Genomic DNA, 144,179 nt, shown 5'->3' on the forward strand with positions numbered 1-144,179 from the left:
AAATCCACTTTAACAAATGTAAGTCTTAAAAGCAGACGAATGTCATCTCCCAATTCTCTTGTGTCACAGAAAGACCTTGAGAACAGCACAAGGTGCTGCCCCTATTCTAATGAATGTGTCCCATAGTTTTTTTACATTCTCACCCAAATTTTCCAAGCTATGATTTAAAATTGCACTAAATTGAAACCGTGAAATGGGGGAACCATCTTTATGACACAACCAATATAATCCTAATTTATTACGTATGGACAAGAATGTGAAAACACAATGAACTGGCAAATAAGCAAATTCTTAACTCTTCTTAAATGCAACCAGGTTCCTACACCTGCTTGATCAGTCTTTCAACAATGAAAACAAATATGCACATACTACCTTTCTAATACCAATCCTGATATAACAAACCATGCTGGCCCATCAGCAAACTTAGAAGAAGCCACCAACCCACTAATTCGTAATGCACCAAAGAATGCTAAAGAGTAGGCAGCTTTAAACAACGCCACTTCATAAGAAGAATTATAAACCAATGAAAGTGTAGTAACAACTTTACTAGCAATTCAGGAGAAATAGATTGTCCAGGCAACCTATAGGTGTATTATTACCACTTTTAAACAAAACCTTGAATCATTTTATGACTGGAGGGTAGCCAATGTTACTCCGATTTTTAAGAAGGGTGCCAGAGGAGATCCGGGAAATTATAGACCGGTGAGTCTGACGTCGGTGCCGGGCAAGATGGTGGAGGCTATTATTAAGAATAAAATTGCAGAGCATATACAAAAACATGGACTGATGAGACAAAGTCAGCACGGATTTAGTGAAGGGAAGTCTTGCCTCACCAATCTAATGCATTTTTTTGAGGGGGGTAAGCAAACATGTGGACAATGGGGAGCCGGTTGATATTGTATATCTGGATTTTCAGAAGGCGTTTGACAAAGTGCCGCATGAAAGACTCCTGAAGAGAATTGCAGAGTCATGGAATAGGAGGTAGGGTATTATTATGGATTAAGAACTGGTTGAAAGATAGGAAGCAGAGAGTAGGATTGCGTGGCCAGTATTCTCAGTGGAGGAGGGTAGTTAGTGGGGTCCCGCAGGGGTCTGTGCTGGGTCCGTTGCTTTTTAATGTATTTATAAATGACCTAGAGATGGGAATAACTAGTGAGGTAATTAAATTCGCCGATGACACAAAATTATTCAGGGTCGTCAAGTCGCAGGAGGAATGTGAACGATTACAGGAGGACCTTGCGAGACTGGGAGATTGGGCGTGCAAGTGGCAGATGAAGTTCAATGTTGACAAGTGCAAAGTGATGCAATGTGGGTAAGAGGAACCCGAATTATAGCTACGTCTTGCAAGGTTCCGCGTTAGGAGTTACGGATCAAGAAAGGGATCTGGGTGTCGTCGTCGATGATACGCTGAAACCTTCTGCTCAGTGTGCTGCTGCGGCTAGGAAAGCGAATAGAATGTTGGGTGTTATTAGGAAGGGTATGGAGTCCAGGTGTGCGGATGTTATAATGCCGTTGTATCGCTCCATGGTGCGACCGCACCTGGAGTATTGTGTTCAGTACTGGTCTCCGTATCTCAAAAAAGATATAGTAGAATTGGAAAAGGTACAGCGAAGGGCGACGAAAATGATAGTGGGGATGGGACGACTTTCCTATGAAGAGAGGCTGAGAAGGCTAGGGCTTTTTAGCTTGGAGAAGAGACGGCTGAGGGGAGATATGATAGAAGTGTATAAAATAATGAGTGGAATGGATCGGGTGGATGTGAAGCGACTGTTCACGCTATCCAAAAATACTAGGACTAGAGGGCATGAGTTGAAGCTACAGTGTGGTAAATTTAAAACGAATCGGAGAAAATTTTCTTCACCCAACGTGTAATTAGACTCTGGAATTCGTTGCCGGAGAACGTGGTATGGGCGGTTAGCTTGACGGAGTTTAAAAAGGGGTTAGATAGATTCCTAAAGGACAAGTCCATAGAACCGCTATTAAATGGACTTGGAAAATTCCGCATTTTTAGGTATAACTTGTCTGGAATGTTTTTACGTTGGGGGAGCGTGCCAGGTGCCCTTGACCTGGATTGGCCACTGTCGGTGACAGGATGCTGGGCTAGATGGACCTTTGGTCTTTCCCAGTATGGCACTACTTATGTACTTATGTACTTATGTACTTGATGGATCAGGAAACCAAATAATTTCGACACAAAACTGATACTGGCTACTGAAGCCTTCAAAACCCTTTTCGAAAGTTTTAATTCCATACCCTGGCTATAAATTTCAGCACTAAATCCAAATTCAATGGCCTCCATTAAACCATTTTTTGTGCACCTAAAACATTCACTTAAATACATAAGTATTAACATACTCGGAAAGACCAAAGATCCATCAAGCCCAGCATCCTGTTTCCAACAGTGGCCAATCCAGGTCAGATATACCTCGCAAGATCCCAAAAAAGTACAAAACATTCTATACTGCTTATCCCAGCAATAGCAGATTTTCCCCAAGTCCATTTAATAATGGTCCTATGAACTTTTCCTTTAGAAAGCCGTCCAAACCTTTTAAAACTCCGCTAAGCTAACCGCCTTTACCACATTCTCTGGCAACAAATTCCAGAGTTTAATTACACGGTGAGTGAAGAAACATTTTCTCTGATTCATTTTAAATTTACTACATCGTAGCTTCATCGCATGCCCCCTAGTCCTAGTATTTTTGGAAAGCGTACACAGATGCTTCACATCTACCTATTCAACTCCACTCATTATTTTATAGACCTCTATCATATCTCCTCTCAGCCACCTTTTCTCCAAGCTGAAGAGCCCTAGCCGCTTTAGCCTTTCCTCATAGTGAAGTCGTCCCATCCCCTTTATCATTTTCGTCACCCTTCTCTGCACCTTTTCTAATTCCACTATATCTTTTTTGAGATGCGGCGACCAGAATTGAACACAATATTCGAGGTGCGGTCGCACCATGGAGTGATACAAAGGCATTATAACATCCTCACTCATTTTTGTTTTCCATTCCTTTCCTAATAATACATAAGATTTTATTTGCTTCTTATCCGCCGCAGCACACTGAGCAGAAGGTTTCAACGTATCACAAAATGTTTTCTATCCTGATTCATAATAACTCCAAGTATTCTTTGACAAGGAGTTTCTTAATAATCTGTAAATTGAAGTGGAATCACTTCCCAAATGTCTGGTAGAATTACTGTCAGGTACTCTTCTGCACCTGGAGCTAAAGCAAAAAAATGCGCCCTCTGAAACCGAGATAAAGAATCTGCTATACTATTAGAAACTCCAGGCACATGCTTAGCAGTTAATGATACATTTAATTTCAGACACTGTAACACTGCTCTAGGCTCCTTAAAGTATATTCCAAAATCCACCCTGCTGATACATCAGTAAGCAAATCTAAATCAATCTTAGATATTACTGGAAATTGCCAAATACAGGTACCATTGAATTCTCTCAAAAATAATTTCCATATCTCTAAATCTTCTTTTACCACACGATTCAATGAATAAAATGATGTTTTTCTCTTGATACCTTTAGTCAGTAATCCCAGTCTTCTAGTAAATACCCTCCCCATGGGTATAACCCTGCAAGCAAAATTCAAATGATCTACTAAACTCTGCAATTCATTTAATGTAATCTTCTTTGCACGTGCCACTAATGGGCTCATTTTCAAAAGAGAAGGACGTCTATCTTTCGACGTCTCCAGAGACGTCCAAATCGGAATAATCAAAACCCGATTTTGGACGTCTTCAACTGCAGTCCGTTGCAAGGATGTCCAAATTTCAAGGGGGCGTGTCGGAGGTGGGACTTGGGAGTGCCTAACACTTGGACGTCTTTGATCCACAATCAAAAAAAGCAAGGACGTCCCTGACAAACACTTGGACATTCTTTCACCCGGACGTGTTTTTTTTTTACAAATAAGGGACAAAAAGGTGCTCAAAATGACCAGATGACCACTGGAGGGAAACAGGGATGACCTCCCGTTACTCCCCCAGTGGCCACTAACCCCCTTCCACCCTCAAAAAATCATCTTTAAAAATATTTTGTGCCAGCCTCTATGCCAGCCTCAGATGTCATACTCAGGTCCATAGACAGTAACAAAAGAGAGGGTAACAACATACAAATATAAACAGAAACACAAAAGCAAACAGTGGGCCTTCAGGATTGAGAAAAATGTTGTCCTTTATTCTGACAATGACCTGACATGGGCCGTGTTTCGGCGTGCAAACGCCTGCATCAGGGGTCAGAAAAGTTCTATAGGTCTGCTCAAGGACTAATAAAATAGAATAAACACTCAGGATATGTGTCCTGGTGTATGTGAATAATCTGTATAGCCTGCGAAAATGCCATCAGTAGTAAACCGCAGGTTATTCACATACACCAGGACACATATCCTGAGTGTTTATTCTATTTATTAGTCCTTGAGCAGACCTATAGGACTTTTCTGACCCCTGATGCAGGCATTTGCACGCCAAAACACGGCCCGTGTCGGGTCATTGTCAGAATAAAGGACAACATTTTTCTCAATCTGAAGGCCCAGTGCTTGCTTTTTGTGATACTCAGGGCCCATGACAGCGCATGCAGGTCCCTGGAGCAGTTTTAGTGGGTACTGCAGTGCAGTCGGACCCAGGCCCATACCCCCCTACCTGTTACATTTGTGGAGGAAGCAGTGAGCTCTCCAAAACCCACCACAAACCCACTGTACCCATATATAGGTGCCCCCTTCACCCTTAAGTGCTATGGTAGTGGTGTTCAGTTTGTGGTAGTGGGGTTTGGGGGGGGGGGGGTTCAGGGCTCAGCATGCAAGGTAAGGGAGCTATGTTCCTGGGAGCAATTTATGAAGTCCACTGCAGTGCCCCCTAGGGTGCTTGGTTGGTGTCCTGGCATGTCAGGGGGACCAGTGTACTACAAATTCTGGCTCCTCCCATGTCCAAATGGCTTGCATTTGGTCATTTTTGACATGAACGTTGCCGAAAGTCAGAAACGTCCAAATCCAAAGACGTCCAAATCTAGGGATTTGGTCATCTCTGACGGTATTTTCGAAACAAAAGATGGACGTCCATCTTTTTCGAAAATACAGTTTTCCCCGCCCCTGGATTTCGACATTTTGCAAAGACGTCCAAATCGCAACTTGGACGTTTCTTTTGAAAATGCCCCTCCACATCTCTCAGTTTAGTTAACTTTTCTTCCGGTAACCGAGACTCCATCTTCAAAGAATCAATTTCAATACAAAAGAAATGTCAATCTGGTACAAGGTCCCTCAGATCTTTCTGTTGCTAAAGAAATGCCAAAACTTTTTGCCAGATGTTTAAATGTACCCATCATATCTTGACACAAAGAAGAATTCCTTGGACCGACGAACAAAAAGTCATCTAAAGAATGAATAATCGAATCTATTTGCAGCGCTTCCACCACTACCCAATGAAAAAATGACACAAAAGCTTCAAAATATGCACATGCCACCGGACATCCCATGGGCAAACATTTATCCAGAAATCACTAACAAAATCAGTACTGGCTTGAACACCATGGACTCATGGGCTAATGCATTTCAATTAAAACTCAATAAAGAAATAATCCACTGTCTTATCATTTCATCTCAATACACCACGGACACTCCCGCAACCATCAGCACCCCAGATCACACCCTCCCTATCTCAAACAGCCTGAAAATCCTGGGCGTCACACTGGACTGCCACATTACACTAGAAAGTCAAGTAAAATCCACAACAAAGATGTTCTACTCAATGTGGAAACTCAAACATGTGAAACATACTTCCCAAGGGAAATATTTTGCAGCCTGGTACAATCGATGGTACTGAGCCAGGTTGACTACTGCAACGGAATCTATGCAGGATGCAAAGAACAAATCCTAAAGAAACATCAGACCGCACAAAACATGGCTGCAAGATTCATCTACGGAAAATTACGATTTGAAAGCGCAAAACCCCTTCGCAAAAAACTACACTGGCTCCCTATCAAGAGCACATTGCCTTTAAAATCTGCACTATGGTTCACAAAATTATACACGGTGAAGCACCTGACTACATGACAACCTTATCGACCTACCATCCAGGAACTCATTTGTATCAACAAGACATACCTAAATCTACACTATCCAAGCTGCAAAGGACTCAAATACAAATCAACTTACGCATCTAGTTTTTCCTACATCAGCACTCAACTGTGGAATGCACTACCAAAAGACATGAAAACCATACATGACCACCTACACTTCAGAAAATCACTCAAGACCCACCTGTTTAAAAAGGCATACCCTACAGACCCAATGTAAATGATATCAGCAACACAACTACACTTCAGTTCGTAATAGCCTTCACCGACCTCTCTAGCTGAACACTTCCTCTATGTGGTCCTACCACATGAACATTACCCTATCACAACTTCACCTTGTATTTGTTTTCACCAGAGTCTCCGGCACTATGCAAGCCACATTGAACCTAAAAAGAGGTGGGAAATGTGGGGTACAAATGTAACAAATAAATAAATAATACTTCCCCATAAATTGAAAACCCAGCAAATGGAAAAATTCAGGGTGATTAGGCAATAATCTAAAAGCAGATTCGATATCAGCTATTGCCATTAAACAATCCGCATCACAAGATCTTAATAGAGCTATAGCTGAATCAAACAATGCATACTGAACCGAACATGATGCTGGGTTTATAAAACTATTCACACTCATTCCTTCAGGGTATGATAAGTATATAAGTACATACGTAAGTACATAAGTATTGCCACACTGGGTCAGACCAAAGGTCCATCAAGCCCAGTATCCTGTTTCCAACAGTGGCCAATCCAGGTCACAAATACCTGGCAAGATCCCAGAAAAGCTCAATACATTTTATGATGCTTATCCCAGAGATAAGCAGAGGATTTTCCCAAGTCAAAATGATAAATTGTGTATTAATCTAAATTTTACTTTCTCTTTATTTGGGATGACACCTAATGGAGAAATAACCAAATTTTTACGTGGAACTTCATCATATGGACTCACAATTCTACCAAGATCAATTTCTTTCTGTATTTAATGAAACTGCAAAAGCATTCCTTGCTCTATGCTCTAATGGAGGCCACTCGTAAAGTATCTAAATCCAAATAAAAAAACTCTCAACCAAGACATTTGCAATCTTTTTATTCAGATAACCTGGGCTGGCCAGGAAGGAGTCAGAACAAGACAGGAGTAGAATAAACCAGGAGACTAGACCAAGAAAGGCAGAGGTAACAAGATACAATAGACAAGACAAGGACCGGATCCAGATGAGGCATGGAAAGCAAGGCAAAGGGGCAGAACTGAAGACAGACAGGACATGGCAAGACTCGGAACTGAATTAAAACTGGGACCCAAGCAATACAAGACAAAGCAGAACAAGGCAAGAAACAGAACTAGATTAAAATTGGGTCCAGAAAAGGTCAAGACAAGGACACGGCAAGGACTAGATCTGGACAGGACAGGACAGGACAGGACTAGACAAGGCTAGACACAACAGAAGCTGAATCCAGACAAGAAAAGAAAACAAGGCAGAGGGCTAGAACTAAACCCACACAGGAACATGGCAAGACACAATCCACGAACTAACCAACTTCCGCAAACTACTGAAGACTCATCTCTTCGATAAAATTTACTGTAAGGAGCAATACACATGAAGTCCACACTCACTATTCCAGAAATACACCAATACATTCTTTTCTGAACTCTCATCTCCCGTAATCTCATCACACTTAAACCTCACTCACAGAAAATGTTATACCGAATGTTCTTTTGTTAAGGTTCTATCACCCTACCAATTTCCCGTTGTCTCTTTCCATTGTTCCATTGTTCTTTTCCTTGTCCTATTCCCTAACGACACCTTGACTTTGTCTCGCTTAACTTCTCACAATGTAATCCATAACTGATTGTAACAAATTGCATTTCCATTATTTACAATGTATTGTAAGCCACACTGAGCCCGCAAATAGGTGGGAAATGTGGGATACAAATGCAATAAAATAAATAAATAACAAAGCAAGGCAGGTTAAGAATTGGATCCAGACTCACACTCATCAGACAAAACAGGGCAGGAGCTACATAAGTACATAACTATTGCCATATTAGGAAAGACCAAAGGTCCATCAAGCCCAGCATCCTGTTTCCAACAGTGGCCAATCCAGGTCACAAATACCCGGCAAGATCCCAAAAAAGTACAAAACATTTTATACGGCTTATCCCAGAAATAGTGGATTTTCCCCACGTCCATTAATAATGGTCTATGGACATTTCCTTTAGGAAGCTGTCCAAACCTTTTTTAACTCTACTAAGCTAACCACCTTTACCACATTCTTTGGCAACGAATTCCAGAGCCCAATTACACGTTGAGTGAAGAAAAGATTTCTCCAATTTGTTTTAAATTTACTACATTGTAGCTTTATCACATGCCCCCTAGTCCTAGTATTTTTGGAAAGCGTAAACAGACGCTTCACATCTACCCGTTCCACTCCACTCATTATTTTATAGACCTCTATCATATCTCCCCTCAGCCGTCTTTTCTCCAAGATGAAGAGCCCTAGCCGCTTTAGCCTGTCCTCAGGGAAGTCGTCCCATCCCCTTTATCATTTTCATCGCCCTTCTCTTTACCTTTTCTAATTCCACTATATCTTTTTTGAGATGCGGCGACCAGAGTTGAACACAATATTCGAGGTGTGGTCGCACCATGGAGCAATACAAAGGCATTATAACATCCTCAATTTTGTTTTACATTCCTTTCCTAATAATATCTAACATTCTATTTGCTTTCTTAGCCGCAGCAGCACACTGCAGCAGCACAGCTGGGCAACATGAACAAACAGAAGCTATACTATAGACAAAGCAGTAGCAAGACTTGGCTTGCCAGGAACAGGAACCAGGAACAGACTAGGCTTGGCAGGATCAGGAATCAGGAACAGACTTAGCTGGGCAGGATCAGGAATCAAGAACAGGTTTAGCTTGACAGGAACAGGAATCAGGAACAGACTTGGCTTGGCATCAGGAACAGACTTAGCTTGGCAGAAACAGGAATCAGGAGGCAGGAACAGAGCTTTGGCTGTAGCAGGAGCCAGGAACAGAGCTTTGGCTATAGCAGGAGCCAGGAATGGAGCTTTGGCTTTAGCAGAAAGCAGAAACAGAGTTTGGCAGTAGCAGAAAGCAAGAACAGGATTTAACTGTAGCAAGAGTCAAGAGCAGGGCTAGACTAAAACAGGAGCCAGAAGTGGAGATGAAAACGGTAACGGAATTCAAACATGCGTGGGATAAACATAAAGGAATCCTGTTCAGAAGGAATGGATCCTCAGGATCTTAACCGAGATTGGATAGCAGAGCCGGTAGTGGGAGGCGGGGCTGGAGGTTGGGAGGCGGGGATAGTGCTGGGCAGACATATACGGTCTGCCTGAGCCGGTGGTGGGAGGCAGGGATAGTGCTGGGCAGACTTATACAGTCTGTGCCAGAGCCGGTGGTGAGAGGCAGGACTGGAGGTTGGGAGGCAGGGATAGTGCTGGGCAGACTTATACGGTCTATGCCAGAGCCGGTGGTGGGAGGCGGGGCTGGTGGTTGGGAGGCGGGGATAGTGCTGGGCAGACTTATACGGTCTGTGCCCTGAAAAGCACAGGTACAAATCAAAGTAGGGTATACACAAAAAGTAGCACACATGACTTGTCTTGTTGGGCAGACTGGATGGACCGTGCAGGTCTTTTTTCTGCCGTCATCTACTATGTAAGTAGAGTCAAACTGTAACAGAAACCAAGAGCAGGGTTTGGCTGTAACAAGAGCCAGGCTTTCAGGAACAAGATTCAGAAGCAAGACATACAGGAACAAGAATTCAGGGACAAGACTCACAGGAACAAAGCCAGGCAGGAATCAAGGCATACAAGAATAAGGCATTTATAAACAAGGTTTGCAAAAGCAAGGCTTTCAGGAACATGGTTCAGGATCAAGGCTTTCAGATACAAGACTCATAGAAACACAAGTATGCAGAGACAAGATTTACACAGAAGTAAAGCTTCAGAAACAGGTGCACAGAAGCAAGACTTTCAGGTACAAGACTCAGGTAAGCAGGAACAAGAATACACAGGACTAAAGCTTCAGGATCAAGACTCACAGGAACAAAGCTAGGCAGGAATCAAGGAATGCAGGAATAAAGTCAAGCAGGAATTGTATCTAAACAGGGAACACAAAGAAAAGGTTTAGAGACCTCTTGCAAAGGCAAAGCGTCAGGGTTGCCAGGTTTAAAAAAATTTTCCCCGCCCAAAACCAGCCCCAAACCAGTCCCAAACCGCACAAAATCAAACCCCGCCCCGGACGTCATTAACCCCGCCTCCAATGACGTCATTAACCCCGCCTCCAACGACGTCATTAACACTCTCTGACGTCGCCTCCGCTCCGAGTCCGACCATGGGTGGCCCTGCTTGCGTCGATTTAAACCCTGCGGGTAAGATCGCATGGAGAACAACAGAAACACGCCGGGTGCTGGGGCACAAAGCGGTGGCAGGGGAAGGTGGGATGAGGCAGGCTGCCGGGATGGAAACAGGTTCTAGTGCTGGCAATTGTGAGGGCAAAGGAGCCAGTCCAAGTGCTGCCTGCGCGCAGTCTCCCACCCCCGTATTGTCAATGCAATCCACAGCACTTACTTCTGTCCAGTCCTGCTGCCTTCCACTCCATGTCCTCCACCACCCCGTAGTTTTTGGTCGCTTTTTCCGTTTCCATGCTGGCCGAGAGAGGGATTTCTTTAGCTCTTGGCTCCTGACCAGACTGGGGGAGCCATTCACTCCATCGGCCATGGCGCGCACCTTTCTCGGCTCAGCCTCAAGCGGCCAGGTCTTAGCTGCTCAGCGCGCCGCCTGGCCCGCCAAGAAAGAAGGAGCAGCAGGAGAGAGGAGAGTGAAAGGGGGGAGGGGGAAATGTTGCTGCAGGCTTTTAAATGAAGCCTGCAGCCCGCCTCTCGCCCCTCCCGCTAGGCTTCTAATTGGTCCATGATTAGTTTTCATCCAAATTGGACCAATTATACTGCGGGAATCCGCAGCCGCGGGAAAACAGCCCAATCCCGCAGTGCGGCCACGGGAAAACCGCCCAATTCCCGCAACCCGCAGACAAAGGTGAAAACCCGCCCAATTGGGCGGGAAAACCGCCCACCTGGCAACTTTGCAAAGCGTAAAAGTTCCAAGGTGCATTATAAAGGACTTTGCTGATGATGTCACAACTTGGAATGAGGCTTGAATAGACTGCAGTGAGGCTTGGATAACAGGGAAACCAGAGCGAGGCTTGGATGCAGGAACACCAGGCAGCAGATGCATCAGTGCAGGGACAAGGCAGTTCAGAGAAGCCACAGAGCCACATCACTGGAAAAAGGGTGAGTCTGGACGCAGGGGCACGGCCACAACCATGACATGGTTCACAGTCATTTCTTTTCAACAAAACAGACAGCCTTTTACCTCTATAACAAAGGAGGCCTCAATGCACATCAAAAAGATGCGCTGATGCTAGTTTAGGCCCCTTTTTACCACAGCTAACTAAAGGGGTCCCTTAAAAATGAAATTAACTTTAAAAAAAGCTGCACTAATGCTTTGTGAATCTGCTCCCTTTAATCCAGACCCTCTGCACCACTTTAACCATCCTTAGATCCTACGAAAACCACCAGTGCCTGACTCTCTGTTCCCTTGTATCACCATGCCATGCAGCATGACTGCTAGTGTTATTGTTGCAGGAATTACCACTATTGTTAGCAGGATCTGTGGTACTTCAGGAGTCAAACACCACACACCAGAATGAGAGAGAAATCTTCTTTATTTGCCAGCAAACAAAGTAGGACATCAGCTCTAGCTCTCTTCTTCTCTTTCTCAGCTCTCTGTGTCTTGTGGCTTCTGTCTCCGCTCCTTCTCTTCTTCTGACGTAAGCTGCTTCTGCTCTCAGTTATATAGGGTCTTACACCTCTCTAGCCCCCCTTTCTCACCAGATGGTAAAGAATAGGTTGATTACCCTGTCTTGAACTAATTATCTCTATACATTTATTAAAAATATCAGTTACATAGGTTTGATATTTCCTAAACTGACCTATGACCTGGGGCCTCTCACACTAGACAATGTGGCACCTATCTCTTGCATTTTATTATTATTATTAAATTCTTAGGTTTCCAGCTAACTTCATACTAACTGCTAACTGGACTCTGGTATTCATTAAGGGGTCAAGGGCCAGTCTTGTTTAATGGCACACAGACATTTATTACTTTCAGGACCAGTCCTATACTTAGCTATAATTAATCAAGGAGAAAAGAGTTGACTTTCCCTGACCTCTTTCACCTATTAGCTTCCTACACAGAACTCGCTAGGACTGTGGATAATTCAAACCAGATGATGACCTCTTTAAACTGCAGACAAAGCTCACTTGAAAAGTCAGCCACTAGATTTAAAAGATATTCTACATACAAATAGAACTTATTAATTACACAGAATAAAACATATTCTAAAATAAGCAGAAATCAGAATTCCTTATAAGACAAAATCTAACTCACCTAGAATTATTTAAACTATCTCCTTCTAACCAGCATTAGCCTAATCCTTTAAAATGCCTGCAATATGCCTTGCTTATAATGGTATCCAGATGTGGTAAATAATTACTTCTCTCTGACCTTTCTAACCTCTAGTCTAGCAAAAGCTAAACTTCTGAGCAAATTAAACCCAGATGGCATTCCTTCACTTTACAGGACTGAAAAGTTAAAATTAATATGATTTCTTTGCCCAAGCTGCCTCATTATTGCCATAGCAGCATTGCAGGCCTAGCTGGCAGAAGAGTAGAATAAGTGGAGGAGTGGCCTAGTGGTTAGAGTGGTGGACTTTGGCCCTGGGGAACTGGGTTCAATTCCCACTGCAGGCACAGACAGTTCCTTGTGACTCTGGGCAAGTCACTTAACTCTCCATTGCCCCAGGTACAAATAAGTACCTGTATATAATATGTAAGCCACATTGAACCTGCTATGAGTGGGAAAGTGTGGGGTACAAATGTAATAAAAAAAATGGCTGATTATATTTTGCAATTGCTGGAAGAGAGGGTTATCACATGGGGTTAGCAGTTAAATAGCTAATCTTACAAAGTTCTACAGGAGAGAGAGAGACAGGATCACAAAGATCTGGCATTCCCCTATGTTTCCTTTACGGATGGGAGGGAACAGGGATAATTGTAGTGCTGGGATGTCAGCCCATGCATCTCTACACTCACCAGAATTTATCAATCAGTCCCGATGGAGGGTACTCTGTGTAGATTTAGGCTTTCTATTACAACATCTAAGCCTGATTGATTAAGAATCTTGCACTGACAATATGACCATTTTAACCGGTGGTGTGCTGGTAAATGTTTAACAACAGGCTCTCTCCCTGGTCCCCCTCTGCGCCCCCCCCCCCCAAATTGCAGAGCTGGCTATGGCCGGGGAGAGAGCCTGGGGGGTGTGGCAATGCATTCCTCCAGGAAAAAAAATTAAATGATCCCAGGTTCCAATCTAATTCATGTTTAATGTGCGATAAAATGCCATAAATAAATAAATATAAACTTTTAATGTTGACCACCTGATTCTCAAAGTGAACATATTCCAAACACTATAATGAAAATAAAATGATTTTTTTTATACCTTTGTTGTCTAGTGACTGTTTTTCTGATCATGCTGGCCCAGTATCCGATTCTGCTGCTATCTGTCCTCTTAACTCCGTTTCCAGGGCTTCCTTTCCATTTATTTCTTTCCTTTTCTCCTTTCTTCTTCATTTCTGGTCCTCAGCTTCTGCCTATTTTCTTCATCCATGTACAGTTTTTCTCCTCTCTTCCTTTTCCCTCATCTCATCTCCTTCCTCACTCTTCTCTCCCCTCCATCCATGTCCAGCATTTCTTCTCTCTCCCCTCCTCTCCCCTGCCCTGCATGCACCCAGATGTCCAGCAGTGACCCTCCTCTCCCCTGCCCTGCATGCACCCATACCCAGCGACCCTCCTCTGCCCTGCCCTGCACCCATGTCCAGCAGTGACCCTCCTCTCCCCTGCCCTGCACGCATACTCAGCGACCCCCTCCATCCACCCATGCCCAGCAGCGACTCCCTTTTCCCCCCTGCCATCCCCTCCCGAGTTGTTTGGCGAACTTTTCTCCTCCCTCCCTCCCGATCTGGTCCCTCACCGCCCGCTTGTTCTTTGAATTCTTCGGGGCAGGCAGTCTTGCCTGCCCGCTTCCAGCGCTGACTGTCCCCCGCTGCCGATTTGCGCTTCAAAATGGCCGCCGAGACTTCAGCAGAAGTCTCGCGAGGCCACCTCTGAAAGTCTTGGCGGCCATTTTTAAAGCGTGAACCGGCAGCGGGGGACAGTCAGCGCTGGAAGCGGGCAGGCAAGATTGCCTGCCTCGAAGAATTCAAAAAACAAGCGGGCGGTGAGGCGGATCCGGAGGGAGGGAGGAGGGAAGAAGGAGAGCCAGAGCCAGCTCGCAATTTTCAACAACTGGCTCGCAAGCCGGAAGAAAATTTAACAACCGGCTCTTGCGAGCCGGTGTGAGCCGGCTCCAGCACACCACTGATTTTAACTCAATTATACCCCCTGGACTGACTGGAATTTGAACAGCTAATGTTTGGCGCATATTGAAGATTAACTAGCAATTTTCAAACGCTTTGGTCTTTCTAGCTAAGTCTTTACTTAGAGGGGCATAATCGAACGAAAACGTCTATCTCCATGGGCGTTTATCTCCGAGAATTGGTCTGTGAAGGGGTAGGCCGAACCGTATTTAAAAAAAAAAATAAACGTCCATGTTTTATTTGACAATTTGTGAGCTGGGCGTTTTTGCTTTTCAGCGATAATGGAAAATGAAAGCGCCCGGCTCAAAAACGAATAAATCCAAGGCATTTGTTCGTGGGAGGGGCCAGGATTCGTAGTGCACTGGTCCCCCTCACATGTCAGGACACCAACCGGGCACCCTAGGGGGCACTTTTACAAAAACAATAAAAAAGGTAAAAGAGCTCCCAAATCCCCCTCAAAACCCACTGCCCACAAGTCTACACCATTACTATAGCCCTAAGGGGTGAAGGGGGGCACCTACATGTGGGTACAGTGGGTTTTGGGGGGGTTGGACGACTAAGCATTAAGCAGCACAATTATAACAGGTAGGGGGGGAAGGGCCTGGGTCCACCTGCCTGAAGTCCACTGCACCCCCTAACAACTGCTCCAGGGACCTGCATACTGCTGCCAGGGAGGTGGGTATGACATTTGAGGGTGAAAATAAAAAGTTGTGAAACATCATTTTTTGTGGTGGGAGGGGGTTAGTGACCAATGGGGGAGTCAGGGGAGGTCATCCCCGATTCCCTCTGGTGGTAATCTGGTCATTTAGGGCAGTTTTTGGGGCCTTATTCGTGAAAAAACAGGGTCCAGGAAAAGTGCCCTAAATTCTAGCTACAAACGCATACTTTTTTCCCATTATCGGCGAAAGGCGCCCATCTCTGTTCGGGTGATAACCATGCCCCAGTCCCGCCTTCACCACGCATCCGACACGCCCCCGTCAACTTTGCACGCTTCCGCGATGGAGTGCAGTTGAAAACGTCCAAGTTCGGCTTTCGATTATACCGCGTTATTCGTTTTTGTGAGATAAACGTCCATCTCCCGATTTAGGTCGGAACTTGGGCGTTTTTCTCGTTCGATTATAAGCAGGTTAGTCAACTAAATCAGTTTGAAAACTGGCCTTCTCCTGTCTAATCTAGTCTCTTTTTGACCCTAATATCCTCTTTCAGAATTGTTGTTATTCTCAATTTTCTCTGAACATAAATATTCATACCTTTATCAATTCAAAACCTATTTGCAAGGTCTACAGCTTTATTATTTCTGCTTCTTTTAAAATTGAGATAATCCAGTTGCACAGCTGCAGTTAACAACATGCATGATGCAACATGATCCAGTGCCTTTCCTCATTTTTCTAATCTTTCTTAAATCTGACCTGGGTGAATGAACTCTCCCATACAATTGCCTTCTCATTGATGATGAAATCTTGTCCTTGGGAAGCATAAGGATTATAACTTCCAACAATTTCATGATGCACTGCTCCATTGGGAAGATACAACAGGTTTATAATATTGTAGCCAGTGTTCAGGTCTCTATTCTCATCAAAAAAGATCTCTTCATCCAGATTGTTCTTAAAGATGACGTTCTTCAGATAATGATGAAGCTAAAAATGATAATTTCAATAGTGAACTTATCTGTCAAGTTAACTGCCAAGTTCAAACATACTTCTGCTCATATATATGGAGGGGCATAATCGAAAGGGATGTCCAAGTTTTCATGAGGACGTCCTTGCAGAACATACCCAACCAGGGGCGGGGAAACCCATATTTTTGAAACAAGATGGATGTCCATCTTTTGTTTCGATAATACGGTCAGGGATGTCCAAATCCTGAAATTTGGTCGTCCCCAGACTTGGTTGTTTTTGATTTTTGGCAATAATCGAAACCAAGGACATCCATCTCGGAAACGACCAAATGCAAGCCATTTGGTCATGGGAGGAGCCAGAATTCGTAGTACACTGGTTCCCCTGACATTCCAGAACACCAACCAGGCACCCTAGGGGGCACTGCAGTGAACTTCATAAATTGCTTCCCAGGTACATAGCTTCCTTACCTTGTGTGCTGAGCCCCCCAAATGTACACCAGTACCATAGCCCTTATGGGTGAAGGGGGGCACCTAGATGTGGGTACAGTGGGTTTGTGGTGGGTTTTGGAAGACTCGCTGTTTCCTCCACAAACATAACAGGTAGGGGGGGATGGGGATGGCTCCGCCTGCCTGAAGTGCACTGCACCCACTAAAACTGATCCAGGGACCTGCATACTGCTGTGATGGACCTGAGTATGACATCTGAGGCTGGCATAGAGGCTGACAATCAATATTTTTAAAGATGTTTTTTGAGGGTGGGAGGGGGTTAGTGACCACTGGGGGAGTAACGGGAGGTCTTCCCTGATTTTCTTCGGTGGTCATCTTGTCAATTTGAGCACCTTTTTGTGGCTTAGTCGTAAGAAAAACACAACCAGGTAAAGTCATCCAAGTGTTCGTCGGGGGCATCCTTGTTTTGTCCATTATGGGTTGAGGATGTCCAAGTGTTAGGCACACCCAAGTCCCGCCTTCGCTACGCCTCCGACATGCCCCTGTGAACTTTGGCCGTCCCTACAACGGAAAGCAGTTGGGGATGTCCAAAATCGGCTTTCGATTATACCGATTTGGACGACCCTGTGAGAAGGACGCCCATCTTCCGATTTGTGTCGAAAGATGGGCGTCCTCTTTCGAAAATGAGCCTGATAGTCTACCAGATTTTAGAGACTGGATGTAGTTCTCTAGGTATTGGACCCTTTCCAAGAGCCATAAGACACCTAGAGGTATTGTCGTAGGATATGGTTTGTGCCAAGTAGTGCTGTTTTTTTGAAGTCGACATCTGGAAATTTTATTGGGGAAGGCAATCACAGTCCTCGAGATCCACAATCCAGTCAGGTTTTCAAGTTTTCCACAATGAATATGCAAGGGATTGATTTACATGTACTGCTTCCACTATATGCATATTCATTGTGGAAATCCTGAAAACTCGACTGGGTTGTGGACCTTGAGGACTGTGGTTTCCCACCCCTGGCCTACTGTGTTTAGATAGTAGTACAGGTTACTGGGGATTGCACCAAAGGTGTTGATTACTACTGGCATTACTGCTTTTTTTTCTTTACAGACATTTCTCTTTAACTCTACTTTCACCTGCAGTTTAATAGTTAATGATTCACACCTGCTTATTCTTATCTTAAAACAACTATTAAATTATGTTTAATGTGTGTCAGATGTTTGTCCATTTGTATCCTAAAACCCCTTATCACATATTATACCAGACTGAATAGTAATTGAAAAAAAGACAAAACATAAAAAGAAGTGCCAAGAACCTTCAGAAATGGGACAAGTCCTTTTATTCCACACTTTATGTCAAAAACTCAATCTTGTACATCAATGACCCAACACAGGCCCTGTTTTGGTGTACAGCGCCTGCTTCAGGGGTCCTTAGAAGTCACAAATCCCTTGTGAACATATCCAAGTTCAAGGCAAGAAGTAGGACCTTGTCCAAGCACTATTCTGACAATTCCAGAAAGTCGGGTCATTGATGTACAAGATTGAGTTTTTGACATACAAGGTCAATCTATGTGTGGAATAAAAGGACTTGATCCACTTTTTAATACTTTGTTTTCTGTTTTGGATTATGGTTTGTGCTTTGGACCCTCTCTGTTCTGTTTCTTGAAAAAAAAAAGGACAAGAAGGTGTGAATCACTGGCCTATCAATACCAGGTGACAGTATGATTATCATTATGAAAATATAGAAAAATATATAGAGAGAGCTATACTAGAATCAGATATTTAAAATCTGATTTCTGATACATGCTTATTTATATTTCATAGTCTGAAAAACTGGAGATAACTAAAGAAATAGAAGAACAGAGAAATGGGAAAGAAAGAGAGGGACAAAAGCTAGTGATACCTAGGGTGATTGTCAAAGCAATTTGCCAGGATAAATAGAGGGGCATTTTCAATACGACATCTAAATCTGACTTTGGACATTTTGCTGAAAACATCCAAAAATCAAGTAATAAAAATTACCATTTACAAACCAAAAAAACCTTCTTTTTTCTTTGAAAATGACCATTTTCTAGATGATGTTGTTCATATTACATCTATCTTTTTTGGACCATTAAAAAAAAAATCAAATTAAAACTGCACAAAATCAAGCCATTGGGACATAGGAGAAGTCAGCTTTCCTAGAAGACTGGCCACACAGTCTTCCCAGCAGAGCAGTGGGGCACACAAGGGGGCACTGCATAGACTTCACATAAAAGGTCCTAGGTACACATCTCATCATTACCCCCCTTTTATTGTATGATGAGCCCTTCAAAACCCACAAAAAAACTTACTGTACCCAACTATAAACCACTACAATAGCTTTTATGACCGCAGTAGGTTTTGAGGGGTTTTGGGGATGCTGACACTTTCCACTACATGTAATAGTTAGAGTGGATTATGGGAGTCATCTTCTCTATAGTTCACTGTCCTCACCAGTAGGCTATTCCAGGAACCTGCTTGCTGCTCTAATAGGACTGGCCATAACATCTGAAGCTGTCATAGGGGCTGTTATGTACTGTTGACATGGCCTGGTTTCGTGAGACTTCTTGAGAGAAGAGGCTTGCTTCTCCATATTCATATCCCATTTTTTTGAGATGCGATAGTGAATATAGAGAAGCAAGCCTCTTCCCTGAAGAAGTCTAACGAAACCTGGCCATGTCAAATTCTTGAGAAATCTGAAGATCCCCGGATAATAAAAATAATGTTTATATGTCTATCAACAGGAATTGTGATGAAAATTTGATATATTTATATGAATACTTTGTGATTATATTTAGGCACGGGGCTCCCTCATTCTATAGGTACCTTCATAACTAAACGTCACGCAGGTATCTGCCCATGATCCTCCCATTTCCACACCCCCTTTTCTGACTCATGTGTAAAATTTGGATGCAGATCCCATGCTTAAATGTACGTGTGTACATGTTAATTGAAACTTATTTGAACACACATTTTTTTAGCACTTAATATAGAATTAGGGGGTATATGTGGCAAAAAGGTGAAAAGAATAACATTAGCCATGCTTTGTAGGCTTTCCCCAATTCTTTCCCCACATCTATAGCTATTCTTCTTGAACAGGATCTTATCATGAAAAATACTCTGTGATCATGTGGATTAAGTGTCTCTCTGGGATCATAGAGTCTCCATTGCACTCGGCCTCCTTTTCCTCAAAGGCTTTCACATTTTGCTTTGTCTCACTTTCTCTTTCTTCTGAACAACACAACATAACAAATGATGTTACCTTCCATGGCAAATAATCAGATAATTTCCACATTTCTCTGCTCCTTGTGGTGTTGTTTCTAGAGCCAGACATGAGCATGTCATTCAGTGCGTGTGCCAGGGCATACACAGCGTTATACACACTATTGCTGTTCCCAAAGTAGTCGATGTTACAGGGTAGAATTTGTGACAAGTTTACATCAGAACTGCAGGATCTTTTGATGTATTTCGGACACTGGCTGTCACACAGGCCCGTCCACCACATCTTAGTGTGATCATCACTTGGAAGCAGGGTAAAGTTCACCTCCTGGATAAATTTTGCAAAGCTTGGGATCTTCTTCTTTACAATTGAAAATGACAAGGTGTTGTTCATTATATAAGTTGCATCTTCAGCTTTAAAGGGCAAATTCAGTTCAGTTTTGGTGATCCAGACCATCCGAAAGATCAACATAGAAATGAGTAGATAGAATTTATTTTCTGCGTTAGCATATAGAATGATCACATTAACTGATGACTTGTAGATTTTGGATTCTATTTGAAATATTTCCTCTGTTATCATGGAATTGTTCACATTGAAGGTTTCTATGAATGCAATGCAGCCACCATTCTGCTCAATCCCTTCTTTCAGGATCTGAATTGCCCTGAGGCTGCTATAATCATTGGATGAAATGATACCAACCCAGGTCCAGCCAAAATGCTTCAGTAACCTGATAATCCCAGCACAGAGATGCAGTTCATTGGGGACAGTCCGGTATAAAAAAGGAAACTTAACTGTGTCACTCATTAGAAGACTCTGTGACATGAAACTGATCTGTTCAAAAATAGTAACAGCAATTAGTACATCATCATCTTTACTACAGTGAGATCACATCTTAAATAACTACTACAAACATTTAAGCTCCTACATTTTGGTGATTTTTCAGCAGAAAACTTAGGATTCTATTGGGCTCATTTTCGAAAGAGGACGTCCATCTTTCGACATAAAACGGAAGATGGACGTCCTTCTCCCAGTGTCGTCCATATCGGTACAATTGAAACCCGATTTGGAACGTCACCAACTGCAGTCCGTTGCAAGGATGTCCAAAGTTCAAGGGGGAGTGTCAGAGGCATAGTGAGGGCAGGACTTGGGCTTACCTAACACTTGGACATCTTTGACCCATAATCGAAAAAAACAAGGACATCCCTGACGAACACTTGGACATTTTCACCCGGTCGTGTTTTTCTTATGAATAAGGCACAAAAAGGTGCCCAAAATGACCATATGACCACCTGAGAGAATAGGGGATGACCTCCCATTACTCCCTCAGTGGTCATTAACCCCCTCCCACCCTTAAAAAACATCTTTAAAAATATGTCATGCCAGCTTCTATGCCAGCCTCAGATGTCATACTCAGGTCTATGACAGCGCATGCAGGTCCCTGGAGCAGTTTTAGTGGGTACTGCAGTGCACTTCAGACAGGCAGACCCAGGCCCATCCCCCCTAACTGTTACATTTGTGGAGGAAACAGCGAGCCCTCCAAAATCCACCACAAACCCACTGTACCCACATCTAGGTGCCCCTCTTCACTGGTAAGGACTATGGTAGTAGTGTACAGTTGGGGGTAGTGGGTTTGGGGGGGGAGGGTTGGGGGGGGCTCAATACACAAGGTAAGGGAGTTATGTACCTGGGAGCAATTTATGAAGTCCACTGCAGTGTCCCCTAGGGTGCCTGGTTGGTGTCCTGGCATGTCAGGGCACCAGTGCACTACAAATGCTGGCTCCTCCCACAACCAAATGGCTTGCATTTTGACATGTGACGTCTTTGGTTTCGAAAATCGCTGAAAATCAGAAGCGTCCATTTCTAGGGATGTCCAAATCTAGGGACATCCAAATTTAAGGATTTGGACGTCCCTGACGGTATTTTTGAAATGAAAGATGGACGTCCATCTTGTTTCAAAAATATGGGTTTCTCAGCCCCTGGATTGGGACTTTTGCAAGGACATCCAAATCGCAACTTGGACGTCCCTTTGGAAAATGCCCCTCTATGTTTCACTAAAAATAGGTTAAAATGTTAGGAACCTTAAATAAGGGAGAACCTGTGAGACCAATTTATCCACTGCCTTCTGACATCAGGCATTGAGGTGATTGCCTGTTCCAGCTTGTCCGGTGTGGGGTCCTACATCCTGATTAAATGATAACATCCTTGCTGTGGCCCGTAGCCCGTGGTTCATAACGGTTGGCATGCACCAAAGGGGCGTGACCAAAGTGGCAGGTCTCACACCTTTGCAGCCCCTTCAGAGCCTGGGAGGAACAAGAAGCATGTCACTCTGCTCCCCTCCAAGGGAAAATGGAAAGGGGGCAAAGACAGGACTCTACAATCTGTTGCTAAAAAGGGACCTATGGAGCAGCACATTAAAGTTGCAATGCCGGCTTTACCTTCAAAGTCTATGAGTTTGCCTTTTTCTCCCAATGTCTCCCTTTCTTCTAGGGTCCGAACTCCACCATCAAAACCTGCTGTTTTGTAAAAGTCGGCTAATGTTCTTAGAGGACAGGATGCTGCAGACCTTACGGGTTTGACCCCCACAAGGAGTCCCTTCTCTCAATTCCTCAATTTCTGGTAAGGGGATTGGACAGACTGCCCAAATTAAGATACCTCCATCAGTTTCTTTTTTAGTGTCTACTCCTATTTCCTCTGTTGAGACAAATCAACAGGACGTTTCATTAAAAGATTTGCTGGAAGCAATTAATAAAATGCATAAATCACTGCAGGAAAATGTATCTTCCTTTGTGAAGTTTACAGAGGAAACTGTTGTGAAATTTAATGTCCATGAGTCTACACTTATATTTGAACAACGGTTAGACAAGATGGAATCTCAGATGACTTCTGCTCAATCAGCTGTTTTTGCTATTACCAATCATTGTCTAGCCATTCATTTACAAATGGAGTCCTTGGAGAACATGTCTAGGGCCCTAAATTTACAGTTTTTAAATTTCAGTGTTACACATTTTTTGGCTCCCTTAGAACTTCATAAAATGTATTTAATTCAAAAATGCCTAGATAGTTTAGATTTGTCTAGGTATCTTGAGTCTTCTCAGGAACCTATTACTTAAAAGAGCTGCTTTGTTGGTATCTTTCCAGAAAGAACATAAATTTGTAATTATGAAAGTTTATTTTTCAAAACAGAATGCTCCATTCTTTTGGCAGTGTTATGATTGTGGTCAGAACCCCTCACAAACTTACCTTTTTCCTGGGGGTCAGCTTCTTAGCTGGCTTCTGTTTCTTTTGTCTGTCTTTTCTGAGCTAGCTCTCTCTCTCTATGCTGGCAGCTTCCAGCAGCATGACTCTAATTGTTTCACTTTACTACAGCTGTGTGTGTGGACTGAGTTAGCTCTACCTCTCTTTGGGTGTACTGGCTTCAAGTGCTTCACGGTGCTGCATTGGTGTGGGTTGGGCCTCTCTGGGTTTCTGTGTGCTGTATGCCTGGGTCTAGGGAGTGTGACATCATCTGGGAGGGCCTTGATAAGGAAGTGGTGTTCTTTCCTTCAGGGCCTTTGCAACGTTTGCTTTAGGTAGGGTGGTGCAGTGTGCACTTCTGACTTTGTGTCTAGTTTCCCTGCTTGCTTTTGCTAAAGGTCCAGGTTAGTGTTAGTGCAGTGTGCACTGGTGACTGTGTGTTTAGCTTTCCTGCTTTTCCCTTGTGGTTCCCCTGCTTTTCCCTCTTGGTTTTGGAAGCATTGCTGTGTGTAGGGCTTTGGAAGCTCTGTTGCTGATAGAAGTACTTCAGGGTTTGGTGTTAGGAACACTGCAGATTTTGCTGTTAGAAGTACTTCTGTTGTTGGTGCTATTAGGACCATTGCAGTCTTTGCTGTTTGTGTTTGGTGCTTTGGAAGCACGTTTGGCTTCATGTTTAGCTTCCCTGTTTTTTCCCTGGTGGCTCCCCTGTCTTCCCTTTTAGTGCTAGGAGCTCTTCTGGTTGTTTGGTGTGTGGGAGCACCCTAGTTAGTTTAGAGTTGTAGAGCTTCTGTAGCTTGGTGCTCAGAGCACCTGTGTTAGGTCAGTACCTAGGGGCACTCCTGTTAGTATAGGGCTGAGGAAGTCCTTTTGTTATTTTGCTGTTAGGAACACTTCTGCTGGTTTAGGGCTTGGGAGCTCTTAGGTCAGTTTAGGATTTAGGAGTACTTCTGTTTCCAGTCCTGGTCCCTGTGTCATCCGGTATCCGGTAAGTCCTGCCGGCCATTTGAACCCAAGGGCTCAACCCTTGGGGGGGGGGGGGCAGTGGCTAAGTGCAGGTGAAGCTGTACGGACCAGTCCGGTGTGTGTTCCAGTCCGGTGTGCTCCAGTCCAGTGTGTTCCGGTCCGGTGTGTGTTCCAGTCCGGTGTGTGTCAGTCCAGTGTTCCAGTCCAGTGTTCCAGTCCTGTGTCCTCCTGTCCGGGGGATTCCAGTCTGTGTGTTCTGGCTCGCTGGGCGGTACCTGCAGTCCTGCCGGTGCCAGTGTGCTTGCCCAGTGTTGGTTGGTGGGTTTTGCCTGCTGCTGTCGCTCCTTGTCAGCAGCCCAAGGGCTCACGTTTGCTCCAGAGCCCGGCCCCGCGGGCTCTGAACCTGAGAACCTGACATTGCAAAGGCCATGAGCCTGGCAAGAACCCCCGCCCAGCTGACCCAGCTGGGGTCCAGCTCCATCGTTGTTCTTGATCTTTCTATGACTCTTCATCAGTATCGTGGGAAACTTTTGTCTCATCCTGTTTTGAAGAAGACCCCTGAAGCGGCAGCTGAGAGAAAACGTGTCCGGCTGCTTGGGATCGTTGAAAACCCAGTTTCGGACATTGACCCTTTTATCACGCTCTCTGAATATCGCTGCAGCCTTGTCTTGAATCCAGTTTTGTGGGACACTCCTGAAGCTGTCGCTGAGAGGAGACCTCTTGGGAATTCCATGCTCTGGGCCCAGCAGGGGTCCAGTCCAGTCCCAGCAGCGCACCCAGCCAAGCCTCTGAATCCAGTCCGAGCAGCGCGTCCAGCCAAGCTTCAGAGTCCAGTCCGAGGGACGCTTCTGACCCAGCCTCCAATGCCAGTTCAAGTGGCTCTTCCACTCAAGCTTCGGAGTCCAGTCCATGGGACGCTGCTGACCGAGCCTCCGATTCCAGTCCGGGTGGGGCTTCTCACTGAGCCTCCGGTGCCAGTCCATGTGGCGCCTCCACGCAAGCCTCGGAGTCCAGTCCGAGGGACACTGACCACGCCTCCAATTCCAGTCCGAGTGGGGCTGTTAATTGAGTCTCCAAGTCCAGTCCATGCTGTGCTTCGAGGCAAGTTTTTGAGTCCAGTTCGAGTGGCGCTTCAAACTGAGCCTCCTAGTTCCAGTTCGGATCTCAGTTCCAACACAATTTTTGATCTGGATCTGCTTATGACACTCCAGGATTACCGGGTTGCACTTCTGTCTGATCCAGCCTTGAAGGATACCCCTGAAGCCGCCGCAGAGAGAAAGCGTGTCTCCTGGCTTGGGTTCGAGGAAAACCCAGTTTCTGCTATGGATCCCTCTACCAAGCTGTTTTTTTACTGCTTCCAACTCCTATTGGATCCAGCCCTGCGGGATACTCCTGAGGCCCAAGCTGAAAGAAGGTGGCTTAGTAGACCAAGTGCCAGTCCCAGTCGAGATGCTGAGTCCACTCTGTGGGCTGAGTCTACACCGAGTGCTGAGGCCAGCCGTGATGCTGTGTCCACTCCGAGTTGCAGCAGTGGCAGCCAAGAGGCTGAGTCCGGATCGAGTTGCAGCAGTGGCAGCCAAGATGCTGAGTCTGGATTGAGTTGCAGTTCCAGTCAAGATGCTGAGTCTGGATCGAGTTGTAGTTCCAGTCAAACTGCTGAGTCTGGATCGAGTTGCAGTTCGTCAAGATGCTGAGGCTGGATCGAGTTGCAGTTCCAGTCAAGATGCTGAGTCTGGATCGAGTTGTAGTTCCAGTCAAGATGCTGAGTCTGGAGTGAGTTGTAGTTCCAGTCAAGATGCTGAGTCTGGATCAAGTTGCAGTCCCAGCCGGGATGCTGAGTCTACACCGAGTGATGAGTCCATGATGAGTGCTGAGTCTACACTGAGTGCAGAACCCAGCTGAGATGATGAGTCCACGATGAGTGCTGAGTCTACACTGAGTGCAGAGCCCAGCTGAGATAATGAGTCCGCAATGAGTGCTGAGTCTGCACCGAGTGCAGAGTCCAGCCGAGATGCTGAATCAGAATTGAGTGGCAGCTCCGGTCAAGATGTTGAGTCCGGTGAGAGTTACAGTCCTGGCCAAGATGCTGAGTCCGGTGAGAGTTGCCGTCCCGGTCAAGATGCTGAGTCCAGGTCAAGTTGCAGTCCCGGCCAAGATACTGAGTCCGGGTCAAGTTGGAGTTCCAGTCCCAGGCAAGATGCTATGTCTGGATCACGTTGCAGTCCCGGTCAAGATGCTGAGTCCGGAGTGAGTTCCAGTGCCAGCCGAGATGCCTAGTCTACGCTGAGTACCGAGTCCAGTCGAGATGCTGAGTCTACACTGAGTACCGAGTCCAGCCAAGATGCTGAGTCCGGTGTGGGTTGCAGTTCTGGCCAAGATGCTGAGTCCGGTGTGAGTTGCAGTTCCGGCCAAGATGCTGAGTCCGGAGCGAGTTCCAGTGCTGGCCGAGATGCTGACTCTACGCTGAGTACCGAGTCCAGCCAAGAGGCTGAGTACGAATTGAGTGGCAGTTCCGGCCGAGATGCTGAGGCCGGATCAGGTTGCAGTCTCAGGCAAGATGCTGAGTTTACTCCGAGTGTCCATTTCAGCCAAGATGTTGAACTCCTTCTGAGTTCCAGCTCCAGACAAGAGGCAAGGTCCAGTATGAAGTCCAGTTTGAGTTCATGTCTGGCTTCAGATTCCAGGATGGGTGTTGGCTCTAGCCCAGTTCTGGCTGCTACAGTGGAGTGCCAGGAGGTCAAGAAGTTGTGGACTCCTTCAGGAGAGGGTTCCTGTTGAATTGGACGCCACTTGTTGCATCCAAGACTCTGATCCTGCCTAGCAGTCGTCCTAAAGAGCCTCGTGGCTGCCAAAACCACTCTGGTTTCCAAGTTCCAGATGTACTTGTTACTTCCTGCCCAGCCGTACAAATTTATGTTGTGAAACCCATTGGGAGATTTCATCACAGTTACCCATGGAGACCTAAATTTTCTTTGGAGACCTGGAGCTCCCATGGGGACACGGGAGCCTTGAGGGGGAGGTGCTATTATGATTGTGGTCAGAACCCCTCACAAACTTACCTTTTTCCTGGGGGTCAGCTTCTTAGCTGGCTTCTGTTTCTTTTGTCTGTCCTTTCTGAGGTAGCTCTCTCTCTCTCTCTATGCTGGCAGCTTCCAGCAGCATGACTCTAATTGTTTCACTTTACTACAGCTGTGTGTGTGTGGACTGAGTTAGCGCTACCTCTCTTTGGGTGTACTGGCTTCAAGTGCTTCACGGTGCTGCATTGGTGTGGGTTGGGCCTCTCTGGGTTTCTGTGTGCTGTATGCCTGGATCTAGGGAGTGTGACATCATCTGGGAGGGCCTTGATAAGGAAGTGGTGTTCTTTCCTTCAGGGCCTTTGCAACGTTTGCTTTATGTAGGGTGGTACAGTGTGCACTTCTGACTTTGTGTCTAGTTTCCCTGCTTGCTTTTGCTAAAGGTCCAGGTTAGTGTTAGTGCAGTGTGCACTGGTGACTGTGTGTTTAGCTTTCCTGCTTTTCCCTTGTGGTTCCCCTGCTTTTCCCTCTTGGTTTTGGAAGCATTGCTGTGTGTAGGGCTTTGGAAGTTCTGTTGCTGATAGAAGTACTTCAGGGTTTGGTGTTGTTAGGAACACTGCAGATTTTGCTGTTAGAAGTACTTCTGGTGTTGGTGCTATTAGGAGCATTGCAGTCTTTGCTGTTTGTGTTTGGTGCTTTGGAAGCACTTTTGGCTTCGTGTTTAGCTTCCCTTTTTTTTCCCTGGTGGCTCCCCTGTCTTCCCTTTTAGTGCTAGGAGCTCTTCTGGTTATTTGGTGCGTGGGAGCACCCTAGTTAGTTTAGAGTTGTAGAGCTTCTGTAGCTTGGTGCTCAGAGCACCTGTGTTAGGTCAGTGCCTAGGGGCACTCCTGTTAGTATAGGGCTTAGGAAGTCCTTTTGTTAGTTTGCTGTTAGGAACACTTCTGCTGGTTTAGGGCTTGGGAGCTCTTAGGTCAGTTTAGGATTTAGGAGTACTTCTGTTTCCAGTCCTGGTCCCTGTATCATCCGGTATCCGGTAAGTCCTGCCGGCCACTCGAACCCAAGGGCTCAACCCTTGGGGGAGGCAGTGGCTAAGTGCAGCTGAAGCTGTACGGACCAGTCCAGTGTGTTCCAGTCCGGTGTGCTCCAGTCCAGTGTGTTCCGGTCCGGTGTGTGCTCCAGTCCAGTGTGTTCCGGTCCGGTGTGTATTCAAGTCCGGTGTGTGCCAGTCCAGTGTTCCAGTCCTGTGTCCTCCTGTCTGGGGGATTCCAGTCTGTGTGTTCCAGCTCACTGGGCGGTACCTGCAGTCCTGCCGGTGCCGGTGTGCTTGCCCAGCATTGGTTGATGGGTTTTGCCTGCTGCTGTCGCTCCTCGTCAGCAGCCCAAGGGCTCACGTTTGCTCCAGAGCCCGGCCCCACGGGCTCTGAACCTGAGAACCTGACAGGCAGACTAGGGTTTTAGCAGTAGGGGCATCTTTCTTCATAACATTTCCCTGCAAGTGCCTGTGAACATTTGAGAGAATAATTCTTTTGACCCGATGTACATGTAAACTTTTTGTAAGAAAAAGATAAAAGTTTAATTTCTTATTCATTTGGTTGATTTATATGAGCAAGTTATAATTATTGTTTTTGGGGATTGTTTTTCATATTGGTTTTTCTTCTTTTTAAAGTTTGGTATAATTGCTGTCTCCCAGTTATCTGTATGTCATGGATTTGTATGCACTTGTTTTTCTTTTGTAATTTTCATTTCAGAATTGTTTATTTTTTTAAAGTATGTTTCTGAATATGTTTATTTGTAACATAAGTAATCCCTTAGTATAATGGGGATTACTAAACATCAGGGGAGAACTCTCCAGAGTTTCTGATGGATGAGATTGAGTAGAAAGGATGGTAAGAGATCCTGCCCAAGGGGTGTTTTTATGAGGTAGTTGAAAAGGAAAATGTTTGAGAGGTTAGATAGAGACTAGGAGGGGCATTTTCGATTTGATGTTTAAGTCAGATTTTGTGCTAAACATACCATATCCGAATAGAAAACTATAGCCATTTTTGAAAAAGTAAAATCTTCTTTTTTTTTTTCAAAATACATGTAACATAATTTTGTGCTCTGTGTGTTATCTTTTTGGTCCATTTTCGAAAAAAAGTCCAGGAGAGCAATGGGGAACCCTAAGGGGCACTGTAGTGGACTTCATATAAAAGCTCCCAGGTACACATCTCACCTTTCCTCCCTTTTCTATTGAGCCCTCCAAAACCCACCCGAAAGACAATGCCTTCAATGTCCTACACTTGAAAGACCAGTGAACAGACTCCCCCCTCCTTTCCTCATATGATTGCCTAATTTTCCTGTACTCAAATTCTATTCTTTTATTTGTTGACTGTTTTGTCGAAATATGCTGTGACCAAAGGCCTTTGCAATGGTGGTATAGCAAATACAAAATAAAGTATAAATTGCACACTACTACTATAGCCCTTATATGTGAGGGAGTCTCCTATATGTGGGTACTGAAGGGTCTTGGTGAGCTTTGGAGAGATCACACTTTCCACCACAAGTGTAAGGTAGATAGAGATATGGGCCTGGGTCCTCCGCTCTACAATGCACTGCACAGGCCATTAGACTACTCCAAGGACCTGCTTTCTACGCCAATGCACCTGGCTATAACATCTGAGACTGTCACAGAGGCATGGTAAGTACTTTTTTTATTCACATCTTTGGGGATGGGAGGTGGTCAGGGACCACCGGGGCAGTAGGAGGGGGTCATCTCTGATTTCATCCAGTGGTCATTCAGGGCACCTTTTTGTCCCTTAATCATTCTACAAACAGGCCTAGAGCAAAACTTTGAGGTTTTCAACCTAGACGTTATTGTTTTGCTCCATTATCGTAATAAAACGTCCAAGTGTTAGGCATGCCTAAATGTTATGCTCTGCTACACTCCTCCAGAGGTGCAGCCTGCTCACGCAGGGTATGGGCATTCGAGGATGCGGTGGCCATCTTGGATGTGGTATCTCCAGGATAGGACGGCCATCTTGGAGTTGGCATCTCAGCTTGTAGCAGCCATCGTGGAGTTGAGCAGCTTCAGGAAGGAAGCCCATATTTGGGCGTAGAGCATCTCCTCTGATGGGGGTGGCCATCTTGGAACAACTGCACATGGTTGAGCCTAATCCCTGCACTATTTAAAGCCCTGTTTCCAGTCATTCCATGCTTCGGCTTCTATTCGCGTGGAGGTTGTGGTCTTCATCTGTTCCAGTGTTTTCCTGTGTTCCTGACCTCGGATTGTTTACTGACCACGCGCTGTGTTGCTGCCTGCCCAGACCTTCGGACTGATTCTTGACTACACGCTGTGTTGCTGCCAGCCCAGACTTCGGACTGTTTTCTGTTTTTGATGCTTCGCTGACTCCTTGCTCCGGGACTGTGTCTGCGCTCCCGCTTGTCTGGTCAGTGGTCACGCAAGCCCGCTGGTTCCGGAAGTCCTGCCGGCCGCTTGAACCCAGGGGCTCAACTCCTGGGGGGCAGTGGCTAAGTGCAGGTGAAGCTTGGGGTTGTCTGGCTGCCTGACTGAGCGCGGTGGCACTCCATCTTCCCCGTGCTCAGTCAGGGCACAAGGGCTCACATTCCCAATCATAACACTAAACTCGCCCTAATCCCACCTCCACAATGCCCCAACATGCCCCCTTCTGATTTTGATGCACTGCAGATGAATTGTATAGAAAACATCTGCTAGATAGGTTTCAAAAATACCAATTTAGACGTTTTGAGAAAAATATTCATCCAATGCTGCTTTATAACACTTTTTGGATGTTTTTCTCTTTCAAAAATGAGCCTCTAGGTGTCACAGTTGGGATGCAGTTTGAAAGTAATAAAAGTTAGTGTTCTAGTGAGCACATAGTCTTTGGTTGCCTTCACCCCTGCCAAATAAACTAAGGCTGGAATAAAGAGCAGTCACTGACAACCAAAAGCAGTAATTACATGAGAGGAGTGCTCTGGGTAGTGAGAAAAGGATCTACTCCATCCCTTGAGCAGTGAAGGAAGGAGCCTCTTTGGTGCCAGAGTTCACAGCTCATGGAAGTGCATCACTGGAGAAGAGGACAGACAAGGGAGGTCTGGTCCTGAATGGTTTCACAAGCTGGGTAAAGACCAATGGGGGACAGCTCGAGACAACAACCGCTGCAGACATAGGCTTGGCTTATTCCATCAACAAGGATGGGAATTGGACTGGTGGAGTTGTATATATGTGAATACTCATAAGATTAATAAGAGACCATTAACTTGAATAGATAAGAGAAATCTCCTTAGAGGCTCACTGATTTTTAAACTGCTTTCAGCAAGCACACTGTTGGATGTAAGACACAGTTTGATATCAAGTGAACTACCTGTTGTGAAATCAAGTTGAACTTTGGATTGCTTCCTGTTGCAGAGTTTTAGTAACGTTTGTTTGCGTAAAATACAAACCTTGAAGTGAAAAGTGTTTCTTTGGAGTGAGAGTGAAATTCTTTGCGCCTAGACTGATAAAGGAAACTAAACTGAAATAATATATTGGCTTAATACCCTATGACCTACCATAGTAAGTTCTGCCAGTGACAATACTCCCCATCTGTTCTGTTTGCTTTTTGGCCTGAGTCTTGGGGTACCTGACCCGAAGAGGTAGTCGGTGTCCCAGCATGCTGGGAGCAAGACCCAGGTTCCAAATATTGAAGAGTCCTTTTAATATTTATTTATTTATTCCATTATTTAGCCTGTCCTCCCTACAGTGCCCAGAACGGGTTACAGAATGTAAGATTATCCATACTGGGTCAGAGCCTTGGTCATCTAGCCTAGTATCCTGCTAACCAATGGAGGTTAATCCAGGTCAAAAGCAGGGGAGTATCTGAAAGTCGGCGGTAGCGGGGGCCGAAGCCAGAGTGAGAGGGAACATTATAGCCCCCCCCCCAGCCGCCACCGCCGCCATTTCCGACCGCCCCCCCCTGCCGCCGTGGGTACCTTTGCTGGCGGGGGACCCCAACCCCCACCAGCCGAGGTCCGCTTCCTCCTGCCGCTGCGAGGTTTTTTAAGTTACTATTACTATTTAACATTTCTAGAGCGCTACAAAGTGTACGCAGCGCTGTACAAACACAGAAGAAAGACAGTCCCTGCTCAAAGAGCTTACAATCTAATAGACAAAAAGTAAAGCATTTAAATTCGTCCTCCGTCACTCTGTGCTGCTGTTCAAAGAAGCTGCTAGCTGAATGCAGTTTCGGACTGAGTCTGACGTCGCTGCTGCACGTTGTACATGAGTCTGACGTCCTGCACGTACAACGTGCAGCAGCGACGTCAGACTCAGTCCGAAACTGCATTCAGCTAGCAGCTTCTTTGAACAGCAGCACAGAGTGACGGAGGACGAATCCCGATGAACTTAAAAAACCTCGCAGCGGCAGGAGGAAGCGGACCTCGGCTGGTGGGGGTTGGGGTCCCCCGCCAGCAAAGGTACCCACGGCGGCAGTAGGGGGGTCCAGGGCAAAATCTGTGGGGCCCAGGCCCCTGTGGCCAAACGCAGATACGCCCCTGGTCAAAAGTACCTAGCATTAACCCAATTAGTAACAACATTTCATGCTACCAATCCCGGGGCAAGTAGTGGTTTTCCCCCATGTCAATCTGAATAACAGTCTATGGACTTTTCCTCCTGGAACTTGTCCAAACCTTTTTTAAACCCAGATACTCTAACCGCTGTTACCTCATCCTCCATCTACGAGTTCTAGAGCTTATCTATTCTTTGAGTGAAAAAATAATTCCTCCTATTTGTTTTAAACGTATTTCCATGCAATTCCAATGAGTGCCCCCTGGTCTTTGTACTTTTTGAATGAGTGAAAAATTGATTCACTAATTCGTTCTACACCACTCAGGATTTTATAAACCTCAAACATATCCCCCCCTCAGCCTTCTCGTTTCCAAGCTGAAGAGCCCTAACCTCTTTAGCCTTTCCTCATACAGGAGGAGTTTCATCCTCTCTGTCATTTTCGTTGCTCTTCTTTGAACCTTTTCTAATTCTGCTATATCTTTTTTGAAATACAGAGACCAGAATTGAAAGCAATACTCAAGATGAGGTCGAACCATGGAGTGATACAGAGACATTATAATATTTTGCATCTGTTTCCTAATAATTCCTAGCATCTTGTTTGCTATTTTGGCTGCCACCACACACTGGGCACAAGATTTCAGCATAGATCTTTTTCTTGAGTGCTGACTCCTAAGTTGGACCCTAGCATCAGGCAACTATGATTCGGATTAATTTTCCCAATGTGCGTCACTTTGCATTCATAATATAATAAAACAGTACAACATATAGCAAAATTTAATTAAACAATGGTTCCAGTCTGACAAATTCCATTTCAACTTATCAAATTGCTAGATTAAAACAATTAAGATTTAACAGCCTTACAAAATCTTAAAATATCATTAATAGATTTTATATAGGGAGGAACCTTGTTCCACAACCAGGTCATAAAATAAGAGTAATCTCGAGAGTGAGCATACTGTACTGAAAGGATCTGGCAGGAGGCAAAAGAAAATAGGGCATGAGCTTCTACCAACACCTATTTAGCAAGCGAAAGGGCTCAGGCACTAACCATGCGTTAACTGGTTGGCATGTGGAGAGTGGATGTTCCTTTGCTAATCAGTTAACGCAGCTTCATTACTGTACACTAACCCCCAGAATTTATATGTCACACCCAAATATCCACACTCATCTTTGTGTATACATTGACTAATGAGCTCAGAAACATCAGTAATTGGGTTCTGACAACCAATTATTGATATTAATTGGCAGTATTAAAAATGTATGTGTGCATCTCGCTACATGCTATTCTATAAAGCATGGACTCAAAAGCCATCTACTTCGAGTAAGTGCTGTAACAAACAGTTATTTCACCAGTATAATGTAATAATATTTTTTGTGTATAGAGTACCCTCAGATAAAACCACCGTAACTGCAGTCAATAATGCTGCTAAAACGTGGTATAGCACTTCTTTCATTAGGTAACTCTAACTATGTTTTTGGGGAGAGCAACCTCTGCTCACATTTTTTTATGCATCCCAAACACCACAGTGCTATAAAATCACTTATTCTTTTTTCAAAAATACATATACTAAGTGAAAAAACTGTGCACTTATCGCGTAAGTTCTTGCCTTCCTGGCAGAACTGTATTGCCTTGCTGAAACATTTAGCAATTGCCTTCCCCTGGAACCACCCGACTCCGCGGGGTTTCAATCACTTTCCTCAGGGACAAAGTGTTAAGGCTGCATAAATCGCTTCTTCCTCTTTTTTTGTCTCAAGCAATCCACAAAACAAGGCCTTGTTTTGTGGATTGCTTGAGACAAAAAAAGAGGAAGAAGCGATTTATGCAGCCTTAACCCTTTGTCCCTGAGGAAAGTGATTGAAACCCCGCGGAGTCGGGTGGTTCCAGGGGAAGGCAATTGCTAAATGTTTCAGCAAGGCAATACAGTTCTGCCAGGAAGGCAAGAACTTACGAGATAAGTACACAGTTTTTTCACTTAGTATATGTATTTTTGAAAAAAGAATAAGTGATTTTATAGCACTGTGGTGTTTGGGATGCATAAAAAAATGTGAGCAGAGGTTGCTCTCCCCAAAAACATAGTTAGAGTTACCTAATGAAAGAAGTGCTATACCACGTTTTAGCAGCATTATTGACTGCAGTTACGGTGGTTTTATCTGAGGGTACTCTATACACAAAAAATATTATTACATTATACTGGTGAAATAACTGTTTGTTACAGCACTTACTCGAAGTAGATTTATTTATTTATTTAGTTATTTATTTATTGTTTGCATTTGTATCCCACATTTTCCCACCTCTTTGCGGGCTCAGTGTGGCTTACAATAAGAAATGAATAAAGAGAATACAGTTGATACAAATTGGTTATGGATTACATTGTACAAGTTATGCGAGATAATCAAATTATCATTAGGAATATCACAATGGGACATCAACAGGGAGACTTTGGGAAGAGATAATAGGAAGTTTTTAAGGGCAGTGTTAAGACATATAGGCACATGGTTTACCTATTCCTGTAAGTATATGTATGAGTAATGTGGAATTGGGGGGAAAGAGAGATCTTGAGTGGATGTGTGATGCATTGATGTAGGTGAGTGTAGACTCTATGTGTTTTGGTTTTTTCCGTAGATTGTCTCAAACAAGTGGGTCTTCAGTAATCTGCGGAAGGATGCTTGTTCGTGGATCGCTCTTAAGTTGCATGGCAGTGAGTTCCAAAGCTGCGTGCTCGTGTGAGAAAAGGTTGACGCGTGTAGCGTCTTGTATTTCACGCCCTTGAAAGTAGGGAAATGGAGGTTGAGGTATGTTCGGGAAGATCTCCTAGCATTTCTGGGTGGTAGGTCAATCAACTCAGACATGTAGGCTGGGGCTTCGCCGTAGATGATCTTGTGGACTAGTGTGCATACCTTGAAGGTGATGCGTTCCTTCAGTGGAAGCCAGTGTAGTTTCTCTCGTAGTGGTGTTGCCCTTTCATATTTTGGTTTTCCGAAGATGAGTCTGGCTGCTGTGTTCTGGGCTGTTTGAAGTTTCCTCAGTGTTTGCTCTTTGCTGCCTGCGTATAATGAGTTGCAGTAATCCAGATGGCTGAGGACGAGGGATTGCACTAGGTTACGAAAGACGAATCTTGGGAAGAGTGGTCTTATCCTTTTCAGTTTCCACATGCAGTAGAACATCTTCTTAGTTGTGTTGTTTGCGTGGGTTTCCAGTGTTATGTGGCGGTCGATAGTGACTCCAAGGATCTTTAGCGTTTCTGATATTGGAAGGTTTAGGTTTGGTGTGTTTATCACGTTGAATTCGTTGGTGTTGTGTTGGGAGGTGAGTACCAGGCATTGAGTTTTTTCTGCATTTAATTTCAGACGGAATGTGTCTGCCCATGTGTTCATGATGTGTAGGCTTTGATTGATTTCGTTGGAGATTTCTTTGATGTCATGTTTGAAGGGGATATATATTGTCACATCATCAGCGTATATATGTGGATTGAGGTTATGGTTTGATAGGAGTTTTGCTAGGGGGATCATCATTAGGTTGAAAATAGTTGGTGAGAGGGGTGATCCTTGTGGAACTCCACATTCAGGTATCCATGCCTTGGACGTGGTTGAGTGTGATGTAACTTGATACGAGCGCAGGGTTAGGAACCCCTTGAACCAGCTTAGGACATTTCCTCCAATGCCGAAGTATTCAAGTATGTGTAGTAGGATTTCGTGGTCGACCATGTCAAAGGCGCTTGACATGTCAAATTGTAGGAGGAGTATATTGTTCCCGGTTGCTATTATTTGCTTGAATTTGGTCATAAGGGTGACTAGTACTGTTTCAGTGCTATGGTTCGACCGGAATCCGGATTGGGCATCATGCAGTATTGAGTGTTTGTTTAGATAGTTTGTGAGTTGTTTGGTTACCATCCCTTCGGTTAACTTGGTTATTAGTGGTATGGATGCTACTGGTCTGTAGTTGGTAATTTCGCTCAAGTTTTTCTTTGTGTCTTTTGGAATTGGGGTGAGTAAGATTTTTCCTTTTTCTTTTGGGAAGAGTCCATTTTGTAGCATGAAATTTACATGATTCGTTAGGTCAGTTGTGAATTGTTGAGGGGCTGATTTCATGAGGCTGTTTGGGCATGCGTCTAGTTTGCAGTTGGATTTGGCATATTTTTTGAGAGTTTTAGAGATGAGGTCTTCTGGTAGTGGTTCGAACTCGGTCCAGGTTCTGTCTGCTGGGTGTGCTCCTTCTTCTGGGTCCAGACAGTCTAGAAGAGTGGCGTATTCTATGGGACTGGCGGGTATTTTGTGTCGTAATAGTATGATTTTCTCCTTGAAGTACTTCGCAAGGTTGTCGACGTCTGGTATATTTTCACCGTTATTTGTAACTGGTGTGGTATCTAGCAGTTTGTTCACAAGGCTGAAGAGTTTATGTGTGTCTTTGTAATTTGGTCCTATTATTGTTTTGTAGTGTTGTCTTTTTGTTTGTTTTATGGTGTATTTGTATTTTCTCCGAAGTAGTTTCCAGTCGTTTAGTGTTTGTTCGTCTTTCTTTTTGTTCCAAGCTCGTTCTAGTTTCCTGACTTGTGTTTTAAGTTTTTTCAGCTCTTCGGTGAACCATGGGTTTGTTTTTTTCCTGTGTGATGTTCTGGTTTGGGTTGGGGCGATTTTGTCTAATGTTGTTGTACATAGCTCATCCCATTCTTGGAGGAATTGGATGGTGTCAGCGTTTGTTTTCCATTCGTACTGGTAGATCTGTTGCCAGAATGTCGCGGAGTCTATTTTTCCTCTCGTTGTGTATGTTGTTCGCTCGGGTTTATTGGTCGTGTTTAAGTGTGTTTTTCGCCAGCAGAGAGTGACATTTGCTTTATGGTGGTCTGACCATAGTGTAGGTGTCCAACTTGTGTCCGTGATCATGATGGTTGAATCCGATTCGAATTTGTTCGTTATGATATCTAGTGTGTGTCCTTTTTCGTGAGTCGGTTGCATGTAAGGTGCTTGTAGATCCCAGAGTTTTAGGAATTCTTTGAACTCTCGTGTGCTTAATGAGGTGTCATCTTCTAGGTGTAAGTTGATGTCTCCTAGTATGAGGATGTTTGAGGAAGATACGCAGGAATTCGAGATGAAGTCCATGAGTTGTGTTTGGGAGTCTTGCCATTTCCCTGGGGGTCTGTAGAATAGGATTGTGTTGAGGTGACCTGTTAGATTTGGATGGTTTATTCTTGTCGATGCAATTTCGAGTTGTGGGGAGGTAGATTCACCCGTGATTGTGATGGTGAATTCGGGTTTGTAAATTATTCCTTGTCCAGTGGGTGATTTTGTATTCTGGTGGGCATATTTCTAATATGGCTGGATGTGTAGGACTATGGAGCCAGGTTTCTGTGATAAATAGGAGGTCTAGTTTATCTGCGATGATCCAGTCTAGTATGTGTACTGAGTTCCTTACTGCTGATCTTGCATTGATGTATCCTAGATGAATTGAGCGATATGGTTCCAAGGGAGGGTTAGACGTGTTTATTTTTATTAGTTGTCTGTTCCTTCGGTGGTTGAATTTGTTGTTGTTATTGTTTTCCTCATTTTGTCGATTGTGCTCGTTTCCGGAGGCTATTCCTCTTGATTGGTTGTTGTGTCTTTGGTTTGGTGGGTTGTCAAAAGGTTGTGCATATGGTTGGTGGGTTGGTGGTGAGTTATTATGGGTGCTGTTTGGGGCGTACATTGTGTCTGTGTGAGTGTTGTATGATTTGTAAGTAATGGGGTTGTTGTTGTCTGTGTTGTTTTGGTTTGTTAGGTTGTTCATAGGCTGTGCATGGAGTTGGTGTGTTGTGGTTGGCTTGTTATCGATGCTCTTCAGGGTGGGCATTGTGTGTGTGTGAGTGCTGTGCAATTTGTGGGTTATGGTGTTATTGTTGTCTGGGTCGTAGGTAATGTTTGAGTGAGAAAGTAGGGTGATGCAGAAAATGGTTAGGAGTGTTTTACTGGTATTCATATCAGTGTTTAAGGCGCTGTAGGAAGCAATTTGCAAGTTTACATTCAAAGCGAGCAGGCCTGTAATTGCATTAAGCTTGGCAACATTTCATGCTAATCATGCTTGGTTAATCAGAGCAAGCACGCCTGTATTTGCAGTTAAAGCATAGCAGTGAGCGTTATATATGTTGATCCAATTATCTCATTGTGCAAGGTGGCTCATTTGTCTGGAGGTCTTAAGCAAGCAGAGCTTTTGAGTCCTGGTTTGTGTTTATAAGTAGTTGAATGTTACCAGAGACATTGATATTGTTAATTCGTATTCTATAAAGCATGGCACCTAACTTCAATCAATCTTAAAAGAGGGTATAATCAGGAGCAAGACAGAGGCATTACTAAAATTTGCATGCAGATTTGCAAACTTCGCATGAAGCTTGCCTCAGCTGGGTACCAGCATTTACTCATGCTTTTAGCAGGCTTAAGTACAGTGCCCTAAAAGTTAGGTGCGGGATCCACACCAAATACTATTCTTTAAGGGGTACGTTCCCTGTATAGAATAGTGCTCAGTGCTTAATTTTATCAGCACCAAATTTTCAATGCTTTATATTTCCTCCTTATTGATTAGCGTGGGAATCACCTGTGAGCTCTTACTGCCTAATTTTTTTTAATGTCTGCACACTAATGGCAACAATAACGCATGGTCTTTAATGGAAAAATTAGAAAAAGTCCATTTTTACTGAGAAACCCCAGGCAAGGGCAGGTTAACGCCACTTTGTAACGCAGCATAGTAAAGGGGCCCCTTGGTAAGCAAACATAGGCACTGAAAAGAAGACCTAAATGCAATTAGCCACTCTGTCCCCTCCCAGTGGTCTTTTTAATTTAAACTGGTTCATCACAGCGTTCCCCATCCTTCACTCTTTCTTAATGGATTATACAGTAAAAGAAAACAGAACAGTCTCTTTACCTGTGGATAGTGGTACATCCTGAATGTATTGGACAACTGACTTGATTTCTCTGATGTAAGGCCTTCAATGATAGCAGCCAGCTTGCCAGATGTTTTGCATCGATAATTAGGAACCCAGGTGTCCATACCAGTAAATATACTCATGGCAGTCCCAAATACAAAGAATGGACTGAAGTAAGATTCATAAAGATGAAACCCTAGTGTGATGTTGGGTAAGAGCTCTGAGCTATTGTTAATCTCCTCCAATGCAGAAACAAAGGCCAGGTAGTCAAAATAGTTGTCCGTAAGGTTACTGTGAAGATCAGACAATTAATCACTCACTAAAAGATGGAAAGAAAGCAGTGAAACTATTTTCAAAGCCAATGGTCTGTGTGTGTTTTTAAAAACCAGCTGCAGAGTTTGAAAAAATAAATATATTAAGCACTGCTATATAGATAGGCAGTGACACTGAATATACAGATTAATCTCAGGCTGTCTGTCATTATGTTTATAGTTTTAGGCCTAAATGTAAATGCAAAGGCTATCTGTATTCAGGCTGAATATCACCAAGATGGGAGCAATTCTATAAAATGGAACCTACCCTCCTTTACAGAAAATTAGCATAAGATGTGAGCACATACATCAGCCACAGAACTGGGGTAAATACTCATACCTGGAGATGTGAACAGTATATTTTGTTATCCCCCTTATTCTATAACATGGCTGAACAATAAAATAACCTGACTTAATGGTAGCCCATATTGATAACTTCCACGTAAATTCCACAAAGTGTTGAATGTCTAGTGGTATCAAGATGCATCAATGAAGGCAGAGGTATGAAAAGCCACAAGGAATATGATGAACATAAAAAATGTGGAGATGAGTATGGGATGATAAATTCAGCCAAATAGGGAAGGATACTGGTATAGGCAGCTCTATGGGCCAGAGTCAAGAGTTTGAACTGAATTTGAAACATGACTGGAAATCAGTGATAGCAACAGAGGAGTGGTGTAATGTGATCAGACCTATGAGCATGACAAAGTCAGATTATGGTATTTTGTACTGATTGAAGATATTGAAGAAGTAGCTGTTGGAAGCTGACATACTCAGTGTTACAGTAATCCAGTTGAGATATGATGTGAGCATGCAGGAACATAATCTGAGATTCTTGGTCAACATAAGTCCACATTTATCTAAACTGCTGCAATGGTCATGAGCAAATATGAATAACATGTGAGATGTAAGGTTCAAGATAGAGGTGCTGGTTGATGTAAATGCCAAGGTATTTAAATTAGTCAACAAAGAGAAAATGAGAGACAGTCCTTTGCACCTGTCATTCAACAGGTGACCATTTTAGAAGCAATCAAGGTCAAGTGATTAGATTGAAACCAAAAAGATATTGAATTGAGGCAATGTTGAATCTAGGTAAGATAATTTTGCAGAACAAACTCAAGAATGTCAATAACATAGAAGTAATACAAGAAACCTTCATTCTGAACAACAGTGACAAGAGGACTAAGAAACATGTTGAAAGAGAAGGGGTGACCCCAAGGAACACCACAGATGAAATGGAGGAGTGGATATAAAATGGGCACAGACTGAGAAGCAAGATCAGTAAGAAAGGAGTTGAACCACTTTAATACCAGAGAGCTCAGAATTCACAAAACAGCAAAGAAGAAACTTGTGATTCATTAGATAAAAAGCCAATGATAAAACCAAAGAGATGCGTAGGAGTTGGGAGAAAACTGTTCTCTCAATAACTTTACAAAAGGAAGAACAGGCCTATAGTTTGGTGGAATTAAAAGATCAAGTGAAGGTTTCTTCAAAAGGGGGTTAACCAGGACACTGATGAAAAAAAATGATCTTTCATGATTCAAAAGCAAATGAAAGAGGAAACCAAACTGAAAATTTTCTGGGTACAGATCCCTAAAAGCTCCCTACGAAACAAGGTCATAGAAATAACTAAAAGTCTTTTAACCAGTCCTATTCATGAGGTCTACATATGCATGTAACTGCTGAATATCTGCCTTATCTACATAAGTGCTGACTCTGCTCTCTAACCACACACAAAATAGCTGGTTTTGTTTTTAGTGGTTAGTGTGATATTCTGCGGCACTGACTGGTTGGATGCCACTTTGAATACCGACCTCTTAGATTTTTATGGTGATGAAAAAGTTTGCTTATATGACATTGTTAAGGCCACTAGTTTTGCACATTTTATACCTTGACCTAAGTAAGAATTCAGCTGAGAGGTTTCTCATCAGTTTACCTGGACTGTGTAAGGTCAATATTCAGCAGGGTGATCTCTGCATAAAGATAAGCAAATGACTTATTCAACTGCTTTGATGCTTTGTTTCAATCACACTATCCATTTAAATAGGACCGCTTAATATATAGTCCTAAACTTAAGTGGAATAAATTTGACCAAAATGGGAATGAATATCTCTACTCTCCTGTTGAATTTAAGCTAAACCCGGGGAAGAATTCTGTCATCATCTCCTTTTAACACATTTAACACAGACAAGATATTTTGATATCTAACCTAAGGTTTTCAGTTTGCTAGCTCCAAATAAGAAAAAAAAGACAAATGTGGTTAAACCTGAAGTTAACTGCTTAAATGATTTTGAATATCTACCTCTGTGTGTTTGGTAATGGCAATTAATTTATTGACAGACCCTGATTTATAACTGTAAACCCTCAGATCATGATTAAATTCCTAGCATCCCATTGAATGGTGTTAGGCAAATGTAACATCCCAAGAAGGTCTCTCTTATCTAAAGATCCTTCATTAAGCTGCAAATCAAATTGGCAGTTCAAGTCAGAGATTGTCCTAAACATATGAATCATAAGTCCTAAACATATGAATCATAAGTGTGACTCCAATAGGAACTAAGCCACTGCGCTACTTACACATAAGTATAATCCCATGTGGGAAAAGTTGTATAGGACAGTGGACCTGGGATTGATAACTCTGTCATTGTAACAATACCCCCAATCATGATGTCTCCATCCTTGTGGTATCCTGGTTTTACACTTCCATATTTCATTGATGGATACTGGCTCTCGGTGGTCTTCCATTGAATGTAGAAAAGTATCAAAACCAGGACCAGAATTGCTGCCATCTTTCAGGTTGTGAATCAGTTTTTCCTATGAAACAAACACCTGCTTGTCCTGTTCTGTAATTGTGGTATGAGGAGGAAGTTTAAGAGGTCTTGGATATTAAAATAATTTGCAGAAAAAAAGTCATATTATGACCAAAAATTTTCAAAGTTCAGACCACTAAATCTGTGCAAAGACACACAGGAGGTTGAGGAAAGACAGCACAAGTATCATACTGATGTTGCACAGATCTCTGTATTATTAGCTGTGATTCAGCAGCTGGTGAGGGCACTGTTAAATCTTTATAGAGTCCTGCTCCTGAAAGATTCAGACTCAAGGGATGTCTTCTCCAGATATGTGTGTTTGACATTAAATATACTTTTGATTTTTTTTTGTGCTTTCTTAATATATCTTATAGAAATTGCATGTTCATTAACTAACAAATATTAATTATATAGAAAATTTCAGTGACAAGAAAATGATTATAATCAGTGACATTACATTCCCTTCATATTTTATAAAGTATTGTGGTTGTCATCTTTTAATTTTAAACAATACTATCTTCATGATGGATTAAAGAATACACTTGACAACTGCAAAGAGAGTTTCAAACACAGGTAGAAATAACAACTTTCCTGCAAAACAAAATAAAAACACAGCTAAATTTAGAGAGGGTGGTGTGGGAGGAGTTTTGTTTATGGCTTTTGCCTCTCTGGCCTGGGGCAAGACTAAGAAGACTGTCAGCATGGATTTGCTATTGACAGAGCCGGCGTTAGGTGAGGGTGGGGGAACAAACAGAGGCGTAACCAGACTTGGTATTTTGGATGGGCCCTTCCACGCGCACGTGCCCCCCCCCCCCACCCACCACCACCACACTACACAACAAATATCTTCCCATACATATTTTTGAAGATCAAAATGTTTTCCACATATTCCACATCTCCTCCATCTCCTCTGTAGCATCCCAGCATCTGTGTTCCTTTCTTTGAACACTGTCCCTCCCCAGTGTATCATACAGGTGTTCTTGGCGCCTGCAGTGATTCATTATCGCTGCTTGCGCTGGCCTGGCAGGCTTCCATCTGCCATGTTCTGCTCTCACTGACATCACTGCCTGGCAGAACATGGCAGATGTAAGCCTGCGGGGCCGGCGCAAGCAGCGAGAATGAATCGCTGTAGGCTCTGAGGACGCCTGTACTGACACCGGGAAGGAATGAGGTTTAGACACAGGACCACAGATGCTGGGACACCGCAGAGTAGAGGGGAGAAGAGAGCAATGTGATGCTGCCACTGGGTGGGTCTCAGCCAAGAATGGGTGGGCCTGTGTCCACCTAGGCCCACTCACAGCTACACCATAGGGGCAGTTACAAGTATAGGACCCTTTTTATCAAGCCGTGCTAGCGTCTGGTGGTGGGTTAATGCTGACAAAGCTCATTCAAAGTAAATGGGCGTTGTTAGCATTATCACATGACAGCCGCTAGTGTGGCTTTGTTAAAGGGGGGAGGATAGTAAGGGGTAAGGTGGGTTCCCTTGACACTTGTTGAAATGTGTTCCATCACTAGTGAGGGGTGGATACTTGCAATCACTTTGGGGAATGAATAAAGTTACCAGAGCTAATGATTTGTCCACCTTTTTTTAGAAATTATTAACCATAGCTTAAATTCTGGTCAGGTACCATCCATATGGAAGATGGCTGTTATTCAGCCCATATTAAAAAAAGAAATTGTTGGATCCAGCTATCCTGGCACATTATAGGCCAGTATCGAATCTTTACTTTCTGTCAAAAATCATAGAAAAAATTGTTTTTCATCAACTCTCATCTTCCATTAATACAACTCTGGCTTTGTACCCCAGGCAGTCCAGTTTTCAGCAAAATTATAGTACTGAAACAGTTTTAGAAGCTCTTCTTGTGGGTCACGTGATGACGTGGGACTGAGTGGACACCTCGAAAACCGGCTCCGACTCAGATGCCCAAAAATCTGCTAATTTACCTATAAAAAGACCTCGTAGCGATCCCCTTGAAGGAAAGGGAAGCTGAAGGAAGAGAGCGGCGCAGAGTGTGATCGCGGGCCCCTACTACCGTGTGGAAAGCCGGTTATACCTGCTAAGACCCCGCGAGGGAAGAAGAGTGCCAGTGCAGCGATACCAAAGATGGCTGCGGTTCCCGAGGCGGTGGCGACGGGAGCGATCCCGTCAGAACTGGTGAGAGGCCTGACGCAGCAGATTTCAGCAATACTGGAGGACAAGTTGTCTAAATTACAAGCGTCGGTGGACCAGATCCGCGAGACAACAGAACGTCAGGGAGCACGCCTGCAGCAAGCGGAGGACCGCATATCGCATTGTGAGGACCTGGCTGAGGGCATGAGCGGGAGAGTTGCAGCGCTGGAATGGAGGTGTGAGCAACTGGCGCAGAAGACAGATGACTTCGAAAATCGAAGTAGGCGCAACAACCTACGGATAGTGGGAGTCCCGGACTCGGTCAAAGCAGCAAACTTACAGAAGTTTGTGGAGCAATGGCTTCCCACACAGTTGGGCCTAGAACTGGATGGTCGGCTGCTGTAAGTTGAAAGTGCATCGAGTGGGGGTAGTGCGGGCCAATGAAAATTGGCCCTGACAAGTGCTGGCCAAAATATTTAACTATAAGGACAAGGAAGCGCTTTTGCAGGCGTACAGGGGCCAGTCGCGACTTGAATATGAGGAGCAAAAATCCTACTTTTTCAAGACTACTCGACTATAGTTTCAGAGCAACAGAAGCTAATGGGGCGCCACTGCAAACGCTTATATGAAAAGGGTGTGAAGTTTGCCTTATTATACCCTGCCAAGGTACGTGTTTTACATGAAAACAAATCTTTATTCTTCAGTGAACCTGCAGTGCTGGAAGCGTTTGTAGAGAGACTGCACTGAGGACTCGAGATTGCAGCAGCCTGGTAGCGCGGGGGCTGATTGCGTGGTCGGAGGAGGCCAGGCAAGTGGATTGTGAGCTCAATTGTGGCGGCGGGTGAGAAGGACAGTAGCGGATGAGGTGCAAACCTCAGCCTGCATGGGTCATAGGCGTAGACTGGGGGGGGCGAGGGGGGGCAATGCCCCCCCAAACGACGCTAGGCGCCGCCGCGCCATTAGTTAAAAAAAAAAACCACATGCAGGCAGGCACGCGCTCCTCTCGGTCCGCTTGGCTTCCCTGCCCTCTCTATCTGCGTCCCACCTTCCTCTGACGTCATTTCCTTTCGGGCGGGACGCAGTCGCAGACAGAGAGGGCAGGGAAGCCATTAGCGGACCGAGAGGAGCGTGTCCGTCTACCCCTCTCTCTTCCTCCCTCCCTCCGGCGCAGGCAGCAGTCTTCCAGCGTTCCTGGCAGCGGTAGCGTTGTACACGCTGCCTTCGGCTCTGCCCCAAAGCCTTCTCTTCAAGTTCCTGTTCCCGCATAGGTGGGAACAGGAACTTGAAGAGAAGGCTTCCGGGGCAGACCGAAGGCAGCGTGTACAACGCTACCGCTGCCAGGAACGCTGAAAAAGCTGAAGACTGTTGCCTGCGCCGGAGGGAGGGAGGGAGGAAGAGAGGGGGTAAACGGAGTCACCATCTTGGACCTCGCGGGGGGGGGGGCAGTAGAAGATGGATGGGACTGGGAGGGGTGGGAAGCAGAGGGAAGGAGCAGGAAATGAATGGGACTGGGAGGGGTGGGAAGCAGAGGGTAGGAGCAAGAGATGGATGGGACTGGGAGGGGTGGGAAGCAGAGGGAAGGAGCAGGAGATGAATGGGATTGGGAGGGGTGGGAAGCAGAGGGAAGGAGCAAGAAATGAATGGGACTGGGAGGGGTGGGAAGCAGAGGGAAGGAGCAGGAGATGAATGGGACTGGGAGAGGTGGGAAGCAGAGGGAAGGAGCAAGAGATGGATGGGACTGGGAGGGATGGGACTGGGAGGGGTGGGAAGCAGAGGGAAGGAGCAGGAGATGAATGGGACTGGGAGGGGTGGGAAGCAGAGGGAAGGAGCAAGAGATGGATGGGACTGGGAGGGGTGGGAAGCAGAGGGAAGGAGCAGGAAATGAATGGGACTGGGAGGGGTGGGAAGCAGAGGGTAGGAGCAAGAGATGGATGGGACTGGGAGGGGTGGGAAGCAGAGGGAAGGAGCAAGAGATGGATGGGACTGGGAGGGGTGGGAAGCAGAGGGAAGGAGCAGGAGATGAATGGGACTGGGAGGGGTGGGAAGCAGAGGGAAGGAGCAAGAGATGGATGGGACTGGGAGGGGTGGGAAGCAGAGGGAAGGAGCAGGAGATGGATGGGACTGGGAGGGTGGGGAGCAGAGGGAAGCCTACTGGAAAGAAGACACTGCATAAAACAGAAGACACTGGGATCAAAGCGAATAGAAAAACTAAATGATCAGACAACAAAGGTAAATAAAAGTATTTTATTCATAATTTATTAATTGAAATGTGTCAGCTTTTTGAAATATGCATCTGTGATATTTTGCCTGTAAATTTCATTTCCTTCCTCCATATTAGCATATTCATTTGCATATTTATATATGCAAATGATATGCTAATATGCTCCGCCCATTCTTTGCCCCCCCAAATGAAACAGTCAAACTACGCCTATGGGATCTTTAACCACCTCGAAGCTGCAAGTTCCAGTATGCAGTTGGACACCTTGACTATTTATGTTTCTAAGTTGGCAGCATGGTTAATTGTTTGATGTTGGGATCTGAACTCTTGGGTAGTCTTGAGAGCCTAGGTTAACCAATTCTGTTTAGAGGGCAGTAATTGTCACATATATATTGTTACTCTTTTTTTCTAAGGGGGGAATAATGCGAGGTATGGATGGGTGGGCATGGGAGAAGGGAACCAGGAGAGTTAGTGGTGAGAAGAGGGAGAGTGTGTGTTGTGACCTGTTGAGTTTGAGGGGATATGTATGGGGTAGGGGGGCAGGATTGGTTGGGAGGGTATAGGTTGGGAAGGGAGGGGGAAGGTAGAGATAAGGGAGGGGGTGTTGGGGCAGGGAGGGAGAGAGAGGGAGGAGGGGGAGGAGGCAATTGCAGTCCTGGATGCGAACAATGATGAGGAAATTTGGAGAGCAAGCAAGTGGGAATGAGGGAAGCGTGACCCAATTGATTGAGCAGAGACTAGACGACAACGCTGCTGCACTGGGAGTTTAGCTGGGAGGCTCCCGGTGCATTTCAAGGAGTTATGTAGTGAAGGCAGCTGAGTACAGAGTGGCATGGCTAGTCTAAAAATAGTATCGTTGAATGTTGATGGAGTGCACTCCCCGGTAAAGCGTGCAAAAATCTTACAAACACTGAGGAGGCAGAAAACTGATATAGCTTTAATACAGGAAACACATCTCAGTAGAAATGAACATCTCAAATTAAAAAGGGATTGGATAGGTGATATCTACTTTGCAGCATACAACGGGCGACAGCGAGGGGTAGCCATAATGATTTGGAAATCAGTGGTGTTCAATATGCATGCAATGTACCAAGATCCAGAGGGGAGATTCATTGTAGTGACGGGCTTATTGCAAGGCGTTAAAATGGGGCTTTGCAGTGTCTATGCGCCCAATGTATACACGCATAAATTTTTTACTACACTGGTGACAAAATTGATGCCATTAGATGACTATCAACTTATTATAGGGGGAGACTTCAATATTACGAGTGATCAATCCATAGACTGCAAGACCCCAAGGAGAGCAGGGAAAGCCCAAGAGGAGAGATGAGTAATATGGTAATGAGGGATTTGGAGTTGGTGGACATCTGGCACATTAAACATTTAGAAGAACATGATTACACTTTTTTCTCACACCCACATGGAGTACATTCACGCTTGGACTACCTGCTTGTGTCCCACTCGGTGAGTTTAAGAACGACTCATACGGGAATTGGAGAGCCAGATATCTCTGACCATGCCCCAGTGTGGGTGGAATTGAAATGGGGAGGAGGGGGAAAGACGGCCAGATGGCGGATGAATCCGGTGATGTATCAGAGTAGGGACTTTCGCACGTTCTTGCGGCAGAGTTGGCTGGATTATGTCAGGGATAATGACACACAATCAGTGAATGCAAGGGTATACTGGGAGGCTGCAAAGGCGGTGATTTGGGGAAAAATTATTGCATATGCCGCCTCTCAGAGGAAAAAACGGGAAGTGCAAATCGGGGCTCTTACTCTGAAATTGCAAGAGGCCCGGCGGAACCTTATTGGGTCCTCCTCTGAGGATAACAGGAAAGTGTATACCCAATGTAGGAAAGAGATGCAGGAGGTTCTGAATGCGGGGCACTCTACAATATCCAGTTGTATAAGTATAGGCTACATCAATGGGGCAATAAAACTGGTAAGTTATTGGCTGCTTTGGTGAAACAAAATTGGGGGGGGGGGGGGAAAGTTTATCAGCAAAATAAGGGACAGAGGGGAGAAGTTAATAACAGAGCATAAAGAGATTCAAAAGGAGTTTGTGAATTTTTATACGTCTCTTTATAAGGAGGAGTCCTTCTCTGAAGACAAGTGTAGGGAATTTTTCAAAAAGTTGGGCCTCCCCTCGTTGACGGGAAGACCAGCAAAGAATGTTGAATGCGCCTTTGCAGGGTAGAGAGGTCCAACGGGTAATCAAGCGATTGAAGTTGGCCAAAGCCCCTGGTCCAGATGGTTTGGGGGTGGAATATTATAAAATCTTACAAGACCTGATACCTCTACCTTTTATAGCAATGTGTGAAGAAGTGAAGGAGGGGGGCGGTATGGGACAGGTAATGAATCATGCTTATATTACTGTGCTCCCAAAGCCGGGGAAGAATGAGGAGTTGGTAGGCTCTTATAGATCAATTTCATTACTCAATCAAGATGTAAAAATATTGGCGGCGGTGCTAGCGGACCGACTGGGACAACTAGTCCCCAGCCTGATTCATTCAGACCAGGTGGGCTTTATTAAAGGAAGATTTGCGTCGGCCAACATTTTAACAGTGGGTCGAGCCTTGCTAGAGGGGAGGGGAAGATCTGGAGATGCACTTCTGGCTAGCCTGGATGCCGAAAAAGCCTTTGACAAGGTGGTGTGGGAGTATCTGTTTTGGGTCATGGGATGATTCGGCATCCAGGGTGATTTTTCGAGTTGGGTCCGGGCCCTGTATAGTACACCAACAGCACAAATCATTATTAACGACTCTCTCACGGACGTGTTTCCCTTAAAGGGTGGGACCCGGCAGGGCTGCCCACTGTCACCATTACTGTTCATTCTGTCCTTGGAACTGCTGGCAGCAAGAATAAGGGGGGAGGAAGAGCTCAAAGGGCTTAAAGTGGGGGGAGAGGAACACAGAATCAAATTATTTGCAGATGACATGTTGCTGATGATGGAGGAAGCATCGCACACTTTGCCGAGAGTTATGTCCATCATCCGGAGTTTTGGAGAATTCTCGGGTCTTAGCATCAATTTCGAGAAATCTGAAGCATTACCCATTAGTGTGCCGTGTAATAGCAAGGAGCTGCAGAGTTTCCCTCTGAAATGGGCAGTGGGAGGTATCCGTTACTTGGGGGTCTAACCAGTGCTAACCAGACATGGGTATACAAGAGGAATGTGCTAGATAGATTAGAAGAGGTGAAACAACTGTGCCGCAAGTGGAAAGACCTGCCGCTGAATTTTCTGGGACGAATAGCCTTGATGAAAATGGTGGTCTTACCTAAACTTTTATACCCATTACAAATGCTTCCATTGTGGGTGTGGACAGCGGAAGTCAGTCTGTACCGGAGTATGATAGGTACTTTTATATGGCATGCAAAGAAGCCGCAGATAGCTTATAGTAAGCTAACTTATGACCGGAGACAGGGAGGACTTAGGTTAACAAGACTTACGCACTTACAATGTGGTGGCACTGATGCGGTGGATCCATGAACTGATGTCAGGGAAGGGTTTCTACGCATGCGGAGGCTTCTGGGAGAGTTGGTGTAGACCGAACGACCCGTTCACTGTTCTAGAGTCCTGGGTGGTGGCAGGAGCTAGGAAGTTAGTGGAGAATCCCTATGTGGCAGCCCTGCAGCGGGCATGGAGGTGGTGGAGAGGGCAGGGGGGAGTGGTTAAAGGGGCCAGCCCATTTCTCCCGTTGGTGGGGAATTTGGCTTTCCCGGCAGGAATTGGAGCGTCGGTATTCCAAGGGTGACGAGAGAAAGGGTGCCGCTTTATAGGCCAATTTAGGAGAATGGGAGAGGATGTGTTTCCAACGTTTTCAGAAGTACAAAAAAAACTGCAGATCCCTGGCTCCCAATTCTTTGCATATCTCCAGGTGAGAGACTATGTATTGAGTGTGGAACGCAGGAGCCGAGCGGTGGCCCGCTTTACACAACTGGATCACTTGTTTTTGCAGATGCCACCCCACTTTAACAAGCTGGCGCAATGGTGCCGAGTGCTCAAAGATAACCAAAAAGGGCAACACATCACAATTAGCGGATCTTTGGAGAAAGGATGTGGTAGAGGCCATTTCAGCGGACTGTCTCGAGGGGATTTTGGGGAATTTGAGCAAGTTGACCCCAAATGCCTCTCTACAAGATATACAGTATAGAATTCTTTACAGGGTGCACATCACTAAAGAAAGGGGAAAGACCCTAGGGATGTGGGAGGATGCAGTTTGCAATAAGTGTGGGAGTGGAGTGGGTACGTTTTTACACTCCTTCATGGAGTGCCCAACATTACATGCTTTATGGGCCGGTGCGCTGAGTGCTATTGAGAATATCTTACAGAGATCAGTGGAACGGAAATATTCAGTCACTATGCTGGGATGTGGGGACTCACTGAGAGAACAGGGACTGGGGGCTATGCAGTGCAAATTCATATTGCTGGCAATGGTACTAATTAAGAAATGTATCTTGTGAGTTTGGATTGATGCAGAGCCTCCAGCACTGGATGCGTGGAAGAACTGTATGATTGAGATGGCTAACTGGGTAAACACAGCGCACAAATTTTCTGCCTCTTTGGGAAAGCGTCAATATCGAGATTTGTGGGGGAGGGCGCTCTCCTTGTTCTCACGACACAGCCTTGACTTAGAGAATCCAGGATAAGCATGGTATAGACAACAGGAAGCATGGGGAAGGTGGGAGGGCAAAAGGGAGGGAACAGGGGGGTAACTCTAAGGGGGCATATATAGTAGTTCTTTTCTTATTTTTTTTTTTTATTTTTTTTTTTAATATTGTACACCACTCAGCTCTACTTGTTAGTATGGGTGGTATAGAAAGTTTAAATAAACCATAAGCCATACAGTGTCTACCAAAGATATGCATGTGGGCACAATTGTAATAAGGCCTGAGATCTCTATGTCATTGCCATTCTCTGTCTTTTCCCTCATTATCCACATAGCCACCTACCTCCTCTTCCAACCTTCTCAAGTGTGTAGGCTTCACATGCTGCACACAGCTAATGGAAGGTCGGCTATGGGATCCCTGAAGGTGTACAGGTGCATTCTGTAGAGAAGGCATGGCACCTCTCGGGGTTTATATCGACACCATAGTCATAAGGACTATGGTGATGGTTTGGACTATCCAAGATTGCCATTTCACTGATGTTGTTGTGTGTAGCCAATCTGGGAGGTATGCAATGTCCTTTGGTCTGCTAACTGTTGTAAGGTGTGCTAGATTGCTATTTGCTATGATGTTGGGTCACTAATGAAGACCCAAAAAAGTGTTTGGGAGCGGGAGGATTCACATGACAAAGTCTAAGATAACAGGGTCTGCTATGTTATGGAATACCATGCAAGCAAATGGGCTATCACAGTTCAATTTTATTTAATATACCTCAAATAAAATCAAATATCTAAGTGGTTTACATATTAGAAATATTACAGTTGAAATAAGAGGATAGAAAAAAAAAAAGTAACTCGGGCTACATGGAAAACGTCATAAAATCCAAGAGAGGAGTAGAATTTAGTTAAAATTAACCTAGGGAGAAACACAAGATGGGGAGAGGGGAGTAAGAGAGAGAAAATTGAGCATCATCTCACTAAGGAGCTCATTTTCAAGAGAGAAAAACTGGCATAAATCTGCATGTGGTTGGTTTTTTTTTTCAGAAAAATTTCCAAATTAGTATTTTTTAAAACCAATTTTTAGACATTTTTCTATGAAGTCCATCAGAAGTGTGTTCAAATCACAAGGGGACATGTCAGAGGTACGTTAAGGGTGGGATCTGGGCATTCCTAGCACTTGGATGTTTTTCAGCCATAATGGAACAAAACAAAATAGTCCATGACTAAAACTAATATGTTTTGAGCTAAACCTGTTTTTATAACAAATAAGGCACAAAAAGGTGCCCTAAATGACCAGATGACCACTGAATAGAATCAGGGATGACATCTCCTTACTCCCCCAGTGGTCACAAACTCCCTTCCACCCTTCCAAAAACGTTATTTAATACATTACTTGCCAGCCTCCGATGCAGTGGCGTAGCCACAGGTGGGCCGGGGCCCATCCACTTAGGGCTCAGGCCCACCCAACAGCAGCACATATTTAGTGCTAGCTAGTGGGGATCCCAAGCTCCGCCAGCTGAAGACCTCCCCCTGATGGTGCTGAAAACACTGCTCTCCACTTCAGCAGTCTAACCAGCTTATAATCAAAATAGAAAATCGCCTATATTGTGACCCATCTCACAAAAACGAATAAAGCGGTATAATCGAAAGCCGAATTTGGACGTTTTCAACTGCACTCCGTCGCGGATGCGGACAAAGTTGATGGGGGCATGTCGAAGGCGTGGTGAAGGCGGAACTGGGGCGTGGTTATTGGGCGATCAGAGATGGTCGCCTTTCGCCGATAATGGAAAAAAAATATGCGTTTTTAGCGAGAATTTAGGGCACTTTTCCTGGACCCTGTTTTTCCATGAATAAGGCCCCAAAAAGTGCCCTAAATGACCAGATAACCACTGGAGGGAATCGGGGATGACCTCCCCTGACTCCCCCAGTGGTCACTAACCCCCTCCCACCACAAAATATGCCATTTCACAACTTTTTATTTTCACCCTCAAATGTCATACCCACCTCCCTGGCAGCAGTATGCAGGTCCCTGGAGCAGTTGTTAGGGGATGCAGTGGACTTCAGGCAGGTGGACCCAGGCCCACCCCCCTTACCTGTTACAATTGTGCTGCTTAATGCTTAGTCGTCCAACCCCCCCAAACCCACTGTAGGTGCCCCCCTTCACCCCTTAGGGCTATAGTAATGGTGTAGACTTGTGGGCAGTGGGTTTTGAGGGGGATTTGGGGGGCTCAACACACAAGGGAAGGGTGCTATGCACCTGGGAGCTCTTTTACCTTTTTTTTTGTTTTTGTAAAAGTGCCCCCTAGGGTGCCCGGTTGGTGTCCTGGCATGTGAGGGGGACCAGTGCACTTCGACTCCTGGCCCCTCCCACGAACAAATGCCTTGGATTTATTCGTTTTTGAGCTGGGCGCTTTCATTTTCCATTATCACTGAAAAACAAAAACGCCCAGCTCACAAATTGTCGAATAAAACATGGACGTCTATTTTTTTCGAAACTACGGTTCAGTCTGCCCCTTCACGGACCCGTTCTCGGAGATAAATGCCCATGGAGATAGACGTTTTCGTTCGATTATGCCCCTCTAAGCTTCCTAAGCTGCTGATACTGGTCTCATTGCATGGGGGGGGGGGGGGGGGGGGGGGGAGGGAAAGGAGAACACTTGGTGCCCACCCACTTCTTGACTAGGCCCACCCAAAATCTGCTGTCTGGCTATGCCCCTGCTCCGATGTTATACTCAGGTCCATTAGAACAGCCTGCAGGTCCTTGGAGTAGTCTAGTGGTGGGTGCAGTGCACTGCAGGCAGGTGGACCCAGGTCCATACTTCCCCTACCTGCTACACTCGTGGAGGAAACCTTGAACCTTCCAAAACTCGCCAGCAACCCACTGTTCCCACATATAGGTGCCCCCTTCACCCGTAAGGGATACGGTAGTGGTATACGGTTGGGGGTTGTGGGGTTTGGGTGGGGTTTGGGGGGGCTCAGCAGACAAGATAAGGGAGCAATGGTGAGATGTGTACCTGGGAGCATTTTATAAAGTCCACTGCAGTGGACATTTTTTTTTTTTTTTTCGAATATGGACCAACAAACAAAATGTCCAAATCACAAAACCTTGTTCAAAACAGTATTTTCGAAAAAAATATGTTTTTCTTTTTTGAAAATAACTTTCTTTCCTATTCAGATTTTGGTTGTTTTATTCTGTTTGTTGCTTGGCAAAGAGGACTTTTGGTGTGAAAAATAGATTTTGTCCTCTGGCATGTGAGTAACAGTTGTCTCATATATGACTGTGCACCCTGCTGAATGACAGGGATAAGTGATACATTGGCTGAATGCTGTGCAGGCAGTAACAGGGAAGATTGACAGATCCCCTTGGCCTCTCAACTTATATGTCCCCATAGGTCACCAGGTGATGACATTCAAGATCCAGCAAACTAAATAAATATCTAAATTGGTTGATTTGACCAAGGCTATAGATGGTATTCCAGAAGATATTTGCATTAAGACATGAAACTGATGTGTAATAATGAACATTTGTGTCATAGACGTTGGTGGCAGGAGACATGATGACACTAAGTGGGACCCTGTGGAAGAAAGCGCACACTAGATAAACAAAGTGATTTAACCAGGCGGGAGAGTCTCCTCAAGATTTCCAAATATCTCAGCAGAACATATGGGATATTTAAATATTTCATAAGAGTTAAACAGCTCACTATAAACTTCGCTAGTAAAAGTGGGAAGAGAAAGAGGCCAGTTAAGATGGGAAGCAGAGACTACTTTAGAAAGAAAAATGGAACTGTATGAGTCAAAACCCCTGCTTCCGTAAAACATAGGAAAGGATGACCTACAAGAGAATGCCTGGAGTTCAGAAACTCTCCTGGTGAATGCAATCACTACCAAGAAGACTGTTTTTAAGGTAAGTTCCTGTAATGGGCCTGTAAATATTGGGCTCAGTGTGGAGTTTTCACTTTAGCTGACCTCTTGTGCATGATTTTCAGAAAAGGGCTAAGCTGCCTGCAAGAAGAGGAAGTGCTAGTTATTTTTATTTTATTTTTGTTACATTTGTACCCCGCACTTTCCCACTCATGGCAGGCTCAATGCGGCTTACATGGGGCAATGGAGGGTTAAGTGACTTAGTTGCTTGCTCGACTGATGGTTAGGCAGTTTGAGACTGTTTGTGTGATAAGAGACAGACAAGGGAGATATCAATGCTGGCTATGAGTTACTTTGTTATCAGCTGAAGCTCTCACTGAGGAGCATGAAGCAGAGATCCCAAACTACTCTCAGGCATAGCTGAAGAAAGCTGTAGAGGCATCGAGCTCTCAGGTGTGGCTAGAAAGAGGATTTCTCCTGTCACAGAAGCTCTGAGATGACGTTGAGTTTGGTGATATATCCATGATTCCTCTTGTAAATAAATGCCTGTTTTGCTTTTGTCTGTCTGTGTAAGTGTGGTTTCTTGCTTTTATTTGGCTCCAAAGGACCTGCATAGTTTCTTAAGTGTAGCTCTTGTGTTCATACAGTATACTCTGCAAGGATTTGAGTGCCAGATTAAGATTCCATTTCATACAAACAATCCACAATTGTAATGAAAACATCCAAAATTAGAGTTAGACATTATATCAAAAATGCCCCTTCTATGTAACTTTGCAAGTCTATGTGCTCTGGATATATGACTCTACATTTGTGTATATCATCAGGACCTCATAGTATTGACTTCAGAGTTCTGAAAGGATTCAACTATATTAGTAGTAACGTATTATTTAAAACAGCCAGAATACCTAATGGCTGGAAGTTAGCCAATATTACTCCAAAATTGTATAAAAGGACTGCAAGGGTGAGTTAGAGATCAGTTCAGGGCAAACTGATAAAATCTGTTCTAAAAAAATATTAAATTACTGACTATGGTTTAGCTCATGTGGTAATGCATTGTTATTATATATTTCTCTTTGACATCCAAAAATAATGATATTGAGGGATTTTAATATATCATGGGGCATAACTACTGACATAACTTTTAGGCTCCTAAATTTAATTGTATTTTCAGCAGAAAACTTACACTGCTAAGGGTCTTTTTTTGGGAGGGGGCATTGAATTTCCGCTTTTATCGCCAGTGGCTGTCAAAAACAAAAAGCTGTCTGCCACCGGCTGAATAATGTCAAGAGAGAGCTTTAGAGACAGGGTGAAATCACAACTGTACAAAGAACGCTTTTGGTCTGAAAAGTACAGCTTGTTCCTTGGCAGGTGAGCAACAATGGTGCTCTACATGAGTGTGCACTCTGCCTGCTGAATGTCACTGGATAAGTGATATATTGGCTGAATGTTGTGCAGGCTGTTATAGGGAGGGTTGATGGATCCTCTTGGCATAGCAACTTACATGTCCCCACAGTTCACCAGGTGATGACATTCCAGATTTGCAAGTAGGCACAACTGCAATAAGGCTTCAGACTTCCCTGAAGGTTATTATAGTGTATTCTTTTAGTGATGCCTCTCAGGGTTTGTATGAGGAACCTGTGTTGCAGCAGAACCAGTGAGGCTGATACAATATTGATTGTACTGACATCATTTCACTGCCAGTCTGAGAGGTATGCAGTGTGCTTTGTATTCTGTTTGTGGCAACATACATAGTAATATAGTAAATGATGGCAGATAAAGACCTGAATGGTCCATCCAGTCTGCCCAACAAGATGCACTTGATAGCTATTAGCTGTGATGCTTGGTCACTAATGCCAACTCAGACACATTTGAGAGTGGAAGGATTAAAAAACAAGGTCCAAGACAGCAGGAGCTGCCAAATTCTAGAACATCATGAAAGCAAGTGGACCATCCTGAGACACCTTGTTGCTGGGCAAAGAGAGTTTTGTGTAGGTGAGCAAAAGTGGTGCCTTATAGGAATCTGAACCCTGCTCTATGTCATTAGCTAAGTGATATATTGGCTGGATATTGTTCATTTATAGTTATGCAATTTATAAATCTGGTTGAAAATATGATCACCCCTCCGTTACAAAGATCATTATTTAAGTGAAATTATGTATTCTGGTCTATTTTTGTGACATGTTTTTGTCTACCATACTGAAGATTTTTAAGTGTAATTAAAATAATGAAATAACAAAAAATGAGCAATAGACAGAAATTGAGGCGGTGATTAGATCTGTACCACATAACTTATTGTATGGGGATGTTTAAGTGGTGAATTGCTCCAAAGCAAATATTAATGAATGTGTGATAGACCTTGAATGATTTTCATAAGATTGTGTGTGAGAAGCTAGCTAAGCTGAGGATGGACAAGGCAATGGGGCTTGATAAGATATATCTGAGGGTACTAAGGAAACTTAGGAACGTGTTGCTGACTCTGCTGTCTGACCATTTTTCAGTGCTTCTCTAGAGACAAGAGTGGTTCGCTTGTGGAGGAGAACAGTGCATATGGACCCACCCCACAAAAGCAAAAGTAATAAAGAGCTTGGGAATTATGAACCAGCCAGCCTGATCTGGTGGTGAGAAGCTTCTAAAACAAAATAGTGATGTTTCTGGAATCAAATGAATTCAGGACCTGGGACAGCTTGGCTTTATTAGGTCTTGTCCGATAAATCCGATTAATTTGTTTGACTGGATATTTGGTTTAAAGGAGAGCATTTCATGTGGTTTACTTAGATTTTAGCAAAGCCTTTGACATGTTTCTGTATAAGTGACTTATAAATAAACTGAGTGCTCTTGATATAGATCCTAAAGTGACTGACCAGGTTAGGAACCGGTTCAGTGGAAAGCGACAAAGGACAGTGGTTAATGGAGTTCTCTCTGAGGAAAGGGACATCATCAGTGGTGTGATGCAAGGACTGGCTTTTGTTTTGATTCTTAACATTTCTGTGAGTGATATTGAGGGAATCCTAAACACAATAACATAATGAATAACAGCAGATAAAGACCTGAACAGTCCATGCAGTCTGCCCAACAATAAGATTCATGATTAAACCAGCAATGAATGTGAGGTGTGTGTGTGGACCTTCTTTGGCATTTCTAATACATAGACCTTAGAAGTCTGCTCGGCACTGCCCTTATGTTCCAACTCCTGGAGTTGCCATCAAAGGCCAGTCCAGCTCATCCGAATCCATCTTGTCATTTGCGGGACACAGACCGTAAAGTCTGCCTAATAAATGTCTGGTAAGATTTACCTCTTTGTGGATGATACCAAAATATGCAATAGGGTAGATACCCTGGAGAGGTAGATAATGTAGGGGTTAGACCCCTGCATATTGCTACACATAGATCTTGGCTGACAACCTTCTGTAATCCACACTTTCGACGAGACTTCAATGCAGCCTGAACTTTAGTCTCTATTGGTCAAGGTCTGCACATCAGCACAGAAAATGCTTATGGTCCACTTAACTGGTGCTAGGATTGCTGAAGCATCACAATCATATAAATATTGTTTAGATTAAACACCTGACTACTTTGCTAATTAAACAAATGGATATAGATGCTTCAGCTGAAGATTTTGTAACTTTTTTTCAGGATAAAACTTCAGCTTATAGATAATGTTCCTGTGATCCAGAAGCATTAGAGATGCATTCATCTTTATTTTTTGAGTCCAAGAATTTTTTATTGAATTTTGCATTTTGAAATTGACAAGCAAGTTATCAGAAATAACAATAAATGTAACATAAGTTATAATAAAAATAATAACAATTTAGTTTGAGTAATTGCTGCATAACAGATAACCATAATCTGATAATAGTTACATAGAATAATAATATTCCAAATATTTATCTACAGGAAACCAAATTTTAGCAGTTCAACATGTCGTTCCCATTTTTTTTCTGCTAAAGATGTTTCAAATGTTTGGATTTGTAAAATTAAGTGCCACAAAAAAATAGAATTGAGATTAGAATTATCTTTCCAATGCATAAGAACCATTTTAAGTGCAGCAGTAACTAAAATGTTAGCAATTTTTGTTGGGAAATACCTAGTTGAGAAATAATACAGAACCAAATACAATAATGGAAGGTGTAATTAAGTATTGTATAGGAAGGATATTTGTTATAAAAGGACCATATTTGGCACCAAAAATCATTAATCTACATTCAAAAATCATATGAAGTAGAGTGCCAGGATATGAACAACAAGACCAACATTTGTTATTAGTGGTAAGTCCAGCTACTTCCATTTTATGGGGAGTCCAAATCACCCTATGGCAAAAGAAATATATTCATTGAATGTAGCTGGCCGAATCTATGGGTCTATTTAGTTTAGACCAGAGACAAGTCCGCTGTTGGGGTGTAGCATGGATTTGGAGATCATTTTCCCAAACTGAACCTAAGCTAAGTTTGCTGCTCGAATTTTTTTATATAAAAAATTTGTATAATTGTGATACTACATGGCCTTTATGGCAAATATTAGTGAGGAAATCATGTATAGAAGGAGAATTTGTATTTAAATTGGAATGTACTCACCATAACTCTACAACATTACCATAGCTCTTATGGCTGAAGGGGGGCACCTAGATGTGGGTACAGTGGGTTTTGGGGGCGGTTTGGAGGGCTACCATTTACCACCACAAGTGTAACAGGTAGGAAGGGATGGGCCTGGGTCCACCTGGCTGAAGTCCACTGCACCCACTAACAACTGCTCCAGGGACCTGCATACTGCTGTGAAGGAGCTGGGTATGACATTTGAGGCTGGCATACAGGCTGGAAAAAAAGTTTTAAAGTTGTTTTTTTTGGGTGGGAGGGGGTTAGTGACCACTGGGGGAGTCAGGGCTGGTCATCCCCGATTCCCTTCAGTGGTCATCTGGTCATTTATGGCACTTTTTTGGGACTAGCTCGTGAAAAAAAAGGGTTCAAAAAAAGTGACCCAAATTTGTGCTAAAAACGCCTTTCTTTTTTCGATTATTGGCCGAGGATGCCCATCTCTCCTCAGCCGATAAATACGCCCCAGTCCCACCTTCATCACACCTCCGACACGCCCCCGTCAACTTTGGCCGTTTTCGCGACAGATTGCAGTTGAAGATGCCCAAAATTGGCTTTCGATTATACCGATTTGGCCACCCATGGGAGAAAGACGCCCATCTTCCGATTTGGGTCGAAATATGGGCGTATTTCTCTTTCGAAAATAAGGCGGATATTGTCCCATAAAAAGTTTGAAACAAATTGGAGAGGTTGAGGGTTTCTCTGATGACCATTGGGATACTTTTCTTCCAGATACTGTTCTTCAAATGGAAGAATATATAAAATGATTTGCCAAGGGCAATTGTCTACTTGACCCATGTTCAGCATGGTTATTAAAAGATTTACCCGATTCTTTGGTTAGATGGTTAACTCTTATGGTACTTCATTCATTACAAATGAGGACTTTTTCATAATAGATTGTAAAGGGGGGGGGGGGGGGGGGTCCGCTTCCTCTTCTTGGGTGGGGCCAGCAAGCCTGCAGGACTCCCAGGGTTCCAGGACAGAATACAGCTGATACGGGAATTCCGGGTCAAAGTCTTATTATCAAGGCAATTTCACACCCAAAATCATAATATATTCTTCAAAACAAACAGTACAGCCCTTATAATATAGTCTTCAAAAAAAAAAAAAAGGACAGTCCTCCTAATATAATCCTCAAAAGAAAAAGGTACGGTCTAGGTCTCAAAATCCCTCAGCAAACGCTCAGCTCCTCAAGACCTCAGGTCTTCTACTAGGGCATTAGCTTTCCCTTCCCCCTCCTTCAGAAGGGTTTAGTAAGAGTTCAGCACACTTCCAATACAGCACAATTTTTCAAAACAAATCTTCATGGACAGTGTTTGTACATCAAACCAATACCACAAATCACCTGCCTTTTCACAGCACAGAGGGAACCCTGTAAGGAGCAGGACTGGTAGTTTCTCCCACCTCTCAGCAACCCACCCAGTGTGGCCTCCTCCTCTGCCTTCATGTGCTGGGCAGGGCAACCTTTGAATTCTCCCACTCCATGGTAGCTGGCTCCTCTCCTTTGGGCAGCTCTAGTGGCAGGCTACTTCCTTCCTCCACATACTCCATGGCAGTAGCGTAGCCACAGGTGGGCCTGGGTGGGTCAGGGCCCACCCACTTTGGACTCAGGCCCATCCAAAATTGTGACACTCTTGCTGTGGCTGGTTGGGATCCCCAAACCTTGCCAGCTGAAGATTTTCTCTTCTTGGGCAGCCAGCAGCACTTTCCTTGAGCTGACGCTGAGACCAGCCCTTCTGCACATCCTCAGTTTTCACACATGTAAAAGCACTGAGCATGCACAGCCTGTTGGCAGCAGCATCAGTTTGAGGCAAGTGCTGCCGGCTACCGTTTGGAAGAGTGCTGGCTGCTCGAGGAGGAGGAAATCTTCAGCTGGCAGGGTTTGGGTATCCCCGCCAGCTCAAGTATTTAATATTTGGGGTTTGTGGGCAAGGAGGGGTGGGGAGAGGACCAAACCAGAGGGCGGCTGGGGAGGGCAAATTCCATGCTCATCCACCTTAGGCTCAGGCCCAGCCAAAATTACCCATCTGGCTACGCCCCTGCTCCATGGAATCTCTCTCTCCCTTCGTCTCTCCTCCTCCCTGGTGACCGAGAGCCTCCAGGAAATCTGCTCGCCCCTTCTCACAGCTGGGGGGAATTATATACTGATGGTGAAGCCAGGGAAGGGAAGGGGAAGGGAGTAATAGGCTCACCCTGCCTCAAGCCATTGCTCCCCCTGCTGGGACTGGGAATCCATTCTATCTTTTTAGGACTACTCTCCTCACTCATTCTTGCAAGGATTTCTGGGACCCGTAGTTCTGAGCTCAACTGCTTCACTGGGGAATCTCTGGGGCTTGTCTTGTCACAAGATGGAGAAAATTATTTTGGCCCCATTTCTAAAGAATTCTAACTTAGGCCTGTGCACAGTAACTACTGCCCTGTTGCCAAGAGTAACAAAAACGGTGGAAGCTATAGTGGCCAAATAACTTCAGGATTACCTAGTGTGTCATGAAATATTAGACCCTATGCAATCAGGGTTTAGATCACAACTTAGTACTGAAACACCTTTGGCGACTCTACTGACTTAATCCAGGCTGATTTTAGATAAAGGAATTTGAATTATTTTTAATGCAATTGGACTTATTTTGTGGCTTTTGATTTGGTACATTATAATTGTCTGTTGAATATGTTGAGTGATATAGAATTTCAGGCAACATATTACATTGGTTTACTGGTCTTTTGAAGCACTGAGCCATCCAAATAAATTGGTAGGAAAAATATTCAAGTGAATGGCACAGGGAACACCTCAAAGCTCCCTGCTTTTTTTTTTATTGTTACATTTATACCCCGTGCTTTCCCACTCATGGCAGGCTCAATGCGGCTTAAATATACAGGTACTTATTTGTACCTGGGGCAATGGAGGGTTAAGTGACTTGCCCAGAGTCACAAGGAGCTGCCTGTGCCTGAAGTGGGAATTGAACTCAGCTCCCCAGGACCAGAGTCCACTCCTCCATTTTATATAAAATCTAATTGAGGGAAATATTTAAGTCATTGAAAATATAGTATTTCTCTGTGCTAATGACATGGTCTTGTTGTTTCTCATGCATTCTGATTTAACAGCAGTGTACAGTTTGATGAGTGGAGTTTTTGAAAAAATTTATATATGGATATCATTTAGGGGCTGTGACGAAATACGTAGCCACCCACCTAGGGTTACCCCATGGTCACTTAGAGAGTCTATCCCCAGCACAACTCAGGTCTGCTTGCACTTGCCGCTTGTGCTCTACACTACCATCCTCCTCCTACCGACAGGGTCACAACCGCCCAGTGATTTCTATTTTACTGAAGGCCATAATCCCAGTAGTCCCACAGTTCCTAGAAAGCACTACAGACCCAGTACACAAACCACCAGGATTCTTTATCAGTCCAAACAAGCAGAGTCAACAAACTAAAAATGTTTATTGTCAGAATAAGAACAGTGAACAAAAAAATGTGCAATCAGCAAACAATAACAGGTAATTGAAATATGGATCAATTATAAAACTATCTAAACAAACAGTACCTGGGAAGATCAGGACATATAGCTGCTCACAAGTTATCACTTTTCTTCCTAAGACTGGGAAAAAAAACAGTAAAGTCCAAATGAAATGAGCTTGATGGGAAATCGCAAACAACCTATGCTCTTATTGAATCCAATATTAGCTGTTCAGAAGTATTAATTAAATCACAAATAAAACTTCTATGAGTGTCTCTTGATTCTGAGTTAACTACAGGGTCTCACATTAGTAGTATAGATAGAAATGTTTTTTTTTTTAAATTGAAGATGTTGCGAAGGCTGAAACAATAATTAGAAGTAAATAATTTTCAAATGATAATTCACTAATTCTTGGAACACTAGACTACTGCAATGTAATTTTTATTGGTCCTCATCAAAAGCAACTAGATAGGTTGCAGCATTCCAGAATGCAGCGACCAAATTAATTTGGGGGAGAAGGAAGTATGACTGTGTGATGCCTTGTCTGATTCAACTTCACTGGTTGCCCTTGCTGGCCAGAATTGAATTTAAAGTTTTAATTTTAATTTTTAAAATTCTTTATGGTTTAGCCCAGGCTATCTAAAATATGTCATAGCAGTCACAGAACTGTATGATGAATTAATGATGTGAAACTACATAGACCAGCTAGAAATGTCTATCAATGGAAATGATTGGGTAAAAGAGGCTTAACTATGGGACTCCTTTCCAGAAGATTTGAAAGATATAACAAATTATGTGATGTTCAATTGACATTTCAAAAGTGGCTTTTTACAAAGTATTTCACCATGTAATGACGTTTGTATTAAGGATGAAAGCTGGGGTTTTGTTTTAGTATCTAGGGCAGATATCTAATATAATAATTTGCTCCTCCAACATTCCAATGTGTCTCACTGGGATCGTAACCACCTGCTGACATCACTCCTCCAACGTTCCAATGTGTGTCACTGGGATTGTAACCACCTGCTGACGTCACTCTTCCAACGTTCTCCGTTCCCCTTCCCTCCCAGTTCCATGGGACCCTGGAACTGGGAGGGAGGGATGGAGGGAGGGGGGACCCTGGAAATGGGAGGGAGGGAGGGGGGCCTGGAACTCAGAGGGAGGTGGAGGGGCAGGGGAGAGATGCTGCACATGGATGGAAGGAGGGGGCAGGGCACAGAGGACGTTGCCTGCATATGGATGAATGCAGGGGAGAGAGCATAATGCAGGGGAGGGAGGGAACCCTGAAACTCGGAGGGAGGCAAGGAGGGGATGACCCTGGAACTCGGAGGTAGGGAGGGAGGGAGGGGACGAGCCTGGAACTCAGAGGCAGGGAGGGGGGATGTCATAGGCATAGACTGGGGGGGCAAGGGGGGCAATGCCCCCCCAAACGACGCGAGGCGCCGCCGCGCCATTAGTTAAAAAAAAAAAAAACACATGCAGGCACGCGCTCCTCTCCATCCGCTTGGCTTCCCTGCCCTCTCTATCTGCGTCCCGCCTTCCTCTGACGTCATTTCCTTTCGGGCGGGACGCAGACAGAGAGGGCAGGGAAGCCAAGCGGACGGAGAGGAGCGTGTCCGTCTACCCCTCTCTCTTCCTCCCTCCCTCAGGCGCAGGCAGCAGTCTTTTCCAGCGTTCCTGGCAGCGGTAGCGTTGTACACGCTGCCTTTGGCTCTGCCCCGAAGCCTTCTCTTCAAGTTCCTGTTCCCGCATAGGTGGGAACAGGAACTTGAAGAGAAGCTTCCGGGGCAGACCGAAGGCAGCGTGTATATTGCTACCGCTGCCAGGAACGCTGGAAAAGACTGCTGCCTGCGCCGGAGGGAGGGAGGGAGGAAGAGAGGGGGTAAACGGAGTCACCATCTTGGACCTCGCGGGGGGGGGAGCAGAGGGAAGATGGATGGGACGGAGGGATGGTGAGCAGAGGAAAGGAACAGAAGATGGATGGGACTGGGAGGGGTGGGGAGCAGAGGGAAGGAACAAGAGATGGTTGGGACTGGGAGGGTGGGGAGCAGAGGGAAGGAGCAAGAGATGGATGGGACTGCGAGGGGTGGGGAGCAGAGGGATGGACCAGGAGATGGATGGGATTGGGAGAGGTCAGGCACAGCAGAGGGAAGGAGCAGAAGATGGATGGGACGGAGGGATGGTGAGCAGAGGGAAGGAACAGAAGATGGATGGGACTGGGAGGGTGGGGAGCAGAGGGAAGGAGCAAGAGATGGATGGGACTGGGAGGGTGGGGAGCAGAGGGAAGCCTACTGGAAAGAAGACACTGCATAAAACAGAAGACACTGGGATCAAAGCGAATAGAAAAACTAAATGATCAGACAACAAAGGTAAATAAAAGTATTTTATTCATAATTTATTAATTGAAATGTGTCAGCTTTTTGAAATGTGCATCTGTGATATTTTGCCTGTAAATTTCATTTCCTTCCGCCATATTAGCATATTCATTTGCATATGTATATATGCAAATGATATGCTAATATGCCCCGCCCATTCTTTGCCCCCCCCCCCCAAATGAAACAGTCAAACTACGCCTATGGGGGACGACCCTGGAACTCAGAGGGAGGGAGGGAGGGGGACCCTGGAACTGGGAGGGAGGGGGGGCCCTGGCACACACTCTCTCTCTCACAGACACACTCGCACCCAGTCTCACTCTCTCTCTGTCACACACACACACTCGCACATTCACTCTCTCTCTCTCTCACACAGTCACTTTCACACCCACTCTCTCAAACATACACACTCCGAGGAAAACCTTGCTAGCGCCCGTTTCATTTGTCAGAAACGGGCCTTTTTTACTAGTATATATATATTTTTTAATTTTGCATGTTAGATATCCATTATGTGGAGAATTTTTTGAAAGGTTTTATTCTGTAATCTGCCCTGAACTGATAGTTGGAAGGAATATAAGTCTACTACACTAAACTAATGGAATCTAGGCAGGATGTATGTAGGAGCAGAACTTTATATGCTTAACTGATAAAATAATATAAGTTACATGTGTACCATCTACATTTAGCTATGAATATGGCTGGCATACGTGTTCATACTTAGGCACATATACATGCATCTATGTCGTGCTAGTATTTTATAAAATAATACATGAATACTAACTTTAGACACCTACTTATAGAATTAACCCCTAATATACTCACATGTACTTTATTTTGGTCTTTTACGTGTGAATTTAAAATTTAGAAACATAGAAAAAGAAGGTTGATAAAGACAATATGGCCTATCAAGTTTGCCCATCCATAACATCTACTATCCCGTCCTTTCACCTAGATATCATATCTACTTCTCCCAAGCTTCTTGAATTCACTCTTCTGAGCTTATTTTCGAAAGAGATCACCGGCCATCTTCCGACACAAATCAGGAGATGGCCGGTGATCTCCTGATCCCAGCCAAATCGGTATAATCGAAAGCCGGTTTTAGCCGGCCCCAACTGCTTTTCGTCACGGACCCGGCCAACCTTTAAGGGAGGGTACAGAAGGCAGGACAGGGGCGGGACGGGGCGTGGTTACGAGATAGCCGGCTTCACCACAGAATGGAAAAAAGATGGCCGGCTCAGATGAGCATTTCGCTGGCTGCACTTGGTCCATTTATTTTTAGGTCCAAGTCACAAAAAAGTGTCCCAATTGACCAGATGACCACTGGAGGGAAACGGGGATGACCTCCCCTTACTCCCTCAGTGGTCATCAACCCCCTCCCACCCCCAAAAAAAGTTTTTTGCCAGCCTGAAATGTCATACCCAGCTCCCTGACCGCAGTGTGCAGGTCCCTGGAGCAGTATTTAGTGGGTGCAGTGCACTTCAGGCAGGTGGACCCAGGCCCATCCCCCACCTGTTCCACTTGTGGTGGTTAATGTTGAGCCCTCCAAAACCCATTATACCCACATGTAGGTGCCCCCCTCACCCCTTAGGGCTATGGTAATGGTGTAGAGTTGTGGGGAGTGGGGTTTGGGGGGGGATTTGGGGGGCTCAGTTCCAAAGGTAAGGGAGCTATGCACCTGGGAGCTATTTTTATCTTTTTTTTAAATTTCTAGAAGTGCCCCCTAGGGTGCCCGGTTGGTGTCCTGGCATGTGAGGGGGGCCAGTGCACTACAAATGCTGGCTCCTCCCATGACCAAATGCCTTGCATTTCGCCGTGTTTGAGATGGCCAGGCCCGGTTTCCATTATGGCTGAAAAACGAAGCCAGCCATCTCCTCTAAACCTTGGGCCTACCTCTGCTGCCTGGTGGTCCTGTGGGTAATTAGTGGCCAGAGCACAGCCCCCCCCCCCCCCCTCATTCCTACCCTTTGTAAAGGAAGGAGGGGGGCCAGGAGGAGGTTAATGGTATAAAAGCACATCAAAAAAGGTAATCAGGTGCCAGCCAATATTAGGCCACTGTATCTGTCACTGGCCTAATTTACGATAACTTTTGACTTGTCCTGAATTAGACTGCTGAGTGTTGTGGGTGATGGCACTGAATATTAAACACACCCACATAACCCTGAGCTCTTCCCTAATGCAGTCCCCCTTAATGCCCATTTTTTTTAGTGGCAGTCAGAAGTGATATTTAGTGACATTTTCCAGTTTAGTGCCACTGAATATTGGGGGTTAAGTGGCCCCAGGGGATTTATAAGGGCAGGAGCCACTCCTACTCATTTAGGAGTGAATGCATGACTAAGGGATAGGAACATGTAAGTATTGATTATTATATGAATTAAAGATTCAAATCAAAGATAATTCCACAAATTTGAATGATCACAATTTTAACTTCCTCAGCATTTCATAAAAACATTCATTTCAGTTGTTTTTAGTTAGATATTTCCTGCTGTTCATTTCAGGCCTCAAAAAGATAATGAAACATTTGGGCATAAAGATACATCCCAGAAGTCCAGCACTTGAAGCTTGTATGGCAAATATCTCCACTGCTACCATGTATTTTCCTCTTGTGCTCAGATATGTCGGGATAAAAGTTATCCAAACACTGCAGAACACCAGCATGCTGAAAGTAATGTACTTGGCCTCATTGAAACTGTCAGGTAGATTTCTTGATAAGAACGCAATGATGAAGCTGATGCCAGCCAGAAATCCCAGGAAACCCAGAACACAGTAAAATGCAATCGTTGACCCTTCATTACATTCAATTAGTATTGACCCCGTTTCTGATTGCATATTAGGATATGGGAATGGGGGAGCAGTAAACAACCAGATGAGACAGAGAATAAACTGAAAAATAGAGCAGGAAAGTATTATAGCATATGAGATCCTGGAACCCATCCATTTCCGGAGCTTGCTTCCAGGCTTGGTTGCATGAAACGCCATAACCACTGTAATGGTTTTTGCTAGTATGGAAGAGAGTGAGATAGAGAAAATCATCCCAAAGGTAGTATGGCGTAGAATGCAGGTCACAGGTTCAGGATGACCAATGAACATCAAGGAGCATAGAAAGCAGATCATAAGGGAGATGAGGAGGATATAGCTGATGTCCCGGTTATTGGCTCTCACAATAGGTGTATCTCGGTGAATAATGAAGATTCCCAAAATGATTGTATTGATAAGAAAGAAGAACATGCTGCTGGTAGTCAAAGCTATCCCAAGAGCCTCTTCATGGGACAGGAAAATTATTGGTTTTAGGATACAGGTGTCTCTCTTATGATTGGGCCAGTAGTCTTCTCGACATTTCACACAGTTGTCCATATCTGAGGAAGATGAACATCAATATCTCATAAACAGCGTTAGGTTGGGGACAGTGCATGAACATTAAATTCTCTATATCTCAGACTACAGCAGATGTTTCTCTATAATATCCCAAAGTTTAGAAGGGTGAAGTAGTTTTGATGCACATCAACCAGTTACAAATCAGAATCAGTATGTACAGTAGGCAGACACTTTGCCAAGAATAATTCCACTCATCTCATTAAAATAAAAAACACATGGCTGATATTGTTTCCTGTATATTATATCCTTTTTCTTCCATGTTTGATCTATTTTCTAGAAAGTGAGGAACATTAACACAGTAAGATTGATATTCAAAGTGATTTAACCAGCTGCAAATGGCTTCTGGCTGGTGAATTCACTTGGTGGTGCCATGGGATATCATCATAGATCATGAAAATGAAAGCCAGCTAATTTGTGGGCTGTCTAGGGATGGAGTCAGCACTTATGCAGTTAAGTGTTAATATTCAGCACTTAATTGCTAAATCAGACCCTATAAAACACAGCCCTATATTTTTGCAGTGTCACTTGGGTAGTTAAATGCTGAATATAAGAAAGCCAGACACATAAACCTTGATATTCAATGCCTGGACATTGCACAGGATTGAATATCCAGGAATTACACTGGTGACAGCTATAAAAAACGCTCACCACCACTGGTGAATATTGACCCTTGCAAGTTTGGTGTCCAGCTAGACCAATCGTGATTTTGGAATACTCAATAAGTATCTTAAGAAATCATTTTGTTTCTTTTAGAAAATCAAAATATGGAATAACCATTGGAAAAGCCAGACTCATAGATCCCCACATGAACTTTATGCACACAGAATCTCTCACCTTGGTCACATACAGACCACAGACCATCCCTTACCAATTGCAGAATAAAGGACCAAAAATTAGAAGTCACAGAGATGTCAGGTTCCAGGCTGGAGTTTTGGGGACAGTCCTGGTTTAGAATTTATAACCTAAAGCAGTGTGGGATTTGCAGTGTCTAATCCTGTCCATTGAAATCAGTGCTGCAAGTCCCATAATAATTGTGGGATATAAATAAATTAGTAAGTAAGTAAGTAAATAAATAAATAATGCTGCACCACAATGGGGTGGTCAGAAATTCATGACTGTCCCAAAATTTCTACCTGGAACTGGGTAACCTGCAATCTCTGAAGTCATCCTGTAGCACAACATAGCCCTGCCCTTCTCTACCTCTCATCAGCCAGGCTGGCATCAGTCTCGCCCTTCCCTGGCCTTCCAAATCCCCCACCCAGAAGTCCATAATATAACAAAACATTTTTTTAACCTTGGTATTGCAGAGCCCAAAACCTCCCAACAGCCCAAGAGCATGAAATAGAATACTGTTTTGCCTGGACACTGTAGAACCCACCCCCACCCAGAAGCCCACCAGTATAATAACAAAACTTTCTTTTTTTTTAACCTGAAGTCTGTGTCCCCTGAGCACTGCAAAAACGTTTCTTCCAGAAGTTTACTGCCCTGGATGAGACCCTGATCAATGTCCATGTGGTGCAGGGCTGGAGAGGCAGCCTAAGCTGACTCCTGGCTAGAGGGGTGTGTTGGCTGGTGGGGGGTGGGGGGGGCTTCACTCCCAATGCTCTGGCAGCTGCTGACTCCTGGTCTTGGTCTGGGGCTGGATGCCAGTGGCATGGGAGAGGTCCCACATATTTAAAGGCAGCACCCAGGCTCTGGACTTTGCTGCACATTTCTCTGGGTCCTGCAGTATCATTAATAGTAGAGGCCCAAGATGTGCCAGACGGATTCGCTGGGGCAGGCAGTGAGAGCAGAGCAGCTGCAGAACATAGGGGGAAAAAAACTGAGCAGAGCCCTTCCCCTCTCCCCATGCCCGAGCAGCAGAAAATGAGGCAGGCAAGGCAGGAGGGCTGCTGCTTACTTGTTCAGGTGGTGGTAGGTATAAAAAAAACAAATCACTGGAGCAACAGGCTCTCTCAGATGAGGCACTTCCTGTTACAAGTGGTTGAAGCTGAGCTAATGAGCACTACAGCTGTATGCAGGGTAAGTGATGCCTAGGAACCTGATTGGTGATCAGACTGAGAATGGGTGGGCCTAAAGCAAGAATGAGTGGGCCTGGGTCCAGGTCCACCTGTAGCTATGCCCCTGCTGTACACCACTACATCAATAGCCTTTATGGGTGAAGGGGGCACCTATATATGGGTAAAGTGGGTTTCTGGTGCGTTTTGGAAGGCTTACAGTTTCCACCAGAAGTGTAACAAGTAGGGGTAGGTATGGGCCTGGGTCTACCTATCTGCAGTGCACCGCACCCACCACTAGACTACTCCAGGGACCTACATGCTGCTCTAATGGACCTGAGTATTACATCTGAGGCTGACAAGTAATATTTTTAATCACATTTTTGGGGGTGGGGTGGGGGTTCAGGACCACTGGGGGGGGGGGGGGGTAGGGGAGTAAGGGGAGGTCATCTGGTCGTTTAGGGAACCTTTTTGTGCCTTGTTTGAAAATGAGCCCTGTAGAGGGAAGAGATTTATTCTGTTCTTGCATTGTTAAAAGAAAGTCTGTACTTTATTTACTTGGTCTAATTATAGACCCTCTATTTACCAAAAAGTAAACCCTCCCGCTCAATGGAGTCCTGGGGTGGGGAACTATTTTGGTAGGTCTGTTAAAGTCCCTGTGTTCTCTATAGCAAAGAGAATATAAATCTCTTCTCTCTCTCTCTCTCTCTCTTTTTTTCTCTCTCTGTTTGTTTGTTTTTTTTGTCACCTTTTTTCTTCAAGCTGCAAGCTGAGTAGGTGGAGGCCAGAGTTTAGTTTATTCAGTGTTTGCTGTTCTGCTTTCACACACAAAGACAATAAGTTGGTTTAATATTCAAAAGGAAAACAAGGAAAAGCACATGGGGTGAAATGAAACAGACAGACCATAAAAGGAAGACAGCAAACAACTAGTTGACTTAATTATGCACAAAGGAGGAAGTTCAGAGGATAACTACTACTACTACTACTTATCATTTCTAAAGCGCTACTAGACGTACGCAGCGCTGTACACTTGAACATGAAGAGACAGTCCCTGCTCAACAGAGCTTACAATCTAATTAGGACAGACAAACAGGACAAACAAGAGATAAGGATAAAAGACAACAAAGGGACAATCATTGTTGTGTCATCACATACAGCTTCTCCACATGCTCTGGAGAAATAAAGGGTCCCCTAAACCCTTTTTAAACTTAAGTAGGAAGCTTCCTATGGAAAAATGCTAGAAGAACTTTCTCATGCCAAAGGAATGGCGACTGATGTTGTTGCTAGATTAATGCCCTTGACAAAGCAAGAGACCGCGAAATAGGGTCCTGTCGGGCTTACAACGTTATCGGAGTTGCCAATAAGGTTTCACAATGCCACGATGAAACCTGATGAGCTCCAGCCCTAGAAGACAATATATAGAGCGCGGAGCTCTTAAGCTAAGTGGATTTAGTGCATTATTTGCTCATTTATTGCAATAATGTTTAATTTTTGAACTTTTTGAACAGTAGTACACATTGATTTTTTTGTGCCAATACATTTATGTTTTCATTCAATCATTTAATTATTGAAAAACAATGCGGCACTTAAGCTTATATATATGAGCACTATTTGGTACTACTGGTTGGCTGGAGGCGATCAATGATTACAAATTAACACAGACCTGTGAGCCATAACAGCAAGTGGCACACATGGACATTCTGAATGCTATGAGATAACCTCTTCAGTCAATAGATTTTTTTATTGCAATATATTTACTTTGTCCAGTTATCCCAGAAATAAGCAGTGGATTTTTCCCAAGTCCATTTTAATAATGGTCTATGGACATTTCCTTTAGGAAGCCAGCTAAACATTTTTTAAAACCCTGCTAAGCTAACTGCCTTTACCACATTCTCTGGCAACAAATTCCAGAGTTTAATTACAAGCTGAGTGAAGAAAGATTTTCTCTGATTTGTTTTAAATTTACTACTTTTGTAGCTTCATTAAGTTCTCCCTAGTCCTAGTATTTTTGGAAAGAGTAAACAAGTGATTCACGTCTACCCCTTTCCACTCCACTCATCATTTTATAGTCCTCTATCATATCTCCCCTCAGCCGTCTTTTCTCCAAGCTGAAGAGCCCTAGCCACTTCAGCCTTTCCTCATAGGGAAGTTGTCCCATTCCCTTTATCATTTTTGTCTTCCTTCTCTGTACCTTTTCTAATTCCACTATATCTTTTTGAGATGCGGTGACCAGAATTGAATACAATATTCGAGGTGCGGTCGTACCATGGAGCAATGCAAAGGCATTGTAACATCCTCACTTTGTTTTCCATTCCTTTCCTAATAATACCTAACATTCTAGGAGCTATGGAGAGGCATTTTTGATAAGACATCCAAGTTTCAGTCCAACACCTAGCACACAGACTTAATCAAACCAGAAAAATATCTGAATTTCTTGTTCATTATGGCTTTGTGCTAGATGTTTTCAGGCTCAGCACGTCCACCTGTAGGTGCCATTAGAAAAAAAAAAAAGTAGAAAAGCAAGCCATAGGGAGATCTGTGTTACAGCATTCCTAGTGAACTGAACTTACCACACAAACATCCCAGCAGTGCAGAGGGACAGCCTAGTGGTCAGTGCAGTGGACTTCACAAAAAGGGATCCGGGTACAAATTCCACCTAAAACCCTTCATATTGTATGTTGAGCCTTCCAGGAATAGAGACAAGTTAACTGTACCTAAAGATCCACCACTACAATAGCCCTCAGGCTTGCAATTCACTTATATATATGGGAACAAGAGCTATGTCTATGCTCCAAGAGGCTCACATATTTGTTCTGAAATTAAAGAGTTAATGTGGGAATTGAACCTGGGTCCCGTTATTCACTGTCCACTTCACTGACATCAAAACTACTCCATCCACTTGCTTGCTGTTGTTTTAGGAATGGCCATAAGATCTGGAGATGTTATAGAGCCTGCTATCTACTGTCACTGTCATATCTTTGGGGGTTGGGAGGGGGTCAGTGACTATTGAGAGATTAAGGGGGTTTCATGCCTTTGTCCCTCTAGTGGTCAGCTAGTCCATTAGGGTACTTTTTTCAGACTTAGGGCCTAATGCACAAAGGCAGCTGTAAAATACGGCTGCCTCGGTAAAATTTAGCGACTCGCAAACAGCGTGCAATGCACAAAGGGAATCGCATGCAAATGGCTGCTCGGATCCCCCTTTGTGCATTGCTTGTTGTTTGTGAGTCTGAGCTGTTGAATGCATTTGACACTGCTGTCAAATGCACTTGACAGCTCTGATATACTGGTCCCTGACCCCACAATTTTTTAAAACATTTCTTGGTGGTCCAGTGAATCCTGACCCCCCCCCCCCCCCCCCCCCCGTATCTTTTTAAAAAAATTTTCCCTGGTGATCCAGTGTAATCTCACTCCATCCCCCCCCCCAAATCTTTTTTTTTTTCAATTTTCCCTGGTGGTCCAGTGAACTGCACCCCTTCTTCCCACATATGCACACACACCCCACCCAGATCGAACCCCACAGGAGCAACATCTCTTCTCTCCTGCCGCAGGCCTTCCCAGAACAAAATGACGGTGCCCAGGCAATGCACAGAATGTACTGGGCAGGGCCTGGATGTCGCCATTTTGTTCTAGTGGGCCCGAAGCAGGAGGGAGGAGCTGTTGCTCCTACCCTTCTGCCTCCACCTCTTGTAAAGGTACAGGAGGGGTGGGAAATGGATTGGGAGGGGGAACATGCATATGCTTGCGCAGGGGGGGGGGAGGGTCCGGCTCACTAGATTACCAGGAAGAATTTTTAAAAAAAGATTCTGGGAGGGCTGCAGTGGGGTCAGGGTCCACTGGACCACTAGGGAATTAAAAAAAAAAAAAGATTGGCGGGGCGGGGGACGGGGACGGGGGTGCTGGTGTCCATAACCTCACTCTGTATTTGTTCATACCAATATTGGCGATCGCCTCTACGGTACTATGTAAGCCACATTGAGCCTGCAAATAGGTGGGAAAATATGGGATACAAATGCAACAAATAAAAAAAAAAAATTAATTATGGTGTTCGGCTGGAGGGTGCACTGGGAGGTGAGAGGTAGGAAGTACAAGCAGGCAGCCTTTTTAGCTGCCTGCTTGTGCTTCCCTCATCTCCGACAGCTCCAGAGCAGTCGTAAATTTTGCTTGTTACATTATAGCTATTCTGGAGCTGTTCATCCTCTGGAATACACATAAGAATACTAATAAACTTATTATAATACATTTGCATGGGGTTCTCGGTGGCTGCTAACAGCACAGGTTAGAGCCATGGAAAATCCCATTTTGCACTGCTAGCTACATAATCGCTTGCATTAGACTGGCTAGAACCAGTCTAAAGCAAACGTTAATAGCATAGTAAGCTTTGTGCATCTGGCCCTTAGTAGTGACTAGAGCAAAAAAAACATGCTTCTTTTCTGCCATGGACCTTTTTTTCTGTTCCATTATAGCATTTCTCAGTTTCACTTTTTTCACACTTTTTCACATTATCTACATTTTAGATATGATATTTCATATTTAAGCCCTTTACACACTACTCACTTTTACTATATGCTATTTCAATTTAAGAAATTTTTCGCACATATTTTTTTCTTATTCAATATGTTTTATTTTACTTTATTCGTTTTGGGAATGGTTTTAAGTCTGCTCACTCTTGGAGGACATCTTTATTCATGTAAATCACATGGTTGACCAACGCTCCGGTTTACTAAGCAACGCCAGTGCCATCAAGGCCCATTAATTTTGAATCGGCCGTGTTGGCAGTAGCGCATGGACAGCCACTAACACTGCTTTGCAAACAGACTCCCAAGTGTTTTTGACATAACACACCTTGGGTATTTCTTGTACATGGCACAAATTGAATATCCCTCTATATATGCTTGTTTACTATAATTTTAAGTTGTAATTTTATATCACATTTTAACATCATGTATCTATTAGCTGTTTATATCTATCTATCTATATAAAACACACCTCCAACGTTCTATTGAAGCCTCACCTGCAAGCCGGAAACGTTTCCCTTTGTGGTGGTGTAGATATCCGGTTTGCCCATGAGTGTCTGCCCCGCCCTCGCGTCAAACGTGATGACGTCGAGGGCGGAGCACTGACACTCAACGAATCAAGGAAGCCCATTGATTAATCTCTATTTCCACGCCACAATGCAGCTGTCATTCCCATACACTCAAAACCAAACAAAATCGCCGCTACACCCCATCCCCCCGCCCACAGTCCCCATCACCCACCCTCCCGCAGCCACTCGCTCACCATTCCGCCGCACCCCCTCTCCTCTCCGACTCTGGCTATGCAGCAGGATGATTACTACACACGAGTGGAAGTGACCCAATCAACTACAATGTAAGCAAGGAAGCCCATTGGTTAATCTCTGTTTCCATTCCCTAACACAGCCGTCATTCCCATACACTCAAAACCAAGCACACCTAGGAGCTGCTGATCCACATTGTCATTTTTTTTTCCTTCCATCTGAAACACATCTAAAGCTGTTTCTACTGTATAAACTGTGTCTTAACAGGTAAAATACAAAAGGTTTTTGTTTTTGGTTTCTTACTGCACACCTTTTTAATTTATTTGAAAGCTACCCATCTGTACAATTGTATACCATGAATACCATGAAATCTAAATTAAATATAACTAAAACAGCTTTAAAAATTATTCTACCTGGTAGAAACAGCAATTTTAAACTCTGTATTTTCAGATCATTTGTCAACAATACAAAGTTTATCCAGGTAAGTGTCCGTGGCTGCGTCAGCCCCGCCATTGCCTGTCAATGTGTGTCACTGAAAGACTATGAGGGAGCTCCAGCTGCCTGTGGGTGAGGACAGGACTTAGCTGCTGGACGCCAGAAGCAGTGTCTCCTTAGGTTGATAGCAAATAGCAACCCCCCCCCCCCACCAAGCAGGGAGGGGATAGGACTGTGAAACTGGGAGGGAGGGGGAGGGACCACTGAACTGGGAGGGGGACTATGGAACTGGGAGGGAGGGAGTGAAGGTGACCCAGGAACTGGGAGGGTGGGGACCCTGAGGGAGGGTGGGGGGGACCCTGAAACAAGAAGGGACCCTGGAACTCGGAGGCGGGGGGGATGACCCTGGAACTCGGAGTGGGGAATGACCCTGGAACTGGGAGGGAGGAGGGAGGGGCCCCTGGCACACACTCTGATTCTCACACACACACTCTCTCTCTCATGGACACACTCACACCCACACCCAGTCTCTCTCTCTCTCTCTCTCTCACACACACACACACACTCACACATTCACTCTCTCTCACACAGTCAATCTCACAAACACTATCTCAAATATACACACTCCAAGGAAAACCTTGCTAGCGCCTGTTTCATTTCTGTCAGAAACGGGCCTCTTTCACTAGTATGTATATATTTGTATTTGTTTTGTGCATTTCATATATGTAGATACCAAGACTCCTGATGCAGGCACGTAGTTGCCGAAACACGGGACTGTGTCGAGTCCATTGTATCTGTATTTTACCAATAAAGACTTTGTATTGATCTATCTCATTTGGTAGAGCAAAGTCCCTTCCCTACTTTGTTGACTGGACTTTATTTCGTAGGATACCTTTCCTTGTTTTTCAAGTGTTGCCATTATAGCAGAAAAACATCCAGAATTAAAGCCTGCCCAAATCCCACCTAAAAACCAGCTCCAACATGACCCCATGCAATTTAGATGAACTGCAGAGTAAAATGTCCCAACTCCGTGTTTTCAAAATCGTGATTTAGATGTTTTGGTGAGAAAAACATTCGCTTTGTGCTGCTTTTGAGACGTTTTTCTCGTTTATAAATCAGCACCATAGCAAACAAACCACAGTCACTGACATGCCACATACCACTCACCACTTTGGTTGGAAATCTCTCCCTGTGGACATGGAATACAATCAAAGCAGCAGATGGGCTCGCTTTCCCTTGTTAATTTTCTGAAGCCAGGAGGGCAGCTGTCACTGCATTTGGCTTGAGGGGGTGTCTAAATATTGAAAGAAAAATCTGGGTAATATGATATAACATTCATAAAGGGTACTTTTAAAATTAAGGCCCCTCTTTACTAAGCTACACATCCACTCATTCTGCACCCTTCTTGCTTTCAATAATTCAGTATAGTCTCAAGTTGGAGTTCTGAACAAGCAACTTTACTTAAAATGTATCTCTTTCATCAATAAAGGACAGTACTTATAACAGAGACAAGCATGTTGCTACTGTTTAGGTTTCTGCCAGGTAACTGTGACCTGGATTGGCCACTGTTGCAAACAGGATACTGTGTAGATGGACCACTGGGCTGACCCAGTTTGGCTATTCTTATGTTCTAAATAAGCAGAGGGAAATAGCAACTAGCTACTTTCTCCTCTTGTCTTGGTTTAGTCAGAAATAGGGATGGCAGCTCAGAAAATGTTTTTTGTTTCATTTGCCGTGTTGTTTGCACCATTATTTATTTTATTTTGGTTTGGATAGTCTTCATTTTGTTGTAGGGCAATGTCATTAAGAGTGTGCATAGTTCTGAAAATGTGTACCCTCTTTCCAAAGGGTGGGCACTATTGGGAGGGTATACTATTTCAGAAAGAGTATACTCTTCCCTTATAATGTTGTACATGTGTAATGGTTCATGTATGTGCAATGGTTGAGCATGCACCACAGTTCATGCATGCTCGCGCTATTTATTCATTTATGACATTTATACCCCACATTTTCCAGTACAATTTCAAGTTCAATGTGGCTAACAAGCTAAAGAAGTCATTACAAAATATGAAGCAAAATACATAAACTCAGACATATCAATAAGGAAAGAATTGTAATATATAAAGAATTTAATAATAAAGCATAATGGGGAGACTGGAAGGGGGCGATTAGACACCAGGATCAATTGACAGAAATGTTTTTGAAAAGGAAAGATTTCAAAAACTTACAAACCCTCCCCCCCCCCCCCCCCCCCCCCAATAATCAAGTTGGGATCTTATATTTTTTGGCAAGGAATTCCAACATTTAGTTTCTTTAGTATGAAAAAGTAGTAGAATATATAGATTTATAAACTAATTTCTTTCAGGTAGGAAAGATGCAGGTAGTCTCTTGCACCAAAGATTGAATTGCGAGAAGGCAGACTAACAAGGGGCAACAAGGCTCAATGTGCTGCGGCGGCTAAGAAGGCGAACAGAATGTTGAGTATTATTAGAAAAGGGATGGAAAACAAGCATGAGGATGTTATAATGCCGTTATATCACTCCATGGTGCGACCGCACCTGGAGTATTGTGTTCAGTTCTGGTCGCCTCATCTCAAAAAAGATATAAAGAAATTGGAGAAGGTGCAGAGAAGGGCGACGAAAATGATAAAAGGGATGGGACGGCTACCTTATGAGGAGAGGTTAAGAAGGCTAGGACTCTTTAGCCTGGAGAAAAGGCGGCTGAGGGGTGATATGATAAAGGTCTACAAAATAATGAGTGGGGTAGAGCGGACAGATGTGAAGCGTTTGTTTACGCTTTCTAACAATAATAGAACTAGGGGACACAAGATGAAATTAGAATGTGGTAGGTTTAAAACAAATTGGAGAAAGTTTTCCTTTACACGGCGCGTGGTTAGACTCTGGAACTCATTACCGGAGAAGGTAGTGACGGCAGCTGGCCTTGATGAGTTTAAAGGGGGTTTGGACAGATTCCTGAAGGAAAAATCCATTGATCGTTATTAAATTTTGGGTTTTTTGCCAGGTTCTTGGGGCCTGGATTGGCCGCTGTCGGAGACAGAGTGCTGGGCTTGATGGACCTTTGGTCTTTTCCCAGCATAGCAGTGCTTATGTACTTATATATAGTCAGGGGCAATACCATACAAAATCTGAACTATGAGAGCACAGAGTTTGAATAGAATCCTGACCCTAATGGGAAGCCAATGCAAATGTATCAGCAAAGGAGTAGCCCTCTCAAAGTGTGGTACATGCATGACAAGTCTAGCCACAGCATTTTGGGCAGTTTGCAGTTTCCTTAAGATACATTCTTTACACCGTGTAAAGATAGAATTACAGTAATCAAATTGGGTCAAAACAAGAGACTGGACAAGTAATCTGAAAATATCAATTGAAAAAAAGGGCCTAATGCGCTTCAACTTCCAAAGTAATTTAAAAGATTTAAAAGATCTGGCATTCCCTTATGATTCCTTTAAGGATGAGAGGGGACAAGGGAAAATTGTAGTGGTGGGCAGTCAGCATGTGCATCTCTACACTCACCAGAATTTATTAATCAGTCCCAATGGAGGGTAATCTGTCTAGATTTAGGGTTGCTATTGTAGTATCTAGGCCTGATTGATTAAGAATCTTGCATTTACTGTAAGTGATCATCTAACTCAATCACACCCTGGAATCACTCTCAATCACACCCTGACTGACTGGAATTTGAGCCGCTAATATTAGGTGCTTATTAAAGAATAAATGGGTAAATTTATAGAATCTGGCCCTAAATGAGTAAATTTACCCATTTATCTAGGGTAATTTTCATAGTCTTAGATCTGTTTACCTAAGTCTTTATTTAGACAACTAAATCAGTTTAAAATCTGGCCTTCTTCTGTCTAACCTTGTCTCTTTTTGACTCTTTCTAATATCCTCTTAAATTGTACTTATTTTCATCTTTCTCTGAGCATAAATATTCATGCCTTTATCATTTCAAAACCTTTTTCTAGTGTCTATTGCTCTATTATTTTTGCATCCTGTAAAATCGTGATAATCCAGTTATACATCTGAAGTTAGCATCATGCCTTCCCTCATTCTTTAATGTTTCTTAAAGCTGACCTGGGTGAATGAACTCTCCCATACGATTGCCTTCTCATTGATGATGAAATCCTGTCCTTGGGGAGCATAAGGATTATAACTTCCAACAATTTCACGTTGCAGTACTCCATTGGGTAAATAGATCAGATTTATAATATTGTAGCCAGTGCTCAAGTCTCTATTCTCATTAAAAAAGATCTCTTCATCCAGATTGTTCTTAAAGTGGACATTCTTCAGATAACGATGAAGCTAAAAATTAGAATTTCAGTAGTGAACTTAGCTGTCAAGTTAACTGACAACCTCAAACATATTTCTGTTCAACTTTATTTTATTGTTATTATGTAATGCTATACACAATCTACCAAATATTAAAGACTGGATGTAGTTCTCTAGGTATTGGACCATGGCTGGCCCACCCCTGGCCTAATGTATTTAGATAGTGGTCTAAGCTAATGGAGATTACACCAAAGGCACTGAGTACTACTGGCATTAGATCATGTTAAAATTCAGTTGGATCTAAACGCTAAGATGCCCATTATATTCCTATGGGCATCTCAGTGTTTAGCGCCAGCTGATTTGTAGCGTGAGCTAAAATCACTAATACACCTTAGTAAAAGACCCACATAGAGAGAGGGCTCTACAAGAAATAGATATTTAAAATCTGATTTCTAATACATGCTTGTATCTTTTTCATAGTCTGAAAAAATGGAGAGAATTAAATAAAAAAAAAAAAAACAGAGAAATGAGAAAGAAAGAGAGGGCCAATGCTAGTGATATTGAGGGTAATTGTCAAAGCAATTTACCAGGATAAATAGCCATTTGCTTGACTGAAAAGCTGAGCTAATAATCACTTTTCTCTGTCTTGCTAAAAGTTCATCATGAGGAGGAGCTATGGAGCTTGACCTAGACAGAAGTATGGTGTGAGAGCTCCTCTGAAGAGACTATTTTGCTAGAAATTTGCTGGATTTTTTCACCAAACATATCAACAAATAATATCCCTTCTTTTCTATCATGGCTGAGTCCAAGAACTCTAAATCTAGATCCAGGGCTGCCGAGAGACTGGGCCGGGCCCGGGGCAAGGCCACCCCCTTCCGTCCGCTACCGGGCCGGGCCCCCTGCATTGAAATCACAGCACCTCTCACCTCCGTGTGAAAACGCTGCAGGCAGCAGATCGCTTCCCTTTGGGCCTCCTTCCCACTCTGTGTCCCGCCCTCGTCTGACGTAACTTCCGCGAGGGCAGGACACAGGGAGGGAAGGAGGCCTGAAGGGAAGCGATCTGCTGCCTTGCTGCCTGCAGCGCTTTCACATGGAGGTGAGAGGCACTGTGATTTCAATGCAGGGGGCCCGGCCCGGTGGCAGACGGTCGACGACGGAGGGTGGGTGGGACTGCGGCTCTGGGCCCCCCTTGGAGGCCCAGGCCTGGGCCCGGGAAATTTTGTCCCCCCTGCCCTCCCCTCCTCTCGGTGGCCCTGTCTAGATCCAGTCCTTACTGAGATACAGATGCTTAAGGATATGCTTGAAACACAGAGCTCATCAGAGAGATGCAAAAAGAGCTGGAAAACGTCAATGCAAAGCTTCATATGTCTCAGCACAAATTATATGATCTGAACAGAAAACTACCAACCTGGATTCCAGCATGCAACTTAGTAAGAATAATGAAACAGAGATCAGAAAATTACAACTGGACCTAGAAGATCTTTCAAACAGAAGTAGAGGAGGTAACATCAGAATCCTGAGTTTACCAGAATTATCTGAGGGAAATGATATAATTGCATTTCTAACTGCATGGTTTGTGGTGGGTGTCTGGATAAAATAAAAGTTTCTGGGAATAGTTGAACGAACACCATGGAGATATCTTCCACAGACCTTTTTGTGGAGCCACTTCTCTTCAATTAGATGTTTTTCTGTATTTGACTGTTTTTGCATGCATGCTTGCCTATCTAAAATATATATATTCCATATCATCAAGCTGATCAATCCATAGACTGGTGGGTTGTGTCCATCTACCAGCAGGTGGAGATAGAGAGCAAACTTTTGCCTCCCTATATGTGGTCATGTGCTGCCGGAAACTCCTCAGTATGTTCTCTATCTCAGCAGGTGGTGGTCACACACAGCAGCAGCTCTGGCTAGGCCTCCAAGCCTAATTTTTAGGTTTTGTTGAGTGCCTGGGGTTGAGGGCTCTTTTGAGCAAGTGCAAACCTGGTGGTGCCAGGTCCCTCCTTTTCTCCCCCCTCCCGCTGGCTCCGTTAAAAAAAAAAAAAAAAATTTTGAACGTCCTTAAAGGCGTTTATTTCGACGTTTATTTAAGCGTCTATTGCAGCTACTCACTGGGACACCAGGTCGTTACAACTCGGAGCGGACAGCAGGTAATTTTTACCTTTTTATAGCGGGCAGGGGGTTCCCCGATTCTTCTCCTCGTGGCATATGGCGTCGGAGGGCGAGGGCGCAAAGGGTCGCTCCCCGGGTCGCTTGAGCGCTTCTAGAGGGGATGCGGGGGTCTTCAAGCCTGATTCGCCCTTGTTGGGTGACAGTTTCGTGACCGATGAATGTCCCGGTCCTTCCTCCGGCGTGGCGGTTTTTCCCGCCATAAACGCCCATCCCCCGCTCCTCGCCTCCGCCATCTTGGCCGGCCACGCGGCTCGGACGGCTTCTTCTTGGGCCGCCCTTGAGGTTGGAGACATTAATGCCATGAACGCCCTTAATTTGGGCGACGGCACAGAAGCGGCTAAAGTTAAGAGCCGTTCTTCCCGCGCGGCTCCTTCGCGGAGTTTCGCGCCGGACGCCATTTTGGATGCGCAGCATGTCTCTCCCCCGCTATTGCGAGCGCCGGTTGAGGGTGCGTCTAGGGCTGTTGCCCAGACTGCGGAAGTGCACAGTCTGGGGGGTTTCTCCCCCGAGTTTGTTTTGCTGCTGCATCAGGCCTTCCTCATGCACAACGCTGCCCCTGCTCCCTCGTCTGGTAAAGAGGTTGAGGTTCCCAGAGGTAAACGCCCTCGGGTTGATTCCCAGGCCTTGGAGGAATTTGTCTCCTCCGATGTAGATGAGGGCAGCGTGTCTGAGGTCTCCCAACGGTCCTTTGCGGATTCCTTGGAGGAGACGGATCCCCGCTCGGATGGAGCGGATGACCCCTCTGCAGCGCGGCTTTTTAGCTCAGAGGATTTGCCCAACCTGTTGTTACAGGCCATGGACACTTTGAAGATTTCCTCTCCGGAGGACGTCTCTCCCTCAGCCCCTGTTGGCTCTGCCATTATGCTGGGGATGAAGCGCCCGCCTAGAACCTTCCACGTGCATGAGGCCATGCACACCTTAATTTCGGCTCAATGGGATGTCCCAGAAGCGAGCCTTAAAGTGGCTAGGGCTATGTCCCGCCTCTATCCTTTGGCTGTGAGTGAACGTGAGGCCTTTCTGTGGCCTACCGTGGATTCTTTAATCACTGCGGTGACTAAGAAAACGGCGTTGCCGGTGGAAGGTGGCACGGCCCTAAAGGACGCCCAAGACAGAAGATTGGAGGCGGCCTTAAGGTCGTCCTTTGAGGCGGCTGCTTTAAGTTTGCAGGCCTCAGTTTGCGGCTCCTATGTGGCCAGGGCGTGCCTGACTATGGTGCAGCGGGCTTCCCCCTCGGATCATTCCTTGAGGGCTGATTGGCCGGCCCTGGAATCGGGCTTAGCCTATTTGGCAGACTTGCTGTATGATGTCTTGAGGGCCTCAGTGAAAGGCATGGCTCAGACAATCTCTGCGCGGCGGTGGCTTTGGCTAAAACATTGGTCTGCTGACCACGCCTCTAAATCCCGCCTGGCTAGGTTGCCTTTTAAAGGCAAGCTGCTCTTTGGGGTCGAGCTGGACAAAATCGTGACCGATCTCGGCACGTCTAAGGGCAAGAAATTACCAGAGGTCAGGGCTCGGGCTAGTACTCGTCCCGGTACCTCCAGAGGACGGTTGCAGGAAGCCCGTCGGTACCGCCCGGGCAAGTCGGGCTCTGCCCCCTCTTCCTTCAAGAGGAATTTCTCCCCCAAGCAGCATTCCTTTCGCAGAGACCGCCGTCCCGGAGGTGCTCCCTCCGGTCCTCCCCCAGGGTCTCGTACCCAATGACGGGGTCTTGGTCCACGCCCCAGTGCAGATTGGAGGACGGCTGTCCTCGTTTCTGGGCGAGTGGACCACAATAACTTCAGACGCGTGGGTGCTGGAAGTCATCAGAGACGGCTACAAACTAGAGTTCTGCCGACCCTTAAAAGACGGGTTTGTACTCTCTCCCTGCAAGTCTCCGGTCAAAGCTGTGGCAGTGCAGCAGACCTTGGACAATCTGATCCGCCTGGGCGCGGTCGTTCCGGTGCCAGAAAGTCAGCTTGGCAAGGGACGTTACTCCATTTACTTTGTGGTACCAAAGAAAGGAGGTTCTGTCCGGCCTATCCTCGACCTCAAAGGGGTCAATCGGGCCTTGAAAGTGCGGCACTTTCGCATGGAGACTCTCCGCTCTGTTATAGCGGCAGTGAAGGCAGGAGAGTTCCTGGCATCCTTGGACATCAAGGAAGCGTACCTGCATATTCCCATCTGGCCTCCTCATCAACGCTTTCTGCGTTTTGCAGTCCTGGGACGACACTTCCAGTTCAGAGCCCTCCCTTTCGGGTTGGCTACTGCTCCGCGGACCTTTTCCAAAGTAATGGTGGTCATCGCGGCCTTCCTACGAAAGGAAGGGGTACAAGTCCATCCTTATCTGGACGACTGGTTGATCCGAGCCCCCTCTTATGCAGAGTGCGGCAAAGCTGTGGACCGGGTAGTTGCTCTTTTGAGCTCCCTGGGATGGATCATCAACTGGGAGAAGAGCCAGCTGCGCCCGACTCAGTCCCTGGAGTACCTGGGAGTTCGATTCGACACCCAAGTGGGCAGAGTGTTCCTGCCAGACAATCGGATTGTCAAACTTCAGGCTCAGGTGGACCAGTTCCTAGTAGCCTCTCCCCTTCGGGCTTGGGACTATGTGCAGCTGTTGGGCTCTATGACGGCCACGATGGAAGTTGTGCCCTGGGCCAGGGCTCATATGAGACCGCTTCAACACTCTTTGCTGCAGCGCTGGACTCCGATGTCGGAGGATTATGCTGTGCGCCTTCCCTTGGACCCAGCAGTGCGCAAGGCGCTGAGCTGGTGGATGCAGACAGACAAGTTGTCTGCGGGAATGCCTCTGGTGACCCCAGAGTGGATTGTCGTCACGACGGACGCCTCGTTGTCGGGCTGGGGAGCCCACTGCTTGGGAAGGACAGCGCAGGGGCTCTGGTCTCCTGCAGAGGCAAAGTGGTCTATCAACCTCCTGGAACTCAGAGCCATTCGGTTGGCGCTTTTGGAGTTCATCCCGGTACTGGTGTTGAAGCCAGTACGGGTCCTGTCGGACAATGCCACGGCTGTGGCCTATGTCAACCGCCAGGGAGGTACCAAGAGCGCCCCCCTTGCCAAGGAGGCTATGAATCTTTGCCAGTGGGTGGAAGTGAACCTGGAGCAGCTTTCAGCGGCCCACATTGCCGGAGTCATGAATGTCAAGGCGGACTTTCTCAGTCGCCATACCTTGGAGCCCGGAGAGTGGCAGCTATCTGCTCAGGCGTTCTTGGACATCACGAAGCGCTGGGGCCAGCCGAGCCTAGATCTGATGGCGTCATCGGCCAATTGCCAAGTGCCGCGCTTTTTCAGCAGAGGACGGGACCCTCGATCCCTGGGAGTAGATGCTCTTCTCCAACAGTGGCCGACACAAGAGCTTCTCTATGTGTTCCCGCCCTGGCCCATGTTGGGCAGGGTGCTAGACCGGGTGGCAAAGCATCCCGGCAGGGTAATCCTGGTGGGTCCGGATTGGCCCAGGCGTCCCTGGTATGCGGACTTGATCAGGCTCTCAGTCGACGATCCTCTGTGGCTGTCAGTGGAGCAGGGCCTGTTACATCAGGGTCCCATGATGATGGAGGATCCCTCCCCCTTTGGTCTTACGGCCTGGCTATTGAGCGGCAGCGTCTGAGGAAGAAGGGCTTCTCAGACAAGGTCATCGCCACTATGCTGAGAGCGAGGAAGCGCTCTACTTCTACTGCTTACGCCAGGGTTTGGCGTATCTTTGCAGCGTGGTGTGAAGCAGGCTCACTTTCTCCCTTCACTGCTCCAATTTCTTCAGTGTTGGCGTTCCTGCAAGAAGGTCTGGAGAAAGGCCTGTCGCTCAGTTCCCTTAAAGTCCAGGTAGCGGCTCTGGCTTGCTTCAGGGACCGCCTGAAGGGTGCTTCCCTGGCTTCGCAGCCAGATGTGGTGCGCTTTCTCAAGGGAGTTAATCACCTGCGCCCTCCTCTGCACTCAGTGGTGCCTGCGTGGAATCTCAACCTGGTACTAAGAGCATTGCAGAAGCTGCCTTTTGAACCCTTGTCGAGGGCATCTCTGAAAGACCTGACGTTGAAAGCAGTCTTTTTGGTGGCTATCACTTCAGCCAGAAGAGTTTCCGAGCTCCAGGCGCTCTCATGTCGAGAGCCTTTTCTGCAGTTCACTGAGGCAGGAGTGACTATTCGCACAGTGCCTTCCTTCCTGCCCAAGATTGTTTCTCGCTTCCATGTGAATCAGCAGCTCTGTCTCCCTTCCTTTCGTAGGGAGGACTACCCAGAGGAGTACTCTGCTCTTAAGTATCTGGATGTGAGACGAGTCATCATCAGATACTTGGAAGTGACCAATGATTTCCGGAAATCGGATCATCTGTTTGTCCTGTTTGCAGGTCCTCGTAAGGGTCTGCAGGCTGCTAAGCCTACAGTGGCAAGATGGGTCAAGGATGCCATTGCAGCGGCTTATGTGGCCGCGGGGAAGGTGCCGCCTATCCAGCTGAAGGCTCACTCCACGAGAGCTCAGGCGGCCTCGATGGCAGAGGCCGGATCCGTCTCCTTGGAAGAGATATGCAAGGCGGCAACTTGGGCTTCGGCTCATACATTCTCCAAGCATTACCGTTTGACTGTGGCTGCACGGGCGGAGGCCCGGTTTGGAGCTTCAGTGTTGAGGTCAGGGATTTCTATGTCCCGCCCTGGGTGAGTACTGCTTCGGTACATCCCACCAGTCTATGGATTGATCAGCTTGATGATATGGAAGGTAAAATTATGTATAATCATACCTGATAATTTTCTTTCCATTAATCATAGCTGATCAATCCATAGCCCCTCCCAGATATCTGTACTGTTTTTATTCTGGTTGCATTTCAGGTTCAAGTTTAGTCTTCAGTTACTTCAGAAAGACTTCGTGTTCAAGTTTTTTCACTTGGATTCTTCAAGAGTTAAGACGAGTTTGTGTTACAGTGAGCTGCTGCATTCCTCTCCCCTCCGTTATACGGGGCTGGATTGAGACTTAAAATTCTGCCGGCACTCCCTCCCGCTTCGTGCGGCTGTAGGGCAGCTTTGTACCCCTCCCGCTTCGGCGGTGTTAGGGTCAGTCAGCTCCTCCCGCGGTTGCGGTTGCAGGATAAGCCAGATCCCCCCGCATCGGCGGGTGTGGTGTCCCTCCCCCGCTCCGCGGGGATGAGCTGGACGGATTCCCCTCCCCCACTTGTGTGGGGATGAGCTGGGTTAATTCCCCTCCCCCGTTTCGGCGGTGGTGAGCTGGGCAGAGTGTCCCTTCGTGGGTGTAATTCTCTAAGTGCTGAGTCCTGCGGATGGAGCTTTGATATCGACATACTGAGGAGTTTCCGGCAGCACATGACCACATATAGGGAGGCAAAAGTTTGCTCTCTATCTCCACCTGCTGGTAGATGGACACAACCCACCAGTCTATGGATTGATCAGCTATGATTAATGGAAAGAAAATTATCAGGTATGATTATACATAATTTTACCTTTTAGAACCACTTTAATATTGTTATAAGGTACATTCACTTTTGTTTCCATTGTTTGGATATAGGTATAGGGGATTTTTTGGAATCAGTAGTTTTTCCTCCACATTTGGGAGATTTTTTTTACACTGATTCTTTTTTCCCTTAGTCAAGAAACCAATGATACACATAGGACTTCTTGAAAAATAATGGGTTAAAAAAATTTGTGTGTCCCTATCTTGAGATTTGATGTTTCATTTTGTTTAATATATTAATCCTAGGAGTCTCAAGTGAATGGTTTTCTTATTGTTCAAACTTTTTTTCGTATATTAGGCATTACTAGGTAGTTGATTGTAGATAATATTGTTAATATATATTATATAGCTTCCTAGCACTCTAATAAGAGCATGTGTTCCCAATATGCACTCTGTGTTTATTATTCAAACAATATCTTGGACCCACATCTTGTTATATACATTCAGTTGGAAGACTTTAATGCTTATCTATTTTGAATAACTGAACTTTATTTTTCAGTGCTATGTGACCCTAGATACCGTCAACTCAAACTGGAGGTCGTTGTGAATCTACGTGGAATATCTACGTTACACACATCTGGCTCAATTAGATGATCCTACTAAGCAAAGACTTCATGAGGTTCAGAAACAACTGGATGGCCTTCTTCATGATGGGGCCATTCAGGACCTTTATTTCTATTATTGCCCTATAGGAAAACAGGTGCAGGACGTCAGACTCAGAAACCTGAAAGGAAGGAAGAAGACTTCGGCTGGTGGGGGATGGGGTCCCCACCAGCCCAGGTAGGCGACAGCGAGTGAGCGGGCAGGCGAGTGGGCGGGGGGGGTCGAGAGGGTCGGCGGCGGTGGGGGGGTGTCGGCGATGATGATGGCGACGGGTGGGCGATGATGATGGTGGTGCCGGGGGGGGGGCTGAAATGTGCCCCCTCACCTCGGCTCTGGCCCCCCCTACCGCTGAAGGTCAGATACGCCCTTGGTTAATGGAGCACTCACAAGGAGTTTTGATCTTCAAAGGGGCACTCACCAGGGTTGTCCATTGTCTCCGCTTCTTTTCCTGCTGGCTCTTTAGCCATTGGCAATTAAGATCCGACAATGTACAGAGAACAAGGGAATATTAGTTGATGGTTGATGGATTGGAGTGCAAAATAAGCATTTTGGACAGGGTGCCTCAGCATTTATGTGTTGCCCTGTGATTAGTGCAGGATTATGGAGATATTTCGGGACAGAGTAAACAGTGTGAAATCTGAGTTGCTGCTGCTGGCAGGAAGTGATATGGAGTCTTGGTATGCTGATCTACTCATTCCCCCAGTAAAAAAGCCGATGCGCTATCTATGCATTTACCTTAGCACTAACCTGCATACTCTGTGTGATATATTAGATCCTATAGAGAAAGTAAAAAAACTGCCGTATGTGGATAGATCTCCCCTTATCACTAAGGGGTGGGATAGCCCTTGTTAAGATGGTCTTCTTGCCGAAGCTTCTCTTACCCTTACAGACTATACCTATCTGGTTAACTCGTAAGGGTGAAGGCACCTTTAGAAGTGTTACTAGTTCCTTTATCTGGCGCAATAAGAGGGTGTGTTTAGCATATTCGACCCTGACCCTGTATAAGGGATGGGGGGCCTGAATCTTCCTGACATCCACCGTTATAATGTTGTGACCCTGATGAGGCTGATCTCAGGAAGGCATCACAGGCCACTCAAAGTTCACGCCACAAGGGTGGCTGGAGGGGTGGACTGCTCCCCTTGCCTTGTGCAGTATGCTGCATATGAAGCCCACCTCTAATGCGTGCTATACCTCACATCTTCAATTCTTATGGCCAGTGCGCTTAGCCTGTTGTTGGTGGCGGAAAATACAGCATAAAGTGGCAGATGCTTCCCCCGATACAATTTGAGGGCAATATAGATTTTCCATCTGGCCTGGGAGTTACGCCTTTTAGAACTTTTAGACTAGGAAGAGTTGTGGTTCTATAGGCCAGTTTTTGTAGCTGGGGGAGGGTTCTTTTTCCTTTTACGTATGATGTGTGAGGGTGTTAATGTTTTCATATGAGATTTCTTTCTTTTTCATAAAAAAAACTACATCAGGAGAGACTATTTTATGTAATGTTTCAACAATTTGCATAAGAGACTCGTACATTTTTTATTTTATTTAGGATTAACTCATATAGTCTTCACATTTATACTTGCAATATTGTACTCTGTTCTGACATTATAAATAAAGACTGCAAAAGAAGTATATTATAAGATTTAATAACTGAATACAATCAAGCCTCTTAAGTTTCCATATTCTAGCTACTTATTTTCAATTTAATCCCCTCATTTTCCAATTAGTGTAGGTTCAATGTGGCTTACAATGTAGTTATATTAGAAATGCTAAAGTGCAATTTAGGATTGGATATAGGCATAGATCAGATTCTAGCAGTGTTCACATATTGGATGCATTGGTCGGACCTGTACAAGACTGTGGGGGTTCGTTGAAAAAGAATTTCCTGAAGTGGGCATTTAGGTGTTTTCAAAATGTTAGGTAGTTGTTCATGCATTTTAGGTATTTTTGGTAGTGTGTTCTAGTCTTTGGTGTATAGGAATGTGAAGCCAGTAGCATATATTTTGATTTGTATTTTAGACCTAGACATTTGGAGAAGTAAAGGGTGAGGTAGGTTCTTGCATCATTGCATATCAGTACTTCAGTAAGGTTTGTCAGGTATTCAGGTACAAGCCCAAAGATAATTCTGTAGGTCAAAGAGCATAGATTAAAGATTATATGTTCTTTAATAGCGAGCCAGTGTAGGCTTTCAAGTAGTGGCCTGCTTTCAAATCTGTTTTTTATGAACATCAGTCTTACGGCTGTGTTTTATGCTGTCTGCAAACTTTTTAGTGTTTGCTCTTTGCATCCGGCAACGGTTCCATTGCAATAGTCCACATGGCCAAGGAACATGGATTGGACTAATACGCGGAATACTTCTCTTGGGAAGTAGTTTTTTTACACACTTCAGTTTCCACATTGAGTAGAGCATTTTCTTTGTGGCAGTGGCGTAGCAAGGGCGGGGCGGTGGGGGCGGTCTGCCCCGGGTGTCAGCGGGTGGGGGGTGCTCCGTCGTCTCCTGCCACCACTTTTCCTGTTTTAAAAAAAATCCATCGCAGCGACGCAGGCAGGCAGCGCTTCGCGTCTGCCCTGTGTGTCCTGTAAAAGCTGAAAATTGCCTCGTTGACGTCGGGCCTTCCCTGGTGATGTCCCGCCCTCTTCTGAGGTAATTTCCTATTTCCTCAAGGATGGGACATCGCAAGGGAAGGCCCGACTCCAGCGAGGCAATTTTCAGCTTTTACAGCACACACAGGGCAGACGTGAAGCGCTGCCTGCATCGCTGCATGGATTTTTTTTTAAACAGGCAGTGTGATGGCAGGAGAAGAGGGCCCTGTCAGCCTGTACGGAGGGGAGACGACGGGACCGGGTCAGGGGGGGCTCAGAGGGGAGAAGGGGAGCCCAGAGGGGAGAAGGGGATTGGGGAGGGGTTGGGGTGCTCAGATGGGAGAGGGGTGGGGGTGCTCAGATGGGAGAGGGGGAGCCCAGAGGGGAGAAGGGGATTGGGGAGGGGTGGGGGAGCCCCGAGGGGAGAAGGGGATTGGGGAGGAGTGGGGGCTGAAAAGGGGCAGGGGCTGAAACTGTGGGGACTGGGGGCTTTAAAGGGGACAGGGAGAACTGGCTAGGGCTGAAGCTCGGGATTGGTGAGAGAAAAGGGCTGGGGTTGAAACTAGGGGCTGAAAAGGGGACAGTGAGAAGTGGCTGGGGGCTGAAGCTCGGGTCTGATGGGAGAAAAGGGCTGAGGGCTGGGGACTGGTGGGATAGTGGGGCTGAAAAGGGGGGCAGGTGGGAGATGTGGGCTGGGGCTGGAACTAGGGACAGGTGGAATAAGGGGGCTGAAAAGAGGGGGCAGAGAGAGAGAGAGGGGACAGACCCTGGATGGAAGGGGGGAGCGTGAGGGAGGGCAGACCCTGGATGGATGGGAGAGGGAGGGCAGACGGATTGAAGGGGCAGAGAGAAAGGGCAGATGGTGGGTGGAAGGGGGAGAGAGAAAGAGGGCAGACTGGGGCAAATGGTGGATGGAAGGGGCAGAGATAGAGGGCAGATGTGGATGGAAGGGAGAGAGAGGGCAGACACTGGATGGCAGAGAGAGAGCGAAGACAGATGCTGGATGGAAGGAAGACAGTGAAAAGAAGATGAGGAAAGCAGAAACCAGAGACAACAAACTGCTTTAGGATATAGTATTGTAGCTGTGTTAATAAATGTTTATAAATAGAACATGTAAATAAGGTAATCTTTTTATTGGACTAATTTTAATACATTTTGACTTAACTTTCAGAGAACAAAACCCCCTTCCTCAGGTCAGGATAGGATACTTTAACAGCACTATACTGTATTGACCCGAGGAAGGAGATTTTGGCCTCTGGAAGCTAAATGTATTAGTCCAATAAAATGGTATTATTTTATTTTCTGTATTTCTTTTATTTCTATTTGTTAATTTGTAAAGTGGTGATTGGTATTTGTTAGTTTTTTCAAATTTACATCTGCTGTCTTTATATTTTGCACAGTACTAGGGGACATTTTCTGTTTCTGTGGTGTTGCATTGTATGCAGAGTCTGGCATCGGGGGTTCAGTTTAATTTTTGTCTAAATAGAAAGTTTGTGATTACTTATTCTATAGTGGATTAGGGTGTATCTGTGTTTGTGAAAAAGACGTGACTTTCAGTTGGCATTGACTGTGCAGGATCGACGATCTGTACTAATCTGTTTTCCAACAGTGGCCAATCCAGGTCACAAGTACCTGGCAAGATCCCAACAGTAAAACAGATATTGTGCTGCTTATCCTAGAATATGCAGTGGATTTTCCCAAGTCCATCTTACTAATGGCTTATGGACTGTTCTTTTAGGAAATTATCTAAACCTTTTTTAAACCCTACTAAGCTAACTACTTTTACCACATTCTCTGGCAATGAATTCCAGAGTTTAATTAAGGGAAAGGGACTTGATATACTGCCTTTCTGTGGTTACAGTCAAAGCATTTTACATATTACATACAGGTACTTATTTTGTACCTGGGGCAATGGACTGTTAGATGACTTGCCCAGAGTCACAAAGAGCTGCAGTGGGAATCAAACCCAGTTCCCCAGGATCAAAGTCCACTACACTAACCACTAGGCTACTCCTCCTCATTGAGTGAAGAAATATTTTCTCCGATTCGTTTTAAATTTACTACTTAGTAGCTTCCTTGTGTACCCCCTATTCCTAGTATTTTTGGAAAGAGTAAACAAGCAATTCATGTCTACCTGTTCCACTCAGTATTTTATACCTCTATCATAGCTCCCTTCAGCCGTCTCTTCTCCAAGCTGAAGAGCCCTAGCCACGCTAGCCTTTCCTCATAGGGAAGTCGTCCCATCCCCTTTTGTTGCCCTTCTCTGTACCTTTTCTAATTCCACTATATCTTTTTTGAAATGCGGTGACCAGAACCGCACATGGTATTCGAGGTGCGGTTACACCATGGAGCAATACAAAGGCAATATAACATTCTCAGTTTTGAGTCTTCTCTGTCATGAATCCATGTTTCATTTAGGAATACTAGACCAAGGTATTCATCTAGTACCCAGTCCTTTATTGTTTCTGTTTTGCTGACTGCTGATCTAGCGTTGGTAGGTAGTTGTCCTTGGTAGTAACGACTGTGGTAATTTTCACTATTTGATGTTCATTTGAGCTTCTTGATTCTGGGTTACTTTCTGGTCCTTTTCTGTATCTGGACCTTTATTGAGTGACTTCCATTGTTTAAATCAACATCCCTGTCTATTTGAACTCTACCTGGTGAAGAGGCAGCGGTTCTTGTATGGTGTCTCAGATTGCATAGTATTGGTATTCTGTTGTTTTCATCCTGTGTTATGGCATGAATACCCATGGTGGTTAGTAGCATTAGAGTTAGTGACCCCACTAGAAGACTTGTGACGTGCATTTTACCCCTTTATTGAACAAGAAAATTTTTTATATTACCTGCACTCTTATTATTTTAACAGAAAAGTGATCTGATGAGTTTTTATGTTCCTGGACCCTTTAATGTACTGGCCACTATGCTGAACCTCACTGCGATAGACTCAGCATTCTGATATTTTGTTAACACAAGATGTAAAGCTGGGCCTTAGGAAAAGCAAGGCCAGTCTAATTATGTTCTAATTTCTGTTTATAATTTGGTTTAAATTAATGTTGTAGCTTGATATTTGTAACCTCCTCATCCCCAATATGAGACTCAAATTTGATATTATTATCACATTGATTCAAATATTGTAAAAAAAACTTTCAATGATTCCTCATCCCCTTCCCAAACCAAGAACACATCATCTATGTGTCACGGTCGATATTGCCGACGTCCGTGCCTTGCTCATCAGTGCCCTGTTCCTTCTCCTAAACCTTCTAAAATTACCTGCAGTGCCAGTCAGTAACCTGTGGGGTCACTGTAGAATGGTGGAGGCCAAGCTGGTGATGTCATCAGCACTGAGCTCTTCTTAAGCTGGCTTCTGAGTGTGATCAGTGTTCTGGCAATTATCCTTGATTAAGCCCAGGCCTACCTGGTGCTCTGCTAGTTCCAACTTCTGTTTCTTTGTGAGGCCTTGGCCTGAAGCTTTGCTACAGCTTTTCTCCTTATGCTGTGTTCCAGTGGAAGTTTGCTTTCAAGCCTGGTAGTCCTGAGGAGTAAAAGGTCTGACTACAGCTGTCACCTTTGCTTGGGTCTAGTGAAGCCTGCGAGTCTAGAGCCTTCTGTGCCTCAGCTGAATTTTCTGTCGTCCACCGTGAGTCCTTGGTCGCTGTATGCAGCTAGTGGCTTTGTGCTGTGTTTGGGATTTTGTGGGCTGGATGACAGGGAGTGCCGCAGATGCAGCGACTGAGGCCACGTCTCGAGGCATCTCTGGATGAAGGAGCAGTGCTTGGAGTGTGGAGGGGTCCGCATGGGTTGTTCCTGGCCCTTGGGTACTGTGCAGGGTCGTTTAGTCTTCTGCCTTGGGAGCATCGGCTCAGGTTTGGCTTCAATGGCTCATCTGAGGGTACTGACAGAATGAACCCTTTTCTTAACCACTAGCGGTGTTACCTCTGTCAGCCAAGTATTGGCTGTTTGTCTTTGTCCCTCTAGGGCAGGCCCTTTGCCTAGTCTATTGTGTTCTACTGTATGCCATATGTTTGCATTGCTCTGCTATTATTGAGATGTGCAGCTAGGCTGCTTATGTTTGATTTCCCTATACAGCTAGGCTGTTCTACTTTACCTTTACTGCATACTTTATGCTTTGCATTGTGTTCGCTAGTATTGAGATGCACAGCTAGGCTGCTTATGATACAGCTAGGCTGTTCTACTTTATTTTATTCTGTGTTTTATGTTTACTTTGCTTCAGCTAGGTTAGACTGTATAGCTAGGCTACCTGTTTTCCTTTCTGTGCCATCTGGCTACCTTTTAGCCTTGTGTTTTTTGCTACTAATAAAGCTGCCTCAGGTCATCTCCACATGGTCCAGTCCAGTTCTTGGGAGTACTCTTAGTTCTGAGGGGACTTGATCTACCCAGAGGTGGTTGAATGATTCTCACGAGGCCACCTCTGGGAAAAGGGCTCACAAATGTCACACTATGAACTGCTTCCATTGCACAATATTAGATCTGAACTGACTAGTTTTACATACTTCTCCTCATATTCCGCCATATATATAGGCAAGCAGCCATGGGGGCCACAGTGGTCCCCTGGCCACCCCCTTAATTTGGAGAAAATGTTGTCGATCAAACTGAAAATAGCTTTTTGTAATTATTATTTCTGATACCCTATATAACAACTGTACCTGTTTTAAGCTTTTGAACATGTTTTAACGTTTTAGTGATTTTCAGCTAAAACATAAAATCAAGAGCACTAACCCCTGGATTCTATAACATTGCATGTCAAAATTAACCACTATCATGGAAATTTGGCCATACAAGTTATAGAATAGTGTCAGTTGTGCCCCTAAACATAGTAACATAGTAGATGACGGCAGAAAAAGACCTGCACGGTCCATCCAGTCTGCCCAACAAGATAAACTCATATGTGCTAGTTTTTTGTGTATACCTTACCTTAATTTGTACCTGTCTTTTTCAGGGCACAGACCGTATAAGTCCGCCCAGTACTATCCACGCCTCCCAACCACCAGCCCCGCCTCCCACCACCGGCTCTGGCACAGACCGTATAAGTCTACCCAGCACTATCCCCGCCTCCCAACCACCAGCCCTGGCACAGACCGTATAAGTCTGCCCAGCACTAGCCCCGCCTCCCAACCGTCTCTGCCACCCATTCAAGGCTAAGCTCCTAAGGATCCCTTCCTTCTGAACAGGATTCCTTTATGTTTATCCCACGCATGTTTGAATTCCGTTACCGTTTTCCTCTCCACCACCTCCCGCGGGAGGGCATTCCAAGCATCCACCACCCTCTATGTGAAAAAATACTTCCTGACATTTTTCTTAAGTCTGCCCCCCTTCAATCTCATTTCATGCCCTCTCGTTCTACCGCCTTCCCATCTCCGGAAAAGGTTCGTTTGCGGATTAATACCTTTCAAATATTTGAACATCTGTATCATATCACCCCTGTTTCTCCTTTCCTCCAGGGTATACATGTCCAGGTCAGCAAGTCTCTCCTCATACGTCTTGTAACGTAAATCCCATACCATCCTCGTAGCTTTTCTTTGCAGCGCTTCAATTCTTTTTACATCCTTACCAAGATACGGCCTCCAAAACTGAACACAATACTCCAGGTGGGGCCTCACCAATGACTTGAACAGGGGCATCAACACCTCTTTTCTTCTGCTGGTCACGCCTATCCCTATACAGCCTAGCAACCTTCTAGCTACGGCCACCGCCTTGTCACACTGTTTCGTCTCCTTCAGATCCTCAGATACTATCACCCCAAGATCCCTCTCCCCTTCAATTAGTCTTAAGTACCAATAGTAGCCTATAAGTGGTGTTAATCAGCACTAATTTGTAGTTACATGTAGAAATGCAGTTAAGTGTTATTCTATAGATTTAGCACAAGATTCAGTAAATGGCACCCAAAGTTATGATCCATGCTGAGCTAGTATTCCATAAAGGCCAAATTGCAGTGAACAGTCTTTATAGAGTACTAGCTCATTGCGCATTTCCACACCTAAATTTGGGCATGAGAATTTATGCCTGACAAAGGCTGGTGTAAATGTTTGCGCCCAACTAATGGAAGTTAAGTACGGAAATGTATGCATTCTATAATACTGTACTGAAATTCCGAGAATGCCCCTGACATGCCCATACCCCTACTCCTTCCATGGACACACCCTCTTAGGAGTTGTGCTTTAGATGTTAAGTACTCAGGTTATAGAGTACGGGTGTTGAGTAGTTCCACGTGCAGCCTCAAAAAAATGAGCATATGTTAAGGCCAATTATTACAAATTTAGCCAATTCACTTGCATACAGATCTGCGATCCATGACCAAACTTGCATGCCCAACTTAGGTTGACTTACATAGAATTTGGTGTCTAAATGTTATAATATGCAAATAGAAAGGGGATATGTAGCTGGATGGGTCAGGGGCGGGTCTTCCAGTTGTGCATGAAAGTTATAGAATACCTATCATTTATACAAACAACTTTCAAATTCAGATGTGACCATTTACACCAGCTTTTGACATGGTGCAAGTGCTCACACTTATAGTTAAATGTGCATGCTCTGTTCTATAACGACAGTGATACATGAACTTGTCATTCTAGAATTGGCATTTAGCACTTATATTTTGGTGCCTACATTTTGGCTCCCTTATTTGAATCTACCCCTATGTGGCGAATTCTATAATTGTCACCTACAAAGCTGGCACTGAAAAAAAGCGCATAGCGGTATTCTATAAACCCTACTTAAAGTTAGGCACAGTTTATAATATAGCATTTAAGCCCAGGGATCATGCCTACATCTAGGCACAGCCATTTGCATCGGCAAAAATGTGGAGCAAATACTTTCACTTATATTTAGATGCAGAGCCCCCATCTATATATATAATTTGTACTTCCAAAGTTCCATGGCTAGCTGGCTGGCTGTCTGGGTTCATAACATCCTGACGTCAGCCAGCCTCCAGCGTTCCATTCCCCCTCACTGTCCTGCCCTCATGTCAAGACATAGTGACATCAGAGGTCAGAAGAGTGAGAGGGAAGGGAACGCTGGAGGCAAGCTGACGTCAGGAGGTTATGAACGCAAGCAAGAGAATTGAAGGCAACAGAACGCTTGACATCGAGGGGAGGATAGGGCAGTGGAGAATTGACATAGATGGGATGGGAGGAGAGGAGAGAAACACGGGACACAGATGGGAGGGCAGGGCACACGAGAATCGCTGGACATGGAGGGGATGGGAGACGAGGGGAGAATCACAGGACACGGAAGGGAGGGCAGGGCAGAGGAGAATCGCTGGACATGGAGGGGAGGCCAGGGCAGAGGAGAATCGATAGACATGGATGGGATGGGAGAAGAGAGAATTGCGGAAAATGGATGGGAGGGCAGGGTACAGGAGAATCGCTGGACATGGAGGGGATGCCAGAATTGCGGGACACCAAGGGGAGGGCAGTGCAGAGGACAATCGCTGGACATGGAGGGGAGACCAGAATCATGGGATATGGAGGGGAGGGCAGGGCAGAAGAGAATCGCTGCACATGGAGGCAGTGACGTAGCCACAGGTGGGCCTGGATGGGCCAGGGCCCACCCATTTAGGGCTCAGGCCCACCCAACAGTAGCACATATTTAGCAGTAGCTGGTGGGGATACCAATCTCTGCCAGCTGAAGAAAACCCCCTGATGGTAACAAAAACGCTGCTATCCACAATGCTGGCACATGCGCATGCTCAGTTTTTAGTGTATGCCTGCTGCAGACTGACAAGGTGGAAAGAAGCATTTTTCCACCAGCTGAGATATTTTTTTTTTGGGGGGGGGGGAGAGAACGCTTGGTGCCCACCTACTTCTTGCCTAGGCCCACCCAAAATCTGTTGTCTGGCTACGCCCCTGCATGGAGGGGAGGTCAAAATCACAGGATACGGAGGGGAGGGCAGGGGAGAGAGGAGAAATCGCTTCAACGAGAGCCTTAAAAACATAATCACCATTACAAGATAGCCTTGCTAGCGCCCATTTCATTTGTTTGAGAAACAGGCCTTTTTTACTAGAATTTTATTACGCTCGTAACTAAACGTCACACCCCCAATCTCCCCTGATCCACCTGTGGCCCTACATTTCCACACCCTTTTTTCTGACTCACTTGTAGAACTTGGGCGCAGATCCCAAACCTAATTGTATGAGCAGATGCTAATTGAATCTAATTAGTGTCAATTGCTTGTTAAAAAGCTAATTGGTACTAATTAGCTTGTTGTTCAATTAAAACGACCACACAACATTTTTGCATGCATTGCTTAGTGCTTTATGTAGAACTAGTAAAAAAGGCCCGTTTCTGACACAAATGAAACGGGCGCTAGCAAGGTTTTCCTCGGAGTGTGTATGTTTGGGAGAGTGTATGTGAGAGTGACTGTTTGAGAGTCAGAGTGAAAGTGTGAGTGTGTGAGAGAGAGAGTGAGTCTGGGTGTGAGTGTGTTTGTGAGAGAGTGTGTGTGTGAGAATGAGAGTGTGTGCAAGTGTGTATGTGAGACAGTGTGTGAGAGAGAGTGTGTGTGTGTGGGCGAGAGAGAGAGTGTGTGTGAGACACAGATTCTCTGTGAGAGTGAGTGTATGAGACCAAGCGAGTGTGTGAGAGTGAGAGTCAGAAAGACATTGTATATGAGAGAGAGAGTGTGAGCCCTGCCCTTCCAATCCATGGCCATCTGTCCCCTGCCCCCTCCATTCATCCTTTTCCAGCAATTCCCCTCTCTCCCTGAGCCCTGCCCTCCCAATCAATGCCCATCCATGCTCCTCTGTCACCTGTCCCCTCCATTCATCCCTATCCAGCAATTCCCCTCTCTCCCTGAGCCCTGCCCTTCCAATCCATGCCCATCCATGCTCCTCTGTCACCTGGCCCCTCCATTCATCCCTATCCAGCAATTCCCCTCTCTCCCTGAGGCCTGACCTGCAATCCATATCCATCCATGCCCATCTGTCCCCTCTATTCATCCCTATCCAGCAATTTCCTTCTCTCCCTGAGTCCTGCCCTCCCAATCCATGCCCATCCATGCTCCTCTGTCCCCTGCCCCCTCCATTCATCCCTTTCCAGCAATTCCCCTCTCTCCCTGAGCCCTGCCCTCCCAATCCATGCCCATCCATGCTCCTCTGTCCCCTGCCGCCTCCATTCATCCTTTTCCAGCAAGTCCCCTCTCTCCCTTCCATGACCCCCCCCTCGCATCCATGCTCCTCTCTCTCCCATGTCCCAGCCTGGCCCGTCCTCTTCTCCCCCCCCCCTTCGCATCTATGCCCCCCCCCCCTTCGCATCCATGCATCCCTTTTTGTTTTTTTTCTTCTTTTTAAATTTAACTCCGTGGCGGTTCCGGCAGCGAAGCGTCAGGGAAGGAGGCGGCGCTCCCTACGTCTAGCTTTCCCTTCGCTGTGTTCCGCCTTCTTTTGACGTCATCCTTGACGTCAGAAGAAGGCGGAACACAGCGAAGGGAAGGCTAGATGTCGGGAGCGCCGCCTCCTTCCCTGACGCTTCGCTGCCGGATTTTTTTTTTCCGCCCTCGACGTCATGACGTTTGACGCGAGGGCGGGGCAGAGACGGCTGGCTGGCTGGCTTGAAGGCTTCACACCACGAATCCACGAACCCTTCAGCCTGGGAGTGACGTCAGATGGCTTCATGGCTTCACAGAACGTTGTCCTCAGAACGTTGAGGGTGTGTTTTATTATATTAGACTAGGGGATATATGTGTAGAACAGGTGAAAAGAATTCCATTAGCCATGCTTTATATGTTTTCCCCATTTCTTTTCCCACTTCTTTAGCTTTTCTTCTTGTAAAGGATCTTATCATGAAAAACATTCTTTGATTGTGGGGATTCAGGGGTTCTTTTACTAAGGTGCGCTGAAAATTGGCCTGCACTAGTGTAGGCGCGTGTTTTGGATGCGTGCAGATCCATTTTTCAGTGCACCTTTAAAAAATCCATTTTGGGTCTGAGACCTTACCGCCACCCATCACTTAGCAGTAAGGTCTAATATGTTAACCAGGCAGTAATGGTCTACGCGCATACAATGCCTTTTATCGCCCAGTTAGCACTGCGTGATGGAAAAAAATTATTTTACGGCATGAGTAAAAAATGAAATTACCGCCCGGGCCACACAGTAGCCGTGCAGTAATTCCAAACTGATGCGTGTTGGGTGCATGTAGGCGCCCACACGGCTTAGTAAAAGGGCTCCTCAGTGTTTCTCTGGGATCATAGAGTCTCCAGTGCATTCTGCCTCCTTTTCCTCAAAGTCTTTCCTTTCATATTTTGCTTTGTCTCGCTTTCTGTTTCTTTTGAACAACACAACATAACAAATGATGTTACCTTCCATGGCAAAGAATCAGATAATTTCCACATTTCTCTACTCCATGTGGTGTTGTTTCTAGAGCCAAACATCAGCATGTCATGCAGTGCGTGTGCCAGGGCATATACAGCGTTGTACACACTGTCACTCCTCCCAAAGTAGTTGGTGTTACAGGTTATGGAATATGACAAATTTACATCAGAACTACAGGATCTTTTGATATAGTTTGGACACTGGCTGTCACACAGGCCCATCCACCACTCCTCAGTGAGATGATTACTTGGAAGCATGGTATAGTTCACCTCCTGGATGAATTTTGCAAAGCTTGGGATCTTCTTCTTTAAAATTACAAATGATAAGGTGTTGTTCTTTATATCGATTTTTTCTTCAACTTTTAAGATCAAATTCAGATCAGTTTTGGTGATAAAGACCTTGCCAGGGATCACCATAGGCTGGGGTATATAGGTCATAATCTCTACATCAGTATAGAGAATAATCACTTTATTTGAAGGCATGTTCATCATCTTTTCTATTTTAGATATTTTCTCTGTTTGTAAGGAATTGGTCTGTGTGTGACTGAAGGTTTCTGTGAATGCAATGCAGCCACCATTCTGGTCAATCCCTTCTCTCAGGATCTGAATTGCCCTCAGGCTGCTTTCATCATCAGATGCAATGATACCAACCCAGGTCCAGCCAAAATGCTTCAGTAACCTGACAATCCCAGCACAGACGTAAAGTTCACTAGGGACTGTCTGGTACAAAAAAGGAAGCTTAACTGTGTCACTCATTAGGAGACTCTGTGAGATGAAACTGATCTGTTTAAAAAATATATATATTAATAATAATTAATCCATCAACATCTTTATCACTGTGAAATTATACCTTAAATAATTTCTGCAAACTTTTAAGTTCTGTAATGATTAGATCTGCCTCCCCCGTTTGGGCAGCGGAAGCCAGGGGCTCTCTCTAGTAAATAATTTGTGTGTTCCCACCACCTATTCTGATCTCATACTCCCCCAGACTGCTCTTTACACAGTCTAGGAATTAACAAGCTCCATAATCTTACCAATAGCAATACAGGCAAATCAGGCAGTCATATGATGGAGCAGCATTACACGACACGTCTGTCACCCACCTTCTCTTGTAGCCTTCCTTCTGTTCTAATACCCTTCTGACTCCCATTTTTTTACTATTTTCACACTATTCATTTCAATGGACCCTAGCGTTGTCACCCGGGTTCTTGGCCCTTATCAGTTGATCAAAATGACTTCACATATTATCAAGCTCTAAGTATAAACAAGATATGCTCAGAGCGCATCTTGTTAGATAACTTTGCATTTTCCCCAAACTTTCCCCTAGCCCCCTCCTTTGGATGTTCTCACCCGGGGTGCAGTTGACCCAGTACTATCTGTACATAACCATAGCAATCTTGCTCATGACGTCTTGTAGGTGCCAGTCTCAGGATTGTGGACAAGAGCAAATGCACCCTCCCTTGCCAGCTCAGCACTTGCTACAGTGAAATATAACTGTGTCAAAGGTGATCTCTGATTTTTAAAAGCCTAGCTCTCTGGGAGCTCATTTCAGCTTGAGCTGCAGTAAAATATATTTTGTATCAGAGATGATTTTGATTTTAAGAGGCCTAGCTCTTATTTGGCCCAGTGGCATAGCCAGACTGCCAATTTTGGGTGGGCCTGAACCCAAAGTGGGTGGGCACAAAATTTTCTCTCTACCCCCCTCCCCCAGCAAAATGTAGTCACACTCAGATACATCTGTCACACAGGGTAAAGTGCTGCTTTTCAGTGCATCCGATTTCAGACAATTTATTTAATAGCCTAATCCTTTTCAGTGAGCTTTCAGAGGCCAAAACCTCCTGCCTCAGGTCAGTATAATGCTGTTACGGTATCCTCTCCTGACCTAAGGAAGGAAGTATTGGTCTCTGAAACTTTATTAACACCATATTACTTTATCCTAAATTTAAAATAAAATTATTTTCTTTACCTTTGTTGTATGGCCATTTACTTTTTCTCATTGTGTTGCTCCCAGTCTCTAGATTCTGCTTTCCTTCGTTTTCGCTTAACTCTTCTGCCAGGGTTTCCTGGCCATTTGTCATTTTTCTCTCCTTTTTCTTTGCTTTCTTCAATATTTTTCTGCCTCTCTCTCTCTGTCCAGATTTAATTCATTCTTACTATCCATTCTTTAATTTCCTTCATCTACTTATGGCTTTTCATCTTTTTCTCACCCTTGTTCTCCCCATGCCCCTTCCTCTTATTCTCCAGTCTTTCACTACTCTCCTTTTCCATCCAGCAGCTCTCTTCTTTCTCTCCCCATCCTTCCAGTGTCTCCCCTCTCTCTCCCCATCCTTCCAGTAGTCTCCCCTCTTTCTTTCTGCATCCTTCCATCCAGTGTCACCTCTTTCTCCCTACCCTTCCATCCAGCGTCTTCCCTCTTTCTCTCCCATCCTTCCACCCATCTACCCTCTCTCCTGATCCTTCCATCTAATGTCTCTCTCTCCCTCCTTCTAACCAGTGTCTATCTCTCTACCCTTTTCTGTTCAGTGTCCCTTCTCTCTCCACATCCTTCCAGTCTCGCCCCTTTCTCTCTGAATCCTTTCATCCATCTCCCCTCTTTCTCTCCCCATCCTTCCATCCAGTGTCTCTCTTCCTATCCATCCGTTTTCCCTCTTTCTCTGCCATCCTCCCATCTGTTTACCCTCTTTCTCTCCCCATCCTTCCATTTTCCCTCTTTCTCCCCAGTCCCCATCCTCCCATCTGTTTTCCCTCTTTCTCTCCCCATCCTTCCGTTTTCCCTCTTTCTCCCCAGTCCCCATCCTGCCATCCGTTTCCCTCTTTCTCCCCAGTCCCCATCCTGCCATCCGTTTTCCCTCTTTCTCCCCAGTCCCCATCCTGCCATCCGTTTTCCCTCTTTCTCTCCCCATCCTTCCATTTTCCCTCTTTCTCCCCAGTCCCCATCCTCCCATCTGTTTTCCCTCTTTCTCTCCCCATCCTCCGTTTCCCTCTTTCTCTGCCATCCTCCCATCTGTTTTCCCCTCTTTCTCTCCCCATCCTTCCATTTTCCCTCTTTCTCTGCCATCCTCCCATCTGTTTTCCCTCTTTCTCTCCCCATCCTTCCATTTTCCCTCTTTCTCTGCCATCCTCCTATCTGTTTTCCCTCTTTCTCTCCCCATCCTTCTGTTTTCCCTCTTTCTCCCCAGTCCCCATCCTGCCATCCGTTTTCCCTCTTTCTCTCCCCATCCTTCTGTTTTCCCTCTTTCTCCCCAGTCCCCATCCTTCTGTTTTCCCTCTTTCTCCCCAGTCCCCATCCTGCCATCCGTTTTCCCTCTTTCTCCCCAGTCCCCATCCTGCCATCTGTTTTCCCTCTTTCTTCCCCATCCTTCCGTTTTCCCTCTTTCTCTGCCATCCTCCCATCTGTTTTCCCTCTTTCTCTCCCCATCCTTCTGTTTTCCCTCTTTCTCCCCAGTCCCCATCCTGCCATCCGTTTTCCCTCTTTCTCTCCCCATCCTTCTGTTTTCCCTCTTTCTCCCCAGTCCCCATCCTGCCATCCGTTTTCCCTCTTTCTCTCCCCATCCTTCCGTTTTCCCCCTTTCTCCCCAGTCCCCATCCTTCTGTTTTCCCTCTTTCTCCCCAGTCCCCATCCTTCCGTTTTCCCTCTTTCTCCCCAGTCCCCATCCTGCCATCTGTTTTCCCTCTTTCTTCCCCATCCTTCCGTTTTCCCTCTTTCTCTGCCATCCTCCTATCTGTTTTCCCTCTTTCTCTCCCCATCCTTCTGTTTTCCCTCTTTCTCCCCAGTCCCCATCCTGCCATCCGTTTTCCCTCTTTCTCTCCCCATCCTTCCGTTTTCCCTCTTTCTCCCCAGTCCCCATCCTGCCTTCTGTTTTCCCTCTTTCTTCCCCATCCTTCCGTTTTCCTTCTTTCTCCCCAGTCCCCATCCTGCCATCCGTTTTCCCTCTTTCTCTCCCCATCCTTCCGTTTTCCCTCTTTCTCCCCAGTCCCCATCCTGCCATCCGTTTTCCCTCTTTCTCCCCAGTCCCCATCCTGCCATCCGTTTTCCCTCTTTCTCTCCCCATCCTTCCATTTTCCCTCTTTCTCCCCAGTCCCCATCCTGCCATCCGTTTCCCCTCTTTCTCCCCAGTCCCCATCCTGCCATCCGATTCAGGCCCACCCGATTCAGGCCCGCCAGCCCCAGCTACAAAAAGAAGAAGCGCTCAGCTGATTGAGCTGAGCGCCGCCACCAACGCTAAAGACGAGAAAAAAATGTCTAAAAAAAAAAAAAGCGCGGCACCGCAAGCAGCCTCGAAGCATTGGCTGCTGGCTCTGCAGGCTCCTCCCGTCTCTTACGTCACTGCCCCTGCTTCGCTCCAGGGGCAGTGACGTAAGAGATGGGAGGAGCCTGCAGAGCCAGCAGCCAATGCTTCGAGGCTGCCTATGGTGCTGCGCTTTTTTTTTAAACATTTTTTTCTCGTTGTTAATGTTGGCGGCGGCGGCGCTCAGCTCAATCAGCTGAGCGCTTCTTCTTTTTGTAGCGCCGGCCCTGCTGCTCAACAGGAAAAGCAGCAGTGGCCGGCAATGGGAGCAATGGGAGTGGGCGGGCCAGAGCTGAAATTGGGTGGGCCTGGGCCCACCCAGGCCCACCCGTAGCTACGCCCCTGATTTGGCCTGTATTTTACTGAGAGCTAAGGCTAGCATAACTCTTCAGTTCCTACATTTAGGTGATTTTTCAGCAGAAAGCTTAGGATTTGTAGAGGGGCATTTTTGATATGTCATCTAAGTCAGACTTTAGATGTTTTGCGAAAAACGTCTCAAATCCAAATAGGAAATATGGGCATTTTCAAAAAAGCAAAATGTCTATTTTTTTTTTCTAATCAAAAATACTTTGTAACAAGGTTTTGTACTTTGTGCTTTTATCTTTTTAGGCCATTTTCGGGAAAAAAAAAAAGTACGTGAAAAACGTAGAAAATCAAGCCATTGGGATGTGGAAGGGGGCCAGCATTTTTAGTAGACTGGTCCTCAGATGTCCCAGGAGAGCAATGGGGCACCCTAGGGGGCACTGCAGTGGACTTCATATAAATGTTCCCAGGTACACATCTCACTGTTGCTCCCTTATCTTGTCTGCTGAGCCACATAAAACACACTACCCCCAACTGTACACCACTATAACAGCCCTCATGAGTGAAGGAGGCTCCTTTATGTGGATACAGTAGATTTCTGTTGAGTTTTGGAGGGCTCACAGATTCCACCACAAGTGTAACAGGTAAGGAGAGGTATGGGCCTTGGTCCTCCTGTCTACAGTGCACTGCATTAACCACTACACTACTCCAGAGACCTGCATGCTACCCTAATAGACCTGGCTATAACATCTGAGGCTGTCATAGAGGCTGGTAAGTAATACTTTTAGTCACAATTTTGGGTGGATGGGAGGGGGTTAGTGATCACTGGGGGAGTAAGGGGGGGGGGGGGTTATCCCTGATTCCCTCCAGTGGTCATCTGGCCATTTAGGGCATCTTTTTGTGCCTTATTTGTTTTAACAACAGGTCTAGTTCAAAGCATTTGGATTTTTGCCCTGGACGTTTTTGTTTTATTCTATTAAGGCTGTAAAACGTTCAAGTGTTAGGCATGCCATAAGCCTGCCCTAAAACCACCTCTGAAATGCCCTGATATGCCCCCTTGTGATTTGGACTCACTGCCGATAAATCGCATAGATAAACATCTGCAAGACAGGTTTCAAAAATACCGATTTGAACGTGAGAAGATTTTCATACAAATGCTGCTTTATAACACTTTTTAAATGTTTTTCTCTTTCAAAAATAAGCCCCTAAATTTCATTAAAATAGGTTAAAATGTGAGGAACCTTAATTAGGGATAACCTGTGAGACTGCGTTATCCACTGCCTTCTGACATCAGGCATTGAGGTGAATGCCTGTTCCAGCTTGCTCCAGTGTGGGGTCCTGCATCACGGGTATATCTCAGCATCCTTGCTGCGACCCGCAGCCCGTGGCATGCGCCTGTTGGTGCATGTGCAATGGGGTATGATTAAAGGGGCAGGTCCATCCCCTTTGTAGCCCCTTCTGAGCCCATGGAATGAGAGGATCATGTCATTCTGCTACCCTCCAATGGGCAATGGAAAGGGGATAAAGACAAGACTCTACAACTTGCTGCTAAGAAAAGACTTATGGACCAGCACGTTCGAGTTGCAATGCTGGCTATACCATCAATGCCTGTGAGTTTGCCTTCTACTTCTGAATTCTCCCTTTTTTTCTGGGGGGCCAAACCTGCTATTTTGCAAGAGTTGGACGGCGTTATTAGAGGACACAATGCTGCACACCTTACATGTCTGACCCCACAAGGAGTTCCCTCTCTCAATTCCTGGTAAGGAGATTGGACAGACTGCCCAGGTTAAGGTACCTTCATCAGTTTCTATTTTGAATCTACTTCTATTTCCTTTGTTGAAATCAATCAGCAGGAAGTTTCACTAAATATTTGCTGATAGCAATTCATAGAATAGAGAAATTCCTGCAGGAAAATTTGTCTTCCTTTGCAAAGTTTACAGTGGAAACTGTTGCAAAATTTAATGACCAATAGTCTAGACTGAAAATATTTGAAAAACTGTTAGACAAGATGGAATCTCAGATGACTTCTACTCTATCAGTTGTTTCTGCAGTTACCAAGGATTATCTAGCTATTCATTTATGAATGGAGTCTTTAGAGAATATGTCTAGGTCCTGAAATTTGAGGTTTTTAAATTTCGCAATTATACTTTTTTTTGGCTCCCTTATAACATCTTAAAATTTATCTGAAGGAGGTTTTACAGTTGAGAATAAGGAAGGAGCTCTAGACACTATCTAACCTCCAGATAGTTCAGATTTGTCTAGATTATCAACATGCAGTAAAAAATATTTTTATTATTATTTCTTTGCGGAGGCATGTCTGTGAAGTGGATAGTGGGTATTCCTCTGCTAATCAGTTTGCACAGCTCCATTCTGGTGCACTAATACCCAGATTTTCTATGTCATGCCCAAATATCCACAGCCAACGTTTTGTGTACATTGGAGATGCTGTGAAAATAAATTGACTTATGAGCTCAGAAACATCAATAATTGGGGTCTAACAGCTAATTATGTATATTAATTGGCAGTATTAATTGGTGCACTATTCTATAAAGCATGGCACCTAACTTCAATAACATGAATCTGAAAAGAGGTGTTATTCTGGACGTGAGCCCTTGAGCCCAGGCCGAGGCCTAGTATAGAATTTAGGCCAAGGCCTAGGTTGGACCGAACAGGCCCTATGCACCACCCCAGCCACGAAACCCCACACACTCACAATAACCAACAGGCACCACCAGAAAGGGGAAGATAGAGCATTCAGGCGGGCCTCACAGCTTATTGGGAACCCACTCACGCAGAGACCAAGCAAGCGGGCCTCATGGCTGACAGAGAGTCACACTCTGGGAATGGGAGAAAGAATAACAAGGGTTCCACATGGAACTGCAGCACACACAGTGCAGGGTAATGCCATAGAGAAAAGGGTGAGAGGCAGAAGCCTCTATGGGAAAACAAAGCTGTGCCACAGGCGAACAAGAATACAAGAAGCCCCAGAAAGAAACACTGTAGGCTTAAACAGCACAGCACTCAGGGAAAAAGGAAACCAACTATAGGGATATACTCGAGGCTGAAACAACACAGCACACAAAGGAAATGGGAGAACTATCTAAGGAATACACAAACTGGCCCCACAACCCCAAAGGGAAAAAAAAGGAGCTGCTAAAGGGAAAGAACAGGGCAGAGCACTCTGCAGCCAAGATAAGGGGAGAGTAAACAAACAGAGGAAGCTGCCTTGACACTGGCAGACCAGAACAGGAAGGCTGCTCTCCACACACAGGAGACAGCTACAGCAAACAAAAGAGAACTGAACAAATGGGAGCAAAAATAGAAGGACAAGGGAATGCAGAACCACAGGGAGCAGAGCAGCAGCTCAGCACAAGCAAGGGAACGCTGAAGGAGAGAAAGCTAAACAAATAAACTGAAATGATTCAAGGCAACAGCTTACCCCAGACAGCACAAGGTTAGAGCAAAAGAAGCAAACCAGGTGGGGGAAGTGAGGCAATCAGGCTCATGCTGGGAATACCCAGCGCACACACACAAAGAAACAGCAAGCATGAGGAGAAAGGCTAAACTCCCACGCAACACAAGCGCCCAAACACAGGCTGGCTTCAGCAAGGCAATCAATGCCAAAGCAATGATTGCAGGGGAAAGGCAGGCTTAAATGGATCAAGCTTCTGATGTCTGCTGCCTCAGCCCCTGACAAGCCAATCAAGAGTGAGTCCCAAACCTTCCCCTGCCTATCCAGCAGAATCATAACAAGAGGGTATGGCCAGGGGCATTCCTAAAAGTTGCATGCGGATTTGCAAACTTTGCATGAAGCTTGCCTCAGCTGGGCATCAGCATTTACTCCTGCTTTTAGCAGGCATAAGTACAGTGCCCAAAAGTTAGGTGCAGGATCCATGCCAAATGCTATTCTATAAAGGGTGTGTTCCTTGTAGTGCTCAATTTTATCAGCACCAAATTTTCAGTGCCATTTTTTGAATTCTCTCCTTACTGATTAGCACAGGAATAGTGTATGAGCTCTTACCGCCTAATTTTTTTTTAATGGCTGCATATTAATGGCAAATAAACACTGAAATTCCCTCGGATCTTTGGTATTATAAATTAACCCCAAATGCTAAACCAAAGATAAGATTCCACTGATGAGGAAAAATAGCACCTTACTCAAACATACAAACATTTTTTAACATTTTATTTGTATGTTTATATGTGTATGTGTATGTGGCTTTAAATTTTTTTGAAGAGAGCCCTCAGATCAACTACCACTTTTAAGGCAAACTCATTTCTCTCTGCCTGGTGGAATAGCACCTCTTTCATCGGGCAATCTCTTTTAAATAAACATGTGCTATTACACCAACATAACAGTGCTCTAAAGTGCAGTGTGCTCCAAAGTATAACATAACTAAAAATACTGAAACGAGAACTTATCTTTGCTCGTTGTTTGTTCCCGTTATCATTGATTCTTTAATTCTTCCTTGTCTCAATGTTGTTCTTACAACCCTTGCCACTCTCAGTCCATGACGATCAATACTCCAAAAGATGGAGTCTGTGAGGCTTCCCCTAGTAGCGCCCGATGCCGCGGGTTTCACTGTTTTCTTCAGGGACTTGGGTTAAACGCCCAACGCTGCTGTTCTAAGATGAACTTATTTCATGACTGAGGCATAGTCGCCATAGCCTCCAATGCACTCAGTCATGAAATAAGTTTATCTTAGAACAGCAGCGTTGGGCGTTTAACCCAAGTCCCTGAAGAAAACAGTGAAACCCGCGGCGTCGGGCGCTACTAGGAGAAGCCTCACAGACTCCATCTTTTGGAGTATTGATCGTCATGGACCGAGAGTGGCAAGGGTTGTAAGAACAACAGTGAGACAAGGAAGAATTAAAGAATCAATGATAACGGGAACAAACAACGAGCAAAGATAAGTTCTCGTTTCAGTATTTTTAGTTATGTTATACTTTGGAGCACACTGCACTTTAGAGCACTGTTATGTTGGTGTAATAGCACATATGTTTATTTAAAAGAGATTGCCTGATGAAAGAGGTGCTATTCCACCGGGCAGAGAGAAATGAGTTCGCCTTAAAAGTGGTGGTTGATCTGAGGGCTCTCTTCAAAAAAATTTAAAGCCACATACACATATAAACATACAAATAAAATGTTAAAAAATGTTTGTATGTTTGAGTAAGGTGCTATTTTTCCTCATCAGTGGAATCTTATCTTTGGTTTAGCATTTGGGGTGCATATTAATGGCAGCATTAATGCAAAAGTTAGAAAAAGACCATTTTTACACCTGTGGTAAACATAGTAACATAGTAGATGACGGCAGAAAAAGACCTGCATGGTCCATCCAGTCTGCCCAAGACAAACTCATATGTGTATACCTTACCTTGAATTTGTACCTGTCCTTTTCAGGGCACAGACCATATAAGTCTGCCCAGCAGTATTTCCCGCCTCCCAACCACCAGTCCCGCCTCCCATCACCGGCTCTGGTACAGACCATATAAGTCTGCCCTCCCCTATCCTCGCCTCCCAACCACCACCCCCTCTTCCCCCCACCTGCTCCGCCACCCAATTTCATGTCCTTAGAACGCAGGAAAAACCCATGCAAGAGCATGCTAACACCACTTTGTAACACAGCTTAGTAAAAGGGCCCCCATGTAGGTACTGAAAAGAAGACTTAAATGCAGTTAGTTACACTGCCCACTCCCCTTTGTAATTCAAACTGAAACATCACATCATTCCATATCCTTTACTCTTTCTTAATAAATTATACAGTAAAAGAAAACAGAACAGTTCCTTTACCTGTGGATAGTGGTACATCCTGAAGATACTGGACATCTGACTTGATTTATCTGATGTAAGGCCTTCAATGATAGCGGCCAGCGTGCCAGATGTTTTGCAGCGGTAATTAGGAACCCAGGTGTCCATACCAGTAAATATACTTATGGCATCCCCAAACACAAGGAGTGGATTGAGATAAGATTCATAAAGATGAAACCCTAGTGTGATATTGGGTAAGAGCTCTGAGCTATTGTTAATCTCCTTCACAGCAGAAACAAAGGCCAGGTAGTCGAAATAGTTTTCAACATAATAACTGTAACGACAATGAAGATCAGACAAGCTCACTTAAAGATTGAAAGAAAGCTGTGGAACACACAGTGTGTGTTCTTAAAAGCCAGCTGCAGAGCTTGAAAAAATAAATATAATAAGCACTGCTATATGGAAAGGCAGTAGTGCTGTCCAATTCATGATTCAAATCGATTTATCGATTTTGTTTTGGTCAAATCAATTTGTTTTGTAAAACAATCAGGAGTCTCGATTCGGGATTTCCCCACCTCCCGCCCGCCTGCTGTCACCCAAGTCACTGCTTCCCTCCCTCCCTCCTGCTGTCACCCAAGCCGCTGTCACTTGCACTCCAGTCTATTGGGCAGCTCTTTCTCCCTTCTCCACCTCCCCCCCCCCCCCCCCCCCGAGTCTTACATCTTTCACCTGATCTCTCCCGTCCGCATGATCATTTTCACTGGCCTGAAGCGTTCTTCCTCTGGCACCGGTGATTGACGTGGAGGGGCATAATCGAACGCGAACGCCCATCTCCATGGGCGTCTATTTCCAAAAACAGGTACGTGAAGGGGCGGACCAGACCGTATTTTCAAAAAAAATGGGTGTCCATCTTTCGTTTCGAAAATATGGTTTGTACGGACCAAATGCCATGGATTTAGTCGTTTGTGAACTGGACGTTTGTTTTTTTTAGCGATAATGGAAACTAAAATCGCCCAGCTCACAAACGTCTAATCCAAGCCATTTGGTCGTGGGAGGGGCCAGGATTCGTAGTACACTGGCCCCCCTGACATGCCAGGACACCAACTGGGCACCCTAGAGGTCAGTGCAGTGGACTTCGGAAACTGCTCCCACATGCATAGCTTCCTTACCACGGGTGCAGAGCCCCCAATCCCCTCCCCCAAAATCCACTACCCACAAATGTACAACACTACCTTAGCTCTTAGGGTACAGTGGGTTTTGGAGGGCTCCCATTTACCAGCACAAGTGTTACAGGTGGGAGGGGGATGGGTCTGGGTCCGCCTGCCTGAAGTGCACTGCAGTACCCACTAAAAGTGCTCCAGGGACCTGCATACACGCAGGCCTGTAGGACTTGTTGCTGCTGTATAACATTGGCACACCAGTTGACACCTGAAGACTAATCACTCCAAAAACATCCTTTATTGGAATAAGCACGTTTACTCACAGTTAACTGCAGATCAGAGGTTGTGCCCCACTGGCAACGAGTCTCCCTGGTACTGAGATTAGCAGTAGGTCAGAGCTGGCAGAATGCTGTACAATGCCCTCTTTCAGCAACATTCAAGGTAAGAACTAGGTTCTGTAACGTGGCTAACACATGAAAGGGATCTAAAACTGGCTTACAAAAATAGCCACTACCTCATGGACTACCAGAAACAAAACAGGGCACACTCTGACCCAGTAGGCAGGGGGAAAAGCACCATGGGAGTAGAGCCTACCACCTACCAACATCGTGAGCATTTAACACAAGGTAGTGGAATCACGGATCCCAATACCCTACACCCACAACAATGCATTGCTGATGTGACTCTGCAGTGCACATAACAGAAAAAGTGTCACACTCACCCGAGAGCCACATCAGAACCAGGGAAAGGCTGTCACTGGATAGAACACATTCTGCTGTCATGGAGGTGGGTACGGCATTTGAGGCTGGCATAGAGACTGGCAAAAAAGGTTTTTCAAGTGGGTTTTTTTTGGTGGCAGGGGGTTAGTGACCACTGGGGGAGTCCGAGGAGGTCATCCCCAATTCCCTCCGGTGGTCATCTGGGCACTTGGGCCACTTTTTGGGGACTTGTTCGAGAAAAAAAGGGTCCAAAAAAAGTGACCCAAAATTGCGCTAAAAATGCCTTTCTTTTTTCGATTATCGGCCGAGGACGCCCATCTCTCCTCGGCCGATAACCACGCCCCAGACCCGCCTTCACCACGCCTCCAACACGCCCCTGTCAACTTTGTTCATTCCTGCGACAGAGTGCAGTTGAAGACGCCCAAAATCGGCTTTCGATTATACCGATTTGGGCACCCATGGGAGAAAGACGCCTATCTCCCAATTTGGGTCGAAATATGGGCGTGTTTCTCTTTTGAAAATAAGCTGGATAGCCTTCTTCCAGCGTTGGGGCCTCTCCTCAGGCATGTCCCACCTCTGCAGAAAACAGGAAGTTGCATTACACTAGGCGAGACACGCCTGAGAAGAGGCACTGACACTGGTAGAAGGCTGACTATGTGAATCGCCAGTACCAGAGAGAGAACACTTCAGGGCAGTGAAAATGACCATGTGGACGGAAGAGAGCGGGTGAAAGATGTAAGATGGGGGGGGGGGTGAAGAAGGGAGAAAGGCTCACTTCTAGTCTAATAAACCTCCTTGGGTAGCTCTATCTAGTTCACTGTAAGCAAGGAAGCCAATTTGTTTAATCTGTTTCCACTCCCCCGCGCAGCCATCATTGCCTTCACTCAGAACAAAGGAAGCAAACTTATGAGCTGCTGCATCCACATTGTCATTTTTTATTGTTGGCCTATCTGTAACAAGCCTAAAGCTGTTTCAGTTGGATAGGCAGTGCTTTAAAAGCTGGAGGAGAAAAGAAATAACAATTAAGTATTACTAAAATAGCTTCAAAAATTATTCTTGCCGGTAGAAACCGCAATTATAAACTCTGTTGGTTATGCACAATTTTCTTCACTGTTCTATGCAATACAGATGTTCAGATTTCAGTAAGGATATCGAGTTTCCTGATGGGTTCATCTTAACTGTTGTTGTAATCTACCTTGGGAAGCCTGGTGTTATAAAGGTGATAGAATATATTGAAATTAAATGGAAGTAGAATTAAACTATCCTTTCATAGGGGCACATGGAATCACATATTCATCTGTTTTGTAGAAGTTAACCTTTTAGATGCACAAATGGATTATTCTGTTTTTGAACATGTTTTTCTGCTGCTGGACAAATTATAGCTGCAAGACGCAGTTGTCTGAAGGCAGCCAAAGTGGACAAAATTATTTTTCTTAATAAAAACTGGAAGATGTAGGACTTGACCAGACTTCACTTTTCACATGATGTAACACAGCATGGCGTGCTCACATTAAAATTTGCTTTTGTTCAATTGCTGCTGCCTATTTTTTTTACCTTTGTGTTATAATATTAGCATGTGGGCCTCACTATTTCAATCTAGTTAAATCAAATCAAATTGAATCGAAAAACCAATTTTTTTGAACAAATCAAATCGTATTGAATTGAGAAATGTTTCACTGAATCAGGGGGGGGGGGGGGGGGGTGGAGAAGGGAAAAAGAGCTGCCCAAGAAGGTTTAATAGACTGGAGTGGAAGTGACAGCGGCTTGGGTGACAGCAGGAGGGAGGGAGGGAAGCAGTGACTTTGGTGACAGTGGGTGGACGGGAGGTGGGGAATCCCGAATCGAGACTCCCGATTTTGTTACAAGAGTGATTTTTTTTGGAGAGTGAATTGAGCAACCATTATTCCTTAACTACCAAGTATTAAAATTTTAGCAGTCATTCTAGATTAATTGCTTTCCTTTTGGCCAAAATTACTAATGTAATTATGAATTGTTTCTATAGATTTCAGCAAATTTGCCCAATTCACCCTCTTATTGATCCCCCAGCATTAAATATACTTATTCACTCCATTGTCATTAGCATACTTGATTACTGTGACTCACTCTTCATGGGCCTCAAAACCACTCATATTAGGCGCTTACAAATTGTTCAAAATACCGCTATCAAACTCATTACTGGAAAAAATAAATTTGATCATGTTACCCTTCTCCTGAAAGGGGCTTATTGTCTCCTTTTACCCCACCATTTCATCTATAAGATTCTATTTTTAGTCTATAAAACCCATCTTTTAGGTGAACCACTCACATCTCTCTTGTATGCTATCCCCATTTTCAAACTCTAAAACACTGAGATCATTCCAAAACCTATTGGCAGTACCATCGTTCCAAGAAATAATTCATCAACACACTTTGAAGGCTATTTTTTCGGTTCAAGGCCTTGAATATTGAATAAACTACCTAAGCCCCTCCGGCACTAGACATCTCTTCAAAACTTTAAAACAAATCTCAAAACTTTACTTTTCTCCAATGTGTACTCCTAGCCTCTTCATTGCAATCCATGGAGGTTGAGCCTGTTGGACCTGGCAGACTAGATTAACCCTTCCCTTTCTTACCCCCTCTTCTTCTATCCTATCAAAATTGTAGTTCTATCTCACCCTTCCTTCCTCATATTTTATTATTGTTTTTTCTTTCTTATGTATTTAGATTGTAAACTGCCTAGACATGCTTCTTGATGGGTGGGATAGTAAATCTTGAATAAAACTTGATCTGAGAATCAACTTTTTCATATCTGAATCACAGTGGACTCCAGTACCCTGGTCAGATCACTATAGCCTCTCTTTTAAACTAAAATGGAAATAAATTAATCATTAATCAAAATCTATGAATATGTTACATTTCTTCAAAACTAGAGGCAAAATTGATCCTCTCAACTTCTGGTCTAATGAACTATTCAGCAAATTATTCAGCTCAAACTCATCTACTAATTTCATCCATTAGTGGAATGATATTAGTTAAACAGTTCTTGATGAACTTGCACCTATAACAAACAAATCTTGTCCTAAAAAATGATCCCTATGGTTTAACAAAGATCTTCTACAAATGAAACACAATTGCAGGAAACAAGAAATAATTTGGGCCAACAATAAATCCACTGAACAATGGATTAATTGGAAAAAACTCCTAAAAATATACAAAAACATGATTATCAAAGCAAAAACTTCCTACTACTCCAAGCTCATATGTGATACAAAAGTCAATCCAAGGAAACTCTACTCCTTAGTAAATAGTATATTGAACACTCAACCTGTATCAACTGCAAAAGAACCAATTCCAACCGCAGACCAATTGGTGGCATATTTCGAACAGAAAATAACTAAAATCAGACTAGAGCTAAACAACTCTTTTACATCAATTGATTACTTCCTCAGTATTCAGGATCAATTACCATCTTGTTCTCATGCAGACATATTTTGGTCTGCTTTTCATCCAGTTACTATTGATCAGGTCAGGCACACCCTACTCAAATATGCAAAATCATAATGCCTACTTGACACATGCCCTAGTTACCTACTCGGATCAGCACCTAATCTAGTCATCTGTTATCTACACTCAGATCTTACTCTGATGCTATCTCAGGGTCTGTTCCCCTTTCAAAATGGCAATATTATCTTGACTCCCATACCAAAGAATACCCAAGCAAGCTTAATTATAGTCTCCAATTATAGCCCAATGGCCTCAATTCCTCTATTAGTTAAAGTTATGGAAGGACTTGTCATGCAACAACTAATAGAATATTAATTGTTGCATGACAACTCCATTCCATCTTGCACAGCTCACAATCTGGTTTTAAACCCTCTTGTAGTACTGAAACTGTTCTTACTACCCTCTTAGCCAACTTCAAAAGACAACTGAGTATTGGCAACAAAATATTATTACTTCAGTTTGATATGACTAGTGCCTTTGACCATAATATTCTTCTAAATATCCTCAACTATTATGGAATCTGTGGAGCTATCCTGAAATGGTTCTCTGGCTTTCTAAAGTCCAGATCATATCAAGTCAAATAATCAGGTGCAATTTCTTCAACATGGTTTCCTGATTGTGGAGTACTTCAAGGTTCTCCTCTGTCCCCCATCCTGTTCAAGATGATGATGATCCCCGAGTAATCTGCTAAAAATAAATGGTCTTTCATCATTCAATTACGTCAATGATGTCACCATTTATATACCGTTCTCTAAAGAATTGTATGAAATAACAATATTGATCAAATTAGGCATCAAATTAATAGAATCTTGGGCATCTAATTTTAAATTAAAACTCAATACTGAATAAAAACTAAGTTTCTAATAGTAACTAACCCTCACCACCCTATAAATCATAAAAATTTTACATTAGAGAACATCACTTATCCACTTGACTCATCAATGAAAATACTAGGAATACTAGGAATCAAGATGGCGACGGAATAAGACGGACCTCACTGAGCTCCGTGTCCGGGTGGAGGCTGTGCACGGTTGGTGCAGCATGGAGGGCTCAAGCCGGCCGTTTAGTCGAGATCCGCTACCACCCCAAAAGAGGGGAGAGGCAAAGGAACCTCTCCCTATGGGGTGCTAGCGAGAGAGCCAAGGTGGGCGGCCGATGATGCCCCACGCCTGCCCTGCCCCATCCCACCCCTACTCTATCCACCGGAGCCGCGACGGTGAGTGGCTGACAGGCAGCGGGCAGCAGCAGAGCAGAGGCGGCCTGCCCCCCCCCCCCCCCCGATTCAGCTGCTCCATCCTCCAGAACCACGGACAACAGCAGCTGATGAGCAGCGGGTGGCAGCGGAGTGAAGGCGGCCTGCCTTCGCGATTTGACTGCTCCACCATTAGAGCTGTGGTCGAGAGTGGCGCGAGGCGACGGAGCGGAGGCGGCCTGTCCTCCTGAATCATCTGCCCACCCGGAACCGTGGTGCGAGCGGTGGCCGCCAACAGAAACAGAGAGGGTCTGCTCCTCAGACCCAGCTCGCCCAACCAGCCAGAGCGTCGATCAGCCAGGCAAAAAGCGTGGGGAGACACTACGCGCATATTGTGTTCCAGGCACTGCCTATCCAACATGAATAGTGCTAGACTTGCTACAGATAGACAAACAACAAAGAACGACAACGTGGAAGCAGCATTCATAGGTTTACTTGCTGTGCTGAGTGAACGCCAATAACGGCTGCACGGGACAGTGGAAACAGAAATTAATCAAACAGCTTCCTTGCTTACAGTGGACTAGCTAGGCTCACTTCCACTCCAATCTATTATACCTCTTTCAAGGTTAGCAAGCTCATAGGTTTACTGCTGTGCTTTGAGTGAACGCCAATGACGGCTGCACGTGGCATTGGAAACAGAGATTAACCAAATGGCTTCCTTGTTTACAACGGACTAGACAGGTTCACTTCCATTCCACTCTATTAAACCCCCTTCAAGATTCGTCAGGTAAGAGGAGAATAAAGAACCGCAACGCTGGGCTAAGACTAGTGATCGCTGCATATTGTAATTACCCCAAGAACGCTAGATCCTGCTAGTCACACCCCTGTGACATAACATTACCATCGCACGATGGAAGTCTCTCAACTTTTAAGGAGGACAAGATTGCTACGTAAATACGAGGGTCCGGAAGAATAATCTCTAACGTAGAATACAGCAACAATCTTCTTCTAAAAACTACTGAAATGATATCATAATAAACACCACCAAACTGCTCCTTGCAATCTACTCCTTATGCCTGATCCACCTAACAATGACCACCCCACTTGCAGAAATCAACAATATACCCATGCTAATCAATAACCGAACACTGACCAGACACACCACATCACACCAAACCGACATAAACCAAAACAAAGGAAAAGAACCAACAAGCATACAACCTCAACAAAATGAAAAGAAAGATCATAAAAAATCCACACAAACCAACTAAACAAAAGTCCACATAACACTGAATGTAGAAGACCCATACCAAAAAATTCAAATAGGCTACATCAACGCCAGATCCGTAATAAACAAAACAACAATAATAACAGACTGGATCACGTCAGAGAAACTTGATCTACTCATCACTGAAACCTGGATCCATGATCAGAAGGACCCTATCATCTTAAACCTATGTCCTCCAGGATACAAAATCACCCACTGGACCAGAAAAGAAAAAGAGGAGGGGGCATAGCACTCATATACCGATCTCACCTTACGATTGAAACCACTGCGGAATCTATAACAACCCACCTCAAAATAGCCTCAATCAGAATCCACTATAAAACCCTGCTCAACCACCTAAATTGCATCCTATTCTACAGACCACCATGTAATTGGTACGAAAGCCAGGCGGACTTCATGGACTTCGTTTCAAACATATATGTATCTACCTCCAATACACTAGTATTAGGAGACATTAACCTTCACCATGAAGACCCAAACTCTACCAATGCACGAGATTGCAAGGACTTCATTCATCTATGTGACCATACATGGCCACACATGCAAACAACCCACGCGAAGGGTCACACACTTGACCTCATCTCATACAAACTGTCCACTGATCAGAACCTAACCATAACACAAACTAGATAGACAGAAACACCATGGGCTGACCATTACAAACTAAACCTATCCCTAAAATAGTGAACAAGGGGCTCTCTCCACACACGAGAACATGCAACTCATACCACGAGAGGCCAAATAGACCTGAATACTTTCTGGCAACAGATATACAACAACGACTGGATAGCACAAACAGAATCCACATATTACCTCTCAGAATGAGACAAAAGATGCAGACACATACTAGACGAAATAGCACCCTTACAAATAAAAACTTCACATAGACACAACTCGATACCGTGGTTCAATGAAGAACTGAAAAAACTAAAAACACAATCTAGGAAACTGGAACGCGCATGGAAAAAAAATAAAAGACGAACACACACTCAAAGGGAAATATTTTGTAACCTGGTACAGTCAATGGTACTAAGCCACGCAGATTACTGAAATGGAATCTATGCGGGATGTAAGGATCAAATCACAAAGAAACTTCAGACCGCCCAAAACACAGCAGCCAGGCTTATATTTGGAAAAACATGTTTTGACAGCGCCAAACCACTCAGAGAAAAATTGCATTGGCTACCAATCAAAGAATGTATCACTTTCAAAATCTGCACGACTCTTCATAAAATCATTTACGAAGAGGCACCGGAATACATAAACAGACCTCATCGGCCTACCAAGCAGAAACACCACAAAATCTGCACAATCATACCTAAACCTCCACTACCCAAGCAGCAAAGGACTCAAATACAAATCCACCTATGCATCCAGCTTTTCCTACCTAAGCGCACAACTATGGAACGCATTGCCAAAAGCAGTAAAAACTACGCTCAACCACCTAAATTTTTGGAAAGCACTAAAGACAGACCTGTTTAGAGGAGCATACCCCCACCGACCCAACATAAAAATACCTGGTCACTTGCGACACAATGTAACCAAAGACCGTAACAGACATTACTTGACTCTTCTTCCCCCTTTCCCTCTCTAAGTTCCCTCCAACTATACCTACCATACATGTACCTCATTCTACCACAATATCACTTCATGTATTCTTTCATACCATGTATTTGTTTGACCGTAATCGACTAACACTGTTAACGGTTATACAGTATGTAAGCCACATTGAGCCTGCAAAAAGTGGGAAAATGTGGGATACAAATGTAATAAATAATAATAATAATTACTTTCCCTTGAAACTCAAGTTTCTAAGGTGGTCTCAAGTGCCTTTAATTCACTTTAGAAACTAAAGAGATTAAGACTTTTTTCACTAAATCAGTCTTTCGTACTTTGGTTCAATCCCTAGTACTAACAAAATTCGACTATTGCAACTCCATTTATGCAGGAATTAAAGATGACCTTATCAAAAAAATTGCACACTGCAGAAATACCACTGCACGCCTCATAAGTAGATTACCTCGCTTTGCCAAAGTCACTTCTATATAACCTACACTGGTTACCAATAAAAGATAGAATACCTTTCAAGTTCTGTGTTTTTATTCACCAAATTCTATATGGTTCTGGCTCCATCATATATGAGCAATCCCATTGAATTACCCCCACATAATGCCGTATCATCATTTTCCTATTTGTAGGAATGTAATCTATAAAACAATTCACAATGGCAGTTTCTCATATCAAGGTACTAAAATTTGGAATTCTTTACCAAAAACAATTAAATGCACAAATGATTACCTGTCCTTCAGAAACCTACTGATAACTCATTTTTTTCAATTTAACCTTTCAGAAAACAAAGAATTATCAATTCATAAAATTTAATTTAACTTCTTTCCTCCTTAATCCTATCTAGCCCTAATTGTACACATATTTATCCATCTTCACTTCTTTGTTTACATACTTAATTATGATTTAATCTTCTTCTCTATCCATCTACCCTTAAGAACAGTTGCATCCAGGTTAATTCATCTCATATGTTATATTTGTTTTACAAAGCCAATGTTATAGCATTATTGTAATTTATAATCTGTTTATGTCATTTTAATATGTATCATTCATTTAATTGTTTGTTATGTAAGCCACATTGAACCTGAGTCACTCACAGGCTAATGTGGGGTACAAATATCATAAATAAATAAATAAGACCAGATTTATCTAAACTGCTGCAATGCTCATATGCAAATATGAATAACAAGAGAGATCTGAGGTCCAAAAGAGAGGTGTTGGTTGATGTAAACCCCAAGGTATTTAAATTAGTCAACTAAGGTGATTGGGTATACCAACAGAGTCTGGGAAAATGAGAGACAGTCCTATGCACCTGTCACTCAACAGGTGACCATTTCAGAAACATTCAAGATCAAGTGATTAGATTGAAACCAAAGAGAAATTGAATTGAGTCAATGTTGAATCTAGGAAAGATCATTGGTAAGACAGTCTTGCAGAACAAACTTAAGAATGTCAACAGCATAGAAATAAAACAAGACACCTTCTTTCTGAAAAACATTGGCAAGAGGACTAAGAAATATATTGAAAAGAAGAGGTGACCCCGAGGGAAGGGGGTGGACAGAGCAGAATGGGCACAGACTGAGAAGCACAATCATTAAGAAAGGAGTTGAACCACTTCAATACCATTCCAGAGAGCTCATAATTCACAAGACAGCAAAAAAGAAGCTTGTGATTCATGAGATCAAAAGCCAATGATTAATCTAAAGAGATGAAGCGTATAATCTGAGCCTTATCAAGGACAGAGTAAATATCACTCATTAACCAGTCAGAAAGCATTACATGCCATGGTCTACACAAAAGCCAAAAAGGCATGGATGGAAAATATTTGTGGCCTCACATGGTATAGGAGTTGGGAGAAAACTGTTTTCTCAATCACTTTAGAAAGGAAGGACAGGCCTCTAATTTTACTGAAATTGAAGGGTCTAGGGAGGGTTTCTTCAAAAAGGGGTCAACCAGAACACTGGTGGAACTAAATGAGCTTTCTTGATTCAAAAGCAAATGAAAGAGGAAATAAAACTGAAAACTTTCTGTGTACAGATCCCTACAAGGTACTTATGAAACAAGGTAATGGAGATAACTAGAAGTCTTTAAACAGTCCTATTTATGAGGTCACCTTATTTGGGTAAGTGCTGAATATCTGCCCTTAACCACATAGGTGCTGACTTTGCCCTCAGACCACCCAGAAAATAGCCAGTTTAGTGTTTAGTGGTTAGTGTGATTTCAGTGACACTGGCTAAATGGCCCTGAATACCAGCGGATATCCTCATACAAGCAATTTAAAGGACCAGGAGATGTTTTATGGCCATTTGCATCACTTTGAATACCAATCTCAGATTTTTATGGGGTTGACAAAATTTGCTTATATGACATTTTCAAGGTAACTAGTTTTGTGCATTTCATATCTTGGGCTAAGTAAGAATTCATCTGAGCAGTTTATCCTCTGTTTTCCTGAGCAGTGTAAGGTTGACATTCAACAGGGTGGCCTATGCATAAAGATAAGAAAATGAGTGAGCCACTTGCTTTGATGAGGAGTAGCCTAGTGGTTAGTGCAATGGTCTAAGAACATGGGAAACTGGGATTAAATCCCACTGCAGCTCTTTGTGACTCTGAACAAGTCAACTAACCCTCTATTGCCCCAGGTGCAAAATAAGGACCTGTATATAATATATAAACTGCTTTGATTGTAACCACAGAAAAGCAATATATGCTTTCCGCTTGTTTCAATCACACTATCCATTTAAGTAGGACTGATGAATATGTAGCTCTAAACTCAAATGAATAAGTTATCTATATAAGTTAAGACAGCTATTTACTATCCTACTTAAACAGATAAATGACCTAGAGTTGGAAATAACTAGTGAGATAATTAAATTTGCTGATGATACAACGTCATTCAAAGTTGTTAAATCACAAGAGGATTGTGAAAAGTTGCAAGAGGACCTTTCTAGATTGGGAGACTAGGCATCCAAATGGCAGATGACTTTTAATATGAGCAAGTGCAAAGTTATGCATGTGGGAAAGAGGAACCCAAACCATAGTTACATGATGCAAGGTTCCACATTAGGAGTAACCACCCAGGAAAAGGATCCAGGTGTCATTGTTGATGATATGTTGAAACTCTCTGCTCAATGTGGAACGGTGACTAAGAAAGCAAATGGAAATTATTGGGAAAGGAATGGAAAACAAAACTGAGAATGTTATAATGCCTTTGTATCACTCCATGATGCAACTGTACCTCGAAATACTGTCTGCAATTCTGGTCACCGCATCTCAAAAAAGATATAGTGGAATTAGAAAAAGTACAGAGAAGGGTGCCGAAAATGATAAAGGGGATGGGACGACTTCCCTATGAGGAAAGACTAAAGCAGCTAGGCAGCTAGGGCTCTTCAGCTTGGAGAAGAGATGACTGAGGGGCGATATGACAGAGGTATATAAAATAATGATTGGAGTGGAACAGGTAGATGTGAATCACTTGTTTACTCTTTCCAAAACTACTAAGACTAGGAGGCGTGCAAATAAGCTACTAAGTAGTAAATTTAAAATGAATCAGAGAAAATATTTTTTCACTCACTGAGTAAAGTCTGGAATTTGTTGCCAGAGAATGTGATAAAAGCAGTTAGGTTAGTAGGGTTTAAAATTGGTTTGGAGAATTTCCTAAAAGAAAAGTCCATAAGCCATTACTAAGATAGACTTGGGAAAATGCATATTCTGGATTGGCCACTGTTGGTAACAGGATACTGGGCTTGATGGACCTTTGGTCTGTGCCATTATGGCAATGCTTATGTTTTTATGTTAATATCACTATTATCCAATTGTGTTTAAGCTAAGCCCTGGGAATAATTCTGTTCTCACCTCTTTTTATGCATAGAACTCAGACAAGATATCTTGATATCTGACCTAAAAGTAGCAGTTTGGAGCCCCAAATAAAAAAAAATAGACTAAAGTGGTTACACCGGAAGTTGGCTTTTTAAATAATTTTGAATATCTATCTCTGTGTGCTTTGGTTATGGCAATTAATTTATTGACAGACCCCGATTTATAACTATAAACCTTCAGAAAATTCTGAGCATCCCATTGAACTGTGATAGGCAAATGTAAAATCCCAAGAAGGTCTCCCTTATTTAAAGATCCTTCATTAAGCTACAAATCAAATTGGCAGTTCAAGTCAGAGATCGTCCTAAACATATAAATCATAAGTGTGTTCAATAGAAACTAAGCTACTGTGCTACTTACTAGTAATCATGATCCCATGTTGGAAAAGTTGTATAGGACAATGGTTTTCGGATTATAAAATTTCTCATTGTAACAATTCCCCCAATCATGATGTCTCCATCCTTGTGGTATCCTGGTTTTAAGCTTCCAAATTTCATTGGTGGACATTGGATCTCAATAGTCTCCCATTGGATGCAACAAAGTATGAAAATCAGGACCAGAGTTGCTGCCGTCTTTCAGGTTGTGAAACAGCTTTTCCTATGAAACATATACCTGCTTGTCCTGATCTACAATTGTGGTAAGAAGGTGGAAGTTTCAGAGATCTTGGATTTTAAAATAATGTGCAGAAAAAAATAATATTATGACCAAGAATTTTCAAAATTCACACCAGTAAATCTGTGCAAAGACACAAAGATTGAGGAAAGACAGCACAAGTCTCATTCTGAGGTTCCATTGATCTCAGTATTATTAGCTATGATTCAGCAGCTGGTGAAGGCACTGTTAATTCTTTATAGAGTCCTGCTCCTCAAGGATTCAACCTAAAGGGATGCCTTCTCCAGATTTGTGTGTCTGACATTAAATATATATATTTTTTGCTTCTTAATATAATTTTGTAGAAATTACACATTCATTATCCAACAATTATTAATTATGTAGAAAGTCTTAGTGAGAATAAAATAATTATAATCAGTATAGTGAACACAACTTCCATCAATTGTACTTTTCCTTTTTATTTATTTTTTTTTGTTTGTTTTTTTATTCCTTTACATTTTCTTTCATATTTTTATAAAGTAGTTTGCTTGTCGTATTTATACAAAATAAAAGAAAACTTCATGATGGATAAAACAATAAACTTGTCAACACAGATAGAAATCACAACTTTCCTGCTAAACAAACAAACAAAAAAAAACCAGCTACATTTCCAGAGGGTGGGGCTGGGAGGAGATATGCTCATGTTGTGTCTGTCTGGCCCAGGGCAAGACTAAGAAGGCTGTTGGCATGGGTTTGCTATTGACCAGATATGTATTAAGGCAAATTCAGATCTGTTCACAGGAGCTCTCTATTCTTTGAATGGGTCATCTCAAAAATAAAGTGGTTATCTATTACTTATCAGTATAGTGTTAGGTCCCTTAGCCTGCATGAAATTGGTGTGAAGTCTGACTTATTAGACCCTTCTTACAACATCAGTATGGTACAGGCAACCACAGCATTGTAATTGTTGATGTCACTGGTATCTGCATAGGTGCATATTTAGCAAATAGAAGGCTCCTTTTACCAAACTGCAGTAATATAGCTCAATAACCCCTGAAGCAGCCTGTCGATGAAACATGTTATGTTGTTTGTCCGTGAATAAATGGTTTTCACTATAGAAGCGTAGAACTCAGTTGATTTCTTTTGTTTGCACTCTATTTTACTTATATTTTCCTGTTGTGCACTTGCTTCTAGTTTTCCTAGCTAAATTTAGTTGGCTGAATTATGAGCAGATAGAAACAAAGAAACATGATGACAGATAAAGGCCAAATGGCCAATCCATTCTGCCCAACTTCTGAAACTGCTAACTTTTCCTTTTCTAAAGTGATCCCATGTGCTTATCCCATGCCTTCTTAAATTCTGACGAAACAGTAACAACAAGGGTGACAAAGGAAAGGACAGCAGACAATGTCCAAAATAACACCTATATTGGAACATCCAAAGACTCGACACAAGTTTTGTTTCGGCCAACAACGGCCTTCCTCAGGAGTCTACAAACACATATATATATACAAATTAAAATCAATATGAATAAATATAATTAAAAAATACAATGTATTTAAAAAATGTTTGACAGTGTTAATGCATGAACAACCAAGTAATCATATATATAACATATATTTTGATCTACAAAATATAAACCAAATGTAAAGTCATAATATTGAAAAGGAATAATAACAAAATTTATGACTATAAATGTTTATATATATTTAAAAGTGATAAAGAAAGATGGAAAAAAGGAGGAAAGATATGATCCAGACAAAATACCTTTTAGTTGGATGTATGTTGATGTAGCACTACGTCTGAAATGGTACTGGTAATAATTGATATCTAAAAAAAGGGGGGGGGGAAGAAAATGTTGGTGATTGATTATGAATAGTATACTTTTCTGCTGGATAAATATTACCTTCATACCAAAGTAGCATATTGTAAAATAGGTAAAACATGTACAAATGCTATAAAAGACTGACTATGATTGAAAAAGTTAAAAGGAAGGAAAAAAACTTGAGTTATGTAATCAAAAATGACAGCTTTATAATGTTATCATGGTACTGATAAAAATATATTGAAAACCGATGAATAGAAGATATGTAAAATAATATTCAAATTATGAACACAGTGTACATATATGCAGAGAGCAGCTAAATCGAAAAAAAAATAATCTGAACCCAATATTAAAAAATTGCAAAAATATCTTCCATAAAATTAAAACGAACTAGCTACTGTATTTTTCCATCTTTCTTTATCACTTTTAGATATATACAAACATTTATAGTCGTAAATTTTGTTATTATTCTTATTCAATATTATGATTTCACAATTGGTTTATGTTTTGTACATCAAAATATGTTATTTATATGTTTAGTCTGTGAAAGCCGAGCATCTGAAGTCTTTTCCTCTGGCTAAACTGTAATGTCAAGTTAAATATTTAAGTAAATAAGAGGAAGTTTAACTTGCTTTTGCATAGAGTGGAATTTATTCATTGGCAAGTATTAGACAAAGTTGAGTTAATTAGTTATTGATACAGGAAGAATTGTCAGGGAAAAGATCAGGGGAACGTGGTTAAGTCATGGCAAATTTGAATAATAATGTATTAGGTACAGAGAAGGTTCTTTCAGTAGAGTCCCAATCGGGGGTCCTTGGTATTATACTAGATTCTAATTTGACTTTTGAGGCTGAAATAAATACTCTTGTTAAGAAGATTTTCTTAGCAGAGTCAATCACTCAGTATTTGATTATCTCTGACCCAAGACAACGTTTAGAATTGTGGCTAAAAATTGTTGAAACATAGAATTGTGGCTCAGGCTGTTCCTAGCCCCCATTTTGATTATTGTAGTTTGTTGTGTAGTGGGATTTCAGTTAAATTTTTATCCAAGCTTTAGTTGCTGCAGAGCATGGCTACCAGATTGATTTATAGCAAAAATAAATTTGAAAGAGCCTCACCATTGCTACTACTACTACTTATCATTTCTATAGCGCTACTAGACGTACACAGCGCTGTGCACTTGAACATGAAGAGACAGTCCCTGCTCGACAGAGCTTACAATCTAATTAGGACAGACAAACAAGAGATAAGGGAATATTAAAGTGAGGATGATAAAATAAGGGTTCTGAACAAGTGAACAAGGGTTAAGAGTTAAAAGTAGCATCAAAAAGGTGGACTTTTAGCTTAGATTTGAAGACAGCCAGAGATGGAGCTTGACGTACCGGCTCAGGAAGCCTATTCCAGGCATATGGTGCAGCAAGATAAAAGGAACAGAGTCTGGAGTTAGCAGTGGAGGAGAAGGGTGCAGATAAGAGAGATTTACCCAGTGAACAGAGTTCCCGGGGAGGAATGTAGGGAGAGATGAGAGTGGAGAGGTACTGAGGAGCTGTAGAGTGAATGCACTTATAGGTCAATAAGTGGCGTTTGAACTGTATGCAGAAATGGATAGGAAGCCAGTGAAGTGACTTGAGGAGAGGGCTAATATGAGCATAACGACCCTGGTGGAATATAGATAAAATGAAATCCAGATTGAGAATTCTGAGAGTCCCTGTGGAGGACCAAGTGGAGGTGGTACAGGACCACCTGAGAGGAATAGCTCTGGACACAATCAAGTACTCCTTACCGAGAGATTGTTCCGTTGAGGCCATTTATGATGTTCTCCATCAGATCTATGGAGACAAGGTGGCTCTGGGTCTTCGGATCCAGGAGTTTTACAATTACAGACAGGGTGAACGCGAATCCATCCGAGTGTTCACCTATAAGCTACAGGAGAAGATGGAAATTATCATGAAGCGTGACAGAAGGAGGATGGGAAATGCTGAAGAGTCATTGAAGGAACAATTCATTATAGGGTTGAGGGATGAAGTGTTAAAAAGGGAAATCTCGAAACGGAGTGAGGACAACCCAAACATGCCTTTCTCTGACCTGATGCAGGCTGCCATCCGGTGGGCTGGTGAGGAAAGAGGGTTGACATCTTGGGAGCAGACACCGAAGAGAATACTACAACAGAACAGAGAGGAGGCCGGTGATTATAGTCGTTCTGGGGAATCAGCCATGGTTGCCAAGATGCAACAAATGACTTCCATGTTTACAAGAATGTGCGAGCGGCAGGAGTGGGATAGACAAAGGAGGGAGAGAAACGATTGGAGGTATGCAAACCCCCCAAGAGAACGTGTGGGACCTAGTCAGAGCTGGGGCCCGACAAGAACACAGACTGGGGAGATCATTTGCTTCCGGTGTCGGGAATCAGGCCATATGGTCAGGAATTGTCAGAGCGAGCGCATCAGTAGACCCTACTCTGGGTCCAACCGGGTAGAACCAGCTGTATCAAGCATGAGTGGGAATGCATTAAGAAGCAGCGGTGTTCATGGGGATGTTTCTGAACCACCAAAAGGAAGTGATCCCCGTGCAGCCGTCAGGATGCAGAGGAACCTGAGTACTGAGGATAAAGAGGAAAAACTGTTTGGAGAGAGAGCTATTGATGTTAGCCCAGTGCTGAAAGTTAAAATCGATGGAGTGGAAACAGTGTGCACAGTAGACACTGGGTCTAGTGTTTCCACAATTCTCACAAGTTTTTTCTATAAAAACTTTAAGAATACGGAGAGTCTTCAGGATGCGAGTCAGCTGACACTAGTAGCGGTAAACGGAACCGACCTTCCAGTGTTAGGGTACATCGATGCAGATGTGCAGTGTTTGTGGCAGCTGGTGCCTGAGAGGTGCATCTTTATTGTAAAGGACAATTTTCAGGATGGGCGAGTGGACAACACCTCTACCCAGGGCATTGTTGGGATGAACGTCCTTCAACATCTAGAAGGATTATTTAAGGACCTATCCTGTTTCACAGTGGAACCGGTAAAGATAGCGAGAATACTATCCAAGATCTCCCAGAAAAAGTCCAATTCCAGAGAGAATGAAGGTTGGGTGAAGTTGCAAGGGAGTGCGGGCGAAGTAATCCCAGCCATGTCGGAGAAGATAATTATGGAAAAATGCCAACAGGTCCGGAAAACCTCTGGAGTTCTAATGGTGTCAGCTTCAAGAAGAGTGAACTTTCCGGACAAGATTATGGTGGCCAACACCCTGGTAAAGCAGCGTAGAGGGAATGTACCAGTCAGGATGATAAATATTGGAAGCAGAGATATCCTCATTCTGGGGAGAGCTCAGATCGCCGAGGTAAATTCAGCCGAGTTGGTTGCACCTGAGCTAGAGCTGGATCCACCTGAGGCTTCAATGGAAGATTGGGAAGATTTGCTCCCTAAGGTCAAGGTGGAGTGGGAAAAGCTGTCTACAGAACAGGCGCAAATGCTGAAGGAGCTATTGTGGAAGCACAGAAGTGTGTTTTCTATAAATGACACTGACATTGGGTATACGGATCTGATCACTCACAAAATAAACACGGGGAATGTACACCCGATCAAGCAACCATTCCGGAGAGTATCCCCGCACCTGTTCGACCAGTTCAAGGCACATGTTCAGGATTTAGTACAGCAGGGAATATTACAAAGGAGTTTCAGTCCGTGGGCATCACCTGCGGTTGTGATAAGGAAGAAAGACGGGAGTCTTCGATTTTGTTGCGATTATCGCAAACTTAATGCGGTGACAGTATGAGACACATATCCTCTACCACGCATTGATGAATCCTTGGATGCTCTGGGAGCCTCTTGGTGGTTTTCATCGTTAGATATGACTTCTTGCTACTTCCAACTGGGAATGTCTCGGGATGACATAGAGAAAACCGTCGTTACCACTCCCTTTGGGTTGTTTGAGTGGACTAGGATGCCTTTCGGCTTGTGTAACACGCCGGCGAGTTTTCAGCGCCTCATGGAGACAGTCCTGAGTGATTACGTGTTTCAAATCCTTCTGCTGTATTTGGACGACATTCTGGTATATGCTTCAAGTTTTGAAGAGCACCTGAGAAGGCTGGATATAGTGTTTCAGCGAATGAAAGAAGTTGGCTTGAAGCTGAAGCCTTCCAAGTGTAAAATTGTTTGCCAGGAGGTTCGTTTCCTAGGGTATGTGGTGTCTAGTCAAGGTGTGTCAGTGGATTTGGATAAAGTGAAGGCCCTGAAGGAATGGAAGGTTCCAACAACGAAGACAGAAGTGCGAAGTTTCATGGGGTTCGCCAGCTTTTATAGGTGCTTTGTTCAAAACTTCGCTCAAGTAGCAGCACCATTATATGCTCTAACCGGGAAGTCAGCACCTGAAGGGACGGCGGTGGTATGGAATGAAGAGTGTCAGTTAGCATTCGAGACACTAAAGGAGAAGCTTTCAACCGCTCCTATTCTGTCGTATCCGATCTTCACTGAATCGTTTATTTTGACGACAGACGCTAGCTGTAAGGGCCTAGGGGTGATACTGAGCCAAGTTCAGGAAGGTTGCGAAAAGGTCATCACGTTCACTAGCAGGGGGTTGAGAAAGTCTGAGAGCAATTCAAGCAACTACTCTGCATTTAAACTGGAGCTCCTTGCGCTGAAGTGGGCAGCTACGGAAAAATTCAGGGAATATCTGCTGTACCGATAGTTCATAGTAAGGACTGACCACAACCCTCTAAAATACCTGGAGATGGCTAAGATTCAGGCGGTGGAACAACGGTGGCTCGCGCAGCTGGCCGAGCTGGATTTTGAGGTCGAGTATAAACCTGGAAGAAATAATCTGGTGGCGGATGTATTGTCCCGTTTGCCAGAGATGGAGGAGCCGGAGCTGAGTGAAGAGAAGTCTGTAAAAGACTTTGTGAAGTTGTCATGCTCCGCAATTACGGTGAAAGCGAACAAGAGGAGAAAAGCTTTTAAAAGAAACTGTGATGGAATCCTGACTGAGGTTCAAGAGACAGAAATTGAGAAGTTGCAAAGGGAGGATGAGGTCCTATGCAAAATCATATTATGGCTGGAATCCCAACATGTTCCAGTACCAAAGGAGTTAACTTCTTCGGAGGTGAAGGCATTGTGGAAGATAAGATCCAGATTGTGTGTGAAAAAAGGTATTTTATATAGAATGTTTGAAGATTGTCGTCATGGGGGAGATGTATCCCAAGTGGTGGTCCCGGAGGCATTGCAGAAAGAACTCTTGGAGATGTTCCACGACCAGAGAGGGCACTTTGCGGCAGAGACCACTTTCAAAAATTTAAGGAGAAGCTACTTTTGGATGAATATGAGAGCAGATATGGAGAGATGGATTCAAAACTGCAAGAGGTGCTGTTATTCGAAGGAGTTGTTTCCAAGGGAAAGAGCCAGAATGGCGTGCTTCAATGTGACTAGTCCTCATGAAGAGTTGGCTGTCGATTTCACTGTCCTGGAGAGAGACAGCAGAGGGTTTGAACATGTAATTGTAATGACAGATATGTTCTCCAGATTTACAATTGCTGTGCCGACAAGGAACCAGACCACTAGAACAACAGCAAGGGAGTTGGTAAATAGGTGGTTTTCTGTCTATGGAATCCCAGAGAGACTTCATTCCGACCAGGGGGCTAATTTTGAATCCACCATCATCAAAGAGGTATGCAATTGGTATAGCATTAAGAAAACCAGAACGACACCGTACCATCCCCAAGGTAACGGAAGGTGTGAAAGGTTTAACCGAACTTTTTACCAGATTATCCGCACCTTCCCTGAGGAAAAGAAGAAAAGCTGGTCCAAATATCTCCCAGAAGTGAACCAGATATATAACAGTTCTTTACATCATGCCACCGGCTATACACCTTGTGTACACAAACCAGGACTCTTAGCCACCAACTTCAAGAAAGTGCTAGCAAAACAGTTCTCACCAGTATAATGTGGCAGATCTATAATTTATGTGTATAGAGTACCCTCAGATATAAACCACTGTAACTGCAGTCAATAATGCTGCTAAAAAGTGGCATAGCACTTCTTTCATTAGGTAACTCTAACTATTTTTTGGGAGAGCAACATATGCTCATTTTTTTATGCGTCCCAATCACCACAGTGCTATAAAATCACTTGTTACTTTTAAAATAGTATATACTAGGTGAAAACTGTGCACTTATCTTTTGAGTTCTTGCCTCCCAGGCAGAACTATCTTGCCTTGCTGAAACATTTATCAGTTGCCTTTCCCTGGAACTGCCCGACTCCGCGGGGTTTCAATCACTTTCCTCAGGGACAAGGGTTAAGGCTGCATAGATGTTATCTTCCTCCTTCTTTGTTGCTTCTTTTCTTTGTTCAAGCAATCCACAAAAGTAACAAGTGATTTTAAAAGTAACAAGTGATTTTATAGCACTGTGGTGATTGGGACGCATAAAAAAATGAGCATATGTTGCTCTCCCAAAAAATAGTTAGAGTTACCTAATGAAAGAAGTGCTATGCCACTTTTTAGCAGCATTATTGACTGCAGTTACAGTGGTTTATATCTGAGGGTACTCTATACACATAAATTATAGATCTGCCACATTATACTGGTGAGAACTGTTTTGCTAGCACTTTCTTGAAGTTGGTGGCTAAGAGTCCTGGTTTGTGTACACCGGCTATACACCAGCATCTCTGTTCTTGGGGAAGGAAAGCTTGATGCCACAAAGAATATTGGTGGAGGAGTGTGAAGAACCTTGGGAAGAAGACGCACCTAGGAGGAATTTGGATGATTGGGTGCAAAATCACAAGGAGAGGATGGAATTCGCCCAACACTTAGCCCGGGAAGCAGACGAACAGCAAAATGAAAAAATAAGAACGTACTATGACCGGAAGTATGAAGTGAATCCTCTTCAAACGGGAGATTGGGTTTTGTTGAGGAGACAGAGGTTCACGGGATGTCATAAAATTCAAGACATTTGGGAACATCAACCGTATCAGGTAATGGAAATACTTGGGGATACTGACAATGTGTTGAGAATAAGAAATGAAACATGTGGAGATAAAGTGATCCATTGGGACCTAGTGAAAAAATATGACTTGGATGATGTTATGTCTGGAGATGGTCAAGTACAGAATGTTGCTGTAGAGCTGAGAAATGACTTGTGTACAGCTCCTGACTTGGAGTCCCAAAAATGGGGTTATATACTATTTGTACGGAGGTAATGATCACTCCTGCTGAGTCAGAGGGTGGGAAACCGGGAAATGTAAGAAGTTCAAATAGGCCTAACAAGGGGATATGTCCTTCATTCTTAAGCGAGAATTTTGTTTTAAAGTAAAGGAGCAATCCGGAAATGAATGGTATTATAGAGTGGCTGGCTGATTGTGGGAGTTTGAATGTGTGAAGGGGGGGAGATGTGATAGCAGTGGAAGTGTTTGGGTTGGAAGGCAGATGGAAGGAATATTGGGGACAATATTGATTTTCAGACCAGGTGAATTTAACAGGGGGTTAAAGGGAAGAAGAAAAAAGGGGAAAAAAAACTTACCTGGGGTCCGTTTTGGGGCCTCTGATGTTTTGGGCTCGTTTTTGGGCCGATATCTGAAGGGGAGCCGGTCGTGGAAAGAGAGGAGCGCCAAGGGGGGCAGTCGGAGTTGCGACGGGACGCAGCGGCGAAGTTTTGTTTTGCACTCGGGGAAGGCTGGTCTCGTTCCCGGGTGAAGCGCCAGAACGAGGGTGCTGCACCGGGAAGGAGTCGTGACTTTCCTGGCATTTTCAGGGCCTGTCCTGGGGCTGGGCAAGGAGGACCGGACGGCGGTGATTTTGGGCAGCGCAGCGGTTCTGGTTCCAGGCTCGGAGGTGGGCCGGAAGAAGGAAGAGGGCCGGTGAAATGAGGATGGCCGGCGAAGCTGGAGACGTGCGGGCGCGCTTCCGATGGGGTGCGCGCCACATGCAAGAATCGGCAGCGCGCGTCTGAAAAAAAAAAACCTCCGGTTAGGCCGAAGCCAGGGTCTAAATTTTGGGCCCGGACATGGAAGTTTTTTTGTTTTAGCTCCGTTTTGGAACCCGGAGGACCAGGACCAGAACCAGCGGGGGTCTTCGCGAAGGGAGAAAATCTACATTAAGGTAAGGGGTCGTCCCGAAATTCTTATTGGTTAATTTTTAAAATGTGTAAATTGCGTTTTTTATTTTTAAAAATTCGGGGATTTAAGTTGTGTAAATTTGGTTTTTGGATTTGGGGTCGGGGAATTTTTTAGAATTTTTCTGTCAAGTTGGATTTTAAATTTGAATATTTTTAATGGGCGTTTTTGAAGGGGTGCTAATTCTAAGGGGTTAATTAAGGATTAAATTGTTTAATTCGACGGGGTACGTTCGGAGGGAGGAGTTTTAATTTTTGGGATATTTTTTAAATTATTTTGGGGATTTTAAAAGGGGTTTCCGAGAGGGAATTAGTGGGGCGGGTGGTAAATTTAGGTATTTTTAAATTTGAAAAATATAGGTTAATAGGGAATGGGAAGTTTTATTATTTGGGAAATTTGGGGGTAATTAGGTTAAGGTTTGAGTGTGTTTTTGTTTCATTTTTCAGTTTTTCCATTATTTTCTATGGGAAGTAATGGAAAAAATGGAGATTTTGCACTGCTGACCAACATTCCATTGGTCAGCAGTGAAGTTTGAAATTTTGAGGGAAGCAGATAATTGGCTGAGGTGTTCCCGGAATCCAGCCGAAAACTCCGTATCCTTGGATACGGAGTTGCTGGCGGTTGGCAGAAGGAGTTGGGCTCTGGTGAGGAGAGGTTGTGTTCTGGTGTGGGGGGTGGTGATAGATGGTTAAAGGGTGAGTGGTTCAGTTTAAGGTTTGGGAAGGTGAATGATTTGGCAGAAGAAAGTGAATTAAGAGTGAGTTGGTGAAAAATGAGTGTTCATACTGAATGTAAGGAATAAATACATAGGGTTAAGTGTGATCATTGGGATTGAGGGGGGAAAAGTGATTGTTGGGAGTTGAGTGGGTTCCTGCATGTCACCGGATCACTCCTTTCTAGTTTAGGGATTACAAGAACAAAGTTAGGATCATTAAACTAGGGAATTATATTCATATTTGTTTTAAGTTAAATGTATCCAAAGTTTTGATAGATTAAAAGGGTAATGTCACTAAGTGGGAGTCATTGAGAGGGAGAGAGGGTTTTGCTTCCTGTTTTGTTTTTTTAAGAGCGAGGTTTAGGGCGAAGACAAGCCGGAGAAGCAAAGCGACTGAGAGCACGGGCCCCCACGCAAGAAAGACCAGCAACGTTCCAAAGGAAGTGTAAGAGAGAGACTGCGTTGCAACATATTAAAAAACGGGACATTGAAAAGAGGAAGGGGGGGATAAAATAAAAGGAAGAGAGTAATACTTACCTGGATCCAGAGAAGGTGGGCGAGGGAATCCTGTAAGACATAAATATCACACAAAGGATCAAAATCCTTATAGTTGTAACAAATTCCTGAAAAGAAATTTGGTAATGTTCTGTCATCTTGAAGGGTGATAGAATAGAGAGGAAGAGGAGGTATACTTATCTGATTTCGGGTGATGAGGGAAAGTAACCTGTGAAAGAAAAGTGAAAGAAAGTTAACCACATAATCTGCATTGCAAACTTTATTCAATGTTTTGTTTAAATTCCAGAATGTTAAATTAAATAATTAGTTAAATTCATTTTCAAATGGTGTTGGTGTTTCTTGTTCTCGACAAGGGGAAAATCTTGTAATTAGTTTATATTCCTCTCCCCCTTTAGAAGTGGGGGACGAGGTTAGTTTTTGTTGTCCTTACCTCATTCCTGGGTACTGAGGTTCCACGACTACGAACATCTGCCTAACCGGGGTCCAGTTTTTATCCCATACTGCACCCAGGCGTGAGGGACGGAGCAACAATTGGCATAGTTGGCAGGAGTTTCCTGTTTTTGAGGATAACCCAGTCTGAAATTGCAAACGCTGAAGTGTGTATGGTGTTCTGAGAAATTTGGGGGGAAGTGTATTAACCGACTTTCCCTTTTAGAGCGTCCAGTGGTACGGTAGAGCCATTTTAATAAAGATTTTTAAGGGAAAAAAGGGGTCTGAATTTTTGTCTACCGGGGCCTCTGTTTCTGCAACAAACCCAGTCTCCGAAGAGAAGAAAGAGAAATGGAAGGAGAAGCAGCAAGGGGATGCCGAGTACCTCAAATTGTGACCCACATGGTGGTAATCCCGCAGGATAGAACCATGCTGGATTTCCACGGGTTCCCGAGAGGACCTGAGGACTTGGATGTGGAAGAATGGATCGAGAAAATGACGTCGCGTTTGAGAATCCTCAGAGTTCCTGTGGAGGACCAAGTGGAGGTGATCCATGACCACCTACGAGGAATTGCATTGAATACCGTCAGATACTCCTTGCCTAGGGACTGTTCGGCAGACTCTATATATGAGGTACTCCGCCAAGTCTACGGAGATAAGGTGGCACTTGGTTTGCGTATTCAAGAATTCTATAACTACCGGCAGGGAGAACGTGAATCCATCCGAGTGTTCGCCTACAAGTTACAAGAGAAAATGGAGATTATCATGAAGCGGGACAGAAGAAGAATGGGAAATGCAGAAGAGTCCCTAAAGGAACAATTCATAATTGGCTTGAGAGATGAGACCTTGAAGAGGGAAATTGCCAAACGGAGCGAAGACAACCCAGCCATGCCGTTTCAGACCTGATGCAAGCTGCCATCCGGTGGGCTGGAGAGGAAAGAGGGTTAACATCTTGGGAGCAACCGCCAAAGAGGATACTGCAACGGAATAGAGAGGAGGCTGGTGATTATAGCCGTCCTGGGGAGTCAGCCACAGTTGTCATTATGCAACAAATGACCAACATGTTAATCCGGATGTGCGAGCGTCAGGAGGCGGAATGAGATAGGCAGCGGAGAGAAAGGAATGACTGGAGGTATGCGAACCCCCCAAGAGAACGTGCAGGACCTAGCCAGAGCTGGGGGCCCACAAGAACACAGTAAGGGGAGATTATCTGCTTTCGGTGCCGGGAACCAGGGCATTTCGCCAGAGATTGCCAAAGTGAGAGCATCGATAGACCTTATGCCGGACCAAAAAGGGAAGAACCAGCTGTACCAAGTACAAGTGGGAATGTCCCAAGAAATAGCAGTGTCTGTGGTGATCCGGCGGAAACATCAAAGGGAAGTGATCCTCGTGCAGCCATGCGTATGCAAAGAAACTTGGGTAGTGAGGAGTCCAGAGAGGAAAAACTTTTCGGGGAAAAAGCCATTGGGGCAAGTCCGATGTTGAAAGTTAAGATTTATGGTGTGGAAATGGTTTGCACAGTGGATACGGGGTCAAATGTCTCCACCATCCTAGCAAGTTTCTTTTATAAGAACTTCAAGAACACTAAGCGCCTGCAGGATGCAAGTCAGCTGACACTGGTGGTGGTAAACGGAACCAATCTCTCAGTGTTAGGTTACATTGATGCGGACGTACAATGCTTGGGACAGCTGGTGCCCGAGAGGTGTATTTTTATTGTGAGAGACAACTTCTGCGAGGGACAAACTGAGAAGCATCCCTTCCAAGGAATCATAGGGATGAATGTCCTTCAGCATCTAGGTCTGTTTAAGGATCTCTCCTGCTTCTCATTAGAACCCGTGAAGATTGCGGGAATTCTGACCAAGATTTCTCAAAAGCGTGCCACCAAAAGTAAGGATGATCAGGTGGTTGAGCTACAGGGGAATGTGAGTAAAAAGGGAAGGGGAGGGGAGAAGGGGACTGGGATGGGGGTGTTCAGAGGAGAGAAGGGGACTGGGGTGGGGGTCTCAGACAGGGGAGGGGAGAAGGGGACTGTGGTGGGGGTCTCAGGAGGAGGGGAGAAGGGGACTGGGGTGGGGGTGTTCAGAGGGGAGAAGGGGGCTGGAACTGGGGGCTGAAAAAAGGGGCAGAGAGAGAGAGGGGACAGATCCTAGATGGAAGGGGGAGCGAGAGGGAGGGCAGACCCTAGATGGATGGGAGAGGGAGGGCAAATGGTAGATTGAAGGGGCAGAGAGAAAGGGCAGGCAGTGGATGGAAGGGACGGCAGAGAGGGCAGACACTGGATGGCAGAGAGAGAGAGAGAGAGTGAAGACAGATGCTGGATGGAAGGAAGACGGTGAAAAGAAGATGAGGAAAGCAGAAACCAGAGACAACAAACTGTAAATAAAATATATTTTTTTATTTTTTTTGCTTTAGGATAAAGTATTGTAGATGTGTTAAATGTTTATAATAGAACATGTAAATAAGGTAATCTTTTTATTGGACTAATTTTAATACATTTTGACTAACTTTCGGAGAACAAAACCCCCTTCCTCAGGTCAGGATAGGATACTGTAACAGCACTATACTGTACTGACCCGAGGACGGAGGTTTTGGCCTCTGAAAGCTAAATGTATTAGTCCAATAAAATGGTATTATTTTACTTTCTATGTTTGTTTTATTTCTATTTTTTAATTTGTAAAGTGGTGATTGGTACTTGTTAGGTTTTTTTTTCAAATTTACATCTGCTGTCTTTATATTTTGCACAGTACTAGGGGACAGTTTCTGTTTCTGTGGTGTTGCATTGTATGCAGAGTCTGGCATTGGGGGTTCAGTTTAATTTTTGTCTAAATAGAAAGTTTATGATTACTTATTCTATAGTGGATTAGGGTGTATCTGTGTTTGTGAAAAAGACATGGCTTTCAGTTGGCATTGACTGTGCAGGATCTACGATTTGTACTATTCTGTCTGGTTTCGTTTTACAATAGGTGAATTGATGTTCTAGTGCTCACTGTAGTGTTTAAGATGCTTTCCTTTTCCTTGTGTGACTCGTAGAAATGACTGCTTATGGTATGGTAGAATTGCTCTATAGGTCCTGAGTGTTTTATATTCTCGGCATGCCTAGTACTGGATTTGGGGGGGAGGGGTGTTAAAAATGACCGGCCCCGGGTGTCAACTACCCTAGGTACGCCACTGGTACAAGATGTCCTTCCGGGCAGAGAGCAACTGGCGGAAATGAGTTCGGCCGAATTGGTGGACCATGTGGATAAAGAGGAGGGCAAAGTAGAGGCAAAAGACATGGTAGAAGCTGTGGAAAGCAGTGAAGCCTTGTTGAATGTTACTATAAAAAAAAGTGAAGGAGGAAGACTTGTCTGAGGAGGGAGAGGAGGTGTCTAGAAATTGTCAATCAAAATTGCTGCCGGATGGTGAGAGAGCCGCTGAGGGCACCGAAGAGATGGGGGTGCCCTCCAAACCTGAGAGGCTTAAGGCTATATCAGAAAATCAAGAGACAGCTGATGGCAAGAGGGCATCTGTGACACAAAGTGTAGTGGCTGATAAAAAGTCCTTATCTTAAAGAGGAAATGGATGAAGGGACGGAGTTGAATATTGATCTGGTGAAGGCCAATGGTGATATTATTCTTGTGGAAAGCAAGGACACCAAGGACGTAAAGCCTAAAACATCTACAAGTGATGGAGAGAAAGGAGGAATCAAGAGTGAGCAAATGCTGAAGTGGGCGAAAGTCATCTTTGGAAGGAAGAAAACCAAAGAAGCACAAGTACAGGCTGCTCAGGCTTATTGGGAGCTTGGGAAGATCGGTGAGAGATCGGAAAATTACGCACAGGCAAACAAGAATTATGAAGTTTGCCTCTCTTTGCAACAACAGCATTCAGAAGTTTGTGATACATCTCCTGCCGTGACATCTGCTCTGAGAGGGAGAATGGGGATTGTTGAGGAGACAGAGATTCTCAGGAAGACATAAGGTTCAGGACCTCTAGGAATTTCTACCGTATCAAGTAATGGAAATACTGGGAAAGGATGATCCTCTGCTGAGAATAAAAAAATGAAAAATGGAGTATTTCCTCCATGTCTAAGTGAAAGTTTTATTTTGAATTGAAGTGACTCTGTTAATTGGATTTGAGAGGGGTTGGGATAGTAGTGAAAGTGTTTGGGGGTATGTATGAAATGAAGTTGGGTACTTCATATCCCTGGAAGGGAGAGCTAAGCCGGTGGATGAGGGATGGAGTAAAGAATTTTGATAGATATCAGATCAAAATTCTGTTTCCCCTCATCCATACACATTCTGGATCATTGGGATGCTGATAGGTATATAAAAATTGTGATTACTGTTTGGGGTCGGTTGTTAAATGATGTTTGTTGTTTATGAAAGTTAGAAATGATATTTTGTACATTTTGGGGTTCTTCCAAAAACTAGGTTAGGAAAGTTCATGTGGAAGATCCTGAGCTAAATGTGTAGGGATGGGTTGTGAGATGATGTGTGATTTAGTAAGTTACATGCTTAAATGTGTGTCCAAAGTTGGAGTAGAGGGCGGAGTATTCCACATTATTGGTTTTAGGTGGAATTGCTGTGCCAGGGGTTGTGAGGATTGTATTTTTGGAATGCTGAAATTGTACAGTGTGAAAGTTAGAAGCGGTGTTGGGTGTGTATGTGATGAGACAAGTGTCAGTGATGTGGTGCAAATTAGATATTGGTGTGAGCTAGGGGGTGGAAAGGTAAGGGTTGTATGGAATGTCTGATGTAATTGGGTTGACGGTTGCGGGGATTGGTGGGTATGTGAAAGGAATATTGGGGACAATATTCGATTTTAAAGCATGGGCGAATGTAGCATGGGGTTAGGGAAAGAAGAAAAAACAAAGTTGTAAAATGGGGATTTACTTGTGCTGGCGAACATTCTGCCGGTCAGCAGTGTAGCTTGGAATTTTGAGAAGGGTTTGGAATGGGAAATTAAGGAGGGGTTTCCTAGGAAATGGGGGTTTGTGGCAGTTGTGTTGAGCCTGATGCTTTGTAGGAGAAGGATGATGTGTGAGTGAGCTCTGAGTGGGAATTGAGAATTGTAGTAAAATTGTAAGAGAAATAGGATTCTCAGGATTAAAATGTGGGAATGAGTATGAAGAAAGTAGGGTAATAGGGGAAGAGTGAAAAGGGAGTCTGTTTGATGATTGAGAAAGGTTAAAGCCTAAAGGTGAGGGGGATTGAATGAGAAAAAGGAGAGAATTACTTTAGGTTAGAGGTGAAAAAGGGGAAAAAACATTTCTTTTAGGATTCAAAAGGGAGAAAAGGGAGTCTATTGGAGTTTTTCTTATCCTAAGCATTAAAAGAGATGTGGATACAATGTTCACTGTCTGAGAGGAGAGAAAGAATCTTGAGCAGAGTGAGTGACAGCAAAGCACTACAGCATTTAGAATAGGGAACTGCAGTACAGAATAGGTGTGTAGAAGGGAATATTCAATTAATTTTATTTTAATTAGAAAAGTTGGCCATAGTATTGATACCCTGATTAATGTTCCATGAAGGTTGCTGAAAATTTACAGGAAGGAAGGGTTTTGCTTCCAATTATTTTAATAAAGAGTGAGGTGTAGGAAGAAGAAAAACGGGAGAGAAGAGGAAAATAGATCTGGGCCCCCACGCAAGAAAGTCTACGCTGCACACCAACATAAGGAAACCTGTAACAGCTAAGTGACTTTGGGAAAACAGAGAAAACCTAAAAGGGTTGAATCCTGTGAAAAGAAAATTTATGGGGTTAAAAGAGGTTGATTACATGTTAAATCTACTGCATTTTACCAATTAAAAAGTTAGTTACATTGTAGGGTTAGGATATTCAGAGTAATTAAATTAAATTATTGATTATAACAAACTGTAAATTGTGAAATTGTGTTTTTTTATTCTCGGAAACAGTAAAATCCTGAAATTAGTTTATTTTCCTCTCCCGCTCCTGGAGTGGGAGACGAGGTTAGTGATTGTTGTCCACTCCTCATTCCTGGGTGCTGGTTTCTGGAAAGTCGCCACGACTACTACCAACAGGCTTGCTGGAATCCAGTTTCATCTTACATCACACCCAGGCGTGGGGT

The sequence above is a fragment of the Microcaecilia unicolor genome, chromosome 3 (genome assembly GCF_901765095.1).
Source record: "Microcaecilia unicolor chromosome 3, aMicUni1.1, whole genome shotgun sequence".
Classification (NCBI taxonomy): Eukaryota; Metazoa; Chordata; class Amphibia; order Gymnophiona; family Siphonopidae; genus Microcaecilia; species Microcaecilia unicolor.